The sequence below is a fragment of the Telmatherina bonti genome (genome assembly GCF_933228915.1).
Source record: "Telmatherina bonti genome assembly, chromosome: 10".
NCBI classification, from domain to species: domain Eukaryota; kingdom Metazoa; phylum Chordata; class Actinopteri; order Atheriniformes; family Telmatherinidae; genus Telmatherina; species Telmatherina bonti.
Window position 1 is genome coordinate 8,161,894 of NC_136628.1, and position 144,179 is coordinate 8,306,072.

Here is a 144,179-nt window from a genome sequence, read left to right on the forward strand (position 1 = left end):
CATCGAAGGACTCCTGTGGTGCCGTTCTGTACGATCACTTCAGAGGCGGCGTGGATGTCGATCGCAGACACCTGGGTGGCTCCTGGAGATTACAGAGGGAAATTCCTGGTGTAAGCAAATGCATCACAAATGCAGCAAAACAATAAGAGTATATTAGCAGGGGATGCAGACGGAAATGAGGTCTGCACTGAAAAAACAACCGGGGGGGCAGCGCCGTAAGACAATGAAATCAGATGCAGGAAGTTGTTCATTTAACCCTTAAAACTCAGCTAGATCCCTCAGAGCCCCCAAGCGCCATCCTTCATGGAGCTTCGATGACAAATTCATCATTTTCACCAATTAAAAGTAAAAAAATCTTTTTCACTAGCATCAGTGCCATCTTCAATTTTCCATTACATCATCAGTAATTACACATTGTCACATTCACACTTGCTGTATGTAATAACTAGGGCTGTCACGATGTGCTTTCGTCCCGGTTCCATTCCGATTTTTTCGATTGAATCTAATTTGCCATTCTCACGATTCTTTAATAGTGCTGATTTTTTGTAGGCCACAAACAAACAAAAAAAATGTATAAAGTTTTTTTGTTCGTAATTTTTCTTAATTTCAGTTAGGACTGGGCGATACGACCGTCTGAAGTTTATTATGAGCTTTTGCCTCCACTTTTGCAGCTTTTGCTGCTATTACTCTTTGACACTATTCTTTATTCTGATTCTTGACAGGTGATAAAATGAGTTAGATGTGTCGGAGTCCGTTGTTGGGACTGTGAGCTAGTCTGTTGTCGGTTCCACGTTGGTCTTTTTATATCCAAACTGCATCCATGCAACAGAAATTTCCCTCTTTTAAGAACAATCACATCAGTTTGGGTTGGCTGGTCATCTTTTAGTGAATTATCCTGCTCTGAAACACGTCTGCTACCGTCTTCCTCCATGTTTGTTTATATATTGCAGCGTGCCGTAAAGCACATCTTCATGTAAAATACTGCAGTAAAGCAGCTTATCATGGCGTAAACGATAGTGCCTTACATGAAACTATAGAAAATGTCTGCCGTCCAAAGGATTTATATTGCCATATCGCCCAGGCTTAACTTCAATTAGGAAAAAATAACATAGTAGCCAGACCATCATTCTGCTGCTGTAATGTCGAAGAAGACGAGTACAAAGATCAATAAAATCATTAAAAAAGACAAAAATTTTATGATGGATTATTTTTATATATTAGAACAAAATAGATTTTTTTTATATATGTTAGAAAAATTAGATTTTTTAAGCAAATCTACGTAATTCTCCACGTGATTACCCACCCCTAGTAAGAACAGCACGACTCTATTCTTTTAGGTGATCTATGGAGCTTTTCCAGACATTTCTATCCTGTCCAGGTCTACAATCCAGACGCAAGATGTAGTGCTTATTTAGAGACTCTATAGGGGAAAACCACAATGATCAATGATAATACTTTGACTTATAACGTGTTTACTATCACTACTACAATGTTAAAAAAAAACCTCTATTTACATCTGAAAACTTATGAAGACACTTCTTGTCACACTTTCCACCAATCAGAGAGCTTAAACTGAAGGCAATGTCCAATGAGGAGCAGCCAAAGATCAACAAGTGATCAGAAAAATAATGATCCTCTATGGCTGGAATAAAGCCAAGGAGATGTTTCTGAAGCAGCTGAGGCTGAGGTGGTTTTGTGAGGATAGCAGGTAAATAGCAGCAGGAATAAGTGTGTAAATATATAAATAGTTTGTGTTGTGTGTTTGTTTCAGACGTGAGAGAATGATGTACAGATGAGAAAAGTCTTGGTCACTGTTGATCTGTGTGTTATTTTGTTTTCTTGTTCTTAATCTTAGCATCATAATCTGACATGTGAGGCTGAAAACATCATGTCTGCATGCTGACTGGGATTAAAAGCTTCAGTTTCTAAAGGGAGTTTTACCTTAAAAACAAGAGGCGAATCAAACATCAAAACCTTAATTTAACCAGAAACAACATGTCTTCTTCCAGGGTTGAGTCAACACAGCATCAAAATACCAGTAAATTAAAAGTAAATATTGTTACTGGACTTTTAATCAACATGTTTTCCTCATAAAACTGAACCATTGCAAAATAAATGTCATAATTTAGGACAAAGGCACGTCTGTAACAACAGCAAGCAGAGACGTCCAAAGACTGTTGAAACTTTACACCCCAGAGGTTGCAAAGCTTCCACATAATGTTCATCTCTGTGCAACAGCTTTGAGTCATGCACCTCATTTTTTATTTATTTTTTCTTCCAATGAACCAAACTTTTGTTCTTTTTTTATCTAAAGATGTCTTGAGTAACAACCCTCCAGCCCAGTTCCTAAACTTAACCATTCTCAGATGAATATTTGGTTTTTTTTCCTCCGTTTCATTTGTTTGTTCTGCCTCCCAACACTGACAAATTATTTCCAGCAGCCCGTCACAAACTGGCGTAAAGGTTCTCATTCATGTTGTTGCATCTATGTAAAATTTACCAAAGCCTACATGATCCAACAGGCATAACAGCCATGTTCATAGCGTTGTAGGGGTGGGTGGGGTGGACAAAAAGACCTTAAGGGACATAATAAAGGAGAATCAAAAACAGACAGAAAATAAACTGTGCTTCCTACATATTTTTGGCCCAAACTATGCCAAATTTCGAGATTAAATGACATCTAAACAGATAAGTTATCATAAAAAATCTCCTTGTGCCCACATTCAGTTGTCATGAAGGTAAACCTGACCTATTAAACCTAAAATGATTTTTGTACCAGACTGTAAACATGTTTATTTCTGCTGTGAAGTTTTTTTTGGAGCCCCTAGTGGATGAGGAAGGAACTACAAGTTGTGGCACTTCCGCGTAGGCTTCATTTTTAACCGCCGGAGGTTGTTGCTTGAAAGAACAGCCGATTAGAAACACTTTATGTTGCTTACGAGACATTCCAAGCTTCCAGAGAAGCCGGATCACCACCAGACTCCAGCTTTTTTCTACAGTCTGACTCCAAAACATTCGCGACTTCAGACGAAAAACCAGCTTTCAGGAACAGAGAATGGAGAACACAGACGCAGGGAGATAAGGCAACTTTTCCAATCATAGAAGATCCGGTAGACTAAAGTGTCAGGCGGTCATACAGTAGAGCATCCAAAACATCGTTGGAACCAAGCAGAAACAGAAGTGCAAATAAAAGCAGCACCGCAGATTAGCAGGACAGGCTGCTGTCGGTACCGACAAAGCCAGACACAAGCGCCGTCATACGGAGGGGATATTCCGACAATGAATGCTGAACACAAACCTCACCTGTTGTTGCTTCTCACTCTTGCTAACACATTTCCTGTAAATATCACGAATAACTAAAAAAGCACTCTGGGAACGCAAACCTCCGCCAAGGCTTTAAAAAGTTCCTGGATCCAAACAGCGATCCAGATCACCACCAAAATTAAATCAGTTCTTCCTTTTCCCATTTCCAACAATTTTTGAAAATTTAATGAAAATCCATCCATAATATTTTGGGTTATCTTGAGCACAAACAAACAAACAAGTAAACAAACAGATACACGCTAGGCCTCTTTGGCGGAGGTAACTACAAAACCCCTCTGAGAGCGCAAACCCCCACCAAGGGCCACAGTCCTGCCCAAATTGTAATTATTTCTTATCTTTCTATGATAAAAATTCCAAAAGCCCACTATTTTTTCACATTCTGGATCATATTATCTGGAATGATTCCTTCACCTGATCAGTCTTCCATATATTTCACCACATGTTGGAAGCTTGTCCTATGTGCTCAACCATTTTCGTTGGGAGTTACGTGCACAAATGTTGAAAATGGCGCTATCACACGATGTTAAAAAATCCTTTAAAAAATTCCTGGATCCAAATGGTGATAAATCAGTTCTACCTTTTCACATTTCAAACTCCTGAAAATTTTGTGAAAATCCATCTACTATTTTTTTAGTTCTCTTGAACACAAACAGATAAACACCAATAAAAACCTAACTTCCTGTGGAGGTAAATATAAACATAACATGAAATATATGTTGGATAGCAGAGATACTTGAATTAATGGACAGTGGATGGATTTATGAAGAAGTCACAGAGTGAGAAAAAGATATTCAAATGAGGAAAACAGAGTTTTCAGTGAATTAAATTAAACAATCCATTTGAAACAACCTGAACTGTGATCAAATCGAATAATAAGGCACCTGAGATGGCACATCCCTGATTAAAGCTATATGCCAAGAATAATGAACACAAACTGCAGGTTGTCCTCCTACGTTTTTGTCCCATTTTCTTTCACTATGATTCAAGGAAGTCATCGCGTTGCTACAATAAGTATGGTTACATGATGTTTTTTAATTCAGAATGAATAATTCGGAATTAAAAATAATTCAGAATTAATGTATTCTCCTACGAGTTTACATGAAAATAATAATTCCTAATGAAGGTTTACATGAAACTCATCCTCACTTAATTCCTCTTTAGAGCGGTGGATTGGGAAGGGTTCTGAGTGGACGTGACGTATGACGTATACCGGAAATAAACAAAGTCGCTCCCTGTTTCTCATCTTTTCAGTCGTAACTTGTAAAAACTACATAAAGAGAACCAGTTTCACCGCTATTTTTATTATAAATGTGAAGTAGCAGCTCAACACCAGCATACTACTTCACTTTTTGCAGCAACTGAGGAGGAGAAGAAAGACAGACCACCGAACACGGGAGGCAGAACAACGCGCGTCATCGGGACAGGACAAGGTAACGAGCATGCTCAGAACGACCCGAATTAACTTAGAGCAGAATGAAGGTTTACATGACAGAGGAATTAAATAGATCGGAATTAAAATGCGAATAAACCAGCCGCTTACATCAAGTTTAATTCTGAACAGAAATTTGTATTAGGATTCAGGTGTTTACATGTTTTGTTTTTTTTTTTATTAGTTTAAAGCGGAACTAACTAACTTTTATTCGGAAATTAAAACTCCCATGTAAACGCACAGATAGTCTCACCAGAATGTAGCTCAGTCTCTGTCCAGCGAACACTCCACCTATCACTAAAGGCTTTGGTCGATATGGAAACCCAACAAAGTTGAGGACAAACCAAACCAAACCAAACCTTCCTGAACCTGCTGATAAACTTATCTATGCCCACAACGCTGAGCTGTAAAGCTGTGAGAAGCGACAGTAAAATATGTTACACAGATGATGTCGATGTGGGCTGCATGGATTCTGAACCCATGAACAAGTTTATAAAACGGTACAGATCCACTGTGATGATGAAGTCTGAGGTCACAGCTGCTCTGAGAAGATGTCACGTCTGTCCTCAGAGTGGCACAGTTCCATCGTCCAGTGACCCGGCTAAACACAAGGAAGTTTTGTTTCCCGTGTCCGTGTCACCACAACTTCAGCCAGCACGACAACAATAAATGGTTCATGGATCCGGGACGGTGTCTGCAGCGGGACGTGAATCACCGAGGAGTCGAGCCAAGTCGTCGTCTAGAGCCCAACCGTACCACATCCTGAGACGAGGACCACACACGCTTCGAGTCAGCCTCAGAAAACTCTAACCTGATCTGTACTTGCTGCTTATCTCATCCCCAACATGCTTCACAGAGTTAAAACTGCTGCTGTTGTTTCAATTCATCAATCTTTTTACATAGTTTATCGATATATAATATAGTGGCTGAACTTAATCGGACGCCAAACTGGATGACTAATATGTTTTATCCCATGGGAAGCTGGAGTGACATAGTTTTTTTCTTTATTTGTAGTTAATGTGTAAATAAACATGATTACAAAACAGTAAATGCAGCCATTAACGTAACTCAGCAGAAGAAGTCAATGAGTGTTTGCTGGATTAGTTACTTGTTGTAAAAATACATTTTATTTTGCAAATTCTCCCTCTTTTTTCATGTAAGGAAAACACGTGGGTAAGCAGCAGAACTGAGTTTGTGCGTTGCACCAGTGATCCAGATCTCTGCTGATGGCAAACAGCTGATTCTGTTCCTGACTTCACCGTCAGACGTGTTCACAGCAACACGTTATGCTCAGCGTTCAGACTCTGTCTACAGCAGGTGGGCGGTAGGCTCGGAGAAGATGAGGCAGATGCTGCACCGAGGGGTAGCGGCTTCTGGGGGAGGTGGTGTGATGGTGAAACAAGGCTGGTCACCGCTGGAGGAAATCTGAATGCAGAGAGATGCGAAGATAAAATCCAGCAACCAGCGGTGATCCCATGTCTACACAGTCCGAGACTGAACTCTGTCCTCCAGGCTGTCAACATCGGTCCCAAGACAGCAGGTTTATCAGATACGGAAGCGTTGAGCTGTCATCCTAATTTTAAAAAAAGTTTGGACATTTTCACTTTATAAAGTGATAAAGTTTATTGTAAAAACGTGAAACATATCACGTATCTGAAAGGTGAACTTGGTCATTTTCAACTTTAGATGAGGACATTTTGTGCATGGTGGACAGTAGATCACAAATGGCTCATTTACAGGACTTGATAGAGATTTTCTTCATACCTGGGTTGAGAGATGGCGAAACTTTGCTGTTTTGGAACACTTTGGATGACACTGTAATACGTTTGCGTACTTAAAGGACAGTTTTAAAAGGCATGGGTTTAAGCAGCACAAGAATCACCATGAATAAAAACTACATCATCTTAGCTGCATACAAGTGCCATCCATCCATCCATCCTTCTAAAACTGCTTATCCGGGGTCGGGTCGCGGGGGCAGCAGCCTAAGCAGGGAAGCCCAGACTTCCATCTCCCCAGACACATTTGCCAACTCTGCGGGTGGATCCCGAGGCGTTCCCAGGCCAGCTGAGAGATATAATCCCTCCAGCGTTAAAGTGGTTTACAATAAAACTTATCACGTTATAACATGATAAGACCCCAACTTTTTTTTTTAATGAGGATGACAGCTCTACGCTTTCGTAATCAGAGACCACCTCCAGAGGATGGAGGACCTGCCTGCAGTCCTGACTTCAATCCCACCGAACACATGTGGGATCATCTTGTGCTGCTGTTTGTACCAGAGCGACCAACACAACCACACCAGCAGACTGGTGGCAGATGCTTGTTGAAGAATGGGACGCCATCCCACAGCAGTGGGACCAGACTGGTGACCAGCAAGAGGCTGTAATGGTTGTCTACGTCTTGTTTCTTCAGGCTTAGCAACATCCAATCCACAAAATGACATCAAACAAGCGTCTGCAGCAGAATCAGCTGTTTGGCTTTTCCCCCTTGGAAGCAACAAAGCGCTGCTCATCCAGCTTCAATGTCCTCATAAATGTGGCTCCATTTAACAGTTTCCAAGAGGATTAGATTTATTATCAAGCAGCATTATTCCAGCAAAGAAATAATACCCTGACACTCATTTCCAGATGTTTTCTGCAGAAATGCACATGTTGGTGGGGCTTGTATGATAGAAAGAAACTGAATGCAGATCTCGGGTGAAACAATGCCGACACTTGTAAATATTTCCCTTACTTGAATGTTAGTTATTTTGAGGCTGCTTGGTAGCTGTGGTTAGCACCATCGCCTCACAGCAAGAAGGTTCCTGGTTCAGAACTCAGCCAAAGATTTCCTGTGTCAACAACACGTCTCCTCCAGCTTCCTCTCACAGCCCGAAAACATGCATTTCAGGGTTGTTGGTGGCGCTAAATAAGCCTGCATGTTAACCTATACAGGTGTAGCAGCTGGTAAAAGCTTAAAACCCCTCTTCAACCTTGACCAAATTTAGTTTAAGCATTTATTCTTTCTGAGCAGCTTTGTGACGAAGGGATAAAGACACGAGAAGTGCTGTGCAATTCAAACTAGTCAGATCCAAGAGGGGAACGTGTGACTGTCCGCTCACCTTCGCGGCACATTAAGGAAGTTTTTTACAGCTATAAAACTCTTTACAAATAAAGTCCCATGCTTTCATATCCCTCCCATGTTTTCAAGTCGATGTAAGACAGGAACAGAGATAGTTTGGTCCAAGTTTTTCTAATGAACTGAGAAATTTAAACCTCTGGGGATAAAGCTCATCAAACGAGCAACTGTAACATCAGCAAAAAGTTGGAGACAGTTTCACAACATCAACAGAAGGAAGTGTTTGTCGTCCATTTCCCGTCGGTCAGATGATATCAGGATGAGATTTAAAGCAGAACACCATTAGACAACATCTCTTTAAATACATAATATTGAATTAGAGCATTTTAAAATGCCTGCATTATGTTTTTTTTTTATAAAACTATGGGATGCAGCTGGTTATAAATGTTTTTTATATGTGAATGGATTTGCTGTATTAACGTCATTTTTACTAAATTATACATAGATTTAACATTTTGTTAGAAGACGCGACAGCCTTTTCTGGTGTAAGACTAATTTAACTGACCAGATATAGATGCTTTTTCTGCTTATATTATACAACTATAGTATTAGCGTGTGTAGTTTGAGACGTACAAGTTTATACAAGACTAAAAATTAATACAAGTTTGTTTTAAGTTTGCAGGTATCTTTCTATTAAGCAACATTTTAAACCGGTATTTAGGTGTTTGAACACTTTTGGTCAAACATTTATGCAAAAACCTGTTTCAAATTCCCCTTTGGCTTCAAACATTTGATGCCACATGTGCAAAAACACTGAGTTTAATGTGTTGTTTTTTTTTTTTTTTTTTTTTACTGCAAAATGGAACAAAATAACAGGCCTGCAGTTGTGCTTGTACTTGTGCATTTGGATTATCTTCATATCTGATTGGAGCTTCGTTTTCTGCACTGATATTATACAACTATGGTATTAGCGCATGTAGTTTGAGACGTATAAGTTTATACAACATTAAAATTAATACAAGTTCGTTTTAAGTAAGCAGTAAGGAATTATATTTACACTATATTTCTATTAAGCAACATTTTAAACCAGTACTTAAGTGTTTGAACACTTTTTTTTTTTTATTAACATTTATGCAAAAACTTGTTCCAAACAAGTTGTTACATGTGCAAAAACATTGAGTTTAATGTGTGTTTTTTACTGCAAAAGGAACAAAATGACAAGCCTGCAGATGTGCATGTACTTGTGCATTTGGATTATCTTCATATCTGATTGGAGCTTCGTTTTCTGCAGATATTATACAACTATGGTATTAACGCGTGTAGTTTGAGACGTATAAGATTTTTTTTTTTTTTTTTTAAATGTATGATTTATTTATCATTTTTTCCACGTACAAATATGAAGCATTGAAAGACAATGACAGTATCAGAAGAAGTCATCGGGTGCACAGCTGCACATACTAAGTATTATCATACACATCTGATACATACACCAGGACAACAAAAGAGAAAGAAAGAAAAATACGTATAAGTTTATACAAGACTAAAATTAATACAAGTTTGTTTTACATTAACAGTTAAAAATTATATTTACATTATCTTTCTATTAAGCAACATTTTAAACCAGTACTTAAGTGTTTGAACACTTTTTTATTAAACATTTATGCAAAAACTTGTTCCAAACAAGTTGTTCCATGTGCGAAAACATTGAGTTTAATGTGTGTTTTTACTGCAAAACGGAACAAAATGACAAGCCTGCAGATGTGCATGTACTTGTGCATTTGGATTGTCTTCATATCTGATTGGAGCTTCGTTTTCTGGGTCAGAAAGAAGTTAGACAATCAGGAAATTAGATGTTATCTTAGGTTTCTGAAGCTTCACCCAGCTTGGAGCCTATGTTCCCCAACACTGCAGATGGAAGGAACATGCTTAAAAATACAGTAAATATGAGTGTTTATCCCTGGTTTTATACACAGTAAGTTAGTCACACTAACTGTGACACGTAGTGTCTATTTGATGTAAATTGTTTTATTATGTGAAGCACTTTTTATTGTTTTTTAAGCACAAAAAGTGCTATAGAAATAAAGTTTGATTTGATACAAAACAAAAGTGCCACCACTACATGTAAGGATACTGCCTCGGGCATATTTTCTGCGTTAAAACAAGAGATTTCACATCGGTAATTAACCAAAACAGCTGGTAAGTGTTTAATGGGATAAAAATGAACCCTAAAAACAGCTTAACTTGGCTTTTTGCTGGTTTGCACCAAAGCACGTCCAGGGCGGCAGCCGCTTTCTATACAAACCTCCATCTAGATGGATTTTACCTTCCACTATTTGTAACATTATGTCGAACCTGCTAACATCCCTGTGTGTTTTAAACACAAACTCCACCTGCGAGCAAAGGCTGAACAAAGGCTGATTAACCAGCAGGATTCAGGTTGGGGGTGTAAAACGTTGTGCTAACGCGGCTAGCAGGCTAACCTGATAACATCACATCTTCCATCATTTCATCAAACTCAATTAATTATTAACATTTAACTTAAATGTGTTGCTTAAATACTCACCTAATACGACAAATAGCGTAAACCCAGTTGATAGAATACGCCTGCAAACGGTGTTCGACCATTTGGGCTCCATTATGTTGTTGTAAACAGGAGTAGTGGTCCAATGGTTCGGCTGGTTCCGATGGCTTTTCCTCCACCGTCCGAGACTCTTCTTCACGGGGAGACACGACACACGCCCATCCGGAGCGTAAGCGTTGCCCCCTGCAGGACGGGCATGTAACTACACTCCACTGCACAGTGTTACATAAAACATTTATTCTATTCTATTCTATTCTATTCTATTCTATTCTATTCTATAGTAATTTAGCAGACGCTTTTATCCAAAGCGACTTACATATGAGTGAGAACAACACAAGCATGAAATCAAACAGTAGAGGACATCGTAGGAAGGTGCTAGTGGACTGTCCAGTTGGATGCAGGTCCTTCCATGAAATGCTACAGGCTCTTTTTTTGTTTTTTGTTTACTCCCTTCCCACCCCACAATATCACGTATGTTATAATACTAAGAATTAATACCATGAAGTTTGTTGCAAAGAACTGGGCTAAATTCTCCAACTTTCCAATAAATATAGCTATTCTAAGTATTGAAGTGCTCCTTGAAGAGCTGAGTCTTCAGCTTGCCCTTAAAAGTAGACAGGGACTCTGCAAAGCAGACGGAATTTAGGAGGTCATTCCACCATCATGGCACAACAGAGGAAAAGAGTCTGGTTAGTGATTTAGTCCCACGTAGTGGCGGTAACAAGAGGCGTCTTTCACTGGTGGAACGTAGCTGTCGAGAGGGAGTGTAGGTCTGGATTAGGGAGTGAAGGTAAACGGGAGTAGTTTGAGTTATTGTTTTGTAAGCCAAAAGCAAAGCTTTAAATTTGATGCATGCTGCGACCGGAAGCAAGTGAAGTGCGATTAGCAGTGGAGTGACATGAGCTTGTTTGGGTTGGTTGCTGCGGCATTCTGGATCATCTCCAGAGGTTTAACAGAGCACACAGGCAGACTTGCCAGTAAGGAATTGCAGTAACTGAAGCCTGAACCAAAAGCTGAGTTGTGTGTTCTGTCAGGTAAGGTCTGATTCTCTTGATGTTGTAGAGAGCATATCAGCAGGTACAGGCAACCGAGGCAACATGGACCTTAAAGGTCAACTGGTGAAATGAAATTAAAAATACTTTATTAATCCCCAAATGGAAATTCAATATTGTAGTATATAATTAGCTTGAGGAGGTCTTGTTCCGGAGGCTGATGGCAGGAATGATCTTCTGTATCTTTCAGCCTTTTTTTTTTTTTTTTTGACCAGAGGGTTATAAATAAATGATACACAAAATGTCATATCTTCACTCCTACAAATTACATAAAAGAAACAAAAACAGACAAAAACATCACATTACTCACAAGTCTTAGTTTTAACACCATGCCTTAGATTGGCTTTAGAAAATTTTTAAAATCAAATTCTATATGAAATTGTCAAATTTGAAAAAGTTCTGAGGATCTGCCTTTATTCTTATAATAAATTGTGTCAAGTGTAAGATAGCTTGACAGCTCATTCCACCAAAACTGGGCGTTCAGGTTCTTTCCACAACAAAGTTATACATTTCCTAGCGGCCAGCAAGGCAAGGTCTATATATGTACATTGATATTTATTCCACTTGTCAGACACACTAGTTCCCAAAAGACATAAACGTGGGGACTAAGGGACAGTTATACATTTATGACTGTAGCTTTCAGTCTTAAAGAAGAAGCCTCTCACTGAACACACTTTGTTGTGTCATCACTGTGTTGTGGAGAGGGTGTGAAGAATCCCCCATCATCTTCATCAGCTTGTGCAGCTTTCTTCTTTGGACAATCAGCTCCAGCGGCTCCAGAGTTACTCCAAGCACAGAAGCAGCTTTCTGGATCAGTTTGTTGATTCTCTTCAAGTCTCTGGTTCTGATGCTACTACCCCAGCAGATGCTGCAAAGCTGACTGCACTCTCCACAACAGACTTATAGAAGATATGCAACATTTATTTATTTGACCATATTTAATATTTGACCATTTAAAAGTCTGATTAAAAGCAATAAATGATCAAATCTTGCATTTAAAATATCTTATTTCTTTTGTCCCAAATTAATTCATTTCAGTCTTTTGATAGACCAACTTAAATAAATTTATGAAGTAGAAACAAAATTCAATTTCAAAAGCAAAAATACACTTTTTGTGTCTTCGTTTGGGGGGGGGGGGGGGGGGGGGGGGGTAAAATTTGATGTAAAATTTGATGGCACTTACAATTTTTGAAGATTATACAATCAGCAGATTAGCTCAAGCTCCCCTGTCCCGTATGTTTTATAGGCATCTTTACTTTAACACACCTAATTGAAATAAAGTGCTCGTTAACAGGCTGCAAAGAACTGATGAGGAAGTTCAATAATCTGGAAGAGGAACATGTCTAGAACATGCAAGGCAGGGGGGGCCTGGGGACCAGAATTGAGAAACACTGGGTTAGGGTGTCAGGATTGGGTATCAAATAACAAAAAAACAATAAATATTATAGTCCAAGGTTGTCAAAGGCTGGTGATGCAACATTCAGATGATTCTGGTATGTTGGAACAATGATGCGTCAAAAAGTTGCAGGGAAGTAGATATCAAAAACCAGACTTGGGCACCTCTGACAGTCTTTCCAGCCAGGGACGGGTTGTGATTCATTACTTTGCACAGTTTCATCAGATATTTATCAGTAATAATCAGTCAACAACTTGTTTAGTTTTGTTCAATGAATCAAATTAATTATATTAATTATATATATATATATATATATATATATATATATATATATATATATATATATATATATATATATATATAAAAAACAACAGTAATAATAAGAGTGTTTGGTAATAATTCAGACAGTTAATAGATATGCAATTATTGTTACACTCCAGTGTTACACACACAAACACATACACACTACCACTAATAACAAAGGGTTATCTCATATTTTAGTTAATATATGAACGCTGCACGTATCATTTCAATAAAAATGTCCTTTTTTCCCTAAAATACAATAAATTAAAACACAGTCATTTATTTTTAAATCTTTTCTTTTAAACTAATACTTTCCGTCTCTTTATATACAGACTTGAATGGAATTATGAGCCATAAACAAATAAAAATTAGATATCAGGAATACGCAAGGAAGCAAAGTCAGAATTTACAAGTAAACTCCATTCTTGAAAATGATATAATATGTAGATTGACTGGTGAGTAGTATGGGTGTCATGATGAGGTATAAAAGGAGCATCTACTAAATGCTTAATCTTTTCATGCAGTGGTGGGTTGGGGTTTATTATTTTTACTTAAATCCATCAGATATTCAAGTCAAGAACTCTTATTTTAAAAAGAAAAACATTTCTAAATGCAAAATTACAGACAAATTTGGTCTTTCAACATCTACAACACATATCATGAAAAGATTCCGAAATTCAGGGAGGCCTCTAGGCCAACGTCAGACTACTGATAACAGAGTGAGTTTTGAGCCCTCAGGCAGCAGTGTGTGAAAAATATGTTGCCACCCTTATCAATATATCCACACAGACATGAAACAGTGTCACACAAGCAGCAAATTATTTATTAACTCTGCACAAGACCAGCATGAACTTCACCAACTGGATTGAAGTTACCATCTTTCAACTTTTTTTAGTATGTTGTTCATTTTGTTTTTGAAAACAGAGAAGCTGATCAGTGAAATCATTGAACCCATAGACTGTATATAAAAAGATGGACGGAGCCTCCATGACGTCAGCCGTAGGTTTCTGATCTCACTGGGAAAATACGAATATGGGCAAAGAGGTGGAGCTGAGAGGGGGATGATTGACATCGAACGAACTCCGAGCTTTCGGTAGCTAAAAGCTAACCCCAAAATAACAGGAGCTAACCAGCTAACGGAGGTAAGTGGGCTAAAGCTAAGTCATATTGTTAACCAGCTAAAAACCGCGGTTGTTCTACGTTCTTCTGACTTGAAGCCGGAGATCGGGTACCTGTCAATCAAAAGGACACGCCCCTAAATATGCCAAACTTCGAGACTAAATTACTTTTAAACGGGCGAGTTAGAAAAAAAATCACTCCCCCCACAGTTGTCATGAAGGTAAACCTGACCTATTAAACCTAAAATGGTTTTTGAACCAGGCTGTAAACATGTTTATTTCTGCTGTGAAGTCGGTCTTTTTAACATGGAAGTCTATGGGGATTTGCTCTGTTTTGGAGCCTCTAGTGGATGAAGGAGGAACTGCAGTTTTATGCACTTCTGCATCGGCTTCACTTTTAACCGCCGGAGGTTGCCGCTTGATTGAAACACTTCTTTGGATATGTGCACAAGCAGACATTAATGCAAGACTGATTCTACTAAATATGTCTTCCTTCCTCATTTTAACTTCAGCAAGTCGCCTTCACGTCGACGTGATGACTTGCTGCCATGCGATTGGCTGGTTAGATGTGCTAACAGGAAACTGAGCAAGTGTTCTTAATGAAGAGGATGGAGAGTGTATTACTGGTGCAAAATTAATTAATTCATTCATTCATTCAGTCATTTATTACTGGTGCAAATTTACCAAAACAATTACAAGTTGCTTATTTTGTTTTGTGGTAATTTCTGGATTCCTTTTTCGGCGCTAACTTGCTAAGTTCAGGAGCATTTTCACCAAACTGAGAAGTCACTTATGGAGCCACATAAACATCTGTTATGAAGCATATAAATCAGTAATATGGACAAGATGGTGTTAAAAAAACAGCATTTACTGTAAAAACCGTGATGATTGCTTCAGATTTTAGGCAAATTCTTCCTTGTTTAGTGAGAACTTGTTTATTGAACATTTTAGTGTGATTTTCTGGAAATCAGCACCTTAAATCTACAGTTTTTCATGCTTAATCTGCAGGCTGAAATTCAGAAAATGTTTTAGTAAATACATTTAACAATGAAAAGATTCTTGCTTGTCTTTGGGTCTGGAACAGATGTGACACAAGTTCCTCTGAAAACGCTTCAGTAGGGTTCCCTCCATGATGCGTGGTGCTGACCTCATCTTCCAAAACATTCAATTACAAGATTTATTTTATAACAAAATGCACGTCATACGAGAAAAGTAAGCAGTTTAAAAATACAGCAGAGAAAATATCTAACCAGCCAATCACATGGAAGCATGTAGACACGGTGAAGGCGACCAGCTAAAAATTAAAACCGAGCTTCAGAATGAGGAAGACAGGAGAACTGAGTGACTGCAAAGGTGGCGTGTTATTGGTATTTACTGGGATTTTAGCACACAACCACCTGTAGGGTTCACAGAGAAGGTCTGAGGAAGAGAAAATATCCAGTAAGCTGCAGATGTCTGGACCAGAATGCAGCAGAAGACCACCGCGGGTTCCCTCCTGTCAGTAAGAACAGGAAACGGAGGCTACAATTCACACACCAGAACTGGACAATAGAAGATGGAGAAACTGGTCTGATGAGTCTCCAGTTCAGCTCCACATTCACATGGTAGGATCAGAATCTGCTGGAAACATCATGACAACATGGATCCATCCTGCCGTCAGGATCAAGGCTTCAGGCTGCTGCTGCTGGAATGGTGGGGGGAGGTTTTCTGGTCCCACTTTGGTCCCCTTAGTACCAGTATGACATGGTTTAACCAGCACAGCCTACCTGAGTCCTGCTGCTGACCATGTCCATCCCTTTCTGAGCACAGTGTAGAACAGGGATCCTCAGTCCAGGTCCTGCAGGCTTTCCAAGTGTCTCTCCTTCAACACACCTGATTCAAATCAGTGTGTATTAAGCAGATATGTGCAGAGCTTGTCTAATTCTGAGTCAGGTGTTTGATGGAAAAAATCTCGTGATTACGATATTGTGAGCCTCTGTAGAGGACAGATACTGGTTGTAGAAGTTTCTAGTCTCCTGCTTCAAAGTGTCGCTAGAAAGCAAACAACTGCAAAGGCCATTACAACCCCCCCCCAGGAGATTGTTGTCGTAAACATCACTCTGGGGGTCCTGCACCAAGAAGTTGATGACGATGTTTCCAGAGGGGGGTTGAGGAAAGGAAGGTATATAAGGGTGTCATTCTAAGTTGATTGTTCACTTTGTCCACAGGCTTGGGCCACGGTGTTGGCTTGTGTGAACTCCTAGCAAATAAAACTTTTGTAAATTCTCAAATATCTGAGAGTCTGTCGCTCATTGAGAGATTTTTCTCCTACATTGTTCCAGCAGGGACACTGCAGGGCACCGGGCCTCAAGGACCTGGGTTGAGATCCCACAGTGTAGCATCTTCTGGTGGAAACTTCCAGCAGGATGATGCACCATGTCACATCATCTCCACCATGACGATGAGTTCACTGTCCTCCAACGGCTCCACAGTCACCAGATCTCAGTCCAGCAGAGCAGCTTTGGCACGTGGTGGAACGGGAGATTCTCATCATGATGCTTCATGTCAACATGGAGGAAAACCTCTGATGAATGTTTCCAACATGTTGCTGAATCTGTGTCACCAGGAACGAAGGCAGTTCTGGAGAAAAAAAAAAAGGGGTCCAACTGGGTACTAGAAGGTGGACCTGATCAAGCGGAGGGTGAGTTTATTATGAATCACACCGTGATGCTGCGAGACGAAGATCTAAGCAGGAAAACCACAAAACGACGACACATTCAGTGGGCAGTCCTTTATAGTCAGTATTGTTTAAATGTCATGTTGTTCATCATGCCACTCTTTCATCATGAATACAATTACACCAACATCCCCTCATTAACTCATCTTCATGCCCCCCGAGGTGGTAAAACAATAATCTCCCAGGAAACACACTTGTCTCATCTCTTCAGCTCTAAAGTCCATCCGACACGGAAGTGACGTCTGATCACGATGCTTCGACTGGGATCGGCAAAAGTGGAATGATAAACGTTGCCCTAAAGCTCAAACTGTGCACTGGAGTCAGTTTTTACTGCTAAACCCAAACTAGCAGAAATGTTGAGCTTCATGTGTTTCAGAGACAGATGGATGAGTCCAGTCAGCACGTCTTCTTTCCACCCATCGTCCTCCTCCAACACAAATAATTACACCTGATATTTAGATTTTACTTCAGGATCTGAGTGCAGTTTATTTCTCATGAATTCATAAATATGTTAAAAACTAAGCAGCAGGAAGCACAGTGAGAGCTTGTAGGTCATCTTTTCCAAACATTCCCGGGATTCAACGTACATTTTATTAAACAGTCCAACGCATTCGGAAGGAAATGATTCATTAAAAATAAACTTTCTAAGCATGACAGCAACAAAGATTTAGTGAAATTAATGCAACATGGGTCGTTACCGGTGCAGACATTAAAAATGGAAACTCACAAAGCCGCAGCAGTTAAGGCCTTTTGAGAAAGATCGTCCCGAACGGCTGACGCAGCTTCGTGCATTCGGTTTCGCTCAGTGCGACTGGCGGTCCGGCTCTGGCGGTCCGGCTCGCACCGTTTCATAAAACACTGCAAGGATCTGGCATAAATACAACTCAGGATATTTACAGCAGACACAACAAACAAGAAACACAGGCAACAAAAATAAAACAGAAAGAGTGTCCTGAAAGCAAACGGTGCGACTGCAACGCAGCCCGCAGAGCCGAGACCCCCGCCGCCTTCATCTGGGGGGCGATTCCAGTCAGCCAGCCGACAGACACACATCTGTACAGGTGCAAATCTGATCTATTTCTGGTTTTTACAGCCTTGATCATCAGTGGAAAACAAACAAACATTATATTCTAAACAGTTTCTCACAATTGTTTCTCCTTTTGTGACCAAATTGACTCGAATCAATACTTCAAAATATCAATAAATACACCAAGAAAAGAAAACAAACAAACGTGTGTCTACTGATTAATTGTCACGATCAATACAACCCCCTTTTTCATTGATTTAGCTGCTTGTCAGGTTCATCCTGGGTAAGAAACTGGACAGGAGAGCAGAAGCTGTGCACGCGGTTTGAGACTCTGTGGCTCTGATAACTCACACCTAAGATCAAAACGAGCCACAGAAAAGCAAAGGACACTTATAAGAACCCAGTTCGTGAAGAAAAGCGGTCCTTATTTACCCAATCAGGGGCAGGTTTCGCTCTACAGAACCTTCTCAGACGGATTCTTTCATTTGGAGAAAAGATGGAGGCATTTCCTGACTGCGACCCAGACGTTGCACTCAGTATCGCATAAAACCCCACGTAGCTCGCACAGCTGGTCGTTTCTTCTGCAAGGTTCACATGAAACCTGATTATTCTGTCGTCATACCGACAGATCTGATCATGTGATTCTGATCCACAACGATCAAAATGAATTTATTCTGTTGTGTCGAAGAGAAACTTTCCTGCAGGTGAGTTCACAGGGAGCAGAAGTTCTTCTAGTGAAGAATGACCTGGTTCAGACAGAGAAAACTGCACTGGGGGGGGTGGCTTTTGTGCTCTTCCATTATTATCTAAAAAAGTTGCCACATGGAGCAAAACGTGCATTAAAATCCGTTTCTCCTCCTGTGTGTTTCCATCCTGATGCCTCGCCCTTCTTTCTCTCCTAGAAGTTTCATTTAGCTGAAATTAAACTGGATTAAGTAGTGTTTTTAAATAGAAATAAACCCACAGCTTCAAACATGACCGATGTTTCCACCTGTATTTGTACACTTTTAAAAAAAAAACACAAAAGCTAGAAACTGAGACCAAAACAGAAACCAGAGTATTGCTTCCATCGTGTTCATTTCCTTGGTTTTTTTTTTACCCCTGTTCGTTTATGTGCAAGTGTTTTCCATCCTTCACCGAGTCTTTGTCACAGGGTGCACGAGTTAAAACACCGCAACGCAGAGGGAAAATGTCAGAAAAAGACCAAAGAGGGAAGAAAATTAGGAAAAACAACATGGAACAAACAAGCGAGTGGAATAAGGAAGCGATTTAACCGCTCTGAGAAGGAGAAAGAGAAGAGAGGCAGCAGATGAAGACTGCTTGACAGGACGACAAACCTTTTTTTTGGTTGAGCTAAGATGGACGTATCTAGAAACAAGACCCACATGGGGGGGGGGGGGGGGGGGGGGGCGGGGCGCTTCCACTCCCTCCATCCACTCACATTCACTTATTTACATTTTCTTTTTCCTAGTAGTGTTCTTCCATCTTCTTTCCAAAAACTTTTTAATGTACGCAAAAGGCCGCGAGCTCCTCGTGCCACGTCCTTGTCCATCCGAGCTATTTCGAGGTGGTTATGGGGAGGGATGACCATGTGATACAGGAAGAGGGGAACGAAACTGCAGCCAGTTCAGAGGCATCATGTCTCTGGAAGCTGGTTGATGTCAGTCAAGTTGGTGTCATTCAGAATGACTTTGATTCGATCCAAAGAGTCTGCCTGTCGTATCCGCTCCAGCTGGACCTGAGGACAAACGCAAACACAAGGACATCAAGCTCACCACGGTTTTCAACGATCATAAAAATAAAGGGAGTGATTATTTTTCTCTCTGCAGTTTCCTCTCCTGCTGTCTTCAGCTGCTAATCGAGCGTCTCTGGCGTTGCAGCGCTGTGCTGTAAACTCCTCCCACAGCCGCTTTGCTTTCATTCAGACACTGTTGCCAACTTGCCAACTTTCTCGCTAAATCTGGAGACTTTTTTTGTTAAAAGTGACAAATTTAGCAACTTTTACTGGAGTTATTAGAGACTTTTCTGGTGTTTTGGCGACTGACTTGAAGGCACATATTGTTCTGCAGTTACTGTAAGGAAGGAGCAGCGGGAGCCTCTCCCGTCCTAAAGCACTCCCAGGCGGCCAGTCTCAGTCGGCTCCGGCTGCAGGTCAATGTAGAATAACTGCAGTAGGTTGTGGAAGTTCACCTAAACATAGTTTATACCGTTGTCAGGGAGAACTGGCTGCATTATTTTCCTATACATAGTTCCGCGAGTTAAACACTCTAATGTCCCTCCGTTACGGGGCGTTACCATAGCAACGCATTAACCAGCTGGTTCAGATCAGCCGTCTTTTAACAGGTGAATGAGAGAAACGCGCTGCAGCCTGACAGCGGTTGTTTGGTATAAAACCTACATCCAGGCCAACGTAAAATAGTTCCTATATAAGCGGTAAAAGCGGATTAAACAACTCGGAACCGTCCATTAGACGGTTATAATGTACGACACGGAGTCTAGAACACCACGACGCGCAGCGTTGTTTATAAATACTGGATAATTGTATTAAATAATCAAGATCTCAATTGCAGTCAAAATAATCGTGATCATAATTTTATCGAGCAGCCCTATCACAACCTCTCATATATCTGAAGATGCAGAGCTGAACTTCCCAGATGGGAAATAATAAAGTATATTATCAATAATTATTATCTTTAAGATTAAATTTGCACAAGTAGGAAGCGATCTGATCAGATTAAGAAACCAACAACAGAACCTTCCTTCCACAGTGAAGGTCCGCTCCACACTGAAGACAGTTTTGTTCAGTTGTTTTGTAAACAACTTAACAGCTACCAACCAATCGTTTGTCCTCTAGTGGACAAACTGACTTGATCAGGGCAACGTAAAAGACGCGTGGTAGTATGAGGACAATGTTTAAAACGGAAGTTCCCATTCATGCAGGTAAGGAAGCAGAAACGGGCCGTAACACTGATAACCTTTTCAATTCAATTCAACTTTATTTATATAGCGTCAAATCACGGCAATGCCATCTCAAGATGCTTTACAGACAGAAAAAAAGAACATAATGAAAGCAGATAAACATCTAGTAAACGTCCTCCTCACCTGAAGCGTCTGGGAAAGCTTGACAAAGTCCTTCTGAACCTGCTCGCTGACGTCCAGCTCCGTCTGCAGCCGCTGGGCTTTGTCTCGTTCATCCAGGACCTGACTTTCTAGCGCGCTCTACAGCAGACACACAAGACTGAGGCTCAGATTTCGCTCCTCCTGCTTGGCAGGTCAGACGCTGAACAGCAGCCAGATGCGCAGCAGATATTACAACATGCTGGATGATGCTGGATGTGGTGATTCTACAGACCTTTGCAGCAGTGAGCTCTCTGAGGTGATGCTCCAGGTTGATCCTCAGGCCCTGGATGCTCTCCAGTGTCTCAGTCCTCTCTGCCAGACTGTTCTGCAGCTGCATGGACAAGACGATACGTCAAGGATGGTGCAGTTTATTCAGTTATCAGCTGAAGGGCAGGTTCTTCTTGTGACTACACTTACACAGTGCTGATTCATCACTACAGCTGTGATAAAGCAGATAATGCTATCTGTAAATGATTCCTGGTCATCCTGGACAGATATAGATTAAATATTTAATCTCCTCTCATATTGTGTCATAATGAGCTCCTTTTTACTCCTCGCTGTTTCCTCCCTCGCTCATGAAATGGAAGTGATTGGTTGTTTGTCTTTAAGTGTGAGGCTGATGGGCACTGAAGTGATGCTGACTGTTAGCAAAACCTCCAGGTGAGTCTGAAGGTTGATGAGTGGTGTTATTAACCAGATAACCTGGACAGAACCTCCTTCTCCTAATAAATCTAATCATTAGAAGAGAAAAAACCTGTTGTAGTCATTTTTAATAACTAAAGATCTGACTCAGCAGGTGGATCTGGAGTCTCAGGTGACTTGCAGACGCACGTCGTGATAAAACAGATGTGCACTTCAACGTGTCGTGTCAAATTGTGGAATTCGTTACAGAACATGTTGAAGATGTTCGCGAATATTTTTCAGTGTAATTTTTTTTTTTTTTTAATCAAAGTAGAAAATTGAGGGTTTATGAACTTGATGAATGATGATATGATGTGGATTATAAATGAGTGTGTCAAAGATGATTCTTTTAGATCTGAACGCAGATTGTCAAGTAATTAGCTGACAATTAGGGGCAGCTACTATATTTTTCTTCTGTAAGTGCATTTCGATGTGCTTTTTATTCATTTTGTTGCGATATGAGCCGCTGCGCAGACAAGTGCAAACGTGTGTTCAGTCTACAGCATCCTTTCAGAGACATCAGCAACAGAAGCAAATCCGTCTAGACTCTCACTTGTTCTTGATAGAATGAAATGAATAAAAAATAGTTTCATTTCCTCCTGATGGGAATTATAACATTGCGATGCAACCTGCAATAACTTTAAAAGTTAAATTTTTGTATTTTAATGAACGACAGCAAACAGATTTTTCTCAAACACGTTTGAGCTCACGTGTTTGTTGAGTCATGCTGAGCGTTCGTACAACTCGCTCTTTGAAAGGAACAAATTCAAGTTACAAAGTTTTTCATGGATGCAACGGTCTTTGTAAAAAAAAAAAAAAAAAAAAAAAAAAATATATATATATATATATATATATATATATATATATATATATATATATATATATATATATATAAGAACAAATTTGTTTCTAAGAACGGTTGGTTAATCAGGAAATTTCTGTGCATTTATTTTAATCCAAACGTCACCAGTCATGAGAAGTATTCACACTAACAGGAAGCGAGCTCAGGACTTTCAGACTAAAAGCTGATAAAAGCAGATCAGAGGCGGCAGCAGCAGCCTTCGTCTGACTGTGTGACTGTTTTATGAGGAGAAACAGGCGAGTTTATAAAGCACAGAAGAAGAAACCTGATAAAGATGTTCATCTAAAAGAAATGAAAAAAGAAATGAACAGATTAAAACGGGATCTTATAAAGCTACAGTTAGAAACATGGAATACAGAAAAATGTTTTAGTAATTAAAGCAAAATCAAAGAACTAAAAGACACTGAAAGAAATGAAGATTAAGATAAAACACAAGAAATTAAAAGACTAAAACATCACAAAGAAAATACAATCGGGGGAAATGAAGGGGTTAAAATCCATTAAAAGACAGAGATGTATAATTCTCATTCTGCACTGAATACCGAGGAGTTAAAATGTGTCCTAAGAAGAGATTTAAATGCGAGGAGGGTGAGGCCCAGTGTGACCTGGCAGGATTGAAAAGGGTTGATCAGCTCTGGCTTTTTAGCCTGGATTTATGGACCAGGTCTGATCTGCAGACCTCAGCTCATGGAGGTGTAGTCCCAGCAGGTCTGAAATGCAAGTCGGTCGATCTAACAACCAGAAACAGTCAAATCCAAAGCCAGAACAGTGAAGCCAGGGTTGATGTGGTCTGGAACTACGTTTGGATTTTAACCCAGAAGTTCCAGTCAGAAAAGCTCGGAAAATATTTCCTTCCTCTGATTTACAGGAAGATTTCCAGGAGAAAGACCATCTGGTCGGCTCTATTTCTAGAGGAGCAGTTAATCCATCAGGTTTCGTTCTGGCTGCGACCGTACAGGAGGAACAGACGTCTACAGCGTATCAGGAGGAAGAACATGATGAAGAACGTAGCCAGTGGAAGTGACTGAGCTCAAACAGCAGATCCTGACTGTCGATAGAAGGACTTCATGTATTAAAAATAGCAGCGGATGAAAGGAAAGCAGAAAGACACGCTAATATTTAGAATATCTGCCGATGAAATCACACAGAGGTTTTACCAGGATGGTGAGCTTTACAAAGGATCGCTCTGGAACGTCTGGAGCATTTCAGGACTCCAGCTCAAAGTGAAACCAGCTACAAACCTCACTGAAAAGAGGTTTTGCTTCCCTGTTATGTTCCCTGATCAATAAACACTCAGAAGCATTCATAGGACGTTCTTTAAAGAGGAAACGGTTTCCAGATTAGGAAAAAGTGGATATGTAAAGCTCTGATAAAGTCAGGCTTGGTTCTTATAACTATGTTGTAAAAATATTTGGTTTTGGGAGTGTAAATACGTAGAAGTTTAACAGTATATCATGATTTAATGTCAACAAACAGAAATTTATTCTCTTACTTTTCATGATTTTAAAGCTCAACATCCAGATGTGATTCTGTCTGCTTTTATTTTTCATCTAAATGTCTGACTGGTCATGAAGAAAAATTATTTTTTTGTGATTTTACATGAATGGAACTTATTTTTCTACTCTTTTACCGCTCATTCCAACTCGTAGAGAAGTTTGAACCTTTCCCAGCAAAACCATGCGAGAGACAGGAAGACCTGGACAGTTCCCCAGTCCATCACAGACACAACTAATGAATGGAAGTGATTGCATTAAAGCAGCTGTGATAATGTTTCATATTCATCCCTAAATCCAATCAAATGGAAAAGGATGACGTGTCCTCTCCGGGTTGGAAATAAGGTTCTGACCCAAATGGAGGAGTAAAGGAAGGATGGAGAGTAAGATTGACAGGCTGCTCTGTCTGCTGTGATGTGGAGCCAGACGAGGTGCTTCAAGCATCTGGTCAGGATGTCTCCTGGATGCCTCCCTGGTGAGGTGTTCCAGTCACGTCCGTTCCTGGATGGAGACCCCTCGGAATACCCCCAGACTAGCTGGTAGAAGCAGCTAGTGAGACAGAAGCCTAGGCTTCTTCCTTTGCCAGCAGCTGCCATGACCCGACCCCCGAACCCCTGATAGCTAGCAGAAGGAAGGGACAGATGGATGGATGGGTGGATAGATTAATGGATGGATGGATGGATGTTGGACCAACAGACAGACGAATGGATGGATGGATGGGTGGATGGATACATGGATGGATGAATGGATGCATGATGGGTGGACGGACAGATGGATGGATGAGTGGATGGATGAGTGGATGGATGGATGGATGGATGGATGGATGGATGGATAGACGGGTGGATCTGTGCCCATCTTTTAGGCCTCTGCTTGACAGCACTTCCTCACAGTAAAAAGACTTTAAACATGAACTGGTCTGATCTCAAACGACCTCTTTCATATTTCAGACACATGATCCAAATATTGATCAGTGAAGCTTTAATAATCAGGACAGACGGTGGTCTCCCCAGACCTCAGAGGACTAAACAAGCAGCAGATAGATCAGAGAAAGCTGATGCTCAGGTTACATCATGTTTACCGTGTGTGGAGACGGTATTTGGTTCACATACCTGCTCCTTCTCAGTTTTTATTCTCTCCAGCTCCGTCTTCAGGCTGGAGAAAGAAGCTGCAGGAAGGAGACATCATTAGAGGACCTCACAGTGCTCATCTGAATCTCAAAGCCTTGATATTCTCTCTGGAGTCATTACTGGGTCCCTTCAACGTTCTGAATAATGCAACAAAGCTGGTTGGCTTGTGTTAAACACACAGTAAGAGCCAAACCCTCAAACTGGAGCTGGACTTGGAACAACAAGCTCATAAAACTTTTAATGACTTCACCAGTTAACTGGTTAAAGAACCAGAGAAGCAGATACACAGTCAAACATTTGAAGATTTACTTTTTATATCCTTTTAATTTAGCCCAGTGTGTTTTTTTCCTTTTTAAGAATTAATCAGTCATTAAAACAGAAAATCAGCTGGTAGTACAGTAAACAATCTGTACATATCACAGCTGCTAATGTTCTTCACTCACCTAAAAACAGAACAAGCCATTTACTTATGACATTACACCATGTTCCAGATGATTCTGCATGTAGACCTCAGTTTATTTGGGTTGTAGTTTTTCTGCTTTGCTTTGTGTTGTTTCTTTGTTTAGATGACGGACAGAACCTCAGACAGGTTTGATCTTTAGTTTCCAGCTGAGCTTCATTCACAGGAAACTACTTAAGGAGGTTGTTCCACATTATTAACACAGTCCCAGTTTCCAGGCAGTCTGGGGAAAAGAAGGATCTTTCTGTAGTTTGATAGAAACACTGACATTTCCATGAGGATCCTCCAGAGGCTGCAGTTCTACATAAAGCTGGATCTGAAGCTCCTTTAACTAATGATCACACAGAGAAACGTCTGCAGAGCGATCAGAAATTCATGAAGACTTGTTTCCAACCATCCAGAGCTCCATATGAAGCTCCGGATGGTTGGTGGATGGACACCATGTCCCAATAAGACTAAGGTGGAGTGATGTTGTGGGCTGGATAACTGGGACTGAGATGGTAGGACCCTTCATGGTGGTCTCTGCTATATCTGCCCAGTTTCTAACTAATCGCGTCCTGTTGTGGTATAAAAGTTGCTTCTGCAGTGAAGACAACGTTGTGTCCCAAGATGCAGGAAAACCTGCAGGATCTTTGGTTGTTGATGGTATAAAAGGAGGGGAAAACTCATGGTGGGACCAGCATCATCCTTAGAGGGTGGGGGGGGCAGTACACCTCCAAAAAGGATATTCTGTTTTCCTGAATAAAATCCCGACTAAAACTATCCATGAACTTCCAGGTTCAGTGATGAGAGAGACGTTAAGGTGATATCCGAGACGGTTTCCATGGTAACACGGAAAAGGCTCTTATTTAAATACTTTTTAAATTGTTTTCAGAAAAATTGTCTCCTAAATTATGCAAAAATAAAACATTTTCCCTTTTTTTACAACCTATTTAATGTTCATGCAGAATAATCTGGAACAATGATTTTTCAATGTTTTTATCCTTTGAAATTATTTTTGTTATTATTAAAGACTTTAATATCAGTTTTGACTATTAAAACAATCATGTTTACATGAATAATTCAGAAGAAAAGAACAAAAGAATTTGAATGCAGTGTGTTAAACTTCTCAAAGGCAATTTAAATCACATTTCATGTAATAAACAACTTTTATGTAAAAAAAAAATCAAATAAAAAAGTGAACTTATTATATAACAGAAAACACTGAACAAATTAGGCAACAATTTTTATGATAAACAACAAACTAAATGCAGATAAAAATCCTCCTTCTGTAAATTACTGCAACACAAATACTAGTTTATATAACATAAAGAAATAAAAACAAACAAAAACCCAGAGAGACAGGCTCTGATAGCTGCTTCGGAGAGGGTAAAACCCAAAGAGGAATGAATCCCTTATCAAATCTGCCTCTGTGGTAAATATAAAGTACATGTTGTATGAATAAGGCTGTTTTAATTTGTTTTTATTGGTTTTTATTTGTTTACGGCTGCTTTGTGCTCAGCTCGTCGTTGCTGATGACAAATGGGTCTCAACAACCTTATCCCTTAAACAACATTTAAAAAAAAAAAAACTGATGTAGAGCCAAACTCCAGGACTGGTACTGTGACGTTAACATTAAAACACAATCTCAAGGTGGGCTGATTCCCTTTTTAATCAAAGCAACGGGAGCCAATCAATAACAATTTTTAAATGTTCTAAATGGATTATTGTCATAATAACTCAATGGCAGAAATGCAGCTGTAAAGTGTAGCAGGAACATAAAAGTAACGTGTGCTTCTGGACACTTTAGGAGGATGGACAGGAAATCCGTCCCCATAAAGTGTCCGGGTGGCAAACAGTAAACAACAGAGGTAGCTGGAAGCTAGCAGCTAGCCTTGCAGCTACTTATTTCTTCATCGGGTTTGAAGGCTGGAAACATTTTGGTTTTTATGGACATTAAAACAAACCAGACCTGGACAAGACTCGCCGCACATGGAAGTAGATTAAAACCAAAACAAAATCTAAAAGTAAAACTACAAACATGTAGCGGGCCCAGTTAGAGGAGTTTGTTGTTCCTGACTGATGCTAACACGTTTTTCCTGAAGATTATGGGAAAACATTTAAAGACAAGATAAAAACATGCTCAATATGTGTTGGATTTGTTTATGGGTTCACATAAATAAAAGGCAGTGGAGATAAATTAGTAGTTTTATTTAATTCTTTGATAATGCTGATTTTTGTAGATTAAAAACAAAATAAATGTATAAAACTTTCATTTTTTTCCCCCCACATCATTTTTCTTGATTTCAATTAGTAGAAAACAACCCAGTAGCAAGGCCACCATTCTGCTGCTATAATACCCAAGAAGAAAAGTAAAAAGATCAATGAAAACAATAAAAATGATCAAAAAAAATTATAATGGATTTTTTTTTTTTAATTTAAATTTTTTTTTTTTTTTTAAACAAAAAACTGATTTTAAAATTGTGGAGCAAAATAAAATCCAGATTTTCGATTTTTTTATCCGATTTTCCCTCCCCTATGAATTAGTTTGGTTATTTGAATGAATAGATAGTGAATAGAGTAGTATAGAAGTAGCCACAGAGGGAGGAAATAACCCTTAATGTAGAGAAAAAGATGCATGAAAATTGTTTTATAAAATTTTAGCACCCTGAATCATGATTAAATCAAATTGTGTGGCATCTAAGATTGCACACTCCTAATACAATCACTCAGTAATCGAACTGAAGTGTTTGAAGAGGAACAAAAGATGCTATTTATATTATCTAAAGAGGAAAATGTTCTATAGCAGCCGGCTTTATGGTACTGCAGATGTAAATCAGCATCAAACCAACTCTGCTACATGGATCAATCGGTGACATTTATTTTTGAAACTGTACCTGATAAATAAATAAAAGAAAATAAAGATAACTTAATGGTGACGGGGGGTTAAACGGGGAGGAGGGGTGCTATAAGAGCAGAACCCTGGACTAATTGAAGGTTATGGAGGGGATTGTGAGGAAGACCAAAAGGGAGAGAATTACAGGAATCAATACAGGAAGTGACTAAGCTCTTAAAATGTATGGTGGTGGTACGGAGGGAGGGGGGGTGGGGGTGGGGGTGGGGGGGTGTTAATGATGCACTGATAGAAATATGAGAGATGTTATTGATGGAGGACTGAAATGGGATCTGACTCTCCAGGATTATTTCAAGACCTTTGACCCCAATGGGAAACCAAGGGGGTGTCGATGGTGAACTTTCAATCAAGACGATCTGGTTCATGTTAGGGCTGGGCGATATGACAATATTTATCCTTTAGACTATAGAAAATGTCAATCATTTCATGTGAGGCTCCATTGTTTACGCCAAGATAAGGTGCTTTACTGCAGTATTTTACATCAAGATGCGCTTTACAGCACGCTGCAATATATAAACAAATATGGAGGAAGACGGTAGCAGACGTGTTTCAGAGCAGGATAATTCACTAAAAGATGACCAGCCAACCCAAACTGATGAGATTGTTCATAAAAGAGGGAAATTTCTGTTGCATTGATGCGGTTTGGATATTAAAAGACCGACGTGGAACCGACAACAAACTAGCTCACAGTCCCAACAACGGACTCCGACACAACTAACTAATTTCATCACCTGCCAAGAATCAGGATAAAGAATACAGAATAAAGTCAATGAGCAAAAGCAGCGTAAAGTGGAGGCGAAAGCTCATAATAAACTCCAGACGCAAACGCTGCAACAGGTATTTACCTTTGAAATGTCATACGGCCATAGTTCCCCCAGATGGAAGGAGATCACATCTGACATATAACTGATGACTGACACATAATTACACAGTTATATATGGTTATATATATTGTTATGGGGATATAAAATGAGCTTTATTGGGATATGAGATTTGGTCATATCGCCCAGTCCTAGTTCATGTTAGAGATTTTATGATTATAGACTATATAATAGACGTTCTACTGAAGTCGTCCAACCCATGTCAAACAAAACTACACTTTCATCTTCATGTTGCCTTAATTTAAGATGAATTTGATTTAATCCAGTAACTGAACATTAACTTTGCTGCTGGTTGCCCTGCACAGTGACTCCTCCACAGAGTCACTCCACATTTTTGTACAACCAATAAAAAAAAAAAAATCAAAGAAGGATGATTGTATCTGTTTGTTTAGAGAAAATAATTCCAATTCCAACAAGCTTCTAACACATCAAAATAAAGCAAGCGCAGCTAAAATTGAAGCTTATGTGGAAGTGGTCCTACGAGGTCCACAATCCAGCAGGTTTAAATGCATCCTTTCTCCAACACAGCTGATTCAAATTAGTGATTGTTTGTGCAGAACCTGATAGGCTGTTAGATCCAATTAATTTAATTCTGGTGTGTTGAAGCACAAATTCATGGGAAACCTCTTAGATTGTGGCCCTCATAGGACCGAGTTGGAGACCTCTGCACTAGGACCTCCGAAACAGAGTGAATCCCCATAAACTCCCATGTAAAAAAGACCAACTTCACAGCGGAAATAAACATGTTTACAGCAGAAATAAACATGTTTCCAGCCTGGTTCAAAAATAATTTTAGGTTTAATAGGTCAGGTTTACCTTCATGACAACTGTGGGGGGAGTGAATTTTTTTTTATTTTTATAACTTCTCTATTCAGAAGTAATTTCATCTCGAAATTCATCATATTTAGGGGCGTGTCCTTTTGATTGACAGGTGCCCAATCTCCCACTTCAAGTCAGAAGAACGTAGAACAACCGCGGTTTTTAGCTGGTTAACAGCATGACTTAGCTTTAGCCCGCTTGCATATAGCTGGTTATCTCCTGTTAGCTCGGTTAGCTCTTAGCTACAGGCAGCTCGAAGTTCAGTAGATGTCAATTATCCACCATGCCACTCACAGCCCTCCTCAGCTTAACATCTTTGCCCATTTTTGCATTTTCCAGGATTTACAGCACACGTAACACTGCCAAGATGGCGACAGTGGGAACAGCCCAATGAGCTTCAATTCTGCTTCCATAAAACTTATATTATTAATTAATTCCAGTCATTTTTATTTTGCTTCGAGTTCTTTTTTTTTTTTTTAAATCCTATTTCTTTTAAATTTTCTCTTTTATTTGTTCATTTTAGTGGAAAGTCATGTTTGACTCTCCACTTCAATGGAAATTTAATTGTTTGGTGCAACATTTTGTCTTCAGGAACTGTCTGTAAACCACGTTTCCCATTAAAAACAATAAAGTAAATGACTCGTGGTTAAGGGCAATGAATGAAATGTACACTGAAATATTTATCTGTATCAGTTAATATTTACAAAATAACAGTTGCATCAAGACAAAACAGTCTTAATGTTTATCTATTATTAATTACTTTATTCATTTTAATTTTTAAATTATTTGTTGTTATTTATTATTATTTCGTTTTGTTATTGTTATTATTATTTATTACATTATTATTATTATTATAATTATTTATTTTTCATACATTTATCATTTATCATTTTATTAATGTTAATGTTATAAATCTAAATATTTAATTTCCTGCTCAGGATTATCATTTCCTGGTTATTTCAGTTTCCACAGCAGGATTACATCATTCTAAATGCAGATAGTTCTTCTTTTCATTTATAAAAATCCATGATGTGCCACCCCAATGTCACCATATCTTCATATATCCCTAAAACACGACTGATTCATATGAGTCAGGTCTGTTGGGACAGGGACACATGGAAAACCTGCAGGATTGTGGCCCTCGAGGACCGGAGCTGGACACCCCTGGACTAAACGCTGTTCAGGAAAATGTAGAATTTGGTAAGGGATTCAGACTCCAAACAGGAATGAGGCTCCTTGCAAAGCTATCAAACCCCATCCTCTGCAGCGGTGTTAGCATACAGAACTCCACTAAATCAAAGTAATGTATATGTTACTACCAGTGCGGGGGGGGGGGGGGGGGGGAGACACACGTTCTAAAAGCTGTTTGAGACAACGTGAGGGGGAGAAAAAGTAAAGCACTACATGGTATCCTCGCTGAAGCCTGATAACTATGCTGTAAACACACACAGGCAGTTAATGTGAGCTCGTTCAGAACGGTTTTCATACCTTCCAAGATGTCTGGAAGAAAATGATCATCAGAAGAAAACAAAAGCAGAAAAATGTCCAGTAAATAAGGAGTAAATTTCATCTCTGCGGCTGAAGCTTAACTAAACATGACTTGTTAGATTTACATCCTGTCATTGATCAGTTAATGACTCACCTATTTCCTCCTTACAGCCCTCGATCTCCAGCTGCAGAGTGTCCTCCAGGTTCTCCTTCAGACACTGCTCCGCCTGGATCTGCTCCTTCAGAAACAGGATCTCTGCTTTCAGCTTCTCCTCCATGTGGTCTGCGGACGTCCGCAACGCCACCAGGTCCTCTCGCAACCGCACCACCACGTCCTGGAGCGCCTGGAGAAGAGTCACGCAACGTTACAGCGTGCAATCATCATCATCAAGACGGGAAAAGAAGGAAGTTAAACCTGTCGTGCTGCTTAACGCATCCTCACATACCAGGAGCAGAAACTTTCACACCAAATGGTTTCAGATCATCAAAAATCTTTCCTTCCAGATAAATCTTCTAGTCAGGTCTGGCTTGGTGACCCTGATCCATCGCTTTAGTCCTGCTGCCACAGGTCGAGGCTGCTGGGACACGTCCCATGATGCACTGGGCTCCTCTCTCCATGTAGAAACATCTGACGTTGTTGTGTTTCTTCTTTCCCAGCAGGGTCCTGGATTAGAGTCATGCAGCTTGTTGACCTTCTTTCATGACCTCTCCAACCCGTCCAGAAAGACAAACCTCCGTCCTGGTTCTGATGGAGGTTTTCCTTCATGGTTCTGGTCATAATTTTACAAACTGGTTTATATAAAGACAGTTATTATAAATAGGACGAAGGTGGATCATACTGGATTTGTTTTATTTGGATTATAATTGGACTGTAATGAATAAAGGCCCTTTTCCATTACTACCAGCTTGTCTCAACTTGGCTCGGCTGGCCTCGGTTTGTAGGGTTTTCCACTCGGCTTTTGTACCCGTTAACCAGTACTTTTTTTTTGTAACTCAGTCCAGGTTCTAAGTAAGCTGAGTCGGGTTGTGTGTGATGTCGCCAGAGCGCATGCCGTTATTGGTCAGGGGCGCGGCCAATCAGAGAGCAGGGAGTTCGCAAGTTGTTTACATTACGTGACTACCAATGGTACCAAAGGAGTTTCCAGCCGTGTCGAGAGAAGCTGAAAAAGCTCAAAAGTGACTATCGGCATGCCAAGGACCACAATGGTTGGAGTGGATCAAACAGACGAGACTGGAAGTGGTTCCAACAAATGGATCCAATTTATGGTCAGCGACCGGTGAGCCACAGACCAAGTAGCAGATTGCCTCTAGGTCCTGTGTTGCTATAGAGCTTGTTGTGCACAACACTGATGTCACAGTGATTTCACACAAACCCCGCCCATTTTAGACCTGGTACTAAACTGTAATGGAAAAGAAACCGGACCAAGCTGAGACGAGTTAAGTTGAGACAAACTGATACTAATGGAAAAGAGGCAATAGACTGAATTGGACTGGATCGGTAAAAAGACCTTGAGATGACTTTGTTGGAAACTTTTGCTGTATAAATAAAACTGAAGTGAAATCAATAGACACATCAGGGTTTAATGTACACACGGCTTCACATGACGTGTGCCAGCACAGCATTTTTGTCTGCTGGAACACGTTCACGAAACCAGAGCTCTGAAACTCCAGATGTTCATCTAAACTCCATCAAATACATCTGTGATGTTATAAAACATCTTTAGTTTGTAACCTGAGAACAAAAAGTTTACATAAAGCAGCATTTTTAATGGTACGATAACAGTTTCATGTGTAAGAATTACTGACACCTAGTGGTAAAGATGAGTATAGCATAGGTGTATGTATGTATGGTGGCTGCCAGTGGCCAAAATCCACCAGATATCCATGTTTTCATGTGCACATGGAGGAGCCATGACTGCACTGCAGGTGATGTGAGCGCCATCTTCTTCTATGGTGCTTTAAAGGCGCAGTGTTCAAATTTCAGAATTGTTTGTCCATTCAGGGACACCGTAATGAAAATAGTGGCAGCTGCCATGTTTGTGGACCCACGGGAGTAGATAAAAATGTTTCAATCTGAGAATAAAATCATAAAAATGATTCTAGTGAAGTGATTTGGTTCCAATAGAAACACCGTTATTATAGTTTTATGTCATTTACCTTATTTTACACAATGCACTGTTAAATGATTTATGTCCGAAACACATTCTGTTACTGCTGTCTTTATTTGAAATATTTTCAGATTAAAGAATCCATCTTTTCGTTCATTTTCTCTCCTCTGACCTGATGATCTCTGCTGAGTAGTTATAGTGATCTAATGACATAAAATCATAGACTGTATATCAAAAGATGGGCGGAGCCTCCGTGACGTCACCCATAGGTTTCTGAAGAGCTGAATTGAAGCTCGGTGGGCGGTTCCTACCATCGCCATCTTGGCAGCATCATGCGGGTCGCCTTGCCCGGAAAATACGAATATGGGCAAAGAGATGGAGCTGAGAGGGGGCTGTGAGCATCATGGTTGATGATTGACATCGAGCGAACTCCGAGCTTTCTGTAGCTAAGAGCTAACCGAGCTAACAGGAGCTGACCAGCTAATGGAGGTAAGCGGGCTAAAGCTAAGTCACGTTGTTAACCGTCTAAAAACCGTGGTTGTTCTGCGTTCTTCTGACTTGAAGCGGGAGATCGGGCACCTGTCAATCAAAAAGACACGCCCCTAAATATGCCGAATTTCGAGATTAAATTACTTTTAAGCTGGCGAGTTAGAAAAAAATGATTCCCCCCACAGTTGTCATGAAGGTAAACCTGACCTATTAAAACTAAAATGGATTGTTGGACAAGGCTGTAAATAAACAGGCTGTTTATTTCTGCTGTGAAGTTCGTCTTTTGAACATGGGAGTCTATGGGGATTTGCTCTGGTTTGCAGCCGCTAGTGGATGAAATGGGAACTGCAGTTTCAAGCACTTCCGCATAGGCTTCACTTTAAACGGCTGGAGTAGGGTTGGTTGACATGACCGGAATCTCATATCCTTATACAGCTCATTTTATATCCCCATAACAATATACATTATGATGTAAAATAGTTTGTGTAATGTTGTGCCAGCCATCAGTTATGTGTCAGATGTTCTTGGCAATAGCAGCAGTGATCTCCTTCCATCTGGGGGAACTATGGCCGTATAATGTTTTACAGGTAAATACCTGTTGCAGCGTTTGCGTCTGGAGTTTATTATGAGCTTTCGCCTCCACTTGACGCTGCTTTTGCAGCTTTTGGTCGTTGACTCTATTCTTTATTCTGTATTCTTTATCCTGATTCTTAGCAGGTGATAAAATGAGTTAGATGTGTCGGAGTCCGTTGTTGGGACCGTGAGCTAGTCTGTTGTCGGTTCCACATCGGTCTTTTTATATCCAAACCGCATCCAGACAGAAATTTCCCTCTTTCAGGAACAAGCTCATCAGTTTGGGTTGGCTGGTCATCTTTTAGTGAATTATCCTGCTCTGAAACAAGTCTGCTACCGTCTTCCTCCATGTTTGTTTATATATTGCAGCGAGTCGTAAAGCGCATCTTGACGTAAAATACTGTAGTAAAGCACCTTATTGGAGCCTCATTTGAAACGATAGACATTTTCTATCGTCCAAAGGATATATATCGCCAAATTGCCCAGCCCTACGCCGGATATCGCCGCTTGATCCGACTAGACAAAAATCAGTCTCAACACATCCGACACTGCAGATAAATCAGACTCCATGTTGTTTTCAAACATCCGACCATCAGGCCTTCACTGGCTTTGATTTTACAAGGAGATCGGGGCATAAATGGACCCGATTATCATGCAGCGTGTTCCCACCTTAGGCTGTCTTGTTTAGAAAGTGGGATGTTTTTGTTTAATGCAGAACACCAGGTGGTAATTATAATAACTGTTATAAAACCAGCTGCTGATTATGAGTCATCCTAAAGCAACTTGCTGCCGATGATTCGCAGGAGAAGCGGCAAAGATCAGTTGAGGCCAGCGAGTGTTAAACGGATCTTTTTCTGATTTACGGCTCTGCAGCTGGACTTCTGGTCTTTCCAAATGTTGATACAAAACACACAGCTGGCCTTTAAACAGCAGCTGTTTACCTGCTAATACCGTCCTTTTCTGCTGTGTCAGCAAATTTTTCCACTTAGAGCCGTGACAGACAGGAAATGTGGTAAAAAATCAGTTACATGCAGTCTGGAGCCAGACCAGGAACTGGGGGTCTCCATCCATTCAGGGGGTCTCCAGCGACCCCCATTAAGGACGTTAAGGACTCGTCTGTGCTACAGATGTTTCATATTATTGACGTTTTAACAAGGAAAGACATTCCACAGGTTTTTATGATGCAACTCTGAAACTCAGCAGCAGCGAGAATGAGAAGGAACTTTTCTAAACTGCTGATACCTGCAGAGTGTTGGTTTATATCCGCCAGTGGTGTTTTATATGCAGCCAGGAGCTGAAAATGTCGCAGGAAAACCTGTGCTTCTCCACCTCCACCACATCATCTTCACGCCGTAGGAGCAAAAGCTCAGCGTGAGGCCGAGAGCAGCAGTGTGGGAGGAGACGGGAGTTTGTTGGGAGGACAGCACACGGTTGTAAAATAGATTTATAAAAAGGTCTAACGCATATTTTTCCTTACTGGAACTGAAAATGAGCAGAGCTGGCAGGGCTACGGATGTGTTGCCAAAGAGGCCTAAAGCTTCACTACAGGGAATATTTACTGCTGATTTGGAGTCAGTGTTTCACTTTCTGTGGCATCAACACCAACTTTTCTGCCTCCTCGGTTTTTATAGAGAATAATAAATAACAATCATCCAAAGGCCTGAGAACGTGTGTCTTCTGAAACTTATTTTCAGTATTTCAACATCCTGAACACGCAGCTTGTTGTTTAACATTAAATACAACCTAAATCAGTCAGAATTAAATCTACTCTGATTACAAATAATCATGCAGCGGCGTTGCTCAAAATAAGATACTGTATTTTTTGAGCCACAAGGCGCACTAGATTATCAGGCATAGTCTCAATTACGGAGTATTTGGCTATTTCTGTGTTTAAGTCACACATAAGGAGCACCGCGTTGTAGGGCTGCTAAATTATAACAAAAATTATAATCACGATTATCTTGACCGAAATTGAGATCTTGATTATTTAACACAATTATCCAGTATTTTTAAACAACGCTGCGCGTCGTGGTGTTCTAGACTCCATGTCGCGCATTATAACTGTCTAATGCACGGTTCCGAGTTGTTTAATCCGCTTTTACCGCTTATATAGGAACTATTTTATGTTGGCCTGGATGTAGGTTATATGCCAAACAACCGCTGTCAGGCTGCAGCGCGTTTCTCTCATTCACCTGTTAAAAGACGGCTGATCTGAACCAGCTGATTAACGCGTTGCTATGGTAACGCCCCATAACAGAGGGACATTAGAGTGTTTAACTCGCGGAACTATGTATAGGAAAATAATGCAGCCAGTTGTCGCTGACAATGGTATAAACTATGTTTAGGTGAACTTCCACAACCTACTGCAGTTATTCTACATTGACCTGCAGCCGGAGCCAACTGAGACTGGCCGCCTGGGAGTGCTTTAGGACGGGAGAGGCTCCCGCTGCTCCTTCCTTACAGTAACTGCAGAACAATATGTGCCTTCAAGTCAGTCGCCAAAACACCAGAAAAGTCTCTAATAACTCCAGTAAAAGCTGCTAGATTTGTCGCTTTTTTACAAAAAAGTCTCCAGATTTAGTGAGAAAGTCGCCAAGTTGGCAACAGTGTCTGAATGAAAGCAAAGCGGCTGTGGGAGGAGTTTACAGCACAGCGCTGCAACGCCAGAGACGCTCGATTAGCAGCTGAAGACAGCAGGAGAGGAAACTGCAGAGAGAAAAATAATCACTCCCTTTTATTTTTATGATCGTTGAAAACCCAGATCGTAGTTGAGATTAAAATCTGATTAATCACCCAGCCCTACCATGTTGTTGGCCGCATGCTAAAAGAAAAGTAAAACAAAGTAACAAAAGCAAAACAGTGAGTTGGGTTGAACTTCATACAACTACGGTACGTATTTAAAAATACACACATTATTTTGTTTTATCCATCTGTTATCACAAATCCCTCGAACTCCTCATCTTCTGTTTCTGAATTGAAAAGCTGGACAATTTCACCATCAAGCATACGGGTTCTCTCTCGTCATTGTTGAAGTCAGTCTCGTTGCTTGGTGGTGGTTCACCAATGATACTAACTTTTGTGAAAGTTCAGACAACAATCACTGGAGATACTTGAGCCCAGGCCTCCACAATCAATTCTCATATGGTGGCGTAACTCGCCCCACGCTGCCTCCATGATGCTCACAACCTTACTTTCAACTTAGTGTTTACACCGTCAATAGTTAGAGATGTTTCAGACCCTTCAGGGAGTCTATTTAAAGACAAAGTTAGTGTCAAGTAGTCTAACATCGTTTAATGATGGTTTAGACGACTTTTGGTGAGTACCAATAAAAGAATGCGTAGTTTTCGCTTCTCCTTTGGCAACCAACCCCCCCACCAATTACCTTTGACTTTACAAACCTGTAATATCAAATCCGATTTAAACTAAAAGAAAACCTTCACTCTGTCCAACGCCTCCGCCATCTGACCAAGATGGAGGCGTTGGCGTGTCGTAGCAGATACTTACAGCAGAAGAAAAACATACCAGTGGATACCAGTAGAAATTACATATTTCTCTGTCTCTGATTTGTTACATGCTGCAACTTTAAGGTCTGTGACTGGCTGGAAGTTCATGTTTCTTTCATGAGTGTGCAGAAAGAGTTGAAACAGGATGAATGTTTCAGCTGCAGCTCGCGGAGTTGACTTTTATCCCACGACTGTAAAGTGTGTTGTGGAGTAACCATACACTGCATAAAAAAAAAGATGGGCGGAGCCTCCGTGACGTCACCCTTAGGTTTCTGAAGAGGTGAATTGAAGCTTGATGGGCGGTTCCGAACATCGCCATCTTGGCAGGGCATGCGTGTCGTCTCACTCGGAAAATACAAATATGGGCAAAGAGGTGGAGCTGAGAAGGGGGCCGTTAGTGTCATGGTGGATGATTGACATCGAGCGAACTCCGAGATTTCTGTAGCTGAGAGCTAACCGAACTAACCAAGAGCTAACAGAGGTAAGCGGGCTAAAGCTAAGTCACGTTGTTAACCGTCTAAAAACCGCGGTTGTTCTACGTTCTTCTGATTGAAGCGGGAGATCAGGTACCTGTCAATCAAAAGGACACGCCCCTAAATATGCCGAATTTGGAGACTAAATTACTTTTAAACGGACAAGTTAGAAAAACATTCACTCCCCCCACAGCTGTCATGAAGGTAAACCCGACCTAAACATGTTTATTTCTGCTATGAAGTTGGTCTTTTTAACATGAGAGTCAATGCTTTATTTGCTCTGTTTTGGAACCCCTAGTGGATGAGAATGGAACTGCAGTTTTATGTACTTCCACTTAGGCTTTACTTTTAAGTGCCGGAGGTTGCTGCTTGGTAGTAACGTGTTACTGTAACACATTACTCTTTAAATAAAGTTTGTCTGTTGGGAGCTGAATCAATCCTTTTTGTCCAGCAGCTGTGTGCTGCTTTTTGCCCACAGCGGTGATGCTCCAGGTTGTGGGCAGTGCTGCTGGTCCACTTTCGGGTTTGTTTTTCTCTGAAGTTGCTTGTAAATATAAGCAGTTGTGGTTTTTGGGTTTGTTTTCTGAAGTGTAGTTTACATCTCGCTCCTCGTGAGGTTTCTCTCACAGCTGTCCACAAAAAGCAAAAAATGGGAAATGGGAACTCAAGAGTCCTTTTTTTCAGGAACTGATGTCCACAGCCCTGTTTCCTTGGTTACTATGGCCATCTGAACTAGCACGCCACCGCCCACACACACACACCACTTTACTTAACAAAGAGCTGTTACACTTCCTGCAAATCATTAAGAAAATATGTAAAAAAAAATATAATCCAGAGAAGCAGAAAGAATATACTGGAGGGTTCATCCATTCATATCTCTCTCTCTCCATCCATCCATCCATCTCTCTCTCTATCCATCCATCCATCTATCTCTGTCCATCCATCCATCCATCCATCCATCCATCCATCCATCCATCTCTCTCTCTATCCATCCATCCATCCATCTCTCTCTCTATCCATCCATCCATCTATCTCTGTCCATCCATCCATCCATCCATCCATCTCTCTCTCTATCCATCCATCCATCTATCTCTGTCCATCCATCCATCCATCTATGTATCTCTTTATCCATCCATCCATCTACAGTTACATCCATTAATATTTGGACACTGACACAAGTTCTTTTTTTTTTTTTTTTTTACCTGTTTACTGAAACATACTCCAATTATAGTGATATAATGGACATGGACATAAAGTGCAGACTCTCAGCTTTCATTTCAGGTTATCCACATCCAAATTGGATGAAGGGTTTAGGAGTTTCAGCTCTTTAATATGGGCCACCATCTTTTTAAAGGGACCAAAAGTAATTGGACAATTGACCAAAAGGCCATTTCATGGCCAGTTGTGGGCAATTCCTTCATTATATCATTATCAGTCAAGTAGATATAAGGCCTGGAGTTGATCTGAGGTGTGGTGCTTGCAGTTGGGAGATTTTGCTGTGAAGACAACATGCAGGTGAAACAAGCTATCCTTAGGCTACAAAAACAGAAAAAAAAAAACATCAGAGAAATAGCTACAATATTAGGAGTGGCAAAATCTACAGTTTGGTACATCCTGAGAAAGAAAGCAAGCACTGGTGAACTCAGCAACGCAAAAAGACCTGGACGTCCACAGAAGACAACAGTGGTGGATGATTGCAGAATCATTTCCATGGTGAAGAGAAACCCCTTCACAGCCAGTGAAGTGAACAACACTCTCCAGGAGATAGGCGTATCAATATCTAAGTCTACCATGAAGAGAAGACTGCACAAAAGTAAAGGTTCACTGCAAGGTGCAAGCCACTCATAAGCCTCAAGAAAAGGCTAGAGTGGACTTTGCTGAGAAACATCTAAAAAAGCCAGAAATGGAAGAACATTCTTTGGACAGATGAAACCAAGATCAACCTCTACCAGAATGGTGGCAAGAAGAAAGTATGGCGAAAGCTTGGAACAGCTCATGATGCAAAGCACACGACATCCTCTGTAAAACATGGCGGAGGCAGTGTGATGGCTTGGGCGTGCATGGCTGCCAGTGGCACTGGGTCACTAGTGTTTATTGATGATGTGACACAGGACAGAAGCAGCTGGATGAATTCTGCGGTGTTCAGAGACATACTGTCTGCTCAGATCCAGTCAAATGCAGCCAAATTGATTGGGCGGCGTTTCGTAATACAGATGGACAATGACCCAAAACATACAGCAAAAGCAACTCAGGAGTTTATTAAAGCAAAGAAGTGGAATATTCTTGAATGGCCATGTCAGTCACCTCATCTCAACCCAATTGAGCATGCATGTCACTTTTTAAAGACTAAACTTCGGACACAAAGGCCCACAAACAAACTGCAACATAAAGCTGCTGCATTAAAGGCCTGGCAGGGCATTCAAAGAGGAAACCCAGCATCTGGTGATGTCCATGAGTTCAAGACTTCAAGCATTCATCGCCAGCAAAGGGTTTTCAACCAAGTATTAGAAATGAACATTTTGTTTTCAGTTGTTTAATTTGTCCAATTACTTTTGAGCCCCTGAAATGAAGGGATTATGTTTAAAAACTGCTTTAGTTCCTCACATTATTATGTCATCTTTTTGTTTAACCCGCTGAATTAAAGCTGAAAGAATACACTGAACTGTGTCATTTCAAATTCATTGTGGTAGTTTACAGTACCAAAATTAGAAAAACTTTGTCTCTGTCCAAATATTTATGGACCTAACTGTATCCCTCTATCCATCGCTCTATCTATCCATCTATTCATCCATCCATACATCCATCTATCCTCTATCCTACTACCCATCCATCCATCCATCCATCAATCTGTCTATCCATCTATACATCCATCAATCTATCTATCCATCTATCATCTCTCTATCTATTCATCTTCATAAATTGAACATTGGCGATAGATGTCATAAATCACTTTATATTTTTATGTATTGAGTCAAATCATCTGTTGGTGTGACTGAAATACATTTATGCTGACAATTAAACTGGTTGTTATTATATTTTGTGCAACATTATTGAAGTTATAAGAATATAAATGGGAGCATTTTCAAGACCTTTCTTTTGAACAAAAATGTCTAAAAAGTTACTTTGAACAGTAAATCTGGGGGGCTCAAGTTTGGTCCCAAAGATCTACCATCCTGCAACTTTTCGATGCATTTTTTTCTGCAACCCATCTGAACCAAACAGCTGAGTTTAATCATTTGCATGTCACCCAGCTCTGCAGAGGCCCGGTAACAAGACAGCCATATGATTCAGGTGTGTTGAAGACGATATGCATCTAGAAGTTGCAGGATGGTAGATCTCCAGGACCGAACTCGACACCCCTGGTGTAAGTAATCAAAAAGTAGCTGACTTACTTTCTGAATAAAGCAGCGAGTAGTTTTTACTAGTTTCCCAGTAACTGTAACATCACCAGCTGTGTTTTCATTACTACTAGAATTGTACAAACCATAAATATCACAATAAAAACTGCTTAAAGACAAAACCTTTTGAATCAACTCAATTATCACAAAAAAGTTTTATGCTCTCATGACGTGGTTTTTCAGACGTTTTAATGCAGAAGTATGTCACAGAAGTGAAATGGAACAACTTTTCCGTGGTTTCAAGATGTAGGGGGTCACGTGACCACTTTTCCAGTAAAGATGGAGCAAACAACAGAGAAATGCAGAGTTTTACAATGAATTATAAATGGAAATGAGGGAGAAAGGCTTAAAAAAGCTGTAAAAAACACAAAATAACTACACGGATACGTTGCACGAGCCGCAGATTTTACAGAAACTGCGGCTTCTTCGCTAAACACCAGTCAAGGAAACACCTGCAAATCGCAGTTGGAGTTTATTTAAAATGTAAAAATATTGATTTTATTTAGTGAGAAACTGTCACAGAAACGCAGCTACAGACTCATAATCACTGAAGCAGCTTCACTTTCCTTTAGAAAAAAGTTCTGATTCATTTTTAAACTTTAAATATGATCACAGCCATTTTTCCTCCCCTAATCTTCTAGATGAGTCTCCTGTTATTGCAGTCACACCCCCTCCCTGCTGGAGGGTTAACTCCTGAGACGCGTCAACAGTAAGAAGTGACCGGAGGTGACGTACCTGCACGGTGTTGGGCATCTGGAAGTCCTCCTGTTGCTGCAGCTCCACATGCAGCCTGTGTTTCCCCTGCAGGCTCTCGTTGTCTCTCTGGAGCCGGCTGAGCTCGTCGGCCACCTGCTCCCTCGACTTCACCAGCACCGCCTGAAACGAAACAGAACAAAGTCGTCCCTCTAGTCGTGTCGAGTGGCAGGAACATGCAGCACTACAGATCAACATGCTGCTCACCATTTGCTCCTGCGTGTTCCTTTTAGCGTCACTGAAAGCCTGCTGGAGTGTGCTGAGCAGCGTTTCCGACTCCTGGACCCTCTGCATGAGGGCAGACACCTACGACACAACAGCATCCATCATTTGCTTGTGCTTAGATGCGTCATTTCACACATCTGGGCGAGTCAGCCACACAGCCGTCACTCGACAGAGAAGTCTGTGGTTAGCATGATGGAGAGATGCATTCACATCTTCTATTTTCTCATTCCTGCCAGCCTGCAAAGTGCTTCTCTCGGGTTCGCATCAGAGAGGATGACAATACAGCTGGAGGTCCGCGCTGCACTCAAAGTGCAGATGGGAGCAAAGCTGGGTCAGAAAAGTCCATTATCACACATCTGTGGGTGTGTTAGTGGGCTGTTTTTTCCCACAACTGCAGATAAGACCGATTACATCAGCTTCTCGCCTCCATTTAAAAGCACTCCCTTGCTATTTGTGCTGCTATTACTTCTATGGTTTTCTGTGGTAGGTAGCTGGGAAGTGTCACATGCATGACACAAACCATCTTTGTTTCTGCATCATCAACACCAAAGAGGTCAAGCTTCTAAATCTGTCACAGATATCTCACATCATGCGAGATTAACCGATTTATTTTCCCTCCAGCGGTCACAGCTGCAGCGTTTAGTCGCTCAGACCACACAGAAGATGATCAAACACTTTGGTTTCTCACAAACTCTGTGCCTGCGCTGGACATGCGACCTGCGGCAGCTTTTTGCTTTTTTATGTTAAATTTTTTAAATATTTCAAAATAAAACCCAGGGAGCAAAAAGGTCCTTAAAATGACTAAAGGGGATTTTTTTCAGCTACAGAAAAAATTATAATAAATCAACATCAGTGCTGCTCCTAATCTTTAGTATATCCCAGACTGATAATCCCTGTGCAAAAAAAAAAACGCAAAAAAAACATCAAATAGAAAATAATTCCTGGTATTTACATGAAGAACTGGTTGCGTTCTTAACATGTAAATAAACTGACATTTAATGGGTTAAAATGATGCACACGACTTGAACATGTAGAAGGGTTGATTACAAGAAAACCTTAAAAAAACTCCATGTTTAACATTTCTGAATAAAACCAAGAGGCCAATAATGTCCATAAGATGAAGAAGGGCTTGTAGGAGCAGCACATAAAGGGACAAATGGGAGGTTCAAACCATTACTTTTACATTTATACATACAAGCATACAAGCTTTGCTTCTGCCTATTTTGTTTTTTACTTGATTGTTTTTTTTGGAAATGGACAAACTGATTGTGACTGATACAAACAAAACAAAATAAACTAACTTACCAAGTATTTACTAGCTGCAAACTTTTAACCTGATGGTAAAAGTTCAGATGGTCAAACGAGACAATCCTGAGCAATGTCAGAGATAATTAAAAATATTAACCAGCTGCAGGAATAATAAAACTACTTTCAATCCTGCTCGTGATCATCACAGCAGCTCTCTCACCACTGCATCCACAGTTGGCAGCGCTTTCTGACCTGTTAGAAAACATGACTCACATCTCAGTTACCATGGCAACCTGCTGTTGCCGTGGAAGATGGAGATGTACAGAAACAAGCACGCGTAGATAAACGATCTAAACTGCAACACGGTGATGATTTAACATCTTAAATCCACTTCCACTGAGATACACTCAGAACAGATGACTGCGGTTATCTCACAGTGGTTTCTGCTGCTCAATATTCAAACCAAGCAACCAGCAGATCTGGTGTGTATTCATCATAATTCTGCACAATGCTGCAAGACGGCGAACATGGAGGCTGCAGGGAACACCTGCTGCTTCTAGAAGTCTGCAAAGGAGGAAACTCCCTTAAAAAAAAGACTCTTTTTATACAGAAATATATGTAGCACTTATCTTTGTTCTGCCTTCCAGCTGTAAATTATTCTGTTTGAATCATTTTTACTAGGAAAATATCAAACATTCTGCGGTTTTGTGACATGAAAAAGGAGCTTTTGTTTTATTTTGGCATCATAAATTAAAAGGTTTTACACCATAAAAAATGAGTCTTTTGTAGGAGAAACAGAAATCAAAGCTGCACTGCAGGTAAAGCACCTGCAGTTATTGCCTCTTTCCTCAAACAGACCGACCACCTGAAGCACTGAAGCCATGACACGCTCCTGCTCAGAAGTAATAACGACACTCAGAGAGGAAAGAAAAGCTGATGTTTGAGAAATCCATCAGCGATCTGAAAGAGCCGTTGAGGTCAACAAATGTCCGTGAAGAGTTGCTTGTTCGGGATGATGCAGTGTGTGATTTTCTGACAGGCTGAACTGAAGACAGACCGCGAGACCAGACAAGCCGTCTATCAAGCTTCAGGTCTGTTTTTCATCAGAGCTGGCCTTAAGGAAATATTAATTTTGCATCAGTTGCATTAAAAATCTGAATTTTGCATCTTAGAGACAAAAAATAATTTTTGGGGTGTGTAGGAGGACTTTTTCTTCCTTATTTCTGAAAATATCTGACATTTAGAGGAAGGGAGGAGAATGAGGAGGAGGAGGAAGAAGAAAGAGGAGGAAGATTTGATTTAAAGAAGTCTCTTTTTTTACCCACTTTATTCCATAACTTCAAAAGCAGCTGCAGCAGGAAACAGACCACCGTGGAAAGACTCCTAATTACAACTATACCGGTTTCAACCAATACGTTCACACAAGAAGAAGAAGAAAAAGAGGAAAACAAGAATGAAACGGAGATGAAAGAAAGAAGAAGAAAGGGGGAAAAGGATTTTGATTTGATGATTTGATCATGTCCGAAAGCCCCTAAAAGCTTTTCCTTCCCTTCAGGTCAGATAAACTTCCTTTATCACCCAAATACACTTAAAAACATCCGTCGGTCCCGTCATTCTGCCATAACAGCGTTCAATCTTAAAGTGAGATCTTTCCAAAACATTAACAGCAAAATCAGATTCCGATCAATGTTTCCATGGTAACCAGGTAGCTAGTTCAGCTTTGGCGACAAACACATTCAGCAGTTGGTGAAGATGCTCCTTTTTAACAGAATACTTCGGACCAAACACGAGTGTTTTACGTAACGTCTCCCTGATTGATAAAACGGGAACATTTATCCACGTTTACACTAAATTAAATTAAATTAAATTAGATTCAACTCGACTGGACTGGACTGAATTGAATTGAATTGAAATTGTGAAATGAAATTTAAGTTTCGTTTAAACTCAATTCAATTCAATTTAATTTAATTTAATAATAAAACATCCATTTTAACCGCTGGCACTGATCACAAAGCAGTTTTGTGAATGATCAGGATGAAGTTGTGCCCTCGGTCTGATCGAGGCTTTGGCATGCGAATACAATCCTCCACTGGACATCAACTGCACATTTTTCAAGCAGCCTGAGGACACGTTCACATCAGGCTTTCTGATTCAAATCCCCGTCTGTTTGCCCAGAAAGTCCACTTCATTTGGGGAAATGAGAATGCGACAAATAAATTCTGATTCGGACCAAGGAACCGGACTCAGTCCACCTACAAACGCAGGTCTCGGTCAGTTTCAAGCGGACAAAATACAGGAAGCGGACTACAAACTTGATTTGACGTAGCATTGCATTGTGGGTAAATAATAGGGCTGTGACGATATGCTTTTGTCCCAATTTGATTAAATTCCGATTTTTTTGGGTGCTGATTCGATTTAAATTGCGATTCACACAATTCTTCGATATAGCTGACTTTTGTAGATTAAAAACAAAAGAAAATGCACAAAACTTTTTTTACGTGGCAATTTTCTTGAAGTGAGTTCGGAATAAAAAAACGCAGTAGCCAGACCATCATTCTGCTGCTATAATGCCCAAGAAGACAAGTAAAAAGATCAATAAAAACAATACAAATGACAAATATTTTATAATATACGGAACCGTGGAGTTGTTAACTTAATAAAAAAAAAAGTTGGGGACTTATCACGTTGTAACGTGATAGATTTATTGTAAAAATGTGAAATGTATCACGTTGTAACGTGGTAGTTTTATTGTAAAAATGTGAAATGTATCACGTTGTAACGTGGTAGTTTTATTGTAAAATCGTTATATAAATCACGTTATAACGTGATAAGTTTATTGTAAAAACATGAAATGTATCATGTTGTAACATGATAGTTTATTGTAAAATCGTGAAATGCATCACGTTGTAACGTGATAGTTTATTGTAAAAACGTGAAATGTATCACGTAACATGATAGTTTATTGTAAAAATGTGAAATAAATCAGGTCATAATGTGATAGTTTTATTGTAAAAACGTGAAATGCATCACGTTGTAACATGATAGTTTATTGTAAAATCGTGTAATGCATCACGTTGTAACGTGGTAATTTTATTGTAAAATCGTGTAATGTATCACGTAACATGATAGTTTATTGTAAAAATGTGAAATAAATCAGGTCATAACGTGATAGTTTTATTGTAAAAACTTGAAATGTATCACGTTGTAACATGATAGTTTATTGTAAAATCGTGTAATGCATCACGTTGTAACGTGGTAGTTTATTGTAAAATCGTGTAATGCATCACGTTGTAACGTGGTAGTTTATTGTAAAATCGTGTAATGCATCACGTTGTAACGTGGTAGTTTTATTGTAAAATCGTGTAATGCATCACGTTGTAACGTGATAGTTTATTGTAAAATCGTGTAATGCATCACGTTGTAACGTGGTAGTTTTATTGTAAAATCGTGTAATGCATCACGTTGTAACGTGATAGTTTTATTGTAAAAACTTGAAATGTATCACGTTGTAACATGATAGTTTATTGTAAAAATGTGAAATAAATCAGGTCATAACGTGATAGTTTTATTGTAAAATCGTGTAATGCATCACGTTGTAACGTGGTAATTTTATTGTAAAAACGTGAAATGTATCACGTAACATGATAGTTTATTGTAAAAATGTGAAATAAATCAGGTCATAACGTGATAGTTTTATTGTAAAAACTTGAAATGTATCACGTTGTAACATGATAGTTTATTGTAAAATCGTGTAATGCATCACGTTGTAACGTGGTAGTTTTATTGTAAAATCGTGTAATGCATCACGTTGTAACGTGATAGTTTATTGTAAAATCGTGTAATGCATCACGTTGTAACGTGGTAATTTTATTGTAAAATCGTGTAATGCATCACGTTGTAACGTGATAGTTTATTGTAAAATCGTGTAATGCATCACGTTGTAACGTGATAGTTTTATTGTAAAAACTTGAAATGTATCACGTTGTAACATGATAGTTTATTGTAAAATCGTGAAATGTATCACGTTGTAACATGATAGTTTATTGTAAAATCGTGAAATGCATCACGTTGTAACATGATAGTTTATTGTAAAATCGTGTAATGCATCACGTTGTAACATGATAGTTTATTGTAAAATCGTGAAATGCATCACGTTGTAACATGATAGTTTATTGTAAAATCGTGTAATGCATCACGTTGTAACGTGGTAATTTTATTGTAAAATCGTGTAATGCATCACGTTGTAACGTGATAGTTTATTGTAAAATCGTGTAATGCATCACGTTGTAACGTGATAGTTTTATTGTAAAAACTTGAAATGTATCACGTTGTAACATGATAGTTTATTGTAAAATCGTGAAATGCATCACGTTGTAACGTGATAGTTTTATTGTAAAAACTTGAAATGTATCACGTTGTAACATGATAGTTTATTGTAAAATCGTGAAATGCATCACGTTGTAACATGATAGTTTATTGTAAAATCGTGTAATGCATCACGTTGTAACGTGGTAGCTTTCTTGTAAAAACGTGAAATAAATCACGTTATAACGTGATATGTTTCAGAATGTGAATTTGTGCATTTTTGACATTAGATGAGAAAACTGTGTGCGGGGTGTGGACACGTCTTGACGGCTTGTTTGGCCCGACAACGGATTGATTACTCACAAAGAGATCATCTAGTTGTTGTTTCCTTGTAATCTTTCTAACAGTGAGTGAAAAACGCTGAAACACAGCGCTGACTAAAGGTGTTACTGTGAGCTCGTGTCAGCCAGCGGACAGAAGAGATCATCCAGGAAGTAGTCAGTACCACTCTGACAGATGTTTGATGTTACTGTAAGAAATTTATGCAACAAAAATTCAACGTAACATCCTCGGGACATGCAGTACGCTCCAAACATCCTGAACCCTTTTGCATTTTTCCTGTTTTCTTGTCTTGTTGTTCCTACTGGCTTTAATGGGAAAGCTGTTCGTAAACGTGGGACCAGCAGCGACGAGTAGATCCAGTACCGACCTTTGAAGCGGTTTCCTCGTTTCCCACTTTGATCGAATCTTCCAGGTTTTGCTTCTCCATCATCGTCCTCTCCAGCTGATCGTTGGCCTGACGCAGCATGGCCTGCAGCTTCTTCACCTGCAGAAGACACTTTTCCAGTCAACAAACCGGACGCACATGTAAATACTGAACATGTGTAAACACACACACACACACACCTGGTCTCGCGTCTCGGCCTCCTGGCCTTGAATGGCCTGCAGCTGCTTTTCGTAGTTGGAGCACATGTCGCAGCGTCGGCCCAGCTTCCTGCCGGCGTTTTTCACCTGACGCACAGCAACAAGTTTCCGTCAGCACCTTACTTCACAAGCAATTCCTTCTTTTCTACCTGAACATCACCGGAACAGCTGCGTGGGGGGGTTACTTTGTAAATCTTCATAGAAAACTGACTTTCCACGTAGTATGAGACTCGTCTGTGACGCACCTCTTGCTGCAGCAGGTTCCACTCGGTGTCGCTGACGAGCCGGTACCCAGCAGGCGGTAGGAAAGCGGTGTCGGGGGCGTGGGAGATGCTGGACAGCAGCGACGCAGTCTCCTCCTGCTCAGGCGTCATGGCTTTGATGGCCTTCTCCTGGTCTTTAGTCAGCAGGAAGTGACTCGCTGTCAGCTTGATGGAGCTGACGGAGGAAGTCTCCCCAAAACTACCGTCTGTCTGACAGTCGGCCCCCACCAGGGGCCCAAAGTCCGACTCGTCCAAGTTGCTGGCCGACTTGGCCTTGTGGTTGTGACCGCCGAGACCCTGCTGGGCAGACGGCGAGGAACCAAGGCTGTCTGTAGACTGGACTCTCCGCAGGTTGTCCTTGTAGGGGTCCGAGGGACCCCCGGTCACTACATCAGTGTCTAAGGAGTGCATAGAGCCATGTGTGCTGTGGTTCGCATGAGGCTGAAAGAGAAGGAAAGAAAAGTTTTATATTCGACACCAAACGACAGAAAGGTTCTCAGGAAACAGATAACTGGCATCAAAATAAAAGACATAAATAAACAGAAGAAGAGCAGATGTTTTTCTGAGAGTTAGTTTCATTTGTTGTGCAAAAAAACTATCACTTTTTTTTTTTTTTTTTTTTTTTTTAAAGATTTTAACTCTTTTTGGCTTTTTTCAACCAAAAAGGACCAACTATCCTTTTTATAAACACACTGAACTTCCTGCTCACCCACTGATTCATCTGAGCCTTCAAAATAAAACTAAAGCAATAAAATTAAAAATTAAAAATTAAAATTAGCAAACTAAAAATTGAATTAAATTAAAATAAAATAACATTAAAAATAAAAATAAAAATAAAAATGAAAATGAAAATGAAAATGAATACGAATACGAAAATGAAAATGAAAATGAAAATGAAAATGAAAATGAAAATAAAATATGGACCAAAATGTTCCCTGTTAGAGCAACTGGGTGTTGTGTATAAAACTGGAATAACTGGTTCAGTTGCTGATTGATGACTTTTCCTATGATTTGATAATTATAATCATTCTAAATGTGTAATGTGTCCAGTCTATGTCCAGCTATGGAGCTGCAATAATATTAGAAAAATAATTGTTCTAAAGCTTATTTTCAACAAATAAAAAAAAAGTAATAAGATAAGAATATCTGTAAATTCAGCCTTTTTGTACAACTTTGTATTTTATAGGTCGATTGTGGAGCTTTTATCTTGTAATACAACATAAACATGCTTGTAAAACAGAAAAAAACTTAAGGCACAACAGAAGAAGTGAACAAAACAACATGGATGTTTAAAGATGTCAGGGTGCGGTCCATGTGATCATCATTAATAAAACCTTCTGCAGAGCCAGAATCATCAGCCTCCAGTCTCACACTGCAGAGATCAATAAACTGACCACAAAGACACAAACATCTCCTAAAAAATGGCTCCAAAAAGAAAACATGGAGCCGTTTCAGTGTTTGAAGTTCCTCCAGGTAAAACAGAAACTGTTATGTCAGTCATTTTCTCCTCTCTATCATCCCGACTCTCTCTACTCGACCCATACTGAGGTTGTTCTCAGGAACAGCTGGAGCTGCCTGTAGACGATGCTGCATGACCTTCCTCAGCTTACAGTCCTCTTCCTCTGGTCCTGCTGCAGACTGCGAGAGGTTCGAGTTCTTTCACTTCATTTCTGTCACTCAGACTCAAACAGATTTAAATCAAAGATCATTAGTCCACATGTAAGGAGCCATATTCATCAAACTTCTTCTGGGATTACGCCGGTACGAGGTCAAATGTCATTTTAGGCGACGTCACTTCCAAGGCTGCATTTATCTTAGAATATGGAAATATCTTATGTCGGGCGGACACTGTGCGATTTTGAGGGGATTTCACCACGATTTTGTTGGGATATAGCTGGGAGTTTTGCACCGGAGAAGATGAGGTGCAGCACCATTGTTTTCTGTGGGTCAGCTCGTCTGGCCAAAAGGTGTTTTTCTTACTTCCTAAATGAGGGTTTAGCCTAATGAGGCCTTAGCAGACTGAAGTCATCAATTAAACCTTCAGTCTCAGATGAAGCTGAAGGGTTGAGTCACTTAGAGACCAGTTTTGTGTACATTTTTCCACCAGTTAGGAAGACGTTATCATTGTCTTTATTCTAGTATAGACCCAGAGGTGCGTAGTAATGAGATACATTTACTCAAGTAGCAATGCAATGCTACACCAAAGGCAGGAAAGGACTTTTTTTGTATAATCGCTTCCTGTATTTGGTCCGCTTGAAATGGACCGAGTTCGCTCATTTGGTCCGAATCAGAATTTGTTTGATGCATTCACATTTCCCCAAACAAAGCGGACTTTCTGTGCAAACGAACAGATTCTAATCAAAAAGGCTGATGTGAATGTGTCCTTATGCTAGGCGGACACTGTGCGATTTTGAGGGGATTTCACCACGATTTTGCTGTCGCAGACCACGCTGCGTCATCGTGGAAACATCGTAGCGTCGGGATGTCCGGTCGGGAGGTCGTAAGCCGTACAGTGTGAGTGGTCACAATTCTACGTTCGCACCTGCACAGAAGACACCGGTGGAGCTTTAAACAATGACGGGCAACCCCAACTTCAGACGTGTGCGGTGGACACAGCTGCTAGAAGAGAGATTAGTAGAGCTATGGAGAGAACACCAGGTTTTCTTTTTTTATTTTGTTTCAGCGCACAAGACAGCGCACACAACTGCAACAACTTGCTGCCTGCTCGCCATCTTGTTGTCAGGCACGCTGTGGTTGTCATAGGAACTAGGAACCTTTGTTTTTCGTTGTTCACACTCGAGCACGTCGTGGCGTCACACGCCGACTGACGCCGACAAGTAGTCGTGGTTGTCAGTAATGGTGGCTGACAGCAGTCGTACAGTATGAGTACACATGTCGTAGGGTCAGATAGAGTACGAGGGACACACCCGGTCGTGCAGTGGGAGCATTTCCCCGACAGTCAGATTTCTAAAATCGCACAGTGTCCGCCCGGCATAAGAGACACGTCTGTGGATCATTAAATGGAAAACGGGAGTGCAGATTCAGATTTAGCAGGGAACCTACACAACATTTATTTTTTGTATAATTTTGCTGATTATTGTTTCCCCCTGTGCATGAAATAAAACCTGCTGCAAGATGGAGCAAAACAATAAATATACAGAACAAATGTGCTTCTAACCACTTCTAACACGGGGTTACGACCAAAAATCAGGTCTGTTCCGATACAAACTTCTAAAACATCGATCAAGCAACGTTAACTGGTTCAGACTGCTGTGTAGAAAGGAACATTGTGGGTCATCTCTAGCGTCTATCCTCCAGGAAGGAGCTACAGACACTTTCAGATGACGCTCTGCATGCAGATACACAAACTAGGAAGCAGGCTGATCTCCAGAGGACGCTTTGTGCGTGACATCTCTTTATTTTACGTTCATTCAGAACCTGCACTGTTTCTGACTGCACGCTCCCACCCGAGGCTGCGTGACTCCCGCCCAATCACACAAGGCCTGTCGCATGTCCCGCAGCGGTTCCGGCCTGTTGCAGGTCTCCATCCTGATGCCTCCTGTCTAAAATAATGTTCCTTTTCCACTCAGCTTTCTAACAGCAGAAGCATGTAAACACAACATAACCAAGAAAACAACCAGAGACATGAATGTGAACAGCTTCAGTGTGAAGCTGGAGGAACGGGAACAACAGGGACCGTCATGTATGTGAAGCTCACGTTACAGGCTGGGAATGCAGCATGACGCGGCTCTGCGTGAGGCCGCTCTGCTCTCTCTGTGGGGCAGATTAAATGCTCGTACCTCCCCCACGCTCAGCCCGAGGAACAGGTCCTCCAGCGGCTCGGTGTTGTCTCCGCCGTCCTCCTCCTGCTGGTCCTTCACTTGGCTCAGGCGCTCCTTTTCATCCTCTTCCTTAAAAAAGGAAATAAAAGGTTTCATTCATAATTCGTCACATATTTCTTCCACTTAGGGTTTATTGATTAGATAAACCTGTGAAATCCAATCCGACTCCATCAGCAGCTCATGCATGACGTCTGCCTTCGCACTGATAATGAGGTTAAGTCCGTTTGCCAGCATTACAGCAGGTTTTGTCTGCACTGGTTCTGAACTGGACTTTGTTTTCATGCTGCTTCCAGGATTTAAAACAAGGGTGAATACTGGATTCTGATTGGCTTCATGGTGTCCATTAAAAAGTGTTGTAGGACAGCTATAACAAAGTTCTGGTCACATAGCCAGACTGTTTTAAATTGATGCACTGGCTCAAGCGCGAGTTGGAAACTGTGGCAACATGTTTCACAATTTACTTCTCATCACGAAAAGACAGCCTTTTATAGTTTCCTTTAACCTACTTGGTGAACTTGACCGTTTTGAGATGCAGCAGAAGAGAAAGAGAGAGATGACAGGAAGGAGATGCAACTCGAGGAGGTGACACCGCAGCAAATGAACACTTCACAGGATGATGATGATGATGATGATCAGAGTGAATAGTGGACAATATTTCCCACCATAAAAACGATTTAGGAAACGCACACGAGCGCTAAGAGGTGCACGTGCCCTTTGAAATGATATTTTGCATCACGTACCATCACGGTAAGCATAATCTTGCTTCCTTCCACTGATTAGGCCTAATCTAACAGCTGCAGCCAATCGAGCTGCAGGTTCTCTGGCCAGAGTCAGTTACCTCGGCAACGGGTCACAATGAGACATAGCGACCCTGGTATAATAGAAATGATGCCCTTCCACATGTCCGTTATCAGAAACGGGATGGTTTACTCCTCTCCGTCGTCTATTCATTTCTGCTTATAAACACCGCATTGGACATTATCTGTTACTTTACTGATTATTATGAGTGTTTGAATTAAAAATAAAAGAATTTAATGTTTCTAATGTTTAATGTTTGTTACGATCCAAATGTGTCCAATACCAGGACCAAGTGCCGAGTGACATTTGCAGACTGAATGTTTGGTTTCTAGCTCATCACTGATGTCTAACGCCTGAAAATCCAAACATATCTGAAGATGGTGTGGTCTTGTTGGTACTCCTCAAACTAGTTCTGCGAGAAACGAAGCTTCTAAGTTTGTCGCGGACCTCCGTAAGGCCTCCACACACTCTGCAAGAACAGAGAAAACTGTTTGTTTTGTCAAGTTGGACGGAACAAAAACAAGGTTAGTCTTGGCTTCACAGGGAGCTTTGTACGGCAGGGAGGAGTCTCGCACGGCGGGGTGGCCAGTGGTATTCTTTATCAAGTGTCTCAGAGGGACATTTTAGTCCAAAATGCTGGGAATTTGTGGAATTCAGTCCTTCTCTGAAGCTTAAGAATAAAAGCTATTTATGAGAAACACTCCTCCTCCTCCAGATGTTTAGGAGCTCTCCAGAGGAGTCTAAGTGGTTTGGAGTTCCTGTGGAGGACGACAGTGGACAAACAGATGTGTGGACATTTTACGAACAGAAGGACGTTCTGGTTTTTATCTGATGACGAGCAGCTGATCAAATGATATCGTTTGGACAGAGCGGGAATAATCTACACTAGGGCCGGGCGATTAATCGGATTTTAATCTCAACTACGATCTGGGTTTTCAACGATGATAAAAATAAAAGGGTGTGATTATTTTTCTCTCTGCAGTTTCCTCTCCTGCTGTCTTCAGCTGCTAATCGAGCGTCTCTGGCGTTGCAGCGCTGTGCTGTAAACTCCTCCCACAGCCGCTTTGCTTTCATTCAGACACTGTTGCCAACTTGGAGACTTTCTCGCTAAATCTGGAGACTTTTTTTGTTAAAAGTGACAAATCTAGCAGCTTTTACTGGAGTTATTAGAGACTTTTCTGGTGTCTTGAAGGCACATATTGTTCTGCAGTTGCTGTAAGGAAGGAGCAGCGGGAGCCTCTCCCGTCCTAAAGCACTCCCAGGCGGCCAGTCTCAGTCGGCTCCGGCTGCAGGTCAATGTAGAATAACTGCAGTAGGTTGTGGAAGTTCACCTAAACATAGTTTATACCATTGTCAGCGACAACTGGCTGCATTATTTTCCTATACATAGTTCGGCGAGTTAAACACTGTAATATCCCTCCGTTACGGGGCGTTACCATAGCAACGTGTTAATCAGCTGGTTCAGATCAGCCGTCTTTTAACAGGTGAATGAGAGAAACGCGCTGCAGCCTGACAGCGGTTGTTTGGTATAAAACCTACATCCAGGCCAACGTAAAATAGTTCCTATATAAGCGGTAAAAGTGGATTAAACAACTCGGAACCGTACATTAGACGGTTATAATGCACGACACGGAGTCTAGAACACCACGACGCGCAGCGTTGTTTTAAAATACTGGATAATTGTGTTAAATAATCAAGATCTCAATTTCAGTAAAAAAAATCATGGTTATAAATTCTGCCATAATCGAGATGATCTACTCTACAGTCGTGGAAAAATGATTAGACTTGCTTTCCAAATAAACATACCTTCAGTTGCACCAGACATTAAAAATAAAGGTAAAAACTTGGTAAACAAGGTGGCTTAATAACTTTTTCTGCTACTGTATGTTGCAGATTTATTAAGGGAATGTCATCTCACCAGCAACCACGTGCTAAATTCTACAATATATATAATAAAAAAACCTTTTCTCCCTTTTTTTCCTGGGTCGGGCTGTGAAGAGTTAAACGCTTTCTGGCAGTAAAATTAGCTGGGATTGTTTATTCCCATGTAAGACGTTAAAATGTCCAGCAAAATTTATTAGAAGATGAAGAAGAAACACATGGACATAAACTGAATGCAACAACATATTTCTGCAGCTAACAAACCAGCAGGTGTAACGTTCAAACCACCTGCAGTCCAGAACGCTGATGTAAACGATGGTCACGATGCAGCGGGAAAAGCCAGAGCGGCTTCATTTAATCTGAGTCACACGTTGTTTTTCAGCAAAGCAGCTCTGACCCACTGCAGCAGACCATGAAGGTGCCCTCTGGCATCAAGACATTAGCAGCAAATCCTTTAAGTCCCGCCGGTTGCAAATTAAACCGGGTGCTTCCCACATCAGCCTAGAGCCGCTTCACGGCTTGTCCTTCCTCAGATTACTGCCAGCAGACACTCTTCCTGGTTTAGATCCCAACACCACCCCTCATCCCCTACACCGTCCCCCAGGGATCAACAAATACTGACGCACATCCACACTGCCCTGATATTATTAAGGTCATGAATTTTGGCTTTTCTTAGTCTTTGGCTGCGAACAAGCCAACGACATCCGGACTGTTGTCTAACTTCAAACAGAAACTCATGAGTTTTGTGTGGCTGATCACGTACCTGGTCCTTCTTCTTCATCTCCTCCACCTGGCGGAGCTGCTCTGAGGACAAGACGCTCTCTATCCTCTGCATGTCCCTCATGAGGAGACGCTGGGACTCCAGGAACTGGTCATTGGCTCGCTGCCACGTGTATTTCAGCTGGTTGTGCTGCTGCCGCTCCAGTTCCAGCTTGTGACAGACTGACGGAGCAAACAGAAAACATCAGCCTCTAACGTTCAGCCTGCATGAGCTGAAGCTAAACATGGTGTCGTGTCTGACAAGGTGTTAAAGCTGTCAGAACTACTAACAGACATGACAACGTACCCTCATGAAGCTCCTTCCGAAGTTTCTCAGCATCCTCCTGCAGGACAGACTTCTGAGTGTTCAACACGGCCACATACATCTCCAGGTCCGTACGACACGACTTCTCAGCCTCCAGAACGTGATTCAGCTCCTTCACCTGCGAGAGGAGATGAACGTTTCCACATAAAACTAGTAAAAGTTTCACATCTGGGACGTTGATTAGATGAGAAACCAAAAAAATGAAGACGAGCAGGGAGTTTATTTTAATGAAAAACAGATTTTCAGTTGTATTGTTTGGTTTGGTCTTTCCACCCCATCCCCAGTTATCCAGACCAAAACATCACTCCACCTCCACCTGCTGGTTCATCCACCAACCATCCAGACCTCTATCTGGACCATCTAAACCTCAATGTAGGCCATTCGTACCTCCATCTGGACCATCCAGACCTCCATCTGGACCATCCAGACCTTCATCTGGACCATCCAGACCTCCATCTGGACCATCTAAACCTCAATGTAGACCATTCGTACCTCCATCTGGACCATCCAGACCTTTATCTGGACCATCCAGACATCCATCTGGACCATCCAGACCTCCATCTGGACCATCCAGACATCCATCTGGACCATCCAGACATCCATCTGGACCATCCAGACCTCCATCTGGACCATCCAGACCTTTACCTGGACCATCCAGACCTCCATCTGGACCATCAAAACCTCCATCTGGACCATCAAGACCTTTATCTGGACTATCCAGACCTCAATGTAGACCATTTATCCCTCTGTGTAGACCATCCAGACCTCCAGCTGGACAATCCAGACCTTTATCTGGATGATCCAGACCTCAATGTAGACCATTATTACCTGTGTGTAGACCATTTAGACCTCCATCTGGACTATCCAGACTTCAATGTAGACCATTTATACTTCTGTGTAGACCATTTCGACCTCCATTTCAACCATCCAGACCTCCACCTGGACCATCTAGCCCTTTATCTGGACCTTCCAGTACTTTATCTGGACCATTCAGCTCTCCATGTGGACCATCCAGTGCAGTACAAAATCTTTAGAGGAACTGCAGATGTTTCTCTGTATGATCATTGGTTAAAGGAGGTCCAGATCCAGCTTTATGTAGAACTGCAGCATCTGGATGATCCTGATGGAGAGGTTCTCCCGCAGCTTCAGATATCTCAGATATCATCAGATGCTTTTTAACAGCTGATGTTTAGATACAATGCTTTTTCCTGATGGAGACTTTACTCCATCATCATGTTTACCCTGAATCACTCAATAAACTTAAGATTTCACCTAAGTTTTCCTGAAATCTCCAATGTTTTCATTCCTTTAAGAAGCCATTAAAGTACAGAAAGATCCTTCTTTTCTCCAGACTACCTGGAAATAGGACTGTTTTATCAACGTGGAAAACGACCTTTCGTAGTTTCCCTTTAATGAAGCTCAGGTGGAAACTAAAGATCACACCTGTCTGAGGTTCTGTCAGTCAACTAAAGAGACAAAGAAACAACACAAGCAGAAAAATCACAACCCAAATAAACTGAGGTTTACATGCAGGAACATCTGGATTAGTGTAGAAAGAGAGAACTGAGATTATTGGTGTCTATTAAATCTGCCAACTTTAGGTTTGTGTCTGTTTATGTCAAATATTCCTCATCCTGTTGTTGAGCATTACTCCCCACCAACCTCTGAGGAAAACATCAGGTTATTTGTGTTGTCCATCTTCCTTTCTGTCCCACTGATCATCTTGTTTTTAGCCACAGTAAAACTTATGACAGAGATGCAAGTAATGCTAATAACCTCTCATAAGGTCAACTGCCATCATTTGATTGTGGCTAAGATAGTTTAGGCTGTCTGGGTCACTGCTGCATAGCTCCACGTTTCCTCAATCTCCACAACAGACATGTAAGTGCCATGAAGAAAGAGTCGCCAGGATGGGATGGTTTGTAAACGGTCGTTACAAAGACTCAATATTTGATTTTTTATTGTTGCCATCTTGGATCCAGAAAAGAGAAAGAAACAGGTGTCATAGGCCCAACAATCAAAAGAATTTAAACCCAGTAATTCCTAAATTAAGCTTTTGTTTTAGAAAAACAAGCTGCTGTTAATCCTTGAAACTCCACAAGATCTCCGGTACGTCGAAGTCCATCTCTTCTATCACCATCAGTGTGTCAGGATCAGTGATGTATAACTCTGGGGTAAATTGTGACAGATATCTGACCCTTCAGGGGTTCTATGGAGGTTTTCCAGACATTTCTATCCCGTCCAGGAGGTTTATAATCCAGCCACGATGTGTTGTGTTTATTCAGAGACATTATATGCTAAATCCACAATGATCCATGATAACGCCGTTACTCATCACAATTTTCAGCCAAACATAGATCACTATTACTACTTTATGGTAGAAACCTCAGAAATTATGATTAAGACACTTCCTGTCAAACTTTCCACCAATCAGAGAGCTTAAATTGACGGCAATGTCCAATTAGCAACTGCCAAAGATCAACAAGTGATGAGAAAAGCAGAAAAATAATGATCCTCTATGGCTGGAATAAAGCCAAGAAGATGTTTTTGATGCAGCTGAGCTGGAGGTGGTTTAGTGAGGATAGCAGGTAAATAGTAACAGGAAGAAGTGGAAATGAGAAAAAAAGTGTAAACATGTAAATAGTTTCTGTTCCAGACGTGAGAGACTGATGTGCAGATAAGAAAAGTCTTGGTTGCTGTTTATCTGTGTGTTATTTCTACAAAATTCTGTTTTATTCATCTGGCTCCTCTTTATGGTGCTTTATCTATTCAGACATTTATTTTACATAATTTTACCCTCAAAATCTGACAGTTGAGGATGACACATCACGCCTGCATGGAAACATCACGTCTGTATGAAAATATTACGTCAGCATGGAAACATCATATCTGCATGGAAACATCATGTCTGCATGGAAATATTACATCTGCATGGAAATATTACGTCTGCATGGAAACATGATGTCTGCATGGAAACATCACGTTTGCATGGAAACATCATGTCTGAATGGAAACATCACGTCTGAATGGAAACATATCTGCATGGAAACATCACGCCTGCATGGAAACATTACGTCTGTATGGAACATCACGTCTGCATGGAAACATCACGTCTGCATGGAAACATCACGTCTGCATGGAAACATGATGTCTGCATGGAAACATCACGTCTGCATGGAAACATCACGTCTGAATGGAAACATCATGTCTGCATGGAAACATCATGTCTGCATGGAAACATCACGTCTGCATGGAAACATCATATCTGAATGGAAACATCACGTCTGCATGGAAACATCACGTCTGCATGGAAACATCACGTCTGAATGGAAACATCATGTCTGCATGGAAACATCACGTCTGCATGGAAACATCACGTCTGAATGGAAACATCACGTCTCCATGGAAACATCACGTCTGCATGGAAACATCACGTCTGAATGGAAACATCACGCCTGCATGGAAACATCACGTCTGCATGGAAACATTACGTCTGCATGGAAACATCCCGTCTGCATGGAAACATCCCGTCTGCATGGAAACATCACGTCTGCATGGAAACATCACGTCTGCATGGAAACATCACGTCTGCATGGAAACATCACGTCTGCATGGAAACATCACGTCTGCATGGAAACATCACGTCTGCATGGAAACATCACGTCTGCATGGAAACATCACGTCTGCATGGAAACATCATGTCTGCATGGAAACATCATGTCTGCATGGAAACATCACGTCTGCATGGAAACATCATGTCTGCATGGAAACATCACGTCTGCATGGAAACATCATGTCTGCATGGAAACATCATGTCTGCATGGAAACATCATGTCTGCATGGAAACATCACGTCTGAATGGAATCATCTCCGCATGGAAACATCACATCTGCATGGAAACATCACGTCTGCATGGAAACATCACGTCTGCATGCTGACTGGCATTTAAAGCTTCATCTTCTACATGTAGTTTAATGTATGAAAAATTAACAGGTCAACCAAAAGTAAAAAAAAGTTGACATGACGTTTTATGGGTTAATGGTTTTGCACTTGAATACACTTCTAAGTCTCAGGCTTTGGTGTGTATTTTTATTTTCTATCTATAAAGCCAAACAGGATGTGTTGAGCTATAATGGCTAAAAAAAACAAGAGGCTGAAATAGACTACGATTGTTCAATCAAGTAAACCCTCTATAGTTTTTAGGAGTAACGGTGTTTGCTGGTGAGTCTTAGTTCTTTATCATGCTACAGCAAAACGTTTGACACCTTTTACAACTCTGCTGCAACCACAACTTGTGCTGTTATCGCTAAAAATTGCAGCTGTCAGTATTTACCAGCTACCTCCTCTATCTGCAGCTATCATCAACGTTTGTGTGAGGCAAAAACCTATTTGGTTTGGCTTCTACTGACACGAGTGGAGCTTGTAAACCCGGGAAGCCAAAGTCCACTCCTGGAGATGGGGTTAGGCAATATGACAATATATATCCTCTAGACCAGGGATCCCCAATCCAAGTCCTCGAGGACCGGTATCCTGCAGGTTTACCGAGTGTCCCTGCTGCAAAACACCTGATCCCTGCAGGACACCAGTCCTTGAGGACCAGGGTTGGGGATCCCTGCTCTAGACCACTGTTTCTCAAAAGGGGGTACTTCAAGGCATTCAAGGGGGTACGTGAAAGTTTTTGAAAAAATACATCTTTTTTATGTTTTCTTTTAAACATCCTTTAATAAAATAATGTAAATGTAATATCATATAAATATTTAATATATTACAATAAATCTAAATGTACATTCATAAACTGAATTTACATTTAGATTTACACCATTTCATTCCTCCCAAAATCCCAGATGCCGACATGAATTGAACCCCATTGGCCTTGATAACAAAAACAATGGAGTGCTGGTTGAAGCATATAGTAGAGATGTGCAAAACACAATTAAAATTTAAAAGGCCAAACAAACGTGATAAAATGCTGTATTTTGTGTTTTTTCTGAACCAAAAGTACTTTGCACTGGTTAGGGGGTACTTGGCTGAAAAAATATTTTACAAGGGGTTCTGTGTTGCAAAAAGGTTGAGAACTGCTGGTTTAGACGATAGAAAATGTCAATCATTTCATATGAGGTTCTATCGTTTACGCCACGATAAGGTTCTTTACTGCAGTATTTTACATCAAGATGCGCTTTACACCATGCACGCTGCAATACATAAACAAACATGGAGGAAGACGGTAGCAGACGTGTTTCAGAGCAGGATAATTCACTAAAAGATGACCAGCCGACCCAAACTGATGAGATTGTTCATAAAAGAGGGGAAATTTCTGTCTTGATCTGGTTTGGATATAAAAAGACCGACGTGGAACCGACAACAGACTAGCTCACAGTCCCAACAACGGACTCCGACACAACTAACTCATTTCATCACAGAATGCAGAATCAGAATAAAGAACGACCAAAAGCTGCAAAAGCAGCGTCAAGTGGTGATCATGCTACCATGTAAAACTCTCTTTGTTAAGCATTAATATATTTAAGCTAAACACCTCATAGTAGTAAAATTTATCATTTGCATATAGTAGATTATTCACTATGTTAACATTACGTATAAACCAGGTATGTAGAAAAGTGTTTTGTTTGTGTGTAATATATACGCGTTGTTCCACAGAAAACAGTCGTGTGGGAAAACTACGTTGACTCTGCAGCGAGCCTGGAAAGCTGGTCCACTCTCCAGCGCTCAATGAGGCGTCTTCGTATATATGATGTCTATGAACTATTCGACTCAACACTGCCCAATGGCTTCTGGTGGTACTGCTCCGTTTGGAGCGTCCGACGTAACCGCATGACGCCCAAATGCGGACCAAAGTGTCCGTCTTCTGCTTTCAGCATAAATGTGCCGCAAGAGAGGCTTCAAACACATCCTGTGCTGTTAGAATGACCTTAAAATGACTTGTTTGACCCTGACTGACCTTGGAGGCCTCCAGCTCCTTCACCCTGTCCTCCGCTGTGGTCAGCTTGGCCTTCAGGGCAGCGATCTCCTGCTCCATGGGCATCACCACTGATCGCAGCTTCTCTGCATCCTCTTGAGCCTTGGAGAGGTTTTACAAACATGTTACTCAACATTTGTTCTGCCGTTTGCATGTTTCGTTCTCGTTCAGCAGTACGAGGAGCCGATATTACCCACAATTCAGCAGGATTGTGTCGCCTGATGCTAGAAAGGATCTACATCAGCTGGAAAATGTTCCAGATGTTAAATAACACAAAGCATCTCGTCATACGATCCTTCCAGATGTTTTTACTGACTACTGAGGCTTTTATTTTTATTTTACAGAAACAAGAACAACATTCGCTCAACGTTCCACTCTCCATCCAGGAACGGAGCAGCTTTTGCTGTCAACACATTTTAAATGACAATGGAAGCAGATTTTCAGGTGAATTCCCAGCGGTCCTCGTCAATCCAGTGCAAGTTGGATTTCTTACAGTCCCGTTAATTATTTAACTTTATTTGAATAAAGGTTTCAGAGATGAGAAGCTTTGTGTTTAGGGATCTGCAGGTAGACCTTAGCATCTTGCGTGGACGAGTTCCCCAGAAAAGCCGTGGGATCGCCCTTTATGTAACAAATCACAAGCTAACTTCATCACCGTCAGGCTGACATTACTGAAGGGTTTTTCAGCCACACTGAAACTAAACAGCTTTATGTTGTTCTACTTGTTTAAATAACAGAAATATGTACCCCACCCCCCATTCCTGTTCCTTTTAGTGTGAATAAAGTTTGATTTGATCCTTGATAAAATGTTACGAGTTTGCATTATGACTCCTGCCGCACCGTAGCCAACTTCTCTACTCTATTTTATCCATCTGTGTTCTGCTGTAGATCTAAACTGTAGCTGGATCTCTGTCTGGCTGAGAGGCGAGCTTAACTCAACGCCACAACGCCCCACGCGAGTGCGCACATCAAGTTATTAAAGTGTCTCTTTTTTGCCACAAACCCTCCGACACGCTGCCGGATTACATCCAGATCTGCTCTGAGTGACAAACTGCTGAAAACAAAGCAGAGAGATGCCTACTTTCTTCATCTCATCCTCCAGGTTCTCCTCCTCCTGACCCTCTGTGAGCCGCCGCCTCAGGTCGCCCAGTTCCCTCTCCATCGCCTCGCGGTACTGGTTCCACTGGGCTCGCTCCTGGTCCAGTCGCTGGTGGAACTGGACCTCATATTCACACACGGTGTCTACAAGGAAGACAAGCAACGAGAAGAAAAGCATGAATGCCTACCACAACTGTTCCACCGAGGCAGGATTGGTCACATCTGCTTTAAACGTCGAAATTTTAATGAAATTTCTCTGAATATTAAATCCAAACAGAAAAGTTTGGACTGAAAATTTATCCTGCAGCTGCAGATTTTCTTTTAAAAATGAATATTTCAGCTGCTGAGGCTCAACACAAACACAACATCTGGACGTAACAAACAAAAAGCCACGTGTCGCATCCCGTTCCCCCTGACGATGCTGGGAGACACGTACTTCAGGAAACTCTGTTGAAAACACTTTTTTAAAGCTTGGATTCAGGCTGGGAGATGTTACGATATGTATCGTTTGTACGATAGAAAATGTTTATCATTTCATATGAGGTTCTATCGTTTACACCACGATAAGGTGGTTTACTGCAGTATTTTACATCAAGATGTGCTTTACGAACATGGAGGAAGACGGCAGCAGACGTGTTTCAGAGCAGGATAATTCACTAAAAAATGACCGGCCGACCCAAACTGATGAGATTGTTCATATATGAGAACAATGTAATTGATGTGGGACTGAAATGGGATCTGACTCTCCAGGATTACATCAAGACCTTTGACCCAATGAGAAACCAAGGGGGTGTCGATGGTGAACTTTCAATCAAGACGATCTGGTTCATGTTAGGGCTGGGCGATATGACAATATTTATCCTTTGGACGATAGAAAATGTCATTTCATGTGAGGTTCTATCGTTTACGCCACAATAAGGTGCTTTACTGCAGTATTCCCGTCAAGATGTTGCAATAATCAAATCAAATCAAACTTTATTTCTTGAGCTCTTTTCATGCCTCAGGCAACACCAAGTGCTTTACAGGATAAAATCAAGTCAGAAGGATTAAAACAAACAGTGGATAAAAAGGCATTTAAAAAAAAAATAGACACAAGCTCTTTCCACACACTCACACACACACACACACACACACACACTCACACACACACACACACACACACAAGGACATAGAGCAAAGAACCCACCCACATTCCCCGAAAAACATCATTCCCTGAATATTGTCTCTTTAACTGAATTCTGGTTAATAAAACAACTAAAAACATTAAGTAAGTGATAAAAATTCTCACTATACTTGATACTTTGCTCCGAAAATATATTTGGAATGGCAATCGTCCTGCTATTAAATGGTCAGTATTGCAGATGAAAAGAAATAATGGTGGTTGTGGTTGTCCCAACTTTAAACTTTATCATTGGGCTTATGTGCTGAGGAGTCTGACTTTTTGGTTGAATGATAGCAAAAAAATCAGCATGGAAGCCCATTGAAAGTAACCTAATTGAACCACTGAGGTTGAAGGACTTCCTGTTTCTAGGACTGCCAACAAAGAAATGCAGTTTACAGTATGGTCCAATTTTGTCTTATATGCTGGTAGTGTTCAGAGCAGTAGAAAGGTACCTAAAGTGTAAACCAAACTGGTATAAATCCTCACCATTGTGGAACAACAGTCATTTCCTCTCGGGAGGAAAACCTTTTATAAATAAAGGGTGGAATAACAAAGGCATTCAGGTATTACAAGACATTAATGGAGTAGAATCAATTCTTAACTTTCAGGATTTGGTATCTAAATACAGTATTGATAAACACTCATTGTTCTTTTATTTTAGGATAAGATCTGCATGTAAAGCTTATGGAGTTCCCTGGGGATCAGAGCTGAAGGATCACCCCATCTCTAAATGGTTAATGGAAGCTCCCAAAAAGATAGTGTCTTATATTTATGGTCAATTATTGAATCAAAATGCAACGAGCTCAGTAGGAATGAAAGCATGGGAGGAAGAAATTTCAACAGATATGTTTAAACCTGACTGGGAATTAATTTGGTGCAATACTGAGAGAGCCTCAAAATGAAGTATTGCCATAGAGCATATCTAACACCAGTGGTGAGGCATAGAATGGGGGCAACACCTGATCCTTACTGCTCATTTTGTCCCCCGGGAACCATAGGCTCCTTCATTCATGTTGTGTGGGAATGCCCTGCAGTCCAGGAGCTTTGGGGAAAAGTGGTTGACTGCCTAAGCACGTTGACAGGAATCATTTTGCCACTGGACCCAGCTGTACACCTTTTGAATGATGACTCACAAATATCACTGCAGGGAGAATCCCGCAAAATCTGGCTGGCAGGACTCACTGCAATCAAAAAGATTATAGCTCAAAGATGGAAAAGTAATGATGTGTCCTTTAATCATTGGCTTCATAGTTTTCTGGACATTGCATATATGGAACTATCTTCAGCAAGGTTCCACAACGCAACAAATAATACTACTCGACTATGGAGACAACCGATAGAAAGTACTTTTTTAATGTCCTCTAAGTGAACTGTTATGACGGCACACAGTGTGAGCATTACGTTGATGACAAGGGTGGTGGGGGTGGGAGGGTGAGAGTCTATGGGATGGGGTGGGGATGGGGTGGTATGGGGTGGGGAGGGAGGAGGAGGGGGGTATAAATAAAAAAGAACAAGGAGAACTATTTGTTATTGTAAATGTAAAACGATAACCACTGTACACCGTTCCTCTTAATAAAAAAAAACCTTCATGATAAAAAAAAGATGTTGCAATACATAAACAAACATGGAGGAAGACGGTAGCAGGATAATTCACTAAAAGATGACCAGCCAACCCAAACTGATGAGATTGCTCCTAAAAGAGGAACATTTCCGTTGCATGGATGCGGTTTGGATATAAAAAGACAGACGAGGAACCGACAACAGACTAGCTCACAGTCCCAACAACGGACTCCGACACAACTAACTCATTTCATCACCTGCCAAGAATCAGGATAAAGAATACAGAATAAAGAATAGAGTCAAGTGCGTCAAGAGCAGCGTCAAGTGGAGGTGAAAGCTCATAATAAACTCCAGGCGCAAACACTGCAGCAGGTATTTACCCGTCACGTCGCCCAGTTCTAGTTTGGATTGAATGACGTTAAATAAAAGCTTTGTGGGAAAAGTGTGGTGAGAAGAAGTTTTGTTCATTCCTGCCGTCTCCTCCAGCTGGGATGTGCAAACTGGGCCGTTTCTAGCCTGCTGGTATCACAGGATACGACCACCAGCAGCTTTCTGGTGGTGCGTTCGAGGTGTGCTCAGAACTTCGATTTCTGAGAAATTTTTTGCTGGAAACGAATTCCAAACTTGGCCAGATATTCCAGATGTAAAGACGGCTGCGGTCGCGCCTGCACCATAATTATGTTGTTGCGGCTTGTTTGAAAGAAAAGAAAATCACATTAATTATAAACCGATTAAATCGGCTGGTGTTGCCATGGTGACAGTTATAAAGTGGGTTTGTCATCTTCTTCTTTTATGCAGCATTTGTAGATGCTCACAAAGCAACGGAAACAACCTGGTAAAGATGTGATCGATTCCCAAACGTTCACAATTCCAAAAGAGCCTGAATGCAACATCAGCCGGTCAGAAAGACAAACAAGACAGAATGAACTTCTGATCACGACGTTTTACTGTTTTATGAAGCCGATGCTTCTCAGGAACCTAAAAAAAAACATGATTTCATGAGCACGACTAGCAAAGTGGCATCTGGAAGTGAAAAAACGATGACCTTACTAAAATAAATTTCAGTTTTTGGATGAAAATCTGCACATTTTAAAGAACTCAAACTTAAAATTGGGAATTTTAGACATTTTTTTCCCCAATTTTGAGAAGCATTTTCTACTATGTTGCTTAAAGTTCCCTTCACACCCCCATGGCAGCCAATTTATTATTGTTTATTATCTGTTGTTTGATCAAATTTACATCACAAACAAAATTAAAACAACATAAATAAGATAAATTTCACCAACACAAAACTAAGAAATATTTAGCCACCCGTGGAACAGATAAACGACTAAAAACATCACTAACCAATCATTTTATCCAGGACCTTCTAAAAGACTGGATGGTGATTCGTCTACCAAACACAACTGCCGTTTGCTCCCCCCTCCTCCCCCCAACGGGGACAAGCAGTGCACGTTTCTGTGCTTTGGGGGCCTGGATTCAGCAGGACGTCTGACAAAAAGGGTTTGGACCTTTGGCTTGCTGGAACCTTTTCCTGCATCTCCGACCCCACCTCTAAAACCCCACCAGACCCCTGCTGTGCATGAACAGGTTAAAATCACTGCAATGTTTTCATGAACATGTTAATTGCTGATGTTTGCACACTTACTGAACAAAAAGGTTGCATTCTAAGAATGTTAAAAGCTGATCAGTATCTACATAAAGCTTTATAATAAACATAAATAATACAGATGTGTCGACAGTTTGCTTGTATATCAGACAGAAAACATCCACCTGGTGGAGGTAAAAACCCAAACCATGCAGATCTTCTGGTACATTACATGTTGTAACGTAATATTTATCCATTTCCATATTAAATCCACGACAACAGGAGCAGAGCTCGTCTGCTTACCTTTCATGATGGCCTGCAGCGACGCCACCTCCTCCTGCCACTGGCTGCGGACCTGGTCAATGGCTTCCTGCTTGGTGTTTTCCGACACAGTGGCCACGGCTTTGATGGTCTCGATCTCGGCCCGGGCCTGGGACAGCTGGTCCTGCACGGAGCTCAGCTCAGCCTGGGCTCCCTCCAGCGCTGCTGTCTGCCTCTTCAGCTCCTCTGGAGGAGGACGAGGTGCATCGAACACGACGCAGATGATGCAGGACGAGGAGGAAACGGCGTGAGAACAGAGGAAAGCATTCAGCACGGTCACATGCTCCTTACGAGGTTTCAGACTTTCATCTTCAGCAAACCCTCACTCAGCGCAGGTTAACATTCATTCGCTATCTTTATGCCCTCAGTTCAGCACAGACCCCTCCGAGCTCTGCTGTCAATCATTTAAGTAACATAAATTACATAAAACTCGTGGTTATAAGATGCAGACCTTCTTTAGAAACGTAGAGCTCTTTGAACTTGGCCCGCTTCTGGTTGAATTCAGCCTCCAGTTGCTTCTTGAGTCTGATGAACTCGGCCCTCTCCTGCTCCAGCGCCGCCACTCGCTGCTGGAGCACCTCTGGATGGAGAAAAACATTTATAAACCCAACAGCCAAACCAGTAAGGAGCTGTGGTTAACCACTGACATGTAGTTCACCCTTCAACCCCGTATCGCCAACGTCGCCATCAGTTTCTCAGAAGCACTGGTGTGTCCCTCTGTGGGGTAAACTGATGGATATCTTACATTTTAGGGGATTTATGGAAGATTTTCAGGAATTTATTGTCTTAGAGTTATAAACTGATGGTGACAGAAGTGACGTCGCCCAGGGCAACAGAGATCTTGTGCAGTTTTAAGGGTTAATCCAACCACAAAATCTCCTTGTCTTCTGTCACTGTGACAATCAAACTTTATTCACACTTGTTTTAGGGAACAACCGATCGCTTTGCCTCAGACAACAAAACTTTCTGTGAATTTGAAGAAGAAATTATAAACAGTAATTATTAACATGATTCTGCACCAGGAAGAGTTGGATCATTTCCCAAATGATTCACTTTTTAACCGTGTGTTTTTATACTTACGTCAACAGCCGTCAGTCACAGGCTTTTCCTGCACGGAGAGTGTCTCACGCTCGATTTAATTCATACGTTATTCAACAGCGAGCACGCAGACGAACGGAAACATTTACGAGCACGAGCAGCAGGACAGTGCAGCACGACTCTGCCACCGTCATGTAACAGCTGAGCAAACTCTACACAAACTCCTTTGCTTTATTCACACGACTCCCTGATGACCAAAGTCAAGCTTTCCAATAGGTTCAGCTATAAAAATACCTGCAATAAAAACAGCGTGAAGCTCGGTCTCTGCAACAGCAGCAGACATACAACATAAAATATAAGATAAGAACCGCTTTTACCTTCGAACATTCGTGTTCAAGTCTGCAAACCGGCTGGAAAAAGCAGCTTCTGTCCTACAACCAGTTCATTAAAACCTGATGAAATCAGTAGGATAAAAGGAACAGCTCGGTGTAATGAAGTGCTGAACATCCAGCAGCCTGACGATGACCAAGCTGCAGACAAGCCAAGCCCCAAACTCAGAATCTGAAGCATGAAGTGGCTTTAACAAAACCCCTTCACTCATCCTGATTATGAGAATGCAACAAGCTGACTGAACCAGCTCCACTCAAGCATCGTGTTGAATTTTGTCCTTTAATTAAAGCCAAAAATAAATGTTTTTCACTTTAACTGCTGAATTTGAAGCTCCAAACATCAACACATACACTGGGGGAAAACTACCTCCTCAACTCTTAACCTGTCCTCATAAGGGACAAAAAGTGAAAGACGGAATCACCTCCGATAAATGAAACGAACTTTAGACCTTAATGTTCACACAGCAAGAGTGAAAGTGTATTTTAGTGTTTAGAAATGATTTAGTTGTTGGTGAATGGACTCATAGTTAGCATTACCCTCTGTTTGACAGGAAGAAAAAAAACATCTCTCCTGTGTTTTATTTATGATGATTTTCATCATTTATTCATACGTCACTTGTACATTCTCATCACCACCCAGCGAGGTCAGAAAGCCCGTGGAAATCTCCATCCAGTCGTCTGTAGCGGGAAAGTGAGAACGCTGCCGGAGAGTTGTGGCATGTTTGACTGTTCCAGATGAAGAGGAGCGAAGTCACGTAAACGGGGAACAAGTTTTCATCGCTTTCGTGTGACGAAACACCAGGGAACAGCCTGGATTCACGCACACTGGAAGCCCAACCCCTGTCACGCCTACGCAGCTCGTTTGGTCCATGGTTGGTCATCTGATGACCACAAAGACATCAACTTCCGACATGGGGGAGGAGCTGGGAGATGTTTAGGCTGTTGCTGCAAAATTGTCATGGTAACCACTGGTGCACATCATGTTTACAGCAGCTTTAAACATCACAGACCCAAATCTTCATTAAATGCTTTAATTCTTTAAAATGGACCGGACGTGCACGGCCGCCTTATTAACATGATACTGTTGAACCTGCTTTAAAATAAAACCAGAACAGCCTCATAAAGTCATTTATTCCATCAGAAAGCTAAGACGTCCATTTGAAGACAGTCAATGATAAACATAGACTGTATATGAAAGATGGACGGAGCCTCCGGCGGTAAAAAGTGAACTAAAAGTGCATAAAACTGTAGTTCCCCCTTCATCCACTAGGGGCTGCAAAACAGAGCGAATCCCCATAGACTCCCATGTTAAAAAGAGGTTTAATAGGTCAGGTTTACCTTTATGACAACTGTAGGAGGCGTAAAGTTCTTTGTAACTAACCTGTTTTAAAGTAATTAATCTCGAAATTCCGCATAATTAGGGGCGTGTCCTTTTGATTGACAGGTAACAGACCTCCCGCTTCAAGTAAGAAGAATGATGTTTTCTCATGCAGTTTAGAATAACTTTTGGCAATCTATCACAATTCTCTTTAATTCAGCTTCTTCAGATCTGTTTCTACGTAAGAAATTTCATCTCAATTTAAAAAAGTAATCCATGTTCAGTGTGAAAATGCAACACAGTTAAACTCTTCTGACCGCCTCTGGTAGTCACCAGCATGCAGTAGCTACTCAGGCATAGCATTTTAGACGCTGCGAATACATTCTCTGAGGTTCCGAGATGTTACTAGACACCAAGAACATCAATTATTGCAGAGCAAGTCTTCATTTATTCCTGGTGTGTCTTTTTAGAAGGTTTTTCTAAGGAAAGCAGAGAATATTCTTCCCTACAGGCAGGAGAAGTCTTCCAAATGTTCTGAAGAACACGTTCAAGCTGCACAAAAAAGAAAAGCTTTGCCAAGGAATTTTTATCTGAAATAAACACAACCGACCTAAGTCAACAGTGGTCAAATCTTTACCAGATAGTTCTGTTGTTTGTCTTCACCTCGCTGCATGATGGACTGTTGAATAACTCGCATGCTCAACGTTTTAGTGGATCTTCTGCATAAGAACATGTAAAGCAGACAGTTGAGATAATGCTTTATGTGACTGCAGCTGTCCAGATCATACTGTGTGATGATGCAAAAGCACTAACATGGTAATCTGGAGCATAAGAATAAAGGTCTTTGTATTGTAATGTGAAGCTGCATTCATTTTTTTAAAAACTTTAATGCATGTATTCGGTGTTGCTGTAGGAAACTATCCGACTGGGTGGAACAACATCATCATTAGATCCTCCTTCATGCAGATAAACACTAGATCCCCTAATACTGACCCACAGACCTAATATGAAAGATGGACGAAGCCTTCGGCGGTGAAAAGTTAAGCCTATGCGGAAGTGTACAAAAATGCAGTTCCCCCTTCATCCACTAGGGGCGGCATAACAGAGCAAATCCCCATAGACTCCCATGTTTAAAAAAAACAACTTTACAGCAGGAATAAACATGTTTACAGCCTGGTACAAAAATCCATTTTAGTTTAATAGGTCAAGTTTACCTTCATGGCAACTGTGGGGGGAGTGATTTTGTTTCTAACTCGCCCGTTTAAAAGTAATTTATTCTCAAAATTCTGTATATTTAGGGGCGTGTCTGTTTGATTGACAGGGACCCGATCTCCCACTTAAAGTAAGACGAAAGTAGAACAACACGGTTTTTAGCCGGTTAACAACGTGACTTAGCTTTAGCCCTCCGTTAGCTGGTTAGCTCCTGTTATCTCTGGGTTAGCTCTTAGCTACAGAGAGCTCGGAGTTCGCTCGAAGTCAATCATCCACCATAACGCTCACAGCCCCCCTCTCAGCTCCACCTCTTTGTCCACATTTGTATTTTCCGGGCGAGACGACGCACATGCCCCTGCCAAGATGGCGACGGTAGGAACCGCCCACCGAGCTTCAATTCAGCTTTTCAGAAACCTATGGATGACATCACGGAGGCTCCGCCCACCTTTTATATACAGTCAATGCACTGACCCGAAAGCTGCTTGAATAACTTTATAAACACCATGTTCTTTACCTTTGACAGAACTTCTGAGCCTGGAGGCTAATATTTTGAACTGTACTTTAAAGATGTGTTATTTGGGTTTACACTGTATAAGAAGGAACTAGTTGATCAACTCTTTTTGTGCAATCTTATCCTGCTATAAACCAAATTTTATATCCATAAATGCAAAGTTACTAAGACTATACATCAGCTTCATCAAAGAAGTAAAACTCTATCTTCTTCCTCCAATAGTAAAGCCCTGAAAAAATGTCACTTTGCTCTCAATTCAACATTTTCTTATAAATTATACACTTCCAAATATTGGTTGTATATACAACTCCTCGCAAAAGCTAAATGTTTCCATTATGTCTCATAATGCTGTTTGTTATTTGTTATATCACTGCAATGACAAGAATAAAGATTTATTTTTAAAAAATAAAAGAAATGTGACCCTACTGCATCCTAAAATCCCACAGATTATATTCACACCCCTGAAGCTGCAGCATGCATTTATAGTGGGACCCCAGGAGGGTCCCCAGACCCCAGTTTGAGAACAAAAGGCAGATCCTCCTGCAGGCACCACTGTTAGGGTCCAACCCACGTGTGTAGGCATCACACAGCCCATAATAGCAAGCTGATAGGACCCATATGACCTGGACAAGACTTCCAGAGGCTTCCAGAGGCCAGAGCCGGCCTTCGGATCAACTTATACAGACCAGCTGAGGCTACGAGCTAAGCAGCTAGAGAAACAGGGAAATCCACGTTAGCTTGGCTTGAAGTAGCGGCATGATCCCAGTTCTGCAGCTTTAGTAACCTTAAACTGGTTCCGCTGATTTCCATTAAATACCTAGTAACGTGGTGGGAAATGTTGAATATGAGCCAGAGACAAACCAGGGACACGTCGCCCTGAGGATGCTAACAAGCTAATGTTGTCAGGGATGCAGAGGCCGCTGTCATGCAGACCTGCACGCTCCCCCAGCAGCAGGTAACGAGCACGAGACATTTACCGTCATGTTGGGACGACTGGGGGGGTCCAGAGGCCTCCGAGGCCATGGCTTCCTGAGGGGGGGGGGGAGAAGAGTTAGGAGCGTCCCAGAAAACAGGCTACCATCACAACCACGGTGAAGCTAGCGGGAGCGGGGGGCATTTCCGGGTGTGGCTTCAGAATAAAAGCCAAAAGCCTTATAACAACAATAATAAAAATAATGATAGTAATAATAATAATAACAATAACAACAATAACAAATAATAATAGTGATAACAACAACAACAACAATATAAAAATAATAATAATGACAATAATAATAATAATAATAATAATAATAATAATAATAACTAATAATAGTAATAACAACAACAACAATAAAATAATAATAACAATAATACAAATAATGATAGTAATAATAACAACAATAACAAATAATAATTGTGATAACAACAACAAAAAAATAATAATAGTAATGACAATAATAATAATAATAATATTATTATTAATAACAATAATAATAATTATTATATTGATGATGATGATTATTGTAGTAATAATAATAATAATAATAATAATAATAATATAATCATAATAATATAATCATAATAATAATAAATGGTGATGATAAGAGGAAGAAGAACACAACAAAGAAAAGAAAAGACAGTCATTTTTATGTATAGGTGTCAACATTTAACGTGATAATGTGACCTAATAAAAAATAAAAAAAAGAATAAAAACTTCATGATGAAGCTTTAACCTGCATTTGTTGCTTTTGGGGAGAACTGTGTTTACAGACATGGATTTCTGGAATCCATAATTATTTCTGGTTAAGAATAATAATATTAATCATCATCATCATCATAATAAATGTGTATTTCAGTGGTTGGTGTAAAACAATGGAACGCACTTAAAAGCGATTTTAAAAATTGTTCAAATACTTCTCCATTTAAATTGAAAAATAAAGAGTACATTTTAAAACTGTATGCAAGAAAAAATTTTTTTTAAAAAAAGTTAATTTCAAACCTGTTTTTTGTTCTTAATGTTTGCCGTAGATGATGCCATCCAGTTGGTTTACTTTGAAATGAGGATGGGGTCGGGTTTATAAGATTAATTCTTCTTCCTACTCCACTTTTCTTTTCTTTTGTTTTTTGCATGAAATGTACTACAATGGTTGTGTCGTAGTTGTTGTAACTCCGGAGTATATTTTCTGTTATTGTTTTTTGGATTTACTAATATATTATGGAAAAGTCAAGAGAATAAAAAATGTTGAAATGAAATAAAATAATAATAATAAATGGTGATAAGAGAAAGGAGAACACAACAAAGATGGGGAAAGAGAGTAATTTTTATGTAGAGGTGCCAACATTTAACGTCCTAATGTTACCTAATGAAATGAAACATAATGAAAACTTAATAATGAAGCTTTAACCTGCATGGATTTTGGGATGACCTGTGTTGACAGACAGGGATTTCTGGAAGTCTTCCTGAATCCATAGTTATTTCCAGTAGAGAATCATGTCTGCTTTTAATGCGGAAAATCACCAGCATCCAGCCTTGTCCCATGCATACAGAGATTCTTTGTGATTCTCTGAATCACACTGTAGATGCTGGCATCAGAAATTTCATGTTGATAAACTTTTTTTTTTCTTAATTTAATTGTTTAATCATTTTTGTTTGATTGACCTGATTAGTAGTCAAACATTCTTACAGTCGTTTTTTTTTTAATTTGTATCTGTTGTTTGTCCGGCCTTTTGTTGCTTCTCTTCCAACATTTTACAGGCGTGTTTCTGCCATCAGGGTAAAAATGAGCTCATATTTTCCATCAGATGGAAAATGTCTCTGTTTCAACATTTGATATGTTGTTTATTTTCCACTCAGAATAAAATATAAGATTAAAAACATATTGCTTTCTGATTTCTTTAACATTTTACACAGCGTCTCAACTTTGTTGGAACTAATGTTGAATTTTTTTGCAATATTTTGCATTTTCAAGCTAATATTTTGCAGCTAAAATGAATATTTCTTGTTTAACACTTATTTAATATTTTCCTGATTCAATTATTAGTAGAAATTCATGTCTGCAAGTCTTTATTTCATACAAATTATTTCTTTTTCATACAGAAACAACCTACAGTCAAACATTTCATGTAAAAGCAAGACATTTAACAACATAAAACAGAAGCTTCGGAAACTTGCAGCTGCACATTAAAACCATCTTTTTTTGTTAACTCCCTAAAGACTGGTGGTAAAGTTGTGAAACGTCACATTAAAAGGAAGCGAAAATATAAGAGATTTAGAAAGGAAACTTGCTTGTGTCACGTTATTAGCATTCTTTACTCAATAAAAGTTCTTTGTCTAGATGGTTGGCTTTGATTTCTTTATGATGACAAATTCAAACTCTGACTAAGATGAACTTGATGATGTAGAAGTTTAAGATGTTTCGCTTCCAGAAATACACACAACAAAAACCCAGATGTGGTCGCTGGAGCATGACAACGGGTGGGGACAGCACAGTTTCAGCCCTCAGCTTTCCTCACCTAACTAAGATAATAAGAAACTGTGATGCGGAATAACTGCAGATTACTACTGCACTTTAACTCAGCATCTGAAACATCAGCAGTTTACTGAATAGGCACTTTTTTTTTCTTTTTTTTTTTTTATTATTATATGGAGCTAAAAGTAGACTTATCTCAAATAGAATTCCAGCAACAACAGAAAAGCTGAAGGAGAGTTGATGTCTTGAATCAGCAGTATTTGCTGGAAGCTGCAGGAAGCTGTTGCAGGATGCAGGGAGGAAAGATAAGGAGGGAAAAAACACTATCGTGTTCACAGAGACATGCAGACAGCAAAAACACATCCTTTCAGCTGAAATAAACTCTGAAACTGCAGTCTGCAACTCTTGCATTGCTCTTCAGTACAGATTCAGGCAGCAGAATTAGCAGCATGTGTCTCAGCAGTGCAGGAGGCAGGACTTCCTACCAAGAAGAGAGTCCCTGGAGGTTGCAAGGAGGTGTGTTTAGTTCTCAGAATACTAATGTAAATACCAAAATAACTTTAGGACGCAGCCAACGTCCAAAAAGAGGAAGTGGTGAACAGTCTTCTTTCCGACTCGCAGCTCTGTATACTGAAAAGCAGCAGCTCAGATGTGTTACTGGGACGTCTGACTCTCATGTGCTTCTTCTTTAACACTTTGTTTTCTTTTTGACCGTCTGTCAGAGCCTCCATGGAGCTTATGCGCAAATACATCTGGCTGTTTGTGGTAGTTGTGATTTTTTTTGTGTCCATGCTGATCGTCCTCGTCTTCCTGCTCATCAACAAATGCATAGCCAGACAAGGTAGGCTGAGCTTCCCTGCACCACATCTGGCAGGCGTTACATTTGCATGTTAACAACAAAAAAATTAGCACAATTTCCTGACATTAGACACATATTTTTTAATCCTCTTACACCTTAGTTAACTCGCACAGCTTTTGTTTTACATGCTTGTAAAGATGCAGCGATATCTTACTTTTATTGTTTTATTTAAGCAGGAAGTGTTGAAAAGCGTTAAATCCTCTTTTAGAACAATAACTTGGTGGAAAAATGCAAGAAGATGTTAAATATGGTGTCAAATCTATGTGAAAATATGGGTTTTGGAATCATACTGTCCATATTTTGTTTAACTACCAGGTTGTTGTCTGTAATCTGAGCAGAGAGATTAAAAATTACACGTTTTATATGTATTATTATAAATTTAATGTTCTCATCAGCTCTACAGCGTCCAAATGTGATTTATAAATAATAAGATAATAAATAATAATTAATATATGATAATTTAGCCTCATTTAAAATATTTTTATCACAAATAACTTCATGAGAAGAAAATGCTGAACAAATAAAAAAGAACTTTAATATTATTTGATAAAATTGAATAATCTAATAGATCAAGTGTCTGGTTTGGATTAAAACATAATCAGATATTTAGGAAGGCTAATTTTTCTGCCTCAGACTGGAAAAGATCCAAATATCTCATTTTTATCTATTAACTGTTTGGCTTTGCGAGGCTGAAAGTTGTTTCTTCTGTGCATCTTCTGCTGTCCTGCGAGGGGAAGTTGTCTTCTGTTGCCGCATAACCCAATCTGACCCCGTTGTTCTGGGAAAATTCAGACTTCGCTGAAGTAGTTTGATCTAGAAAAGCAGTAAGAAATCCTGCTTTGGTCGACGTTGTAGCAGTTCAAACTAGCCTGAGACTCATCAAGCATGACTTTACAAAAATCTGAACCAGAATGCAACTGGAGTTTAGCAGAAATGAAACTTTGATGTGAGCTTGTGTGAACCAATCTCAGGCATCTATGTCGACTTTTCAGATATTTTCATTTATTTAATTAGTTGGTTACTGAATCTAGAATTAAAAGAAAAATGACTTGACAACAAAGTTGTGTTTAAAGTCGGTTTAAAGCTACTGATGTGTTACCGTTCATCTGTAAAAGGAAGAAAATATAAAAATCTTTTAAAAGTACAGGTTCATATTCTGCATAATAATGTCTGTGTGACTAAAATCATATGTTTTCCACTTTGTCAATACAAATGTATGAATGTGGCGGTAGCATTGAACTTCATTTTCTGCTGGAAATTATATATATAATATAATATAATATAATATAATATAATATAATATAATATAATATAATATAATATAATATCTTATAATATAATATAATATAATATAATATAATATAATATAATATAATATAATATAATATAATATAATATAATATAACCTGGGATTATATGGTACTGTACAATATGATTTAATTTAATTTAATTTAATTTAATTTAATTTAATTTAATTTAATTTAATTTAATTTAATTTAATTTAATTTAATTTAATTTCATTTCATTTTGGGGGTTGGACTTTAACATGTAAATTATGATGAATTAATTACAGGAAATGAACATGTTGAAGAATTAATGTATTCAATTGCAGAACGTTTTTCAGGTCTTGATTTCCTGGTACACCGATTTTACTGATGCACACCGTAGACGTCCACTAAAAACTTTGGTGCTATATTTAGTGACTCTTCTCACGACTCTATTTAAAGAAAAGTGACCATGTCAGCGAGGTTTTTTTTTTTTTTTTTTTTGTGTACTTGAAGACTTTTGATGAGTAACGTGAAAGCAGGTTTACTCCAAAAGTACTATAATACGTTGTAGACTGCAGCAGCTAGTTAAAATATTCCAAAATACATTTTAACTTTATACCTGTTCAGTTTTGACCAGGATTTTTTTCCCTACTGTTTCAAATAGAAATAAAATTAAATGTATCTTTCGAGATATTAATAGAGCCTGTATTTACTATATTAATATCTGTTTTTTATTTGATTCTCTCCATTAAAATATGTTGGAATTAAATCAAATATTTGTTTTTTGGGAAAATATTGTTATGCAATTAATCACAAAGCCTATAATTAATTTTTATTAATCAATTCCCACCTATAAATTTAATCAAGCTGAATTAAATGTAATGTCCCAAAATGACAGAGTCGATGTTTCCGAGGACTAAAATACAAAATCAGATTAAACTTTTTATTTTTATATTACATAAATATTATGTCAGATTTGTCCCTTTTTGTCTTGATAGTGTTGTGTTGCTTGGTGAGTATTTTGTCTAAAAAAAAAAAAAAAGAAAACAAAAAACAGCAAGTATTTATTGTAAAAGCATTGCAGATAACAGCTGAATTCCCTCTCCAGACAAATTTTGCCTCCTTCGTTAAGTTAACACGACTGAAACATAACAGCAGAAAATACCGACGAGGATGACACATCAGTCCATGTGGTGCAGATGATTTCCTGAAACACCTGACCTCCGATCAGCTGAGCTGGAACAGCAGAGTAAACTTAAATGATACTTTTCTGCACATAAAATCATCTGACGACGCTGAACGCCTTTGTGATCCGTTTTCATTTCAGGCTGCGAGTTCCTTTATTTTAGATTTTATCCATGTAAAACTCATCTAAACTGTGTTTTATATAACTTTCCATGTGGATAAATGAACAGATAGGACATAATTTTACAGTTTTCCTCCACATTTTCCATTTATGACTGGTGCTGTTGGTAAATCCCATCTCTGTGCTGAATCAAAACTCCCTGGCTGTGACCAACTTCCTGTTCAGCTCCTCCCTGTTTGATTCATTGCCACGGCGGCATCATCACGAGAATTATGCAACTCTGTCTCACAACATGACGTTTAGCACGAAATCTACTCATTAAGTACACTAAAATCTGATCCCGTGTAAAATAAAATCTCCAATTCATATAATAATACATTTATAAATAAATTTTGAGTCAGTATTTTGATAATGAAGATTATCTTTTTAAGATTAAACATATTTATATAACAGGTAGGAAGTCATGTTTAATATGTGACTACGGGGATTAAATATGGACAATAAAGGATTTATATGTAAATAAGGAGTAATTTCAAGTGGTTTATTGAAAATCTTTCCTCTGTAAATTAGCATGAAAATAGAAAATATTTTTATCAGACGAAGGCAAAGCAGGTTTATTTGTGCATCACATGTAGAGGTTTGCATGAAAACATTAAACTCATTACAGCAGCTTAATGCTTCAGTCCTCCACATGTTCTTTTGTGATAAAAGTCTGACAGACTTCCTAACGGTCTCGATGCAACGCTGAATTTCAGGACTGCACCAGCATTTCTGAATTTATCATTAATTTACAACGCCGCTGTCTGAAGCTGACTTTTAATCTTCCTTCCTCGGTTCCAAAAACTGTTTTAGTTTTGTCTTCGTTTAAAGCTGGGATGGGTAATGTTGGGGAGCTAGGATGATCTGAAAATGGCGCCCTGTCTTGACTCCTCCCCCTTTCATAGCCACTCCCCCTTTATTGGCTCCTCCCTCTGTCTTGGCCCCGCCCCCTCTGGTTTTGCTCCTTGCGTGATCCGAGGCTTTTTTATTCGCAGCTTTTTCCACCAACAGTTTTCTCTTTCTCAGCTGTTTAGCGGGAGCACAAATAAACGGAGCCGGGTCGGGAAATCCTTCCTTCACTTCTTTGTATTTTCATCCTAACACGCTATTAATATGCAGGGTGTGGCTATCAGGTATGCGCTGCTGGAGGGGGAGGAGGGGAGCCGGGAGAAGAAGCTTAGGAAATATAAGAAATGAACAACTCCATTTGAACATTTGGATTGGTCAGAGTTTTTACAGATTTACAGTAAACTGAGGGGTCTAACTATATTTCTTATTGTTCATTATTACAAACTGTATCGACTACTATCAGGACAAGGAACCACTTCACCCAGAGTAAAAAAATATATCTGTGAGCAAGATTATGAACTATAGCTTTAACTGAAGGAGGTTCAGGCACATCCAGTCCTGATTAATGGATCTCATCAGGGTTTGAATGGGACGATATTCTCCTGATCAGACTGTTTGACCCTTTGATGACCCTGATTGGTTTATCAGCTTCTTCCAGTGAACATGTTACAGAGTTTATTTGCATATCAATGAGAGCACGTGTGTTCAGCAAGGCGGGATTATCCAATGGGCATTAAGGGCACAGGCCCCGGGGTCCTCATTTGGGGCCCACGTAGGGCAAACACAGGCAGTTCAGACATGAAACAAAATGTACGTAAAAGCCAGATAGTTACACCACAGAGTCTGGTGTGTTCCTATTGGTACCACTGGCTGAGAGATGTTAGAAATGTCATTTCACAGTGTATCATTCACAATCTTCACAATGTTGCGGTGGTGAAGGGGGCCCTGGAACACTCTGGGCCCAGGGGCCTGTCCACTTTTAATCCGGCCCTGGTGGTCAGTAACCACAGCAACAACTAAACCCAACTGGTTTCCCTGTTTGCAACTGGAAGACAATCACCTCCAGTGTGATGTTTACTTGTTCAGAAGTGAACAAAGACTGAAAGCAATCCGCTGAAGTTTCACGGACACGAGAAACGTACGATTGAGGCTCCAGCAGAATCAGAACCACTTAAACTTTGTCGTCATACTTTGGTGCATGACGAAATTACAGCAGCTGCCTGTTGTGGTTTTAGCTCGCTGCTCGACCTACATGCAAGACTCTCAGGAGACAAAAAGTTGTCCTGAAAAGGGTGTTTAAATGCAGCGAGGGGAACGGGTGAGCTCTGAACCATTCCTGAATGGAGTGAGGAGGATGTCTGGAGGGCAGAAAGGCGTAAAGAGAAGTTTAGATCCAGTCTGAGTCATCCAAGGTTCCCACCAATGGAGAAGAGATGGATATGAAGAGCGGGGAGTTACAGTGGGAGCTGATCCAGAAGTTATCCTGAAAAGAAAGAAGTCAGGATGAGTTGTACAGGTTTGCTTTGGCACAGATAAACTCAGACGATAACGCAGAGGGCTGGATGTTACCCCGAGGAGGAACACTCAGGCACTGAAGATCTGGCAGCAGACCCCTTTTATCCTCCTCTGAGGGAAACAGGTGTGCAACCGCACCTGTTGGAGATCCCACCCTCCAGCAGAGAGCAAACTGGGACTTCTGGTGGACGACATCTGAAAGAGGAAATCTCAGATCCCAACACAGCTCCTGAGACAGTGTCTAAACTACAATATAAACATAAAATACAAGAATAAATCATATAAAATCTATAGAAAGGAAATGAAAAAAACCCAGATCCCCCAGTGGTCTGAGCAGAGAAAAGACGAGCCATATGCACATATTTATTAGGCATTTCACCAATGTTTCATTTACCATCATAACAGCATCCATAACTTTAATGATAAACAACAGAAAAAGATAAACAGATCACATAAACCAGTCATTTACTTTCCTATCAGACCACATCTTAAATAAAGTAAAGGAATTAAGAAAAACAGTTTCATTTTCGCTGTTATGAACTTCATCTTTTACGTTGTTAAATAAAAATAAAAACCCCGAACAGGAAGCGGAGAAACCTCAAAGCACACCATCAGTGTACAGTAGCAGTGGCCTCGTTGCAAACTAGAAGATAAACTATTATAATTGTATGAATTGCTATTATTAGGGGCCTCCTGTGGATCTGATGGGCTACCTCTTATTTAATGTTTTATATTTTCCCCGCAGCTTAACCCAGATTTCTCCGTTCTTTTTACAGGAAAACTCAGGATGTGGAATCTCCACAGAGGATCTGACAGCAAAATCGAGTAATGCTTTCACATGTTCAGTATATGTGTTGTGTTAAATAGTAATAAAATCACCTGATTTATGGTTGGAAACAGCAAAAACTCTGCATTTAAAGTCAGTGTCTGGTTAGCAAGTTTAGCACATGGACTGGAAATAGAGAGAAAACACAAATAGATCCTCCAACACATTAACTTCTAGTATTTCAGATGTTTTTCAAGAGGCAGGTAGCTGTAATGTCACATGTTAAATAAAGGGATCTGAATTTGTTTACATTTCTTCAGATTATACGGAGCCCTTCTGGTGACAAAAAGAAATAAACATACACTTGTGGACGTTTGCTAATGTAGTGGACATTTTAACTTACAAAATCATTACAAGTTCATTGTAGCTGCATCACATGTTTGTTTTGGCTTGTTTGCAGCTTTGTTTGTGCACTTTTCTCATCTGTAATATACCATTAACCAGTACAGGCAGCACAGGAACCTGTTTGACCAGATATAATGTCACAGCGTTGAAGGTGGTAAAAGTCAGTGGATTTTATTGTTTCTAAATTTATCACTTTTTTTATGACGGTTGTATTTTAAAGTCTAAAATCCCTGATTTTGTGGCTTTTTTTTGTTTGTTTGTTTGTTTTTTGGAAAGCTGGAAAGACATTGGCTTGAAAGGTGTTTGTGTGATCTTTCATGTCAAAAACACTTTAAATTAATCTAACATAATTTTTATTATATTCCAACATTATTTATTGAAATGATCAGTTTGGGACACAAGGAAAGTAGAAGTTGAGCGATACTGTAAATTTCAGTATTAATCCGATACCAAGGAAATCCAAGGCAGGTAGTGATACCATACAAATACAATACTTTTTGCTTGAAATTTCACAATAAATGAACGCTTTTGTCTTTAAGTATCGATCATGATAATTCATCCATCCATCTTCTTCCGCTTATGTCCGGGGTCGGGTCGCGGGGGCAGCAGCCAAAGCAGGGAAGCCCAGACTTCCCTCTCCCCAGCCACATTTGCCAACTCTGTAGGGGGGATCCCGAGGCGTTCCCAGGCCAGCCGAGAGATATAATCCCTCCAGCATGTCCTGGGTCTTCCCCGGGGTCTCCTCCCAGAGAGACGTGCCTGGAACACCTCACCAGGCAGGGGTCCAGGAACCAGATGCCCGAGCCACCTCAACTGGCTCCTCTCGATGCAGAGGAGCAGCGGCTCTACTCCGAGCCCTTCCAGGATGACCGAGCTCCTCACCCTATCTCTAAGGGAGAGCCCGGCCACCCTGTGGAGGAAACTCATTTCAGCCGCCTGTTTACGACATCTCGTTATTTCGGTCACAACCCACAGCTCATGACCATAGGAGAAGGTAGGAACGTAGATCGACTGGTAAACCAGAAGGCGAAACCAAGAGCTTCGCTTTCTGGTTTAGCTCCTTCTTCCCCATGACAGACCGGCGTAGAGTCCGCATGACTGCAGACGCCGCAGCGATCCGTCTGTCAATCTCACGTTCCATCCTTCCCTCATTCGTGAACAAGACCCCGAGATATTTAAACTCCTCCACTTGAGGCAGGACCTCATTCCCGACCCGGAGAGGCCAATCCACCCTATTCCGGCTGAGGACCATGGTCTCAGATTTGGAGGTGCTGATTCTCATCCCAGCCGCTTCACACTCAGCCGCAAATCACTCAAGTGAGAGCTGAAGATCACAACCAGATGAAGCCAACAGGACCACGTCATCCGCAAAAAGCAGGGACCCAATCCTGAGGCCACCAAGTCGGATCCCCTCAACACCTCGCTGTGCCTAGAAATTCTGTCCATATACATTATGAACAGAATCTCTGGTGGGGAAGGAGCCTGAGCTTGTGTGCGAGGTTGAGCGGTTCCGACTAGATATAGTTGGACTCACCTCGACGCATGGCTTAGGCTCTGGAACCAGTACCCTCGAGAGGGGCAGGACCTTCTTCAACTCAGGAATTGCTCATGGAGAGAGGTGCCAAGCAGGTGTGGGCATTCTCATCAGCCCCCAGCTTGGTGCCTGCACGTTGGGGTTTACCCCGGTGGACGAAAGGGTAGTTTCCTTCCGCCTTTGGGTGGAGGAACGGGTTCTGACTGTTGTCCAAACAGCAGTTACTGGAGGGTGCTCCTTCTGGGGACTCCATTGTTCTGCTGGGGGACTTCAATGCTCACGTGGGCAATGACAGTGAGACCTGGAGGGGAGTGATTGGGAGGCATGGTCCCCCCCCCCCCTCTGAACCCAAATGGTGTTTTGTTGTTGGACTTCTCTGCTCATCATGGATTGTCCATAACGAACACCATGTTCCAACACAAGAGTGTCCATATGTACACCTGGCATCAGGATTCCCTGGGTCACAGTACGATGATAGATTTTGTAGTCGTATCGTCGGACCTGCGGCCACATGCCTTGGACACTTGGGTGAAGAGGGGGGCGGAGCTGTCAACCGATCACCACCTGGTGGTGAGTTGGCTCAGATGGTGGGGGAGGAGGCCGGTCAGATCTGGCAGGCCCAAACATGTTGTGAAGGTCTGCTGGGAACATCTGGCTGAGTACCCCGTCAGAGCGAGCTTCAACTCCCACCTTCTACAGAGCTTTAACCATGTCCCAAGTGAGGCGGGGGACATTGAGTCTGCATGGGCTGTGTTCCATGCCTCTATTGTCGAGGCAGACAGCCGGAGCTGTGGCTGTAAGGTCATTGGTGCCTGTCGTGGCAGTAATTCCAGAACTCGTTGGTGGACACCAGCAGTGAGGGATGCCGTCAAGCTGAAGAAGGAGTCCTATTGGGCCTTCTTGGCCTGTGGGACTCTGGAGGCAGCTGATGGGTACCGACGGGCTAAGCGGCATGCGGCTTTGGCTGTTGCCGAGGCAAAAACTCGGGCATGGGAGGAGTTTGGCGAGGCCATGGAGAAAGATTTCGGCTTTGAGGTGATTCTGGTCCACCATCCGGCGGCTCAGGAGGGGGAAGCAGTGCTCCGTCAATACTGTGTACAGTGGAGGTGGGGAGCTGTTGACCTCAACTCAGGATGTTGTGGGTCGGTGGAGGGAGTACTTCGAAGACCTCCTCAATCATCAACACGTCTTCCAATGAGGAAGCAGAGCTGGGGGACTCAGGAGTGGACTCTGCTATCTCCGGGCCCCGGGGGTGGATGAGATCCGCCCGGAGTTCCTTAAGGCTCTGGATGCTGTGGGGATGTCCTGGCTGACATGCCTCTGCAACATTGCGTGGACATTGGGGAAAGTGCCGCTGGACTGGCAGACTGGGGTAGTGATCCCCTTTTTTAAGAAGGTGGACCAGAGGGTGTAATCCCATTACAGGGGAATCACACTCCTCAGCCTCCCGAGGGTCCTGGAGAGGAGGGTTCGTTAGTCGAATTTAGTCGAATCTCGTATTGAGGAGGAGCAGTGTGGTTTTTGTCCTGGTTGCGGAACAGTGAACCAGCTCTATACCCTCTTTGGGGTCCTGGAGGGGGCATGGGAGTTTGCCCAACCAGTCTACATGTGCTTTGTGGACCCGAAGAAGGCGTTCGACTATGTCCCCCGGGGATGCCTGTGGAGGGTACTCCGGTAGTATGGGGTACCGGACCCCCTTGTACGAGCTGTCCGGTCCCTGTACGACAGGTGTCAGAGCTTGGTACGCATTGCCGGTAGTAAGTCAGATTTGTTTCTGGTGAGTGTTGGACTCCGCCAAGGCTGATCATGATAATGGCCATTATAAAACACAGAACAAGAAAAGACAAAATTTACTTAAACTCCATATAAAAGTGAGTGAGTCACAAGTGAGGAAGGTATATTTGTAACTTTATCTCTTCAACGGACATTAATAAAGTCACCAAACACACAGCCACTCACTGAAGAATGAACAAATATCCAGTACGTCGTATAAAATTTCATATATACACGTTCATGTAATTATCAACTTTACCAAAGGACAAGAAAATAATATTAGTTAATTTTTATAAAATACTTCTATGAAATAAATATGACAATATATTATTTTATAAATATTTTATAGAATAGATAAAATATATAAAAAGTCAAACAATACTGAAGACAAAGAAAAATGACTGCACATGTATGTAGAAGTGAAACGTTGCATGTTAAAGAATGTAGCTTTTTTTTTTTTTAATAATTCATGTGGCAGAGGGTTCATTTATTTACATTTTTCTCCGAACACACTGCATATTCATTGTAGCAGACATACTAACTTGATGCAGATTTGCTATTTTGCACCTTTGAAAGATGTAAAACTCAGTGCGTGATGTTAGGAAATCAGGTTGTACATATTCAATCAGTTTGCACACATTTCAGTAGAAGCACACCTTTAGTAGATCCAGTTCAGAGTGAATAATCACAAGAGATCTTAAAATATTATTGATATTGCTCTTCAATATTTGGGAGTTTTTCAGTAAACTGCAAGTCTGCTTACGTTAATGATTGAATAAGCACACAGTTTTTGGGGAATTTGCTGTATTTGGTAAATTATTTGTTTCTGGGTAACAATGAAACGATGAATGGCGTAGCCGGTGTCTCGTTTCCATTGATTGTTTAGTAGCAAATCGTCAGTTCATTCTGTGACAAAAGAAAAATTGTTATTAAATCAAGACTTTCCATCTAACATTAAGCTAAAGGTGTAAATTAACACGCTTAACTAATGAAAGTAGATAACTTAATGTTTCTTGATATCAATGTAACCAGACAGATGCTGCAGTTTTTCATCTAGCAAGATAGAAATAAAAATATTAACTAGTCTAAAAGGTTTGAGAGTTATTCCTGTTGTATGACAGACACAGGCCAGCTGTTAGTTTAGGTAAGAGGTTAGAAATACTGGATTAGAAAAGATCTCCTGAAAAAGCATGCAAATTATGATGCTATGATGATAAGTATGTAACAACAGAAGTGACACAGTCAGTCAGTTAAACCAATAAACAGATGGAGAACTTAAATATCTGAGCTACCTTTTTTCAGTTTTCAGTCCATAAAGTCGCTTAATTCTTAAAAGATTTATCTTATCCTGATCGAACAAACTGCAATGCAAATGTTAATTGTCTGGTTTTACATTATTGATACTGAACAGAAATCACGTTGACACGTTAGCTTGACTTCAAAGTGTGCTAGCAAAAAGAGTGCTAGTTTCTTCTCTATTCCACAAGACCCGATGTAAACCTCACCAATCTGAAGATAGGATGTAAATATTAAATAAGGTCCAAGTAGAGATAATATACATAAAACTAAACATTAAAATAGGTATTTAAGCTTATAGTAACTAGCTTAGCTACATTTTGCTAGGTTACGCTAGTCTAAACATCTTCAAATGGCAAAGTTTAGCGAGTTAGTCTTTTAAATCAGATTTTTCATGCTGATTAACATTTAAAAACATTAACCTAAACATTTTTCTTTTTTCACAACTTTCCAGGAGCAACAAATACCAAGAGAGAAACCTCGACGCCAAAATTCCTCCTCTTCCTCCGCGGACACAGTTTCTCACAGCGGGTCAGACTAAGCTGGATCACCATTAGATCCAGTTCCTTATTCCTGCAAACTGCAGGAAAAAGCTATTGGCATATTCTGTAACTCCTGAACAACCATCCCAAACTGTCTAAATACAATTTTTTTATTTCAGAGGCTCAAAGCTACGAGAACCTGGCTGAAGGATCTGACGGTGAGCAGAGCTTCGTTGACTACGAGGAGATCGATGACCATCCGCCTGAATCGGTGAAGGTGGAGGAAGAGGCAGAGATGCTCCCTCCTCCTCCTCCATGTTACTCTGATCCGAAGTCAAACCTGAAATCTGGTGATTCTTTGGTTCAGAGCTATGAAAACCTGGCTGAGGATCATGATTATGAGCAGAGCACAGACGAGCAACCTGACTACATCAACGTGGAGGATGAGACAGCGATCCTCCCTCCTCCTGTTCAGTACAGTGATCCTGCTCCAAATTTAAACCATTGTGTTTCAGTGGGACAGAGCTACGAAAACCTGGCTGAAGAGCATGACTATGAGCAGAGCACGGACGAGCAACCTGACTATGTGAAGGTAGAGGATGAGGAAGACGTCTGTCCTCATCCAGCGGATTCAGAGGCAGATAACACCTCCACAGAGGACTATGATGACATTGGAGGTGAAGACGAAAACCAGGATGAAGATGATTACGATGATGTGGTGTAGCACCACAACAACTACAAACACCTGAGCAGAAATGTCACCTGTCAGAGAGTTCTTCAGTTATTTTTAGTAGTGATATCTGATGTATTCTTCCTACCGATATTGACGGCCAGTACTGGCATTAAAATGTAATATCGGAAATTATCAGTACAATTTTTTACCTTTTTACTTACACAACTTTTACACAACATGCACAAATTATACACCAAAAGAAAAAGACAACGGAAATACAAAAGAAGTATAGAATTTGACAGTATTGCTTATGTGAATGTAGCTGAACAAGTCTAATTGTGCATTCAAATTATGTCGAGATAAGTTTCAGATTATGTCGCTTTACACCAGGGGTGTCCAAAGTCGGTCCCCGAGGGCCACTGTCCTGCAGATTGTCAGTGTATCCCTTCTCCAACACACCTGGCTTCCATTAAAAGGATCCATCAGCCAGTGAAGTTCTGCACAATGACTGATTCTTTTGAGTCAGGTGTGTTGGAGCAGGGATGCGTGGAGAACCTGCAGGATTGGGGGCTCGAGGAATGGAGCTGGTCAACCCTGCCTCACACAATGCCATGCTTCCAACAGGGCCGTGCTGAGTCTTTCTGGGGGCCCTGGGAGAATCTGATTTCTGGGGCACCCCAATACCGCCTCAGAACCAATGATGTGTTACTTTTACTGGTGCTTTTATATACTGTAATTGTAACGTGCCCATTCATTTTTATTATTTGTCTTATATCTTACTGGTGATATCTGATATCTGTAGTTTTAACCTTATTGCAGCAACAAATTTAGAAAAATGATCCAGTATTAATTTCCTTTTTTATGCGGTGTGTTGTATACATGTGGTATTCTGAGGTTTCAAGTTGAAAGTAAAAGAGAAATATCATTATCTTCATATTTAAGAAATTTTGAAACAGAGGAAAAATAGCGACTTCCATTAGAAAAATTTTAAAATTCTAGACGACTCGTCCTTGACTTCTTACATGAGTGAATCTTAATGATTCTTCAGTGCCCCGCTGCATGCATTGTATACAGAGGCAGCAGCAGCTGATTGAACTTGTATTATTTGCGTGTGAACTATAAAATTTTATACAGATAGCATGTAGTCTTGACAAAGTAATACTATAAAATAACATTTTTGTATGTACGACAACTTTTATTGATATTATCCGAGAATAAGTTTGTGTTCTTGTCATTGTTATTATTTTAATATATTAACATTTCAAGCACACTTTGGGGGGGGGGGCCCTTATAACCATGCAGCCCCAAGCAGCATCTTAGTTCATTTGTGCCTCTGTCCAGCTCTGACATATTACTTATTCATCAAGCTTGGAGCCTAATTTAACTGTTTCTGTAATCGTTATGGGCCTTATTTTCACTCATGTTTTGCTGGTTGAGGTTACAGTTAGTTAATGTTTAGCTGAAAATTAAGGAATCAAGTCAAGTAATATAAAGGAGGAAAATGATTAAATAGAATTAACTTGATATAATAAACTATAAGAAACAAATAGAAATAAACTATCAGAAAGAAAAAAGAAAAACATATGGCAAGAATATCTAGAATACAACATCAATCCAAACAAAGGTTTAAACACAGTAAGAAAACTATTTATTGAGACATTCTGACTGCATAAACTGAAGATAGTAATCTTGCTGAAGAAGGTGATTATTAAGTGTTTACAGGTGTGTATCAATCAGAAACAGAAACCAGATGTGACACAAAGGAAGGAAAGAAAACTGAACAATACCAAATGATGGTACAAGAAGTATATTTTTTTCAACATAACAATGCAAAGAATAACTGATAAACGATAAATAGATACATTTAGAACACCCATGACAGTGTAAAAGTAAATTCTGATTTTATTCTATTTTACTTTATTTAAAGCTAAATTTGTTTCTGGTTGTGTTTATTTCAGTTCTGTCATATCTGAATATTAAAGAGGGAAAAAAAGGGCCAAAGTCTGAATTAACCACAAGTTGCCAAATGATATAAATATATTTCCAACCAAATTATTATTATTAATCATTCCTATTTTATAGGGAAATCTTGGAGGATTTGAAAATATTTTCACTTTTCTCCAGTTGTAATATTACATCACACTGCAGGGTTTAATGCGTAAATCTAATTTTTGACAAAAATCCTATTTTTCTGCGTGGTTGTTGACGTTTTTATTTCATTGCTACGTCCATCGCAGTTAAATGTGAATGGTCACCCTGAAGAGAAATGCATGTGTGAAGCAGAAAAACAGTGACTACACACAGTATGTTGTGTTTACAAAGGTAAATATCGATGCCTCACACATTTGTGGGTTAATTTGGAAGTACTTGCACTGTCAAAACCAACATAATCATGCCCAGCTGATGAATGAAAGAAGGAGGATTGAAACTGATTCTGTTTGATCATGTTGCCACCAATGCAGAATTGTGACGTTTGTGTTACTTCTCTGACTTCAGATTCATATAAAATGCAGTGTTAACGTTCCGACTAAGGTCACTTCGACATGGGAACTCCATGGGAATAAAAGCCAATTTTAAATTCAGGAAAGTCAGATTTGTGCTGTTCAGACTGTTATTAAAATGTCCCATATGAGTCACATATGGGGGAAAAAACCCCCAGAATGAATCTGCAGTGTGAATGGAGCCTCATCTTTAAGTGTAGTTCAGTCAACACATCAGCCAAGATTTTAATATAAAAGGAGAAAATATACACATATTTAATTTATTGCCAAGAGTTTAAATAACTTGATGCGTAATCAAAGCTTATCCTCAATGTTTATGTTTGATGGGGCCTGAAAGGAACTAATTCAAAATGTATTGAGATTAAAATTTTAGAATTTTTCTAAGGTCCCGTGAACATTGTAGACACTTTAATATGATTTTTTTTTTCTTTTCTTTTTTTGCATGATATGAACTTTGAGTGTAAGATAACTGAATGTTGTATACCTTCTTGCTTGTGTGAGTGTTGACTTTTAAAGGAGAACTGAACAGGTTTAGGCTGTATGTTGTAAAGCAATACAGAAAACAGCAGGGAAAGGCTTTTCAGAGTTGTTTTTTCCATGTTCACCTTCAAAAGTCTTATTCGATTTTATTACAGATGCATTTAACAGTGGAACTTCTTCAGATTGTAAACTTACCATATATGTCCTCATATGTTTGAAGTTTTCTTTACAGAAAACAACACTCTGAAAATCCTGCACTGATGACACATTTGTACCACTGAAATGATATTATATATTTAAAGCTTGTATGTTTTATTTGTCACTGCTGCAGGGCAAAGAGTTACTCCCACTTACGTCCACCCAGCTGCCATAAATATTCCATGTGTAATCATCTGCTACTGGAAATAGCAGAAAATGAACTATTTACTCCTGGTTGAGTAAGTTTTGCTTAAAAATAACAAATCCAGAGCTCTGTTGTACTTTATGAGACAGTGTGTCATTTTTCAGCTTTAGATAAAGTTTTGTTTGACTGGTCGTACTGTAAATGTGACATATGACATAGTGTGGTGTATGATGGCAAAGTGTGTCTCAGTTACAGTCTGAATGACTTAGTCATGACTGACTTGTGGCCTCCTCCTTGCTTATTAATCCTGTTGGAATTTTTGTGATCTTTCTGTATATTCAAAGACTTCTTAGTAAATGACAACTCAGACTAATTTCTATTATAAGTTTTTTTTTTTATTGACTCATTTATGGTTTTAGCTTAGTCAAGGCTTGTTGTTGCTTTTAAAACTGACCACATGTCCATCCATCCATCCATTCATCCATCCATCCATTCATCCATCCATCCATCCATTCATCCATCCATTCATCCATCTATGCATCCATCCATCCATCCATCCATTCATCCATCCATGCATCCATTCATCCATCCATCCATGCATCCATTCATCCATCCATCCATCCATCCATCCATCCATCCATTCATCCATCTATGCATCCATCCATTCATCCATCCATGCATCCATTCATCCATCCATCCATCCATTCATCCATCCATTCATCCATCTATGCATCCATCCATCCATCCATCCATCCATCCATTCATCCATCCATCCATTCATCCATCCATGCATCCATTCATCCATCCATCCATCCATTCATCCATCCATTCATCCATCCATGCATCCATTCATCCATCCATCCATCCATTCATCCATCCATTCATCCATCTATGCATCCATCCATTCATCCATCCATGCATCCATTCATCCATCCATCCATCCATTCATCCATCCATTCATCCATCTATGCATCCATCCATCCATCCATCCATCCATCCATCCATCCATTCATCCATCCATCCATTCATCCATCCATGCATCCATTCATCCATCCATCCATCCATTCATCCATCCATTCATCCATCTATGCATCCATCCATCCATCCATCCATCCATCCATCCATTCATCCATCCATCCATTCATCCATCCATGCATCCATTCATCCATCCATCCATCCATTCATCCATCCATTCATCCATCTATGCATCCATCCATCCATCCATTCATCCATCCATGCATTTTCTTCAATAAATCCCAAATCTGGTCGCAGGGGCAGCAGCCTAAGCAGGGAAGCCCAGACTTTCCTCTCCCTAGCCACATTTACCAGGGTATTTTTTTGTTTAAAGAAAAATAAATTATTTGTACTTTTCTAAATCCTTTCCTTTTTTTTTTTTTTTTTTAACTTGGACTTTATTTGGAAGTGTGTACAAAAATCATACAGTCCACGCTGCCACCGCCTTTAAAAGGAACGTGGAAAATGCTGGTACACCGAGTTTAGAGTCAAATCGACAACTTTTCACCTAAACTTATCAAACTGTTGTTGGGAATAAAATCCTCTCTATTAATGTGGTTGACCCACTTCTGTCGAATGTCCGTCTTCTGCCCAGTGAATCTGCATAAACCAAAAAGTCTCAGACAGGGGCAATGATTTAAAGGTATTCCCTCTTCACATTTAACTGCTGAAGTTTTCAACCTGAGAACATCGCGTGTCCTTCCAGATTGTTAAGTAATAAGCAGCGTCAAGGAAAAAACGACTCAATTCTCATCAGAATTACAGAGACAGATGTAGCACCGCAAAATAGGCTGGCAGCCTAGTCATACACACACACACACAAACACACACACACACAACTGCTCCTGGCCCGCTCGTTGGCGTTGCTATGACAACAGCCACAATCTGTGCCTGTTGACAGTCAAAACTCGGAGATGAGTTTGAGTAACCTCGAACAAACTAAAAGTCATACACGTCTCCAAAGTGGGCTGAGATTTAGCTCATTTCTCCCAAATGCCGTCAACTTCATGAGAACCGAAGGTCGCAGCTTTTTGCAAATTGCCCAACGTACAAACACCGTAAGAATTCGTGTTTTAGATGTTCTGACTTAATGTTTTTGGGGCATATAGAGTCGAAGTTGTACTTCTTAAGGAAGTTGAGATCTTTTAATGTCTGCACCAAGATGTTGCATATCTTCTATAAGTCTGTTGTGGAGAGTGCAGTCAGCTTTGCAGCATCTGCTGGGGTAGTAGCATCAGAACCAGAGACTTGAAGAGAATCAACAAACTGATCCAGAAAACTGCTTCTGTGCTTGGAGTAACTCTGGAGCCGCTGGAGCTGATTGTCCAAAGAAGAATGCTGCACAAGCTGATGAAGATGATGGAGGATTCTTCACACCCTCCCCACAACACAGTGATGAAACAACAAAGTGTGTTCAGTGAGAGGCTTCTTCAGGTCCGATGCAAGACTGAAAGATACAGAAGATCATTCCTGCCAGCAGCCATCAGCCGCCGGAACAAGACCTCCTCTAGTTAATTATTATATACTACAATATTGAATTTCCCTTTGGGGATTTCTAAAGTATTTTTCATTTCACTTTTTTCATTCAATTTAATTTAATTTCATATTATATATAATCCATATGAAATGAAAAATGAAATGAAAAATACTTTATTAATCCCCAAAGGGCAAAAAAACAAAAAAACAAAAAACAAAATAAATGTATGTATATATATATATATATATATATATGTGTGTGTGTGTGTGTGTGTGTGTGTGTGTATGTATAATTTCTTTTTAATTGTTTTTTTTTTTTTTTAATTTTTTTTTTAAATATAAGCCTTATTGGATATGTTTTAACATGGTGGTGCAGAAAACCAGAAGCATTGTGGGAACCAGAACCATCACATACACAACGACTTTGAATAGCTTCCTTCAGGTCTTAGACACTAAGCCACATGAGTGAGTAACTGGATCACAAACTATTCTGTTTTCCGTGCAGCAGCTTTTTAAAATGAGTGTGTGTGATTTTTACTTTGGGAGATTTTATTGGAGTCATATTTTGAGCAGGGCTTTTTTGTGGGCATCTGTAAACTGAATTTGTCATCAGGGACAATAAAATGACTGAACTGAACCAAAGTGCACAAACAAGTCAATAATAAAATGCAATAAAAACATCAGAAATGTGACATTTCTTGTTAAGAAAGTAATTAAACTAAATTTTGTATTAGGAATCTAAGTTAGTTTGTCAAATATACCAGTTGTTTTGGCCTTTGTGAACAGGCTTACAGGGTGCATATTCCAGCATTAGTCCATGATTAATAAGATTAACACTCATCAACCCCGGGGCCACATTTTTCTGTTAATATTACATATAATACATAGAGACAGAGGGGAAAGGGGGTTAACATAAAAGGCCCACAGGCTCTGCTTTCCTCCCCTGAGAGGCCTAATCTGATGATAATATCCAGTTTTAAAGCTTGTCTGTTTACCGCTTCCACCTTCAACTTTGTGTGTCTTTGCTCAGCATCTTTTCTGACTTCATCACTCAAATGCAAGACTATCAGGATGAATCATGCTCTGCCAGTAAATACCATAAGTCAGGTTAATAAAGAAAATAACCTGAAGCAACATCACATTCATTACATCCATGCTTCAGGTTTTGAAATGATTTAATAACCTACGAGCTAAATAACCTAAATCTGCTTCTACTGATTTAAAAACCTCATTTAATAAACCTTTATAAAACTATATCTTTTTTGTTTGAAAAGAAATCCATCAAAAAATGTACCTGGTTTAAACATTAATTCACTATCTGGCTTTGATAATGTTACGTACCTTTTCTCTCTGTCTGTTTATTTGTTTATTTATGTAAACCATGTCTTGACTGACTTTTTTTTTTTTAATTAATTTAACCTCTTCTTATATTTGAAATGATTTATTCTAAAGCACCCTTTCACTGGTCTTTGTAGGCTTAGTTTTGTAAACTTATTTGTTGTAAATGAGGTTTTGACACGTTTTTAAGTATTTATCTGTTTATCTGTTGCTTATATATATATATATATATATATATATATATATATATATATATATATATATATATATATATATATATATATATATATATATATAAATTTTTGTTAAAATTATATAAATTTATATGTTAAAAAAAAGTCTTTGAGTTGTTTTATGCATCCATTAACTGTTTTAACACTGATTAATTTTTAAATGACTGTTTAACTGACTTTATTTACTGTAAGTCTTTTTTTTTTTAATTAATTCCTTAAAATATTTGATTATTTAAAATGATCTTTTGAGTGATTTTAAGTAACAATTCATTTAAAGCTATTTATTATTATTTAGTTACTTTTTCAAAATTTAATGTTCTTTTAACTTTAGTAATTTGTTGTAAAAAAAAAAAAGTTTAAACAAACAATCTTTATTGTTTGCTTGTTTATTTATTGTGAAACATGTTTTTTGTTGCTCTATAGGTGGCGCCACATACCACATTTCTTGTCTAACCACAGTAAGTTAGTATTTAACGATAAAGCTGGCGGCACTGAAATGTGTAAAGTTTTTGTTGTTGTTTTTGATGCGCGTGTTCACACCAGAAGCGGGTAGAACAAAGGCTTTTATTGTGAAGGTATCAAACAGGAAGCGGAGCGCCTGACTGCGTGACGGCGCGTGTAGCAGCTCGCGGGCGGCGCATTCCAATGTGAGCGAGATGTGACCGCGGTGCGGACTTCGTGTTTCCAAGCCGTCTTCAGCCGCAGTTTGAGGAGGGAAAGGAAAATGTCAAGCCTGAAGGAGGCGAACTGTTGTCCTGACGGTTACCGAGCGCTCAGCACCGTGGAGCTGCGCGAGCTCCTGCAGAACGACGACAAAATGGACCAAATCATCCGACTCAATGAGAAGGTAACGTCTCCTTTGGCGGAGAAACAAAGTGTCGCCACATACTTATTGTTTAAACCTGGTCTTTGCTCTGAAATAAGAAGCGCAAAGTGAGTCAGTGAGCCGCATGTTGGCTTGTTCGTGCGGGAAATGGTCACGTTTGATGCGCGTGAAGCTGATCCTCTCCCAGTACATGGCTCATCGATTGTCTGCGTGGCGACTGGTCTGGTTTCCAGTTCGTCTCTGTGAACCCCCCAGTCTCATTTCTTACTGGAGTTATTAATGACCCGAGCAGGGATATGATACTCAGATAACTATGTGCGTTTGCTCTGTATGTGTGTGTGTATGCATGCATGCATATATACACACACACACACACACACACACACATATATATATATATATATATATATATATATATATATATATATATATACACACAATTAGGGGTGGGAAAATCGAATATCGGGATTTTTTGCTTTAGAATTAAAAAAAAAAAATCCAATTATTTAAATTAAATAGCAATTGATTCATTATTAAAAAATTTTTTTTGATGTTTTTACTTGTCTTCTTGGGCATTATAGCAGCAGAATTATGGTCAGGCTACTGTGTTGTTTTTTTCCTGATTGAAATCAAGAAAAATGACGAGCAAAAAAAAAATGTAGACATTTTTTTTTTATTTTAATCTATAAAAATCAGCAATATCGAAGAATTTTGAGAATCGCAATTTAAATTGAATCGGCACCCAAAAAATTGGAATCGAATCAAATCAAGAAAATTGCATGTTGTCACAGCCCTTATATGTGTGTGTGTGTGTATATATATATGTATATATATATGTGTATATGTATATATATATGTGTGTGTATATATATATATATATATATATATATATATATACATATATACACATATAGACGTATATATACACGTATATGTGTGTGTATATGTATACGTGTATGTATATATATATATATATATATATATATATATATATAAAAATATATGTGTATGTATGTATGTATGTATGTATATATATGTATATAAATATATGTGTATGTATGTATGTATGTATATATGTATATGTATATGTATATAAATATATGTGTATGTATGTATGTAGTGTGTTATTGTGCAGGAAGCATCAGAATATTGTTCTGAAGAAAAGAAGAATAAAGAAGAAAAACACTTTAAATCATAAAATAACTCTCTTTCTATCAGTGTAGTTTTGCTTACTATGTAGGATACAGTTCTAGAGGACATATAAAACGCTGCATGGTCAATCACACTGCATACTTCTTTGTTAAATACACACGCATATAGTCTTGTTTTCATCCCTTCAGATGATATTTATCATCACAAATTCATCTTCCTGTGACATACCATCACCCTGACCACTAACCCATTGACCTTACCGTCAACTCTCTCTTCATATTAAGATTTAATGTCATATATACCACTGGCTCTTGCTTTTCTAGCAACACTGTGTGGCTGCGTTACTACATTTATGTTCACACAACATGAGTAATTCAAGCCAAGCACTGTCACACAGAGGAACATCCAGGGGGTCCTAAACTTTTATCCCCGGCCTTTGTTTATGAGGTTTTACTCTTACATAGGAAAAATAAGGCTTTCTGACTGCATTCAGTGGGGTTGAATGGTTATTTTTTCCTTGCTTTGGGTGGGGTGATAACAACAGTGTGTGTGAAGCATAACCAGTGTGGGTTAGTCATCGTTCTGCGTGTTTTCACTGCAACAGGGAGCCAAAAAGACTCGGAAACGTCTTTTTACATGAAAACCGTCTAAAAACCGTCTGATTACATAAAACAGTCAGTATCATTAAGTCACTGAGTGTCACGTTTTTTTGTTTAAGGAATAAAAATATGCGACTTTATGTTGTTGTGATGTTAAAAACCTGTCGGCATGAACGTAGTAGAATGATGGAGCTGAAGTAGTGGAATCCCAGTCCTCCTGCTGGAGTGATTCAGAGCTGCACAGAGCTGGAGGTGTTCTAGCCAACGTTCATCCAGGCTCTATTTGTCATCGTCTAAAAATGCAGAACATGTGAGGATCCGACCAGCTGCAGGCGTGTAGTACTCGCTGTTAGAGGTACCCATCAACACTGGAGCTATTTGTGGACTCCTAAATGATTTCTCATATCCGTTTAAGTTGTGGGAGCGGTGCACCTCATTAGATGTGTATTAATTATAAATGTTATGTAAAGCTCCAAGTTTAATCACCAATAATGAGTCATGATCATGACTGCTGCAGCCTGCTTGGTGCAGTGGTCTTCTTCTTTCTCTTTTCTACACATGCACTGTCTTCTTTTTCGTGTTTACACTGACAGTTTTTGTCTTGTTTGTACTCTTGTTGCTACTGATGGCTTGACTCTGTTCATAAACACTGAATTAAGCCATCATTACATTTTCTCTACAAGCTGCATCTGTTTGCACAGTTTTGACGGGTCGGAGTGATTTGTACAAATAAAATCCAGCTGAGAAGAAAATGTAATATATTATCTGTTATATTTCTCATCCGGCTATTGTTTACTATAATCACATGATTGGGATCATGCTGCATAATCATCACAGCCTCGTGAAACTGACAATGTATGTTCACTTTGTTCTCCGCCAGTATTTGAGAGTTTACAGCCTCTAATGCCAACATTTCTTTGCACCTCTATCTAATCTGTATTGATAAATGGTTTATTCCGGGTAAATTGTTTTATCAGTAGCCAGCAGAAGGCCGTAAAGGCAGAAGAGATGATAAATAATACATGGAAATTAGTTGTTTGACACAAGAGACAAATATGATAAGAAAAAGCTAATTAAATTTCTTGTTAATCAGTCTTAAAAACCTTGTTGCAAATTCCACTTCAGACCTTTTTATTCTATTTTATTTTTATCTAATTAATTAATTTATTCATTTGTTTTATTGATTATTGTTTGACAAGACCCAAACATCTGGAAATGCGTCATCACCAGGAAGTACCGCCGCATCACTACGTTCATGTAGACGGGATGCACGTCAAGTTTAAAGAGGTGCATGTCTGCAGACCTACACAGAGCCCACCGCGGTTATGACATAACCAACCTAACGCAGAGACCATGCCAGTATAAACTGGCCGTAACCAACGCAGGAAAAGGACGACACTGACGGATTCTGTCCGTCTTCTGCGTCAGAATCCAGCACAAGTCGGCCTTAAGTCTGTTCTCCCACGTCCAGATTGAAGAAGTCATCAGCTGGTTTAATACAACCATAATGCTAACACTGCTAACTGCTAACACCTGACTTTTCAGTGCAGTGTGAGATGGTTTAATGGGAGCACTGGTTCAATTTAATTCAACTTTATTTATATAGCGTCAAATCACGGCAATGCCATCTCAAGACGCTTTACAGACAGGAAATAAAAACACAATGAAAGCCAATTCATAATAGCACATATAAGGAAACCAACAGATTGAGTTGGAGGCTCCGCCTCAATCTCCCATCCTGAGCAAGCACACTGGCGACAGTGGGAAGGAAAAAACTCCCTTTTAACAGGAAGGAAACCTCCGGCAGAACCCGGCTCAAGTACAGGCAGCCATCTGCCTCTGCTGTGTGGGGGGAAGAGGACAGAAAGACAACAGACAACAGGAACTGCTGCTCCCACACTAACGTCTCACACGGAGGCTAAAACAGCAACTACCTACAGACAAAAACAGGAGAGTAAAAACAAAATTGTAACTATGGAAATGATAGAGAAAGTTTGGTTAATTTAATGCCCTAAACTTAAAAACCCATCAAACTGGTCCCTACTTTGCTCCTACTGTTACTCACATTTCACAGCTTGTGAGATTATGCTTCAGATAAATGCAAAATATATGAGGCAGCCATGATTACCTGACATATGTGCAGCTAAAAGCAAGTTTATTTTCTGCAAAACCCCAAACAAGTGAAACCCAAACCCATCCAGAAAGTGTCAAAGTTCTGCTCTGATGTGTTTTGTTTACGTTTATTAAAGTGATAAATAAATGGTTCCTGTGCAGACAGCAGCTGAAAAGAAGGTATTATAAAGACACAGTACAGAACTTATAGCCATTTTCCCGTCATGCGCCCGCTATTGACGGCTAATTCTGCATCCATCTTGTATCCTCCCTGACCTGTTAGCTCTCTCCAGCCAGCAGAAGACCATCTTACAACCATCTCTCTTGTTTTAATCTTCTTGTGTTTCTTTGCTGAATCAGCAACGTTGCATGTTCAAAACAGCCAGTTCCTTATTATACCGTGAAGCGAAACATCACGTCACGCCCGGATGTAAAAGTTGTATCGTGTTGGTGTCTCAGCCTCGGGACGCTGCTGGGCAGCATTGATTATAGAAATCCACATGATAGATGTCACTGTGTCTTCAACATAGACTGTATATAAAAAGATGGACGGAGCCTCCAGCGGTAAAAAGGTGAAGCCTAAACGGAAGTGCATAAAACTGCAGTTCCCCCTTCATCCACTAGGGGCTTCAAAACAGAGCAAATCTCCATAGACTCCCATGTTAAAAAGACCAACTTCACAGCAGAAATAAACATGTTTACAGCCTGGGTCAAAAATCCATTTTAGGTTTAATAGGTCAGGTTTACCTTCATGACAACTGTGGGGGGGAGTGAATTTTTTCTAACTCGCCTGTTTAAAAGTAATTTTATCTTGAAATTCGGCATATTTAGGGGCGTGTCCGTTTGATTGACAGGTACCCGATCTCCCGCTTCAAGTCAGAAGAACGTAGAACAACCGCGGTTTTAGCCGGTTAACAATGTGACTTAGCTTTAGCCCGCTTACCTCCGTTAGCTGGTTAGCTCCTGTTATCTCCGGGTTAGCTCTTAGCTCCAGAAAGTTTGGAGTTCGCTCGATGTCAATCATCCACCATGACGCTCACAGCCCCCCTCTCAGCTCCATCTCTTTGCCCATATTTGTATTTTCCTGGACGAGACGACATGCATGCCCCTGCCAACATGGCGACGGTAGGAACCGCCCACCGAGCTTAAGTTCAGCTCTTCAGAAACCTACGGGTGATGTAACGGAGGCTCCGCCCATATTTTTCATACACAGTCTATGATCATCAAACAAGTCCAGTACGCTGCGTTTTCGGGTCAGAAAATTTCGTAATCCATCTTTAATGCCTTTAACCAGGTAGTTTTGACTGGAAGTGCTTCAGCAACGCGCTGTGAACTCAGAAGGGGGGAAACAGTTGTCAGATGTTGGTTTTGCATGTTGCTGACGGACACATCGATGTTGGAGGGAACTGCACTTTATTGGATCGTCTAACTCTTTCCTGTAACCTTTTAGCATTTTGTGAGTCCTAAAATAAAACTCGCTAGAAGACCTCTGCCGTTCAGCTGAGATGCTCAGTGTTGGTCAGATCGGCATCTGAATCTTAGGACATAAACAAACTAAATTTCTTTAATGATGTGAAGACACTTAGGTTAATTCAAAGGCGACTAAATCTATTCACCCCAAAGAACAGAGAGAGTTTCCATGGTCTTACATGGTCTTATTTAACCATTAACAGACCAATAGTTCGTACAGAAGCTGAATACTGGTGCAGATTTAGCTCAGAGCTGCATAACACAACTCTTTCATCGCCTGTTGAAATTGTTGGGACTTCTTGTTTGACGGTTTTGTGCATAAAGAGCATGTTGTTTGACTCACAACCTCACATTAACTTGCCATCTCATATTAGCAGGAAGGGATGCATCAACACAGTTTATCCTGTTTTTGTTTTTATGCTATTCTGAAACAAAAGAAAATCAAGGTGTCTGAGGTACTTTATATGCACAGAAACATTTCATAAACAAGTAAACATATTAGGATTTGGTTAATCTAATTCAACGTCATCTCCTCCAGTGTTTTACTGGTCTGTAGTGGGGAAAGGGACACGTATGTCTGGGAAAATCTGTTTAAAAAAAAAAAATAAAAAAAAAAAAGCACCACTTTTGGGTGTTAAAACTGTTTTTGTGACTCACAGTAGAAACACTTTTTACACTGTGGATTTGTAAATGTGTTTACTGGACCAGTAAAGGAAAAAAATGAGATTGTCTGAGTCTGATGTGCAGTTCATGACTGGTCAAGCTTAAAATGATCTAATTCTGGTCACCAGCCAAGCGATCGGTGCATCCCAAACACATCATGTCTGCCACTTTCCAGGTTTCTTTGTCACAACAGCGCTTCCTCCTGCTGCTTAGCATTTAACTGGTGAATATCCTCTTTTAATCCTTAACGGAGGAGACACTTTACTGGGAGATAGACCTCTTATGAACTCCAGATGTGCTGCCCTCCTCGATCATTAGATTTAAGGGAGGACATATTCCTGTCAGTGCAGACTCGAGTCAAGCCAACGCAGAGCGTTTGTCAGCCAAGTCGTGCAGCTTAGCAGTAAGCTAAATGAAGCTTTAGGCTCAACAGGACAGGTGGAGTTGACTGCAAACTCTGCTGCAGGCAGAGGAATAACTAAACATTGTACTACTTCTAAATAACATTACTAGTGGAACAAAAAGTCGTCATTTGGACTGCAGCTATCGATTATTTTAATAATGAGTTCAACTCAGACTATAATCAGTCAATTAAAGTCATTTATCGGATAATATTTTCCCCTCGGCATCTTGTGACTGAAGTGCAACAGAGTAGTAATTGTAAAAAAGTCAGTAAGTTTTATATTTATATACTGCAGTAAACTATTAGTCAGTATACTATTGGTCACTCCTACGGCGGCTCCCGACATGGACGGATTCACCAGATGTTGTTTCCTCACCGCAGCGTCAAGCCAGATACAGACGACAGAATCCAGAAGTTATTAGTTAGTTATTAATTAGTTTTATTTTGGCATCAATGGTCTGGGGAAGGGTTGTGTGCGTGTGTTTTTAAATGTGAAACTGTTTTGAATTTTTTAAATGTTAAGTACTTTGATATGCGTTTGTATGAAAAGTGCAATAAAAATAAAGTTTTATTAGATTTGATTATTTCATTTTTTTGCACTTTGTTCAGACTTTAAATCAGGCAACAAAAAACACAGTGAGTACCTCGTCAAATGCTAACAGGATAAAATAAAACAAGCTGAGTCTTGCTTTAGTATAATAAATGTAATGAACACATCAAATAAATATCTTAAATATATAACAGGTTTTTCTTCTATTTTTGTCTTTTATAGATTAAACTAAAATGCGTCAAATAAATGCAGTTTTTTTTATTATTTAAAACATTGTGGAACATTTCAATAAGTTGACTAGAGAACGTTTTTATTACATGTTGCCTAAATATTTGTTTTAATTCTCTCAAAATAGAATTAAAGTAGATATTTAACTTCAAGTAGCCATAAATATCTGAATTCTCTTTTAGACTGGAACCTTCTCGCTGGTCTTTACACAACTTATCCATGTTTCATCAATTTTATACCGCTTTCTTTCATTTTATTCATTCATTCATTCTTTCATTATCCTAACCGCTTAGTCCGATGAAGGGTCGCGGGGAAGCTGGAGCCTATCCCAGCTGTCTTTGGGCGAAAGGCAGGGTACACCCCGGACAGCTCGCCAGTCCATCGCAGGGCCTTTCATTTTATTAATTAAAACACAGAAAACCCTTTAAAGCCAGCTGCAGTGGCAGCGGTGCCGCTGGTGTAATGTCTCGTATATCTACTACGTTTCTCAGGTTTCAGAATCTGGGTGGTAGCATAAAACAGTGTTTCTTTATCCTGATCCTCTGTGCCCACAGCCCTGCATGTGTTATAGGTAACCCTACTTTAACACACCTGACTCACATCAACGGCTCATTTTCAGGTTTTATAGAACTTGGAAAGCAGTGAAGTTGATCTGCGTCAGGTGTAGTGGAGTTGCTAAGAACTAAAACATGCAGTGGGTCCTGAGGACCAGGATTAAGAGACACTGGTGTAAAACATAGAAGAGTTACTGTATTTATAGGAATGTGTGTTATTTAGGATTCAACAGAAAGTTTTTCAGGAATAAGTTTTGTTGTAAACATGTAAAATGGTAAAGGCTTTCTAACGTCACATGAAACTGTAAAATTAGCGCTAGCTTCAAGGGGGAGAAAAGGACAAAAACGAAACAACACTGGTTTGCTGTTACCAGTGCCAGATGCATGATCTTTAATTAACATGCTGCCGCTTCTCTTTAGCTGCATTTAAACTCTGATTCATGTACCTGAGCTAGAGTCTGCTGCCTGTGAAGTGTCCTGTGCTTTCTACAGCGATGCTGATTAAGGACATGAGTCTAACAATTTACGGTTCAATTCGGCCCCGATTTTTGAGACGACGATTTGATAATCAATACACTTAAGGAACAAAAGGTGCCGATTTGCCAAGTAACTTCATTTTTCTATAAGCTACAGAGAACTGAGAAATTATTTGGGCCGATTCGATTTAAGTTGCGACACGTAAAAAAACTTTTGTTGCTCGTCATATTTCTGTTTCAATTAGGAAAAAACAACACGGTAGCCAGACCATCATTCTGCTGCTATAATGCCCAAGAAGATCAATAAAAACAATAAAAATGACAACAAAAAACTTTATAATGGATTATTTTTATTTGAAAAAAATTTTTTTTTAAACCAAAATATTGATTTTTTTTTTTAAATTGTGAAGCAAATAATCTCGATTTTTGATTAATTTTTTTTTTTTTCCAATTCGATTCCCCACCCCCGATACTCATACATACATGTTAACTCTGTTTTAGTCTTCTCATTTTGGTTTGAGTCACAAATGATCCCAAACTTGTCCCTTATTGACATTTTTTCTGGCTGGCTCTGTATTTTCCTCCAATCTGTGTCTTTTCTGTAGGGGAGTATGAAATTAGTAATATCTTTAGGAAATAACAAATTATGGCTTAAAAACCACAATTTTCAAAGTGTCTCTTTTTTCTTTTAACAATCTAAATATTTTCAAGTTTTTCAGTTTTACCCACCGAGAGCCAGAGGAGGAAATCTGAGATGTTCTGTCTTCAAAGATGGATAATTATTTAATCCTTTGTTGTGGTGAACCTTCTGTTGACAGACATTTATCAGCCAATGAGGCTACAGAAGACTATAGCATAAAAAAATCACTCATTATCACACATTCAGCTTAATTTTCTGAAGGTAACTAATGCTGGGCGGACACTGTGCGATTTTAGAAATCTGACTGTCGGGGAAATGCTCCCACTGCACGACCGGGTGTGTCCCTCGTACTCTATCTGACCCTACAACATGTGTACTCATACTGTACGACTGCTGTCAGCCACCATTACTGACAACCACGACTACTTGTCGGCGTCAGTCGGCGTGTGACGGCACGACGTGCTCGAGTGTGAACAACGAAAAACAAAGGTTCCTAGTTCCTATGACAACCACAGCGTGCCTGACAACAAGATGGCGAGCAGGCAGCAAGTTGTTGCAGTTGTGTGCGCTGTCTTGTGCGCTGAAACAAAATAAAAAAAGAAAACCTGGTGTTCTCTCCAGAGCTCTACTAATCTCTCTTCTAGCAGCTGTGTCCACCGCACACGTCTGAAGTTGGGGTTGCCCGTCATTGTTTAAAGCTCCACCGGTGTCTTCTGTGCAGGTGCGAACGTAGAATTGTGACCACTCACACTGTACGGCTTACGACCTCCCGACCGGACATCCCGACGCTACGATGTTTCCACGATGACGCAGCGTGGTCTGCGACAGCAAAATCGTGGTGAAATCCCCTCAAAATCGCACAGTGTCCGCCTAGCATAAGGACACATTCACATCAGCCTTTTTGATTAGAATCTGTTCGTTTGCACAGAAAGTCCGCTTTGTTTGGGGAAATGTGAATGCATCAAACAAATTCTGATTCGGACCAAATGAGCGAACTCGGTCCATTTCAAGCGGACCAAATACAGGAAGCGATTATACAAAAAAAGTCCTTTCCTGCCTTTGGTGTAGCATTGCATTGCTACTTGAGTAAATGTATCTCATTACTACGCACCTCTGGGTCTATACTAGAATAAAGACAATGATAACGTCTTCCTAACTGGTGGAAAAATGTACACAAAACTGGTCTCTAAGTGACTCAACCCTTCAGCTTCATCTGAGACTGAAGGTTTAATTGATGACTTCAGTCTGCTAAGGCCTCATTAGGCTAAACCCTCATTTAGGAAGAAAGAAAAACACCTTTTGGCCAGACGAGCTGACCCACAGAAAACAATGGTGCTGCACCTCATCTTCTCCGGTGCAAAACTCCCAGCTATAAAGCGCTACCCAAGTGTCATTTATCAGGGATGGTAAACGCTGTCAACCTCCATTTCCAGGCCATGCATCCACATCCAGAGGACAGCCCGTCCCTGAAGACAGCAGCAGCTGTGGATAAGCAGGGCGGCCCGGCAGGGGCAGGAAATAGAGTGTCCGATATGATTCCTGTTGAAGGAAAATGGGCCGGATGAATTTGCTTCAAGTCTTAAACAAGCCGTGTTATCTTTATTCTTCTGAATGAAGAGCAGATCTGTAGTTTATTCTGCACTCAGAAAGACTTCCTTATGACTACAGGGAACATTCTGCAAATTCTTCACCAACTTGGGACTCATGCATCCTTTTGATGACCCGTAAAAATGTGAGACAGATGCAGCGAACAACACTGAGCTCAGTGCAGAAGGCTTTAGGCTTGAAGTGACTGACTCTTGAAAGAAAGCAATTGAGCAAGAAAAGTATCTGGCTGGGTAGTCTCGCAGGAATGCTGAGACCAACGGAAGAGAAAGAGGGGATTCAGATTTTTTTACTCTGTCAAGCTCAAACTGGGATTGTCTCTGTGCTCGAGACACCAACCAGCTCCAAGCACTTCAGCTGTGACTCTATTGTTTGGCAAGACTTATGGGAGTGGCTCACATTTTAATAATTTATGTTTTTTTATGGTCTGGTGACAGCATGACACTCCCCACCCCTCCCCCAGAAACCCCCATCTTTGAGTCCTGGAGCAGCTTGATGGCTGCTTTCAAGGATATTACCTCCTATTCACACTTCATTTATACATACAGGGTTTATTTAAAGTTTGATTGGTATATTTTGGATGTAAATGGTTTTGTGGGAATGAACTAAATTTAATTTTTTTTTGTAAATTACGGGTGGATCTGATGGTCAGTGACAGCCGTCATTTCAAGCTGAGAAATCTTTCCTAATGCAAAAAACCTCTTTATGGATTTATGGTTTATATTCAGGATCTCAGAGAAATAATCACAATTATTCTGCTTTAATTTCAGTACACAATAAATGTGTAAATTTAAGTTTAATTTATTTTCATGCCCGCATAACAAAACAATGACACAACAAAGTAAAATAACAATAAAGTCCCATCCTAAGTAAACACCCTCCGCCTTTAAAACCAGTTTTTCTTAATCCAGGTCCTCAGGACACACTGTCCTTCATGTTTTAAGGCCCTTTCTGCTCCCTTACGTATGTAAATGGGACGTCCTTTTCAAAGGTTGTCATATGTCGCCTTTCTCATACGTCCATAAATCTTTTATGAATAAGTCAGCTCATCCACTAGTGGGCAGTGCTGAGTTCACAGTTCCCTTCCAGGTAGCGGTAATGCACCGCTGTAAAGTTGTTTACAACTCTCCATAAACACCAAAAGAACAACAAAAGACAAAATTTTTTCCTTGTTCTCAGCTTCTCAGGCATCTTTTTCTGGTGTTTTTATAATAGGCGGTTTCTGAGTTGTTTTCTTCCGGTTCATCTTCTTCTATGGTATGTTGCTTTTGTTGTGTGTGAGCTCTACAATTCAACACTGCCTTTGTGATTTCCGGCGGTATTGCTCTGTTTTCAGCGTGGATAGTTAAGCCCCTTGAAAATGGACCAAACTACGTTCGTAACCGAAGTAGGAGAAGGATGAAACTGTCTCCTTATACTCCTCCTGTGTAAAGCAGAAATGGGCCTTTAAGATCTGTTTCTGCTCCAACACACCTTATTCAGATTACCAAACTTCCTCATGAAGTTTTTTGCAAGCCTGTAAACGAGCCATTAATTTTATTCCGGTGTGTTTTAAAAGGAGCGTTATTGCTTAAACACACAGGGCAGCGGGTCCTGAGGACCTGGATTGAGAAATACTTCTTTAAACAATAAATAAATCCTACATATTATCTCTGTCAACGCTATCTTTGACTTGAAACTGACCTTAGCAGAAAAGCTGCTGTTTGACCAAGCGGCAACCTCCGGTGGTTAAAAGGGAAGCCGATGCAGAAGTGCATAAAACTGCAGTTCCCCCTTCATCCACTAGGGGCTGCAAAACAGAGCAAATCCCCATAGACTCCCATGTTAAAAAGACCAACTTCACAACAGAAATAATCATGTTTTACAGCCTGGTTCAAAAATCCATTTTAGGTTTATAGGTCAGGTTTACTTTCATGACAACTGTGGGGGGAGTGAATTTTTTTCTAATTCGCCCGTTTAAAAGTTATTTAATCTCGAAGTTCGTCAAATTTAGGGCGCATCCTTTTGATCTCCGGCTTCAAATCAGAAGAACGTAGAACAACCGCGGTTTTTAGCCGGTTAACAACGTGACTTAGCTTTAGCCCACTTACCTCCGTTAGCTGGTTAGCTCCCGTTATCTCGGGGTTAGCTCGGTTAGCTTTTAGCTACAGAAAGCTCGGAGTTTGCTCGATGTCAGTCATTCACCATGATGTACACAGCCTCCCTCTCAGCTCCACCTCTTTGCCCATATTTGTATTTTCCGGGCGAGACGACGCGCATGACTCTGCCAAGATGGTGATGGTAGGAACCGCCCACCGAGCTTCAATTCAACTCTTCAGAAACCTACGGGTGACGTCACGGAGGCTACGTCCATCTCTTTCTATACAGTCTGTGTTTGACACAACAGTGGAAATAAGGAAAGAAATCCACATATCTGGAATTAAATATGGTTTCTTCTATATGTCAATGAACACTAATGACTAAAAAGAGGCACCAACCTCATGTAAAGTACCATTTCCTTCTGTGAGCGCTGCTAAATTAATCAGATTTGACTGCTAATCAAACCAATCAACATAATAAAATTGAACATAACAGGAAAATATTTTATCCTGAACATTAACGTTTACTTTTACCTACAAACGAGGCTCTTATCCTGCAGGAGGTGAAACATTTTGGATGCATTTCCTCCTTATTGCTTTATTATCACGCTTGACATGCTGGCGAGCCAACCTACACAGTTAAAGTACACCTTGTTTACTTTGTTCCATGAACAAAAACTCCGACAAGGTTGACTAACTCTTCCTCATGGACGCTTCTTTTGAAATTCACACGTGGGGGTTTTCCAATCTAGATTTCCTGTCATTTTTATTATACAGAATTAATTTACCAGGGTAAAATAATTCATGCTGATCTCTGGTTTGTATTTCCACAACAAAGTTTTGTAAAGTTTGTGCTGTTGGCTGATGTGGCTTGTTGGTCCGGTGGTCGGACCCTCTTTAGGTGTGGTGGTCTTTAAGCTTCCATCTTATTTTGGTTTCTGTAATTATTCCTAATTTGGTTTCTATGTGTGCCCTACACTCAGCTTGTCGGCTGTTTGCAGCCTACACTCGGGTTGATTTGCTGACTTTTTGCACTGAATTTTGGCCTCTCTAATACGCTCAAAAGAGCCTGGACCTCGTTTTCCACTCGCCTTTCATGGCTACATTTTTACAATGCTCCAGGTTTTGTTAAAGTTAAATTTATGTGTTTGCAGCCTAAACATGAATAGTTTGTTCCACCAATCAGAGCTCTTAACCACAAAGCCTTGACGTGCTACTTGTTGCATCTTTCACAGAAAGTTTGTGGGTGATATAGAGCTGGGCAATATGACCAACATCTCGCATGACAAGGCAAAATGTGCGCAATAAGTTTGCAGGACACAATCATTTCCATTTGTCTTTCTTTTCTCTCTTTGCTGCATTTGTTTTAAGACGATATTAACTAAACATGGCATTACAACAAGCTTCCATCTGCACTTTAAAAAAAAAACAAATCAGCAACGGCAGTTTTCCCAGCTGGGAAAAAAATCCCTTAGCAAACAGGCTAGCTCCATCTTCCCAACAGTCCTCTATCACCGGGGTGTTTAACCGACAGAGTAAATACAAACAGGACAGTGCAACATGGTGTGCACTCCGACAGCGTGGTTGGTAAAGCCATGCTGCCTTTTAATATTGTTAAAAAGGCGACATTTTGAAAAATTAGGCAAACATTTCACAGCTAGAATACATCACCTGGATCAACATTAATGTTACAAACAGCAATTCCACAACTTTTAAGTATGTTGATCTTTAATAGGGTGGATTTGCATTATTTTAGTTGAAAATGGTGTCAAAATGATAACAATAATCGCTTAGCGCAATATTATCGTCTATCGCAATAATTTGAGACAATTAATCGCATGGCAAAATTTGTTACCGTGACAGGCCGTCTCAAATCTCAATATAGCCCATTTTATATCCCCATAACAATATACATAACCATATGAAATTGTGTGTGTAATGTTGTGCCAGTCATCAGTTATGTGTCAGATGTACTTGGCAACGGCAGCAGTGATCTCCTTCCATCTGGGGGAACTTTGGCCGTATGACGTTTCACAGGTAAATACCTGTTGTAGCGTTTGTGTCTGGAGTTTATTATGAGCTTTCGCCTCCACTTGACGCTGCTTTTGCAGCTTTTGGTCGTTGACTCTATTCTTTATCCTGATTCTTGGCAGGTGATAAAATGAGTTAGTTGTGTCGGAGTCCGTTGTTGGGACTGTGAGCTAGTCTGTTGTCGGTTCCAAGTCGGTCTTTTTATATCCAAACCAGATCAAAACAGAAATTTCCCCTCTTTTATGAACAATCTCATCAGTTTGGGTTGGCTGGTCATCTTTTAGTGAATTATCCTGCTCTGAAACACGTCTGCTACCGTCTTCCTCCATATTTGTTTATATATTGCAGCGAGTCGTAAAGCACATCTTGATGTAAAATACTGCAGTAAAGCACTTTATCATGGCGTAAATGATAGAATCTCATATGAAATGATAGACATTTTATATCGTCCAAAGGATATATATCGTCATATCACCCAGCTCTAGGGTGATAGGCAGTTTTCAATCTAAGTAATGCTGTTGGAAACGTGCGAAGGTTCCTATAAATCCTGGGTAAATTAAAAAGTGCCTCTGGTGGAAAAGTAGCTAAAGCAACACAAGCGGTGACATGTAGGTCAGAAACTTGAAAACTGTGAAATCAGTTAATTGTGATGTCTCTAGTTCATATCGGGATCAATAAGGTCTGCATTAGCTCTGGCAGATTGTCTCATTGAGGATTTCCCTATCACGGCCTTTTCACCATTCATTTTGCATCCTACAGATCTCACCAGCCAGTAAAAATTAGTCTGATGTTGACTCTTATCTAATGTGTTGCTTTTGTGTCTGTCTCTCCTTCTTTCCCCTCTGAAGAGATGGAAAATGGCCGGCGTGTTGATATCCAGTTGCTATCAAGAGAAACTCAGCTGCAAAGTGACGCAGCTCTCCAGAAGAAAAAGCTTCTCTAAGTCAGGATGCTCCTCTGCAACAGGGATAAACAGGATAAATGTACCGGAAACATGTACCTTTATGGTCAGAAACTTACATAGCGCTACTTTAATATTAATATTTACTTTGAACCCCTGGATTATTTGTGGATAGTCAGGCTAAACTGGGACTCCAGTGTGATGAATGCCAGCACTGGTTCTGGAGGGATATGGGTGGAGAATGTGACTTATCACCCGCTTCCTTCCTCCAGCTGTTCCAGTCGAAGTTCTTTCTTGCCATGCTACTTAACATTCAGGAGATTCTCTCAGGGCCAGTTTCCAGTTCAAGATAAGTTGGTTTGCTTTTTAGCACTTATTATACTGGGCAACTCCCAGTGATCGCCATGGCGACTAACTCAATTTATTATTACCATGTCTTTTCACATAACTGGCATGAACTCCTGCAGCTGCAGGTCTGAGTTGTGCTGTGAGGGGCTCGAGGAGCACTGCGACAGTTTCCTGTGAGACACCATCATGACTTTTCTACACCTTTAGAGAAGCAGAATCTGACAGGATATGATCTTTGATGCAATAATGTGTTCCTGCCTGCTCGACAGCTCACTGCATGCACGAAACTCCACAGCAGCTCTGCAGGACGCAGCCTCTTACCAAGTCCCCTAAAACATTCAGAGTGCTGCCTTGTGTGGCCACTGTTTGTCTCTGTGTGGTTTTTAAGATGCTCTGCTTGTAGGTTGGTCTAAATATCTCAGGCCAGAGTAACTCTGGTGTTTCAGGACTCCTCAGTTTTCTTCTTACCGAAGATTAAATTGTTATTGTACAGAATAAACTGACCAGATCCATACCTGAGGGAGTTGTCTAAATCTAAAAAAATGTTGGAATTAAATGTGTTTCATGTGTATGATGATGTCCTTTTGCATAATTTAGTGAAACAAACTGTTTTCTGCACAGATGTTCCTCATGCATGATGTGCTGCTTTTCATTTTCATGTCTGTCTGCTGGAAGTCTGTGATCACGCCGTTCACTTTTCAGTGCCATAACAAAAAACTAGGTTGCTGATGGTGCTGCAGTCAAGTTAATTAAAAACTTTTAAGCTCTCTCCCAGTTTCTGTTTGACAGACCATTAACAACCAGAAATGATCATTTACATTTAAATGCATTGAGATATTTACTGTATTTGCATGTAAATGTAAATGTTATATTTCGTTATTTCATCACATGAAAGAAATCAGCTGATCCTACTTGTTGAATTTTTTTCTTTTAGTTCCGATTGGATTTTTTTATTTTATTTTATTTTATTTTGATTTAATTTATTTTATTGAGCACAATATGTTAACCTGTTATGGACAAGCGCCCCTGTACAGGGCAGGAAAATGAGATGCATGCAGTTCAGAAGATCTTAGCGACACCAGAAACTCTGCTTAAAACTCTCCCAGAATCTGCATCCAAACCAAACACAGTTTAAACCCTAAACAGAAACATGAGAACATCAGAGTCCACTTCAGAGCTTCTGATCATTTCTCCACACAAACAAGGCGTCATATGAAAGCCGAGACTCTGCTCTTTACAAAGACGTCTGTCTCATCAAAGGGAGGAAACAACTCTGGGGGGGGCTAACAGCCACAATCACAAATCTTGTTTTACTTTTGCTGTTTTGTAGTGAAAAGTTTAATCCAGCTCTAAAAACTCTGCTAATGTGTCTCCTGTGACCTTGTCTTTGTTTAAAAAGAATCGTGAAGGTCCTGCTGGTTTCCATGGAGATGACCGTACTGCTAGTTTCCATGGAGATAAAGAGGGTTTTATAGTGAAGTCATTTCTCTTCCTATCTTACTATCTTTGCTTCACATCTTTCTGGACCCTCCTGGTGCTCCTAAGGTGAATGTGGACTTCTTTAATCAGTCAATGGCTTCCTGAGATATTTACCTATGTAACACCTCTATTAAACACCTGGAAAACTGCTTGGTTTCACTTTTGACCTTCTACTCTGGAACATTTCTCATCACATATTACTTTACTCATTCCTGGATCAACTGGGCTGCTATCGTCTGATTCTCATTGATTCTGACGTGTCTTCAGTAACCTCCCTTGTCTCAGCTGTCTGCAGAGACTTCCACATAATACATACAGCTTCTGTAGTTGTGAAGAGATACTTCTTTTATTTTCCCGCCTCCTGTGTTTGAGACATGATGTGGAATAATAGGTCTCATTAAGAACAGCTTAATGAAATAAATTAAAGTGAAATAGAATAATTATTGGATCATTTATGTGCCTAAACAAGGACATGGTCAACATTTTAATGTGGGATATGAAGGCAAACGCAAAAGGCTTTGACAACCTAGAGAGACTCAGATTTCTGCGTCAAGAACTTTTTTTTTTTTTTTTTTTAAATATATTTTTTTAAAGAATTTCTTGTTTTTTCTTTTATTCAGTTTCAGGATCTTCAAGTGGACAGGGAGGCGCTGCTCACCTCCAATCGAAGCTTGGCAGAGGAGAGCCTCGCTCGGCAACCCCGCCTTAATAACGGCAAACTCCAGCTGGCAGAGAAGTACAGCGAGCTGTCCAACCTGGTAACCACATGCTGGGAAAAACAGAGTCAGCTGGGTGAGTTTAGACCAGAGAGGAGGGAGGTGATTCTGGTTTCATGTAGCTGGTGGGGGGCGGGGGTCATGATGACAGTGTCAGTGGTTCAGATTCCAAGACAAGGATGGTAAAGGGAATTTCTCTTTTTTCTGATGACGGAACTTTCTATCTGACCTGAACCCTTAAAAGTCCAAGCCGTATGTAAATCTACACATAGAGGCTAAGTCTTTTAATTCCCAGTCAGCATACAGACATAATGTTTCCATACAGACGTGACGTTTCCATGCAGATGTGACATTTCTATGCAGACGTGACATTTCTATGCAGACGTGACATTTCCATGCAGACATGATGTTTTCATGCATACATGATGTTTCCATGCAGACAAGACGTGATGTTTCCATGCAGACAAGACGTGATGTTTTTATGCAGACATGATGTTTCCATGCAAACATGATGTTTCCATGCACACGTGATGTTTCCATGCAGACATGATGTTTCCATGCAGACATGATGTTTCCATGCAGACATGATGTTTTCATGCAGACATGATGTTTCCATGCACACGTGATGTTTCCATGCACACGTGATGTTTCCATGCACACGTGATGTTTCCATGCACACGTGATGTTTCCATGCACACGTGATGTTTCCATGCAGACATGATGTTTCCATGCAGACATGATGTTTTCATGCAGACATGATGTTTCCATGCACACGTGATGTTTCCATGCACACGTGATGTTTCCATGCACACGTGATGTTTCCATGCAAACATGATGTTTCCATGCAGACATGATGTTTCCATGCAGACGTGATGTTTCCATGCAGACGTGATGTTTCCATGCACACGTGATGTTTCCATGCAGACGGGATTTTTTCGGCCTTATGAGGCTAAAATGATGTAAAATGAATGTATAAATAGTTATAGCAGAATAAAAACCAACCAGAAAAAGAAAACAGGATTTATTACTGACAGAAGTTTGTAGAAATAACACACAGATCAACAGTGACCAAGACTTCTCTCATCTGTACATCATTCTCTCACATCTGGAACAAACACATCTTTACATACTTACACCTTTTCCTCATTTCCACGTATTGCTGCTACTATCTACCTGCTATCCTCACTAAACCACCTCCAGCTCAGCTGCATCAGAAACGTCTTCTTGGCTTAACTCTAGCCATAGAGGATCAATATTTCTCTTCTTTTCTAATCACCAGTTGATCTTTGGCTGCTTCTGATTGGACATCGCCACCAAATTAAGCTCTCTGATTGGTGGAAAGATTTGACAGGAAGTGTCTTCATCATCATTTCCAGGTGAAAATAGAGGTCTCTTATCAAACTAGTAGTGATAGTGATGAAAACGTGATAAATTATGGCGTTATCATGGACAATTGTAAATTTACCTCATAGAGTCTTTAAATGAATACTACATGTTGTCTCGGGATTATAAACCTTTTGAAAATGCCTGGAAACTTCAGTAGATCATCTAAATAGTAAGATATGCATCACTATTTACCCCTCAGAGTTACACACCACCGTTCCTGAGATATCACAGACAATGTAAATGATGGCCCTCATTGGTTCTGGTGATCTGCCAGCGTTTTAGGTAAAGAGTTGACCATCACCATCACCTCCTTCTATATGTTGGTAAATTCTGAAAACGTTAAGTGAAAATATCCACGTGAAAAAAATCACTCAAATTCCAAGAAAAGGCCGCGTCCCAACCGCTTAAGGTTAAAACTAATTACATGATATCCCACAGTGGCTCCTCATTGTCTTCCCCCACAATTCCAGCAACAAAACAACCATTACTGTACAGTTTGAAACATAGAAAGCAAAATTACATATTTAGATGGTATCTGAGTGAGTGTGACACTCCCAGTGGAGCAGAGAATGAGGGAAGTTTCACCTCAGAGCGGGAAAAAAAAGCTTCAGAGTATCCGTGAGACAGCCTCCAAGCACTCAGCATGACTGGAGTTTGGTCATGGGAACGAAATGGAGCATATCAAATGCCAGCAGGAAGCTTGGAGCAGTTGTCAAGCAATCTGCGGGGCAACGGGGGCCTCGCCTTTGTTTAAATAAGTCGTGCTTTTGACGGGATGTCTTTTAAGCCCGAGCTTTAAAATTCTTTACAGTGTTTGCCAAATCAAGAACAGATGATGAAATAAATTCTGCTGTGTTCATTTCCAGAAGTAATGTCAAGTCCTGCTTGTTCGTAATTCCAGACTTTCTCAGAGCTCTGTGCATTGTGATAGAAAAAAAAAGGCATTGCCAGATTTCTGCCTCAGCTGCTGGCCATTGATGGAAGTCGGGTGGAATTTTAAACTTCCTGCAGGAATACGCAGATGCTATCCCACCTCCCCAGCAGAGCAGGATGGGCGGGGGTCTGTCCTTCCTCTCCAAAACATCTGATTCTCGTTTGGTGGGGTGGAAAAAAAAAAGCAAAAGTATGGATGAGAAGGGTTTCTGGAGGCAAATAAGTGTAGCGGATACAAACGGGGGAGCGGATCAAGGCAGACAGATGTATTGTTTAATACATCCTGCTGCTTGGTGGAAGGATCTGGGTCGAGGAAAAGCTCGCTGAGTGAAGCGTCGTCCCCAGGTGCAGGTGAAGCCTTGAACCTTTCTGCTTTAGACAGCTTCTCACAAATGCTGCAGGCATATGTTTCACTCTGATTTCTTCTGTTCAATCACTTTTCATCTTGAGAGAGAAAAGATTAACGGCTTTATGCATACTGTACATACACACACGGGAGGCTCTTGTCAGAAGGAATTTTCATGATGAGAAAGAGAATTTTTTTTCATTTTTCATCAGTTTAATTAAAGGTTTTGGGAATATGGTGAACCAAGTGGGTAGGTTTTATTTAACCATTGGTAAGGACATAAAATTGTCCAACAGATGCACATTTAGGGTGCGTTCACATCAGGATAATCCACTAGACTCATTTTTTTTTTGGGGTGGATTCGGCTCAGTTGTAGGGGGGTGTATCCATTCAGACTGAGATTGTGTTCATGCTGCACTTTGGTCAAACAAGCCAAACCATTAGAATGATATATCCCCATTCCCACCAAAGGTGGCGCTACACTAGTAGTTAGCAAAAGAGAGGACAAGACCCGCGTGAAGAAGAAAACTCTGTTGCGAGTTAAATATAGAAAACGAAACTATCGCTGTTTTGGGTTTTTTATTGTGTCTTATGCAAGTATACTGCAGAAATACACTGCAACAATGAACGCAGTATGAACATCAGACGAGGCAGAGGACTCTTCACGCCGTTGTATGTATTTACCCACAATGCAATGCTACACCAAATGCAGGAAGTGACTTTTTTGTTGTCCATTCCTATTATTAGATATATAGGAATATAGTATAGTATAGTATAATATAGATATAGTATTAGATCTGCTTGAAACGCACCAAGACCGGTGGGCGGACCGAGTCTACTTCTTTGATCCGTATCAGAATTTGTTTGGTGCATTCCCATTTCCCCAAACGAAGCGGACTTTCCGAGCAAACAGACTCGGATGTGAACGTGTCCTTATTTACAATATCAACTGAGCGGTTGGACATCTCAACAAACAAGTTTATAATGTAAATATTTTATTCTGAGCAGAGACAATTTAGTGTTGGGGAGTAATCTAAGCGTATTAATCTGGTTTGTAATCATCAGATTATGCTGTCTGCATGATCATTTGCATAATCTTACAACATCAGGAGTTAGTTGATGACCAGGTCTTTGAAGTGGGCTCATTGCAGGCTGTTCCATCGTCCCCGAGAAGCGAGAACAGGATGTACCAAGAACAAAATGTCCTCATATTGTCCTCATTGACCTGGTTGTGGATGTCCCGGCGCTTTTTCTCAACTCATCTGCAGAGCAGAAATTTCTTCTGGTGGGGCTCTGCGAAGTGTTGTGTGAGTGGACGAACATTTGAGATGGTGAATGTGGAAAAGTTGCTGCTTTCGCACTTTTGTATTGATCGAAGAGTTTTAATAAACGACTGATGGAGGTGGTGAGAAAGAACGGAAATTTATACATATCACTTTTAAAGACACGGACACAGAATTTCGTAATGGCCCTACTGTTCGGAAACCAACATACTGATCCGCTTTAATGCACCTTTAAACTCATTCAAAGAAAATCCAAAATAAGTAAAGAATACCGTTACTTGCAAGTGGACTAATTTGTTTGCCACATCATCCAGGCCTGATAGGCTGTGTACAGATATACATATTGATCCAGAATATTCCGCCATCAGTTGCTGTGTTTCCAGGGCCGGATTAAAAGTGCACTGGCCCCTGGGTCCAGAGTGTTCCAGGGGGCCCCTTCCCCACTGCAACATTGTAAAATTTGTGAATGATACATTTTGAAACGACATTTGTAACATCTCTCAGCCAATGGTACCAATAGAAATAGACTAGACACTGTGGTGTGACTATCTGGCTTTCATGTACATTTTGTTTCATGTCCAAACTGCTGGTGTTTGCCCTACGTGGACCCCCTCAAGGGCCTCAAGTGGGTGTGGACCCCTGGGCCTGTGCCCATGATGCCCATTGGATAATCCGGCCTTGCGTGTTATATTTTATACATTATATTTTTTCACAAAATAAAGCGATATTTGTAGATTTCGACAAAGAAGAATTGCGATTTATGGGTGTTTCCATTGAACAGTGTTTAGCACATTATCCTCAAGTCTTGTAAAATCTCGGTCTTGGTCTCGCGAGATTTTACGAAAATTGCGGCTTATGCGAGGTAGTCACATAGCGTTATTTTGGAGGTTTTCTACTTTCTGCAGAAAATTTGCTACGACTTTTCAGAGCTTTTCTCCCTCATTTTCTTTTCTAAAACTCAGAAATTCACTGTTGTTTGTTCCAGACCACGCTATCTTTACTGGAAATGAACTGGTCACAAATAAAAGTGTTTCCATTACACTTTTGCGAAACGTCTGAAAGACCACCTCATGAGAGCGTATAAACTTTTTAGCGATAATTTAGATTTTTTTTTTTTTTTCAACGTAGGTGGTTCCATTATTGTTTTTTTATTGCGATAGTTAGATTTGCGCAATTTGGGTTGTGCTGGAAACGCACCTACTATGAATTCTGCCAGCTTTCAGACTTGTTATCTACTTTTTCTTCTTTCCACTTGTTTTTGGCATCATATCAATAATTTAACATATTAAAACCATTCAAACATAAAAATATTTAGCTCACTCAGGAGAATGTTGCTGATGTTGTCATATCATTCATTTTATTTTAGAAATATTCAGCTTTTATTAAAATTAATTTAACATGGGTTGTAATGCAGAGAACTTATGAAGCCTTTCTCACATAGTCATCTTTAAAGGTTTCTCATTTCACCAAAATTCATTAAGAGACACAATTTAAGCTTTAAAATGTCGACGAGATGATGAGATTTTTTTTTATATCTATAACTGTTTTTAAAACATTCCCATTTGTCTGAAGATGGACTTCACATTCAGTAAAGTTTAGTGTTTTTAAAGTGTTGCTTTGGATCTTTTTGTCCTGCCGCTGTCTCCATAGCTTTTGTAGTAAAACTTCCATGTTAACATGTAAATGCAGCACAAAGGTGCCTCTCTGTCACAATGTGACATTCACAGATGTCTGGCTTAAACTTTCTCTGCAGACACTTCTCTAACCGAGGCCCCCCCGCCCCCCACCAACTGCACCATAAGACACAGTGTCAGGGGAAACAGCAGGAAGTACCCTCTTTTTATCTCGCGGTAATTCAGTTTTAACCACAGAGAAACAAATCACACACGGATCTGTTCAGCAAAGCCTTTTGCTTCATATGGTGTGAAAGTCTGAGAGCAGACGTTTCGGCTTTTTCCACAAACTGAAGAGATTTCAGAGCATTTTCAGCCTGACAGTCCATCACCATGACAACGTGACACACAGTCCTGCTCAGGACACACACACACACACATAAAACTGGATTATATCAAACAGCTGAAACTGTTTCTGCATCATTGATTGATTCAGATCACAGTGGATAAAAACATGGCTCAAGAATCACACACACGTCACGCATGTCCAGCTCTTCCATACAACTACTTACACATATGCCGAAATATTAACCCCTTCATGCCGACTGGCACTAATTTATTTCATTTCTTTTTATTTTACTAATTTAAAATGTTTTTATTATATTGTCAGTTTGATTTATGTGTATTTATATTTTTCAGTTATCTGTGTTTATAAATGTATTTTTATTCATATTTAATTGTAGCTTATTTAATTCCAGACTTTTCTGATTATTTTTATGTCTTTTTTATATTTATGTATTTATTTTGCTTTTATAAAACTGTAAATATATTCATGGCTCATTAGGTTGAAACCATTCAAACACTGTGATATTCATTAACATTTTACTTTTTAATTCTGAAAATAATGTGTTAATTACGACATTTTTGAAATTATTCTGTAACATTTCCAGTTTTCTGCAAATTCAGCAAAAATACACTTTTTCTTTTGGAAAATTATGTTGAAATGTGCCTCAGACAAGCACAACGTTTGTTTTTTTGCAGTTAAGAAATGAATGAATATCTTCAATCTGCTGACTGTTATTTAAAGAAAAATAAGGAGAGAAATGGTCTGTTTTCTGTGTTTTACTGACTTAGATGTTAAAAACATCAGTGGACTTTAGCTATCTTTGGCACAGCTACGGTTCTATTTTAATCATCAGCAGTGTCAGATACGGTGTCACCAGCTGGATATAAACCTGAAGGTGTCTTTCTAGACATGAGACAGAATCTATTTTTACTTATTAGTAAAATAATTGAAGTGACAGCAGCCTAAATTAACAGCAATATAAAGCAGCTACAACATACGGTAAGTTGTGGTTGCTTTAAATAAACATGTCCATAAACACATGCAGTAAACGTCTGAGGTCTGTACTGCAAAGCTGGATTTTCTCTTATCCAGGTAACGTCAGGCTTGAAGTGGAAATTAAATATGTGATTTATGGCACAGACATTGTTTTTTTTCATGTATATGTGATCATTCACCCAAACGTCGGTCTTAAAACTAGTTTAAACAAGAGATGTGACCAATTTATTTTGCTAGGGAGTCAATAAGCCGCCATGTAGGTGTGACGCCACTGTCTACGTAATGGGCTCTGTTGGTTCTTTGGCTGCAAGCTGAATCTACCCATTACCAGCCACTCTAGATTAAATTTAACAAGAGTTGTACAATGGAGGACAAAGCTGAAAGAGCTACTGAAAAAAATAATCCAGTTGCCTATGCTTTCGAGCAAATAAGCCAGATGACCTGAGCAGTAATGAGGAGAGTTGAGAAAGATCCAGAGCTAGTGGTCGGCATGACTATCTGGTAAAGGTGTGGCTAATGTTCCGCGATGTCCACGATAGTGGGCAGTAAACCTCTAGCTTTACTATTACTCACATCTTACCGGGGTAAATCACCATGGTAACTGATGCCTCTCGGCTAACCTGCTCTGCTGCAGGTTACTTTTCGAATAACAGATCAACCAGTATAAAAGCACCACATGCTGATTGGTCAGACCTCATGGAAAAGGCCCAGCTCATTCTGAAGGCCTTGGTTAGCGAATCATGAGAGTTTAGGCAAGAAAAAGTCTTTGGGGACAGGTGTGTACTTTTGATGAGGAAATAAAACCCTAAAATTACATGTATATACCATATATAAGGAAGGAACTGAGGACGCTTTGTCCAAAATGGCTGGGCTGTAATGTATTAATATTAAATTATCTGCAAAATTTACACATTAACAGAGTCAGCCATTCATCCATCTTCGGCAGCTGTTGGGTCGCGGGGGCAGCAGCCTAGGCAGGGAAGCCCAGACTGTGTGTGTAGAGTTGCCAGGTAGGTTGTTTACAAGTGGTGCAATAAAAATGCATGTTTTTCCAGATGCAATGAATGACCGTGATTAATAATTAAGGCTGCAACGATTTGTCAACAAAGTCGACAATGAAAATTCATCAACGCGAAATTTCATTGTCGAAATGTCGCGTTATAAACGCCCGTAACGGCTTTGCAAATAAACCACGGCTTTTCAGACAGTATAAGAACTCTAAACACCAAGCAAATGACGCAAAGCACCACAGGAAGTGCTGGGGCCAGTGTTGTCAATTTGTTTAAACAACGAAGAAGAAACTGGCGGCGGCGCAACCTGTTTCCAAAGTCTGGGCATATTTCACGCTAAACAAAGTGTCAAACAGGTGAAATGTGTCGTCTGTCACGCAGAGTTGGCGTACCACGCCAGCACGACAGTCATGCACGAGCATCTGAAAGGAAAGCACGGAGTCATGGTTTCCAGCATTCTGGATGGCAGAGTTAGGATTACAGAGTAGTGATGTGCTGTTGTTACCTCTGCCAAAGAGGTGATGTTTTTTTACCGCCGTTTATCTGTTTGTGTTCAAGATAACTCAAAAATTTGTTGATAGATTTTCATGAAATTTCCAGAAGTTGTTGGAAATGTGAAAAGGAAGAAGTGATTTAATTTTGGTGGTGATCCGGATCACCGTTTGGATTCAGGAATTTTTTAAAGGATTCTGGCACTTGTTTACCTCCAAAACAGGCTTTTTCAAGATGTAAATAATCATTTTAATGCAATCTATAAATACTAAGATGTTAAAATATTTAATTTTGTTTTCCTTTTGTGGCAAATTCTGTACAGCTTGGATATGACACTATAGCTAAGTCTGAATGTTTCAAAATAAATTACTAGTAAGCTGTTAAGCTTAAATTTAATATTCAACTGGTTCAGGAGTCGTTCTTTTAACTTCCTAAAGGATATTATGTTGGGACTGTGAAAAGGAAGAAGTAATCAGGGGGACATTCATATGATGCAGATGAAGAGAGTGGGATAAAACATACTGGAGCCTGTAAAAAGAGCTGCGTCAACTGGAAGCTCAGATAGTGGAGACAGAAATAATCGTGACAAATCGAAAAACTTATTGACAGATTAGTCAAATATTATTAAATAATTGTGATTGCAATATTGATCAAAATAATCATGATTATTATTTTGGTTATAATCGTTCAGCTCTAATGACAGGATTAAATCTCATTTAAATGTTACATTAGATAAACATTAGCCGAGCCAACTTTAAAAATAAAGACGGTAGGCACTGAGCAAAGAACATGACGACATTTTATGTTATGTTTCTCTCCTAAAGCACAAGAAAATGTCCTGATGGGAACCAGGACCTGACTGGATGCCAAGTCATGAGGCTCCCAAAAGACTCTTTTAGCACATAATCTGTACGAACAAATTATATTAAAAACAAGCTCTTCATATGTCTTAAAACCCCTGTCTGAAGACTTGGACTGGATCCAGACTGTAAATCCTCCACAGCAGCTCTGTTTGGCTTCATTGGGACTGGGTACATTCACAGCCCAGCAGCTCCAGTTACCTGAGACGGTTTTAGGTTTCCTGAACAGATCAATCGGTCGACATCATAAAAGCTTTTTGTCTTGTGCTGGTAAAAGTGAGGCGAATCAGATTTCTGACCTTGACTTGCTTATGGATGTAAAAAAGCTTGTTTCCTCGCCTTCTTTTACATGATTCAGCCGGTCGGATGGTGGATGTTAACCTTGGATCTGGCTTTAGCATGACATTGTGTATGTTCTTTACAAGTGTTACACATCTTACTATTAACTGACAGCAGATGTGGGAGCGAGTGGGAGAAACGGCAGAAAGGTCAGAAATTGCTGCCTCAGAGTCGTGAAGTTTAACATTAAAGGCACAATGACTTCTAATTAATCTTGTCTTTTTTAACACGAGTGCCCTTTAAAGCAAATCAGCTGGAAATAAACTCCAGGGTTTCCTTGACAAAGCTGGTGGCCCATCAGGCCCAAGCTGACCTCCCCACTGGGATTTTATATTGAATGTGCAGATGTGGAAACAGCTGCTGCGTGAGCACAGAATAACTAGTCTCTGTTCTGACCGAGAACCGTCAAACTCTTGTAAAAAGTCATTTGATTCAACTCCGTATCCGTTTAAATGTATTTGATGAGTTGTTTGGCGTGACTTCAGTCAAACCGCTTCGTGTTGAGTGTGATGGTTTGATGCCAGTCAGTGATTTCAGCTGTACTTCTCTCCAATCTGCTGCTTCTCTGTTATTTCTTCTTTTATCTAGTTTAATCCATTTAACATCAATGTTACACAATCATGGAGCATGAAAGTGGAATCATTAGATTCATTTTTCTGCTCTGGAGACATGGTCATCTCTCCTCACTGCTTCACTTTCCGTCGGCTTTAATTCGCTTTCTTTTCTCAGCTTTTGATTCGCGATCCGGCGTAGTCCTGGGTGGTTTAAGCACTTTTATTTCACGATAATTTCCACTGAATTTGACTTTATTTTGTTTTTACTTCTATGACAGGGTGTTAACTTCATTCTTTACTAATTTGAGAGGAGAATAATTGCATTAGATTTCCCATTAGACTTTTATTTGCATTGGTTGCACCTCAACTTGCGCTAAACACCATTTAATACATCGTAAAGATTTCCTTTGGATCATTAAACTTGATGACTGTCAAAATTTTAGAAAAGTGTTCATCTTTACCCGAAGCATGAATGTTAAAAAGAAAAAAGCATTAAAAGTAATGTTAAAGTGCTGGATTTACCAAACTGAAGGAAACGAAACTGAAAGCGTTTTTCCTGCGATATGGACTCAGCCTTGTTGGCACCCACAGCTGTATTTTTTTGCAAAAAGCCTTTAAAATGCTGAGAATTTAGTTATTTCATGTGGTCAAGGTAACGACGACCTAACTGAACCTGCATAGTTACCTCCAGAAGCTCAACAGCAGTAGAAAACTGTGTTGTCCGACTTCTGCTCTGCACATGAATGCAGCACGCAGAGATCAACAATAAGGACGGGGGCGGGGCCTAATTACACCCCTCAGTTTATCACACAGGCGACAAGTTAAACTGTTAGAGCATCCGACAAGGTTACCAATGAAGACATTGAGTAATTGATGCCAGCGCCACCATAATGAAGTCGAGACTGATCAGCTTAGACAAAGTAGGCGATCATCTCTGCAGTGTCATATATGAGACGGGTGGTCCTGCCAGCCGCCCGTCTTGCACTGGGAAACAATGTGAATGTGACGGTGTGGCCATGCTACCACTGGAACATTTTCCAGTTCCACATTGATGTTTAATTCATAGTTTGTTTGTTTTTTTATCTGCTTGCAATTTAATGATCATAAACACCCAGTTTGTTGGTTTTTTTTCTCCGATCAATCGTTTCCTCGACAACAATTGACACTTCTTTTTCAGGATGGCCTCTAGGTGCAGCTCAGACACTTGAGGTGGGTTTAATGGAGGCTTCTCGTTGGTCAGCTAGTTTCATCTGAGCTGGCGTTGCACCTGAGACAGATGCAGCAACGTTGGATTTCTTCGTGTTTTTATGGATGACTTTGGTGTTTCTGCTGAACTTCTGGACGAGACTCGATCCCACCAGGTGATGTCACACCTATGGGAGGCTTCAGTTGTCAAAATTAATTCAACTTTCATCCAGATTTTCTTTATTTGATCTTATGAACTGTGAAAAATGCTCAGGGCCGATCAAACCAGCCTCTTTCATTCCAGTCTGTAGGAAAAGTCCACATCGTCCAATCAGGACCCAAACAGCTGTACAGGTCCAGCTTCGTTCCCGGTCCGGTTTTTATGCTTATGTTTACATCTGGTTGCTTTGTTTTAAGCACTTTGAGTTACTTTTGTCTGAGAAGTGCTACATAATTAAAGTTTGATTTGATTGATAGCGTGTTTCAACATCAGATCAGATTGACTTATTGAATATGCACTTTGGTTGGCTCAGTTTTAGTGATTCCGGTTGATATAAGTGGTGTCAGAGGACTTCCAAAATGGCTCTGAAATGGTGGGGGTGCTACTGAAAGTTGGTGGTATTCAGTTAAACCTGTGAAACCAGAGCCAATCCAACCCCAGCAACAAAGACACAGACACAATCTGCCTAGGTGTATGCAGGAATGGTGGGATTTGGGTTCTTTTTGAGCCTTGTTGGTGCTAATTTTGTCTAAATGATCACATAAGAAAGCGAACATGAAAAACAGGAGTTTTAGATCAGTTATCAGGTTTCCAGTAAGCTGTTCCATCTTCTCTCTTTGTGCTGCAGATATTTCAGCTATGTGAGCTCCAGCTTGAAACTGTTCCGATCCCAGTTTCAATCATTCAGCTGCAATCAGTGATTTCACAACTGTGATGTGAAAACAAACTCATCACACCCCAAACATTAGGCCAAAATATCTTCACTCTTCTGCACGCACCGCGTGCATGAATGCTAGAAAGTCTGTTACTGATGCAACGTTCGCCAACAAACATTTCCTTTTTATTGCCAGAGGAGCAAAAACAAACACTAAAATAAAAGATTTATTGTTCGTTCTTGATATTTGGCTCAAATTCACGCATAAAATCCTCTTATTTTCAACAAGAGAAAGCTTTAGTTAAACTTGAAGCTTTTCTCAGTAACCACCATAATCTGCAGTGGTTTAAGTTGAACTGCAGATTACTGGAGAGGAATATGTTGCACATGTTGTGTGATAATAAACAAACAGTTGTCAGTTTGTGTTACTTGGTAATCCTTCATGTTTTACCTTCCACTGTTTCTCAGAATGATTATAAAAATGTGAGAAAAACTTATTTTGGTATTTAAGTCTTGTCAAACTATCGGTTTTAATTGCTTAAAAAATGGTAGAAATAAATGTTTCTGTCTCCCGCTCACACACACACACACAGACACACACACACACACACACACACACACACACACACACATGTTTAGTGTGTTTTGAAGAGGAATACAAAGGAAAGGATGAAATAAAAAGTGATGTGAAGGCGTTTTCACCTCACGGAAATGGGTTCCAGCTTGAAGCCAGTATTAATCCTTCGACCAGCGCTGACCATAGCTTGACATGCTGGAAGAAGACTGTCAACACAAAGAAGCTAAAGATAAAATATTTCTGTTTCTCTCTGATTTCAGCCCCGTTTTTCTCTGGAGCGTGGCATTTGGTGAAGATTTGAATTAAAAAGAGCAAAATGTTACTTTCAGTTGGCAGGTTTGCAGAGAAGCCATGAAGCTGTTGTGACACGCTTTGGTGCGTTGTTTCACAGGACATGTGAGGCTGTAGCGCTGCAGGGTTAATAATTCACTGCTGACTCGCTGGCTGATTTTGTCCGTGTCCTGCGAGGCCCCGTTTGTAATAGCGTGACCTATTTGTGTGTAAACAGCAGCTGATCGCTCGCCTCACCTCTCTTCACTTGATGTCTTGTAACCATTGTGTACAGTAGAGTAAGCAGCCTACTGACTGGAAAGCATTGTTGTTATCGACTGATTCTCTCCTGGTGTTTGCATGTGAAATGTGTTCATCAATATGCAGCCACTTCTGACAGGAGGTGATGTTAGCAGCAGGTCAAGCGTGCAACGTGGAATCTGCTCTGTTTAAAGGCAGCATCATGGACGCCACGATGAGCTTGATGTCTGCTTGTTTTATTCCAGACTACAGCATTTCCTGGTTGTTTATATGTTGAAGTCACAGCTTTACGGCCTCCGTGCATGGAAAATGTCAGGACTGATGTGCTTATTTAGCTCTAAACAAAGATACATGGCAGCACCTGGTAGTAGGTTATTATGGTTTATTTTGCCAGACATATATATAAAAAAAACAGAACATTAAGGCTTTTTTGCATCTTTGATTGTTTTTCATATTTTTATTTAATGGATTTACTGCTTTTTTTTTTCTTCTTAAAAATGATGCATTTGAGTTTTCTTTCATATAACATAAATGTTTATCATGACTTTACTTTTATTAAATAAGAATGATTTTTTTTCTCTGCAACATATTTCTAAAAAATATTGGGCTTAAAAAGTTGCAAATAATCAAATCTGAATGGAAAAGTTTAAGCGAGTAATATCAGCTGATTTTCATCATGAAAAATTCATCATAGTGTCCGATCCTCTCTTCCCGCTCTCATGTTCAGAGATATTTGCTGTTTAGTTATTTCTGCTACTATTTACCTCCTATCCTCAGGAAACGTGCTCCAACTCAGCTGCATCAGAAACATCCTGACTCTATTCCAGCCATAGAAATTCATTATTTTACTTCTTTTCTGATCACTTGTTGATCTTTGGCTGCTCCTGATTGAACATTACCGTCAATTTAGGCTCTGATTGGTGTAAAAGTTTGACAGAAAGTGGCTTCATCATCATGTCCAGGTTAAAACATAGCAGTGATAGTGATGAAAATGTGATAAATAAACATATTATCATTGATGGTGGGGTTACAATATAGAGCAGGGATCTGATGCTCTGAAGGTATTTTAGATCCATTTTATTTGAATCAGGTGTGTTGCTGTTGGGGAAACGTTCAATCCCTGCAGGACACCAGCCTTCGAGGTAAACTCTGATATAGTGTTTCTGAATAAACACTACATTTTGTGGCTGGATTGTAAACCTCCTGGATGGTCTATAAATGTCTGAAAGACCTGTAGCTCACCTAGAGGCTAAGATATCCACCCTAGTTTACCCCACACAGTTACACACTGATGATGTAAGCGATAACGCTGGAGGGGCTGGTGATCTAGTGGCATTTAAGGGTTAAAATGGGAACAACAGCAAATGTAAACGCATTAGTTTGTGAATGAATAATGTCATAGCATCTGTCCATGGCCGCCTGCTCTGTACGAAGAGCTACTGCTCCTTCTTCTTCTTCTTCAGGTCATTAAACCTCTGCAGCACACATAAATCACATGGTGCTCGGTGCCACTATGCTCACCCCCACACTGTTTACCTGCATTAAATCACATGGAAGAGGAAGCACACACAGTGAGTGGGTAGGCTAGCTGTCGGCTGTTTACAGTAGGCGTAGTGTCAGATGTTATGCTACTCACTGCGTAATGTCAGCTGCAGTATGCTGTGACCTTTTATGAAGTCAGATACAGTACATTTATCACTCAAACCATGTAAAATAGTAGAAATGGCTGTAATGGGTTTATGTCATTAGCCTGTCCTTGTCAGCTGAATTTGGGTTGACTCCACCATCAAGGACACAAAGGATTCCTGTCCTTTTTTTTTTTTCCTTCTAGGTAGAGCAGCTCGTGTTTCAGAGTGCACGTTACTCGACTGCACATACTTGCACGAAAATAGTTGAAGAGATTCAAGACCCCCTCAGAGCCATTGCAGCCAACATTTACCACTGCGCTTCTGTCATTCTGCCCACACCGTGGAGATTAGGGCTGGGGATCGATTCACATTTCAAGAATTGATTCGATTCCGATTCAGAACATTTAGAATTGATCATCACAATTTGATCTGATTTGTTATCTAATATGGTTTTAGGTCGGTATTATTTAATTTTTTTTTAAATTTTTTTTTTCTTTTGCATGACTGTGTTGTTATATTCAACATATTAATACTATTATTATATTGATATTCAACAACAAATGAATGAAGTATTGGAAGTTAAAGATGACTGTAAGGAGCAGTCCCCTTTCAAAAATGACTGAAGTTTATTTTTCACATTTTCTTTCTTTTTCTTTCCGACTGGTACGTTTGGGATGACTTCATCAGAGAGATGTTTGCAAGACACTATAACGTAGGGCTGCTCGTTTATGACAAAATTTCTAATCATGATTATTTTGACTGAAATTGAGATCTCACTTTTTTTAACACAATTATCCAGTATTTATAAACAACGCTGCGCGTCGTGGTGTTCTAGACTCCGTGTCGTGCATTATAACCGTCTAATGTACGGTTCCGAGTTGTTTAATCCGCTTTTACCGCTTATATAGGAACTATTTTACGTTGGCCTGGATGTACGTTTTATGCCAAACAACCGCTGTCAGGCTGCAGCGCGTTTCTCTCATTCACCTGTTAAAAGACTGATCTGAACCAGCTGGTTAACGAGTTGCTATGGTAACGCCCCGTAACGGAGGGATATTACAGCGATTTAACTCGCCGAACTATGTATAGGAAAATAATGCAGCCAGTTCTCACTGACAATGGTATAAACTATGTTTAGGTGAACTTCCACAACCTACTGCAGTTATTCTACATGGACCTGCAGCCGGAGCCGACTGAGACTGGCCGCCTGGGAGTGCTTTAGGACGGGAGAGGCTCCCGCTGCTCCTTCCTTACAGCAACTGCAGAACAATATGTGCCTTCAAGTCAGTCGCCAAAACACCAGAAAAGTCTCTAATAACTCCAGTAAAAGTTGCTAGATTTGTCGCTTTTAACACAAAAAGTCACCAGATTTAGCGAGAAAGTCGGCAAGTTGGCAACAGTGTCTGAATGAAAGCAAAGCGGCTGTGGGAGGAGTTTACAGCACAGCGCTGCAACGCCAGAGACGCTCGATTAACAGCTGAAGACAGCAGGAGAGGAAACTGCAGAGAGGAAAATAATCACTCCCTTTTATTTTTATCATCGTTGAAAACCCAGATCGTAGTTGAGATTAAAATCCGATTAATCATCCAGCCCTACTATAACGTAGTGCAGTTCTTCTGCTTTCATTAGCCACCTGAAGCCCTCATTTTCAACAACCTAATATGGGCGCATATCCTTGCAAATGAAGGCTGCAGTCGCCTGTTATTGTAAGAGAACGTGCAGAATTGGCTGGTAGTTGTAAAGTTTTTCTTGAGTTTCATCTGTTGGACGGCTTAGACATGAGATGTTGGTGAAGTCTTAACATGTGGTTTCGAAGGTTTGTTGTTTTTCTGCATAACTTCACCTCCATTTGGCATGTCTTGCAAATTGCTTTGCTTTTGTTGAGTTCCTCTTTCTGTTGGTCTTTTCTGAGTCCACAATTTTTCCATATCTCAGCCTTAAACGTTTTCAAAGCCGCGGCTAGGCTAACAGTGCCAATGCCTGATGCAATGTTCATTGTTTTAAAGTCGTCACATGAAAAGCGCGTGTGTGAAGTCAATGACGTGGCAAAAAGGTTAACGTTCACCGGGGTAAAAATTTCTTTTAAAAAATCGATCTTTGGACTTATGGATCGATCTTTAGGGATTAATAAGAAAATCGATTCAGAATTGCGGAATCGATCTTTCCAACACACCTCTAGTGGAGATATGGACCTCCGTTGTCTTAATGCAGATGGAAATAACAGTAAACCTTCATGTTAAATACAGAGAAAAGACAGAAGTAGAGAGTTTAAAATGTTTCTGTCTGAGTAAGAGTGCAGAAGTCCTTTGGTAATTTCTCTAATTTAAGTTAATACACCCCCCCCCCCCCCCCCCCCCCCCCCCCCCCCCCCATGTTACCTTAGCATGCACCCGTAGACTCATCAGGTTCGCTGAAATGTAGACATCAGCTGTTTGCTGGGAGATGGCTGCTTTGCCCACGGAGCGTTCACGGTAGCTGTCACATCGATCAGCGTTCCCACGCAAAAGTCTGATAGGAACACAATGTGTGTTTTGAGTCCACATCATCTCAGATTAGCGAAAAGGATTTTACTGCTGACTAAAAACCTGCCCAGACCAGACAGCTGTGAAGTCAGAGATGAGGCAGCGGTCAGCGCTGCAAGTCGATCTAATTACTCTTTAATCATGGCTTTTCTACTTAAAATGAGCGTAGATCTATCGCATCTGACACCTAGAGTTGTGAAAAACACTTTGACATTTACAACCAACACAAAACAACAGAAGAAGTAACCCACAATAGCTGTGTCCCATTTCAGGACTACGGAGCACAGACTGTATATAAAGAGATGGACGGAGCCTCCGTGACGTCAGCCAAAGGTTTCTGAATTGAAGCTCGGTGGGCGGTTCCTACCATCGTCATCTTGGCAGCGTCATGCGTGTCGTCTAGCCCGGAAAATACAAATATGGGCAAATAGGTGGAGCTGAGAGGGGTGCTGTGAGCGTCATGGTGGATAATTGACATCGAGCGAACTCCGAGCTTTCTGTAGCTAAGAGCTAACTCCGAGATAAGGGGAGCTAACCGGCTAACGGAGGTAAGCGGGCTAAAACTAAGTCATGTTGTTAACCGGCTGAAAACCGCGGTTGTTCTACGTTCTTCTTACTTGAAGCGGGAGATCGGTACCTGTCAATCAAAAGGACCCGCCCCTAAATATGCCGAACTTGGAGATTAAATTACTTTTAAACGGGCAAGTTAGAAAAAGATTCACTCCCCCCACAGTTGTCATGAAGGTAAACCTGACCTATTAAACCTAAAATGGATTTTTGAACCAGGCTATAAACATGTTTATTTCTGCTGTGAAGTTGGTCTTTTTAACATGGGAGTCTATGGGGATTTGCTCCCCTAGTGGATGACGCTCTGTTTTGGAGCCCCTAGTGGATGAAGGGGGAACTGCAGTTTTATGCACTTCTGCATAGGCTTCACTTTTAACCACCGGTGGTTGCCGCTGGCTACAGATGATTTGCATCGTCTGCACACTCTGAAATGTGCTTACCGTTTAGTGAAATGAGACGGCCTATTTAGTGTCCAAGAATTACCCAAAGTGCTCCAGTACGTTGCCTAGAACTTACAATGCCATGTTTATCCCATTAGTGATCTAAGGTACTTTTTAAAAGACAGAAAATGTTGCCAGTAATTTGAATTTTATTTATTTTCATTTACCTGTGTGTCTAAATGACAAACATGTGGATGGGGCGGCCTGTCCGACTGACGTTAACTTTTAGGGCACGTTTACATCAACCATTTTTATTTAAATCCAAGACCGTTTGGTCGGAAAGTTCGCTTCCTTTGGAGAAATGGGAATGCACCAAACAAATTCTGATACGAGTCACAGAAGCGGACCCGGTGTGCCTACAAACACAGGTCTCCGTACAGTCTATGTACATTCACCCATTTCACCCATTCATACACACTCTCATACCCTGATAAGCACACCGGTGGCCTATTTGGGGCTTAGTGTCTTGCCCAAGGACACTTTGGCTTGTCGTCAGGGGAAGCCTGGAATCGATTTTCCATCCTTTCGGTTGACACGGCTGCTTTTCCTCCTGAGTGCACCAAAGCTTAAAGCTTCCTGTGTCACAAAAATTATAAGAGAGTAACAAAAAATTTCTACGTCACTGTTTTAGGAAGCAGGTATGAAACAAAGCAGGTACAGAACAAATAAAGAAACAGTGATTTGTATCATTCAGAGGAGGCTGAACTGCTACAGCGATGTGAAGGCAGACCATCTGTTAAGCCGAGTGTCCAGCCCATTCGGCTCTTCGGCCGTCTGTCGCCAGAAGATGTGACCTGCTGGGGTCTTTTAACTGCAGCCCCGTTCTGGCAAAGTGCATCAGCTTTTACACGAAACTGGCTGGGAATAGTTATGATCCCCAAACGGTGAATCTCTCTGCGTTCTGGAAATTAAATTAGTCTTTTTAAAAGACAATTAAAGATTGTTGGTTTCAGTGCATCAATATGCAATGTTTTCAGATCATAACAATGATTAGGGGTGGGAAAATCGAATTGAAAAATCGTGATTTTTTTTTTTCTTAAAAAATTATATATATATATATATATATATTTTTTTATTTTTTTATTTTTTTTTTTTATTAAATAAAATGAATGCACTGTAAAATCTTATTGTTTTTTTTATTGATCTTTTAACCTGTGTTCTTGGGCATTATATCAGCAGAATGATGGTCTGGCTACTGCTTTGTTTTTTCGTCACTGAAATGAAGAGAAGAGAAATGACGAGCAAAAAAAAAAGTTTTATACTTTATACAAAAAAAAAAGTTTTATACTTTTTTTTTTTTGGTTTTTAATCTACAAAAATCTGCAATATCGGAGAATTGTGAGAATCTCAATTTAAATCGAATCGACACCTAAAAAAATCAAAATCGAATCGGGACAAAAGCGTATCGTCACACCCCTAACAATGTTCATAGAGCTCCAAAAAGCAAAATAAAGCCAACTGCATCAAATCGCAGATAAAATCCTGAACTATGAATACATTCATTGGATAAAATATGAAATGTGTTTTTATTGTTTGAGCTGATTCAAGAAGAAATGCAGCATTTTCTGCCCTGATATCTTCAGGCGTGACCTCGGATGCCGTCTAATCTCTAAGTCTACATATTCAAACAAAGAAAGAAATGATGTGTTCAGAGAAACACTGAAGAGGCAGCGACATGCCAGAGTCAATGAAATGTGTGATCACTCCCTTTTTCCCAGTGTGACCAGATCTGAGATGGGGAAAACATTGGGGACGCTAGTAGCGGGAGGGGCTTAGGTGTTGGTGTCATGTAACATACATGGCACCATGAATGAGTCAGTGCAGATGTGACCAGATTGAAGGCTGCGACAGCTTTATTCACCTTTAAGAATATTGTGGCCAGTGGGCGTCTTTGCTCTTATCTTTTCAGATGTTTTAACTGGATCTGATTAATAAATATATAAATAAGGTGTCAGCCCAAATGTGTCAAAAAAATACTCTGGCATTCAGTCCGCTCTCAGTGTGGTGCAGAAGACCGAGTATCTTTCTGTTCAGTGTTTGTCGCTTTATAAAGCAATAAGCTTTCCGAACAACTCAACCAAGATGAAAATGGCCGTTATTTTACCAGTTTATCTGTTAATTTACATCTACCTTTCTGCATTTTCTACTAGGCTATTAGTAAACACTGGACACTTGGATCTAAAGCTCCTGAACAGCAGCTTTGTATGAAAATCAGTCCATTGCATGAAACTAAACCCACATTCAGATTAACATTAGTTTATGGTGATCACCAGGAAATTGTAATAGATCTGACATTAATCAATACATAGGTTCATCATGAGTTATGCAGTAGCTACATATGAGTTGTACCATCTTTATAAAGTTTTACCAGAAATTTTTAAAATAAATTTTAAAAATATTTTTGTCCAAAACAACTGATTAATAATTATATTTATTCATGTTTAGTGATATTTTTGGTTTGTTGATCAGTTCTGATCGTTGAAAAGATGTCGGCTAATTGTAATGCAGTGTGGGAGTGGGACGTCAATTAAGATGCACAATAAAGTACGAGTAGACACGGTTGGTATAGAGCCGATACCGATACTGATATCAGTGCATCCCTAATTTACTTCATCAATATATAAAAACCAACATGGCATCAGTGAGGTAAATGTACTGTAGCGCTTCCAACAAGTCAGGAGAAGTTTGCATTCGCCAGTTTAGGAGTAAAATAATTACTTATAGCATGTACTTCGATCTGAAATTCGAGTTGTTAGATTTGATAATGGAAGAACCTGAGAACCAAATATACCAGAAAAATCCTCTGTTTTCCTGTAAAAACTCTACTGATGGCCGCCATGATGGCAGGTTGACAGGAAATGAATCGATCAAAAATGGTTATAAGCCTCACAGACGGTAAACGAAGCTGTTTTTGTAGCGATCATTGTTCAGGCTAAGGTCTCATAGCCCGGCCTCCACTCCTCATTGTCTCATATCAGCTTCCAGACAAAATGTGACTCCCAACACTGACACCATTCACTTGTGAAGCACATTTTGTGTGCAGCACAAAGTCGCCTCCAGGTCCACTTCCCCTGTCAACTCCCAAAATATAGGTCGCGTACAGCTGCTCTGAGATTTGTTTGGCTGGCTGTCACCTTTCATTACAGCCCCATCCCCCAGCATCTGCAGCATCGGGTCAAGAACAAGACCATTGCTTAATGCACGCCTGCCTCCTTCTCACAACGAAGGTGGAGTAATAGATTATTCATAGAAAGCCAAACGTGCTGAGGTTTATGGAAGCGATAATGTTTTTACTGCCCAGAGAGACTTTTAATGCTCATTTATCTCCTGTAAAGATTACCAAAGACCTCCTGTAGAAGAGAAAATGAAGGGAACATCTTTACTGGGAAAACACACATGTCTTCCCCCCGCACACACATATCCAGCTAGACTGGGGGTGGAGTGGAGATTCCCCTGCGGGGGTTAGATTTATTAGAATCATTACCATGACCTTTATTTGCCCCCCGGTCTCTGCTGAACCTAGTATGACTCGTTGGGGATGGCGTGGCTGTCACATCATCTCTTCAAGGGGAAAAGAGACACTTTGCAGTCAGCTGGGTCAAGCTTGTTCATAATGATTAGCGACTGTAATCCCCAGGACATAAAGACATGCTGTGAGAGTGTGACAGAGCTGTACTACTTACATATTTATCAGCCAGTCTCTGCCCTTTTGTGCTTGTTTTGGATAGGGAAGACTTTGGTCTTGAAATTTTTCTTGTTTCTTTGTTTGGTTCTTTTTTGTCATTTCAAAATAAGAGTGGTGTTCCACATTTCCAGTTAAACACACTACCTTAGCATGTTGGTGGGTTTCCTTATTACCTCCCAAAACTACCAATAGTGTGTAACTCTGGGGGGTAAATAGTGATGGATATCTTACCCTTTAAGTGATGTATGGACATTTTTCAGGCATTTATATTCAATGCAGGAGGTTTACAATCCAGCCACTAAATGTTGTGTTTATTCAGAGAGACTATATGTTAAATCCACAATGATCCATGATAACGCCATTAATTATCACGTTTTCATCCTAAAAAAGATCAATATCACTACTATGTTGCTGAGAGACCTTTATTTTCACCTAGAAATTATGATATAATCACTTCTTGTCAAACTTTCCACCAATCAGAGAGCTAAAATTGACGATAATGTCCAATCAGGAGCAGACAAAGTGATCAGAAAAGAAGAAAAATACATTCAAACATTCATTTTACATCATTTTAGCCAGAAAATCTGACAGCTGAGGCTGAAACATCACGTCTGCATGGAAACATCATGTGTGCGTGCTGACTAGAAATAAAAGCTTTGGCATCTACATACACTTTTACATGTATAATGTGAATTGGGAGTTTTAGAGGTTAATAAGCATGTTCTACTCATGTTCATACTGAAGTGAGTCTATTGGATGTTTAATTCACCTTGAGGCTTGTTTGGTCGGTGTCAGTCTCTAAACAAACAGCAGTTTTTTCTTCTGAAGGCTACAGAACTACTAACCACTTTGATTCTGTAGAGAAAGTGTCATTCTTATACACTTTATGCAAATTGTGTTTGCAGTAGAATAAAAAGAAAACATTCTCTGTTCTGCTGGTTAAAGTTACACTGAATCTAAATAAGTATGCAGCTGCAATTCAGCTGGAGGAGCCTTGAACTCCAGCAGCCAGGAGTTCAAGGCTCTCTGTTTTTCCTTCACTCTTCTCTGTTTGCTTCTGAAACCGGAGAATAAATAAGCATCCAGTGGAAAAGTTCGTTCCATGGGAAAATTTAATTGAAAAAACCTTTAGTTATTATCTGAAACTTTTGGCTGAATTTTGTCGCACTGAACATTTTAACATTCAACACTTGACTGTCATTTACATGCTGAGAGAAACATAAAGTATTCCTCATCAATTCAAGTGCAGCGGATTAAAAAGTACGAAGAGTCAGTTAAATCAATATTGGATAAAAAAGAACAATAAACATAACATTCAAAGGCATAATTTGAGTTACAACAAAACAAAACCGAGAGATGTAACACATTCAGTAAGAACACACTGGCCAGTCTATCAGGGGTATTAAGTTCCCCACTTGTTCCATCAATTTCACTTCATGACCATAATCACACTGTTGCAGACATAGCTGAGAAATTTGCAAACATCTGGGAGACTCACCCACAGGTAAAAAGGATTGTCATTCAGGTGGGCACCAGCAACACCTCCAGACACCAATCCGAGCTTTTAAAGTGGGATTTTAAGAAGCTTTGTAAAGAAACTTGCAAAGCTTCAGTTCATCCATCCATCCATCCATCTTCTGCCACTTATCTACGGTCAGGTCGCGGGGGCAGCAGCCTAAGCAGGGAAGCCCAGACTTCCCTCTCCCCAGCCACATTTGCCAGCTCTGCGGGGGGGATCCCGAGGCGTTCCCAGGCTAGCCGAGAGATATAATCCCTCCAGCGTGTCCTGGGTCTTCCCCGGGGTCTCCTCCCAGAGGGACATGCCTGGAACACCTCACTAGGGAGGTCCAGGAGGCATCCTGACCAGATGCCCGATCCACCTCAACTGGTTCCTCTCGATGCGGAGGAGCAGCGGCTCTACTCTGAGCCCCTCTTGGATGACCAAGCACCTCACCCCATCTCTAAGGGTGAGCCCGGCCACCCTGCGGAGGAAACTCATTTCAGCCGCCTGTATACGAGATCTCGTTCTTTCGGTCACGACCCACAGCTCATGACCATAGGTGAGGGTAGGAACGTAGATCGACTGGTAAATTGAGAGCTTCGCCTTCTGGCTCAGCTCCTTCTTCACCGCGACAGACCGGCACAGAGTCCGAATTACTGCAGACGCCGCACCAATCCGTCCGTCGATCTCACGCTCCTCCTTCCCTCACTCGTGAACAAGACCCCGAGATATTTAAGCTCCTCCACTTGAGACAGGACCTCACTCCCGACCCGGAGAGGGCAATCCACCCTATTCCGGCTGAGGACCATGGTCTCAGATTTGGAGGTGCTGATTCTCATCCCAGCAACTTCACACTCGACCACGAATCGCTCAAGTGAGAGCTGGAGATCACGACCAGATGAAGCCAACAGGACCACGTCATCCGCAAAAAGCAGGGACCCAATCCTGAGGCCACCAAGCCGGATCCCCTAAACTCCTCGACTGCACCTAGAAATTCTGTCCATATAAGTTATGAACAGAATCGGCGATAAAAGGGCAGCCTCGGCGGAGTCCAACCCCCACTGGAAACTAATGCCCCTCAATCAGTCCCCTGCAGGTCTCAATGTCATTGCCGACATAAGCATTGAAGTCCCCCAGCAAAACAATGGAGCCCCCAGAAGGAGCACCCTCCAGCACTTCCTCTAAGGACTCCAGAAAGGGTGGGTACTCTGAACTGCTGTTCGGTGCATAAGCACAGACAACAGTCAGGACCCGCCCCCCCACCCGGAGGCGGAGGGAAACTACCCTTTTGTCCACCGGAGTAAACCCCAACGTGCAGGCACCAAGCTGGGGGCTGATGAGAATGCCCACACCTGCTCAGTGCCTCTCACTGTGAGCAACTCCAGAGTGGAAGAAGGTCCAGCCCCTCTCGAGGGTACTGGTTCCAGAGCCCAAGCCATGCGTCGAGGTGAGTCCAACTATATCTAGCTGGAACTGCTCAACCTCGTGCACAAGCTCAGGCTCCTTCCCCACCAGAGAGGAGGTGACATTCCACGTCCCCAGAGCCAGCTTCTGCAGCCGGGGATCGGCCGCCAGGGTCACCGCCTCTTTCTGCTGCCGACCCCTACGGCTCCTCCCGCAGATGGTGAGCCCATGGGAGGTGGGGCCCATGTAACCCTTTCGGATTGAACCCGACCAGGCCCCACAGGCGAAGGCCCGGCCACCAGACACTCGCTCTCTACCCCACCCCCAGGCCTGGCTCCAGAGGGGTGGCCTGGGGTGCCATTTCTGCCCATGGTTATTGTCATCATAGGGGTCTTTGAGCCACACATATTACACCGATTTTAAAATTGCTGCATTGACTCCCTGCGTGTTTTAGGATTGATTTAAAGGTTCTTTTACATATCTTAGGAGTCTTGGATAGTCTTATTTTTCAGAATTGCTTTTCTCATATTAGAGCAATGTTGTGAGTAGAGAATTAAAATAATTCATTCAATATAACAGATCACATACACAATGTCCTGCAGCCTGAAAACCACAGATAAGAAACATAACCAGATTAGTATTTTATATTCCAGTCTGGATTATCAGTTATTAAAATCAGTTTCTATCAGATGGATCATATTAATCACATTAATGCACAGATGTCTGACTAACATTAAAAACAGAATAACTGATCACCAGATAAGATGCCCTGATCAATACCTGTGGCTGTGAATTCTCTGCCAGATCATCTTATCAGCTAACTTTAATTGTAGAGCAAGAATAGTTGTTGTTGTTTGTAAATGTGATGTTTAAATGTCGTTCATCCAGTTTCACTCGTCTTAGAAGTCTCACAATCTTCAGTGGTCGAGTAAGACCGAACGGAAAGAAAGAGCTCCAGTCTAAACAATACGACATCAAAAACTCTCAAGCTGTGGAAAAGTTTAACATGACGTAACCCCAGCTTTTACATCCGCCTCCTGGAGCAGCTGGAGAGGGACCGCCGTAACGCCAAAAGCTACAACAGCAGAGCGAGTTTGTATTGAACATGGAGAGATGGAGCTGAAAATCTTTGAATCAAAGCAATAAAACGTTAATCTGATTGTTTCACTGAGCATTCAGCATCCTCCGCCACAGAGGCACAAATAAAAACAGCTGCAATCATAACATTCACAGATTTAAAATAAACATAGATGTTCAGTGAATGTGCCTGAAGCCCACTTTCTGGTTTGATTGCTTTTTAAACTGGTGTGTTAGCAGTGTTTCAGTCCCTAGGCAAACTCTGTCTCTGTGATGTCTTTCTGATCAGCTGTGACTGCTAGTGAGTGTCATTTTAATAATCATGCACTAATGGCTTTAAAACATCTAAATTAGCCCCGCGAGTTGTGACTCAAAATTACTACTTGTCTTTTAAAATCATTACTTGTTTTCAGAAGTCGATATCTCCGTTAATTTCTTTAAGTGCCGATATTTCTTAATGTCTTCAAAGCTAAGAGGATTTATGCATTCCCTCGTTTTCTGGTGCATCCCTCCCTTCTATAATTATAACATTTAACTCGCTGGATTAACTTGTGAGATCTGGGAATAAAAAAAGAGGTCAGACCAGATCCAGAGGGAGACTGGTTTTAACTAGCATCATATTTACCAACTGACTGATTGGTTCAGCTGTGACCTGCTGCACAACGGGCCACTAACGCCCACCAGACACTGAGTCGGACACTTTTTTTCCTTCATCGCAACTCTAGGGCCATATGTTTAATCTGGATCTTTACAGGAAGCAGACACATGTCAGATCACTTCAGACATGTCAGAATCAACACGTGTTACTGTGTCAGAGTTAATCCACCTGGAACACCGTAGAACATGGAAATGTTTTCTCCTCCTGGAATAGAAGCACATTACTTTCAGTGAAAGCCAGAGAATAGCAGCCCAATTCCTCTAGGATGTAAAGTAATCCCAGGAATGAGTAAAGTAATCCCAGGATGGAGTAAAGTAATCCCAGGAATGAGTAAAGTAATCCCAGGAATACGTAAAGTAATCCTAGGTATGAGTAAAGTAATCCCAGGATGGAGTAAAGTAATCCCAGGAATGAGTAAAGTAATCCCAGGAATGAGTAAAGTAATCCCAGGAATGAGTAAAGTAATCCCAGGATGGAGTAAAGTAATCCCAGGAATGAGTAAAGTAATCCCAGGAATGAGTAAAGTAATCCCAGGAATACGTAAAGTAATCCTAGGTATGAGTAAAGTAATCCCAGGATGGAGTAAAGTAATCCCAGGATGGAGTAAAGTAATCCCAGGAATGAGTAAAGTAATCCCAGAAATGACTAAAGTAATCCCAGGAATACGTAAAGTAATCCTAGGTATGAGTAAAGTAATCCCAGGATGGAGTAAAGTAATCCCAGGAATGAGTAAAGTAATCCCAGAAATGACTAAAGTAATCCCAGGATCGAGTAAAGTAATCCCAGGAATGACTAAAGTAATCCCAGGAATACGTAAAGTAATCCTAGGTATGAGTAAAGTAATCCCAGGATGGAGTAAAGTAATCCCAGGAATGAGTAAAGTAATCCCAGGAATGACTAAAGTAATCCTAGGTATGAGTAAAGTAATCCCAGGTATGAGTAAATTATTCCCAGGTATGAGTAAAGTAATCCTAATTATGAGTAAAGTAATCCCAGGTATGAGTAACACTGCGTGAGTTGTGTGGTCCTTGTGTCTTTTTTAAATTATATTTTAATTCAATTTATGAAATTCT

General features: G+C 40.3%; 3 protein-coding genes across 6 annotated transcripts in view; 1 reads left to right on the forward strand and 2 right to left on the reverse strand.

Moving 5' to 3' along the window:
- Positions 1–10,500, reverse strand: part of mpzl1l (myelin protein zero-like 1 like) — a 31,787-nt gene extending 21,287 nt beyond the window's left edge. For both annotated transcript variants that reach the window (XM_079247081.1, XM_079247080.1), the window contains exons 1-2: positions 10,374–10,500; positions 1–82 (exon numbers count right to left, since the gene is read on the reverse strand). The exon at positions 1–82 is cut by the window's left edge and continues 100 nt beyond it. In XM_079247081.1, coding sequence (XP_079103207.1) covers positions 1–82; positions 10,374–10,446 — 155 coding nt within the window. In that variant the 5' untranslated portion in view covers positions 10,447–10,500. The remainder of the gene's footprint in view (positions 83–10,373) is intronic.
- Positions 10,501–19,420: 8,920 nt separating this feature from the next.
- Positions 19,421–74,888, reverse strand: rabep1 (rabaptin, RAB GTPase binding effector protein 1; the record flags this gene model as incomplete). 2 transcript variants are annotated; one of them, XM_079247174.1, is made up of 19 exons in its annotated part: positions 19,421–19,741; positions 21,106–21,222; positions 21,356–21,454; positions 25,269–25,324; positions 31,828–31,839; positions 31,982–32,171; positions 43,107–43,247; positions 43,332–43,430; positions 49,612–49,728; positions 49,809–49,913; positions 50,072–50,530; positions 53,890–54,000; positions 57,374–57,552; positions 57,677–57,812; positions 63,651–63,770; positions 64,750–64,910; positions 69,380–69,583; positions 69,849–69,977; positions 74,843–74,888. In XM_079247174.1, 19 exons carry the CDS (start codon positions 74,886–74,888, stop codon positions 19,640–19,642), a joined length of 2,583 nt encoding a protein of 860 aa, XP_079103300.1. In that variant the 3' UTR covers positions 19,421–19,639. The 2 variants fall into 2 exon arrangements, with proteins under 2 accessions (XP_079103300.1, XP_079103301.1); XM_079247175.1 differs by lacking the exon at positions 31,828–31,839.
- Positions 74,889–98,127: 23,239 nt separating this feature from the next.
- vps37d (VPS37D subunit of ESCRT-I) overlaps positions 98,128–144,179 on the forward strand; it is a 68,741-nt gene continuing 22,689 nt past the window's right edge. For both annotated transcript variants that reach the window (XR_013771466.1, XM_079247205.1), the window contains exons 1-2: positions 98,128–98,314; positions 116,203–116,374. Coding sequence is in view for 1 of the 2 variants with exons in the window: in XM_079247205.1 (XP_079103331.1) it covers positions 98,192–98,314; positions 116,203–116,374 (295 nt within the window). In the remaining variant the exon portion in view is untranslated. The remainder of the gene's footprint in view (positions 98,315–116,202; positions 116,375–144,179) is intronic.